Source organism: Mustelus asterias, chromosome 28, assembly GCF_964213995.1.
Source record: "Mustelus asterias chromosome 28, sMusAst1.hap1.1, whole genome shotgun sequence".
Classification (NCBI taxonomy): domain Eukaryota; kingdom Metazoa; phylum Chordata; class Chondrichthyes; order Carcharhiniformes; family Triakidae; genus Mustelus; species Mustelus asterias.
The window spans coordinates 20,930,929-21,062,490 of record NC_135828.1 but is presented as its reverse complement, the minus strand read 5'-3'; the positions used below and the strand labels follow the sequence as shown (position 1 = coordinate 21,062,490).

At 41.8% G+C, this 131,562-nt stretch overlaps 1 protein-coding gene across 3 annotated transcripts; it reads left to right on the top strand.

Annotated features, from left to right (window-relative positions):
• Positions 1 to 47,016: 47,016 nt before the first annotated feature.
• LOC144480300 (AP2-associated protein kinase 1-like) lies at positions 47,017 to 116,630 on the top strand. Of its 3 annotated transcripts, XM_078199647.1 has the most exons (17): positions 47,037 to 47,441; positions 74,761 to 74,879; positions 83,022 to 83,130; positions 86,637 to 86,779; positions 86,871 to 86,992; positions 87,771 to 87,852; positions 87,997 to 88,129; positions 88,221 to 88,324; positions 88,932 to 89,011; positions 89,215 to 89,504; positions 93,522 to 93,706; positions 103,164 to 103,325; positions 109,367 to 109,596; positions 110,578 to 110,735; positions 111,329 to 111,445; positions 111,841 to 111,936; positions 114,685 to 116,630. In XM_078199647.1, the coding sequence occupies exons 1-17, from the start codon at positions 47,291 to 47,293 to the stop codon at positions 114,777 to 114,779; spliced, it is 2,376 nt and encodes a 791-aa protein (XP_078055773.1). In that variant the 5' UTR covers positions 47,037 to 47,290; the 3' UTR covers positions 114,780 to 116,630. The 3 variants fall into 3 exon arrangements, with proteins under 3 accessions (XP_078055774.1, XP_078055773.1, XP_078055775.1); XM_078199648.1 differs by lacking the exon at positions 111,841 to 111,936 and having other exon boundaries at positions 47,017 to 47,441; XM_078199649.1 differs by lacking the exon at positions 103,164 to 103,325.
• Positions 116,631 to 131,562: the final 14,932 nt, after the last annotated feature.

The following is a 131,562-nucleotide window of genomic DNA, read 5'->3' as shown; positions in this document are numbered from 1 at the left end:
CATAATTTCACCAGTCTCGGTTCTCACATTTCTTCACTGCCTCCCCCAGCACCTTCATGAATTCCTCTAAGCATAGCAGTAGGTCAAATAAATCTATTGCTGATTCCACACACACAGGAACAAAAACAAGCTTCTACAGATACTGGAACTGAATGTAAAGAGAAAATGCTGACAGTATTTTCAGCATTGGGTGAAACTTAATGCCCTCCCTGAGGCACATTTGGTGGTTGAGTGTGTGTGTGTGTGTGTGGGGAGGGGGGTCATCATCATTTAACCAGCCAGGAGGGTGGGGTTCCTATAGCTGCCCCACTTCAACCACAATTAAATCAATGGATGGACTCCCCACCCTCTCACCAACTGAAACCCTTAAGTAGGCAATCCCTCCTCCCCAGCAGCTGCTGGGGGAGCCATGCGGGGAGCATGACAAGTAAACCCATGGAAGTAAACTTTCATGGGGTCCTTTGCTTAAAAACCATTCTGTGCCTGATTGAGGCGCCTGGCCCCAGGAAAGGGGGTGTGCCTGCTTAGAGCCCCTTGAAAACCCCCTGTCCTTGCTGCTGACTCTGCTCCCATGTAACCTCCAACCTGCAACCACCACCACAAACCTCCCCCCCCCGCCCCCCGCCCCATGCCGCCATCACTCAAACATGGCCTGGCTGGATGTTGTATCAGCAACAACGACAACCTCCCTGGTGATGCTGCCATTCAATAGAACCGATAGCCATGATGTGGAGATGCCGGCGTTGCCAGCCTCTGGTCAGCAGATCTCGGCAGGCAAGACCTTGGGTTCCTTGATCATGGAGAATGCGTGCAGGTATCCAGTTAAGTGTCTGAGTGGCACTGAATTCGGCGGGCTTTCCCAAAAAGAAGCAACACGGGCTGCTGGCAGCTCTTCAGCAGGCAAGTGAGATCACTGATGTCTCTATAAAACTCCGGCCATTAATTGTGTTTTTCTCTCCAATTAAAAAAAGCTGGCAACATGTTAGGGATTGTTCATTTTTTGTTGGATCTTGACTCTGAATGCTGGTGAAGAGGAAGCTGCAAACAACATCTTGGAATGTGAGCAAACAGCACCTTCTAGAGGCCATTTTAAAATCTTGGCTCAAAATCAATACATTCTGTAACAGCGAGTTAAAATCAATCAAGCCTAATTGTTATCCAATTATGCCAATTATCCTATATGTGCGCTTTTAAAGCTTTATTTATATCTTTTAAATTCACATTAACAATCCAATCGGGATATATTGCAGTAAATTCTTCCATGCAGAATTGTTTCGGCTTACAAAAAAGTCACTTTTAATTATTTTGAAAGGAAGGGCAAGTGTTTTATTGTTGTCGTGATAGGTTAAGGTTTGGAGAAATACTAAATAAATGTTATATGTTAAAAAGAATGAGTTTGTAGGCATCATTGGAAAGTGTACCACAGAATTGATAAGAGTCCCTCACATATTTTATTGTCTTTATCTAAGTGAGTAGAAACTCTAGAGGTGGCATGGTGGCTCGCACTGCTGCCTCACAGCACCAGAGACCTGGGTTCGTATTCCCGGCTTGGGAATTTGCATGTTCTCCCTGTGTCTGCGTGGGTTTCCTCCGGGTGCTCCGGTTTCCTCCCACAATCTGAAAGACGTGCTGGTTAGGGTGCAATGACCTGAACAGGCGCCGGAGTGTGGCGACCAGGGAAATTTCACAGTAACTTCATTGCAGTGTTAATGTAAGCCTTACTTGTGACTAATAAATATACTTTAACTTTACTTTTAAGTATTTTAATCTATTTGCTTTGCCAAACAGGACATCACAAAAGTGGAATATAAAAAGAAACTGCAAATGTTAAGGGAACTTGGTTGTAAATCAATAATTTATTAACCAAGGTTCAGTTAATGTGATAATGTAGTTTTCTTTTATATTTTGTTTAAGCAAATGCAAGATGAGGTTGTGTCAGCTTAATATGTGAGAACAGGTTGGTTGACCTTTCTTCTGGTGATATTTATAGGGTAAGAAGTTTAACAACACCAGGTTAAAGTCCAACAGGTTTATTTGGTAGCAAAAGCCATACAAGCTTTCGGAGCTCCAAGCCCCTTCTTCAGGTGAGGTGACCACTCACCTGAAGAAGGGGCTTGGAGCTCCGAAAGCTTGTGTGGCTTTTGCTACCAAATAAACCTGTTGGACTTTAACCTGGTGTTGTTAAACTTCTTATTGTGTTTACCCCAGTCCAACGCCGGCATCTCCACATCATGATATTTATACCAGCATTAAACCAGAAGGAAGGACAGAGAAAACTAAAATTGCTCTTCAGGGAGGCCAAACTTGACATTTCAGACAGAAACTTCATTAAAGAAAAAGAGACTATTACCGTCCTTTGAAAGTCAAATGTCTACAGTTATTGATATCTTGAGTAAACGCCTACTCCCACAGCACTGTGTTCATAACCAATGGGATGCTGAGGACTACAGGAAATAAATTGCAAGAGTTGGCAAGTGCTAAATTCATAACACAGGCCTGAAATTAAAAAGACCACAAACAATTGCTGAATAAGTGGACCCTAGCTTCCAGAGAATAAGAGGAGAGCAAGGCCAGTGAATGCTGAGAATCTGATGAAGACATTAAACGCGAGTTTTTAATTTCAGATCATTCAAGGGCAAATATATTCTACTGAGTTGATCTATAATCTCTAAATGTTGCAAGGAAAGATAGCCATACACATGCTCAGATGTGCATACAGCTGGTGAGACTTCTGTTCAGACATTTTATTTGATCTGAGTCCACTTTGAAACTCTTGTTTTCAGGGACCCAGGTTCAATTCCCCGCTTGAGTCACTGTCTGTGTGGAGGCTGCACGTTCTCCCCGTGTCTGTGTGGGTTTCCTCCGGGTGCACCGGTTTCCTCCCACAGCCCGAAAGACTTGCTGGTTAGGGTGCTTTGGCCGTGCTAAATTCTCCCTCAGTGTACCCGAAAAGGTGCCGGAGTGTGGCGACTAGGGGATTTTCACAGTAACTTCATTGCAGTATTAATGTAAACCTACTTGTGACACTAATAAACTTTTGAACTTTTAACCAAGGTTACATGCCATTGAAGGGATGATGTAGCTCCAGGTCTACTCACTGATGCAATGTGAAGATAAACTGTTGAATTTTGTGGACTACACCCTAAGTTGCTGCATGTGTTAGTTAAGAAGCCCCAAGCATAGAGCGACCAGAGCCAGCATTAAACGCATGCTGAAATGCCTCCTTTAGGTTTTGAAGACCAGATTAACGCTTTAGCAAAGCATAAGTGAATTATGTGGAGCTTGTTGACTGACATTGGAAATACTGTCTGAAGTATCAGTGGTTCTGCCATCATGTTTTAATGACTTTCGTCCGATATAGATGGCTGAAGATCGGCACATATTTCTTCAAATATGGTTAAAAGTAATCCGAAGAAGAAACACAGTCCTGTCAGTCGTGTAGGACTGTGCTTTGCAAAGATACATCATTAGCCGTAATTGAAAAGGCCACTGGAGCTTCAAGTCAGACAAACATTGGTTAAATTCCATTTTAAAATGCCAAAATCACTGGTTGATTTGATTTGTCACATGTATTAGCATATAGTAAAAGTATTGTTTCTTGCGCGCTATACAAAGCATACCACTCATAGAGAAGGAAACAGGAGAGTGCAGAATGTAGTGTTCCAGTCATAGCTGAGGTGTAGAGAAAGCTCAACTTAATGCAAGGTAGGTCCATTCAAAAGTCTGATGACAGCAGGGAAGAAGCTGTTCTTGAGTTGGTCGGTACGTGATCTCAGACTTTTTCATCTTTTTCCCAATGGAAGAAGGTGGAAGAGAGAATGTCCGGGGTGCAATGGGTCCTTAATTATGCTGGCTGCTTTACCGAGGCAGCAGGAAGTGTAGACAGAGTCAATGGATGGGAGGCTGGTTTGCATGATGGACTGGGCTACATTCACGACCTTTTGTAGTTTATTTCGGTCTTGTGCAGAGAAGGAGCCATACCAAGCTGTGATACAACCAGAAAGAATGCTTTCTATGGTGCATCTGTAAAAGTTGGAGAGAGTCGTAGATGACATGCCAAACTTCCTTAGTCTTCTGAGAAAGAGGCGTTGGTGGGGTTTCTTAACTAAAGTGTAGGCATGGAGGGACCAGTGATCTGGACACCTAAAAACTTGAAGCTCATGACCCTTTCTACTTCATCCCCATTGATGTAGACAGGGGCATGTTGTCCTCTACACTTCCTGAAGTTGATGACAATCTCCTTCATTTTGTTAACATTGAGGGAGAGATTATTGTTGCCACACCAGTTCACCAGATTCTCTATCTCATTCCTGTACTCCATCTCATCATTGTTGAGATCCGACCCACTATGGTGGTGTCATCAGCAAGCTTGAAAATCAAGTTGGAGGGGATTTTGGCCATTCATAGGTGTATAAGGAGTATAGTAGGGGGCTGAGAACACAGCCTTGTGGGGCACCGGTGTTGAGGATGATCCTGGAGGAGATGTTGTTGCGTATCCTTACTGATTGCGGTCTGTGGGTTAAGAAGTTCAGGATCCAGTCGCAGAGGAAGGAGCCGATGCCCAGGCCACGGAGTTTGGAGATGAGTTTTGTGGGAATAATAATGTTGAAGGCTGAGCTGTAGTCAATAAATAGGAGTCTGACATAGGTGTCCTTGTTATCGAGGTGTTCCAGGATTGAGTGCAGGGTCAGGGAAATGGCGTCTGCTGTGGACCTGATGCTACGGTAGGCGAACTGTAGTGGATCCAGGCAGTCCGGGAGGCTGGAATTGATTCGTGCCATCACTCGCCTTTTGAAGCACTTCATAATGATATATGTCAGAGCCACTGGACGACAGTCATTAAGGCACGCTGCTTGGCATTTCTTTGGTACTGGGATGATGGTCGTCTTCTTGAATCAGATAGGGATCTCAAAATGTTGTAGAAAAGGTTGAAGGTGTCTGCGGATACCCTCACCAGCTGATCCGCGCAGGATCTGAGTGCTCGTCCAGACACTCAATCCGGGCCAGTCGCTTTCCGTGGGTTGACCTTCGAGAAAGCTGCTCTGACATCTGCAATGGTGACCCCAGATACACGTTCATCCAAGGCTCCTGGTGTGGAGGGCGTGCTCTCACTGAACTCTTGCTTAAAACGAGCGTAGAATGCATTGAGCTCATCAAGGATGGATGCGTGGGAGTTGGCGATTTTACATGCCTTCATCTTGTAGCCTGTTATGTCTTGCCGTAATCAGCGGGTGTCTGTGTGGCTAGCCTGGGACTTTTGCTTGGTTCGGTACTGTCTTTTGGCATCTTTAATGGATCTCCTTAGATTGTATCTGGCTTTCTTGTATAGGTCAAGGTCGCCTGACTTGAATGCCTCAGACCTGGACTTCAGCAAGCAGTGGATATCCCTGTTCATCCATGTTTTCCGGTTGGGAAACACGTGGATTTGCTTCTTTGGCACACAGTCTTCTACACACTTACTAATGAAGTCAGTTACTGTAGAGGCGTACTCGTTCAGGCTGGTCGCAGAGTTTTTAAATACTGACCAGTCCACTGACTCCAAGCAGTCACGTAGATCATCTGATTCCTCAGACCAACATTGCACAACCTTCTTCGATGGATTCTCCGGCTTCAGTTTTTGCTTGTAAGTCGAAAGCAGGAGCACAGCCTTGTGGTCTGATTTGCCAACATATGGGCGAGCGATAGAGCGGTAGGCATGTTTGATATGGTTTGGGTATCATAGCATTAAATATATAAGTTTAATGAATTGAAAGCGGACAGATCTTGGATCCACTACTACCATCAATGATCCTATTATTGTTGGTGTAAAGGTGTGGTAAAGAGACAGGGTGAGCAACACTGGACAGTTCACTGGTTCAGTTTAGTAAGGGCAAAGGCTGGTGGATAAACTTCGCACTTCGATAAGGCTACCTTAAAAAGTGAAGTTATCCTGACCTTCAGCAAAAAATAGCACAAGCAACTAATCAGTTACACTGATCGAGTGCTTAAATTCTCTCAGCAACCTTGAGGGGGGAGAGTTACCAAGAATGAGGACTGGGACAGTAGCCCAGAGTTAAGAATGTTTACTGAAGCAAAGACGACATTTTAAGTATGCATCCATGATATGCACTATTAACGCACAAACATGCATTTGTTAATGATCAGTTTAGGGTGACACAGTGGTTAGTACTGCTGCCTCACAGTGCCAGAGACCCGGGGTTCGATTCCCAGCTTGGGGTTCAATTCCCAGCTTGGGACACTGTCTGTGTGGAGTTTGCACGTTCTCCCTGTGTCTGAGTGGGTTTCCTCCGGGTGCTCCAGTTTACTCCCACAGTCCAAAGATGTGTGCGTAATGTTGATTGGCTATGCTCAATTTCCCCGTACTGACAGGAGATTAGCAATGTAAATATGTGGGGTTAGGGCCTGGGTGGAATTGTCGGTGCAAACTCGATGGACCAAATGACCTCTTTCTGCACTGCAGGGATTCTATAAATTCTATGAAGTGCATAAATACATCAATGTTTACTGCACTGGAGGGATTCCACGAATATTATCTTGAGACAGGCAGATACAATGGGCTGAATGGCCTCCTTCTGTGCCGTAACAATTCTGTGATTCACCCACCTATCATGCTGTGTATGAAACATCACCAAAAAAAAAACCACAACGGTGGCACAGCGGTTAGCACTGCTGCCTCACAGCACAAGGGACCCGGGTTCGATTCCCAGCTTGGGTCACTGTCTGTGCGGAGTCTACACGTTCTTCCCGTGTCTGCATGTGTCACCTCCGGGTTCTCCAGTTTCCTCCCACAGTCGGAAAGATATGCTGGTTAGATGCATTGCTTATGCTAAATTCTCCCACAGTGTACCCGAACAGGCGCCGGAGTGTGGCGACTAGGGGGTTTTCACAGTAACTTCACTGCAGTGTTAATGTAAGCCTTACCTGTGACACTAATAAATAAACTTTAAACAATTGAACCTTCTTGGAAAGAAAGGAGGAAAACTCAGTAATTAGCCTCTAACTAACCTCAGAAAATATACATCTACAGGAATTAGCAAATTGAGCGCTTCTCTACTATAGCTACAAACCAGTTGTGTTGGATTGTAAAGTGATTCCGTTTTCCCTCAATGTAAGTAATAACACAGAGTGTGACTAGCTTCAGTTTCCCTGAACACATCCAAAATAAGTTGATGGGAGAAACTGCTGCACAACGATATAAATCTTCTTGGGTGACAGGAGCTATGTTGCCTATTGTCTTGCTATTCAATTTCAAGTGACTTCAAATTTTGGTCCATGGAGCCATTCAAATGTACTTTTTTTTTTGCAATACTTAATATAAGTATACCTGAAACAGCAACGTTTTTTCCACCTCATTGCATTGATTTACACATGGCTGATACACTCCCATTCAATTTTCGCCAGAATCTTTATTGCTTATTCACTTAGGTATTGAATCAGTTACTCGCTGATACTTTGCACTATGGCACGCATCTAAAATGAATAACTAGTACATTGGCACTTGTGCTAGGAGAGATGCAAACGTGAAAAGGAGGAGGGTGGGAGGGGGAAATCAGTTTCAGGTGGATTTGCTGGAAGTTGTATTCCAGCATTGACCATTGATCAGGGGCGGCACGGTAGCACAGTGGTTAGCACTGCTGCTTCACAGCTCCAGGGTTCGACTCCCGGCTCGGGTCACTGTGTCTGTGTGGAGTTTGCACATTCTCCTCGTGTCTGCGTGGGTTTCCTCCGGGTGCTCCGGTTTCCTCCCACAGTCCAAAGATGTGCGGGGTTAGGTTGATTGGCCATGCTAAAATTGCCCCTTAGTTTCCTGAGATGCGTAGGTTAGAGGGATTAGTGGATAAAATATGTAGGGATATGGGGGTAGGGCCTGGGTGGGATTGTGGTCGGTGCAGACTCGATGGGCCGAATGGCCTCTTTCTGCACTGTAGGATTTTATGAGGTTTGTATCATACATAAACACTTGCTCTGTAAAACAGTCTGAAGACATCACTAACACTTGGCCATTTTGCATTATTTAAATAATACTGTCCTTCAAAAAACTAACCCAATCTATTTATTACATTGTGGCCTTGCATTTCCACGTGGCTTTGCTTTTAAGTGTAGCTTCAGTATATTATTGGAGCAAATAGCTTGTTTTCACAGCAGAATGAGATGGAAGCTAATTACTGTGATTTTCCGTTACAAAATCAAATCCCCAAATTCCCCCATGCTTTTTGATCCTTCCTGCATTTTCTCTGATGAGTCCCAATTAATTAATTTAAATCTCTTATAATGAGGACCTATCTTATAATGAGGGCCTATGGCATTTCATCTCCAAGTTTCCTGGTGTTATACTCACATGATATGTAGCACATTAGATTGAGAATCCTAAAGTTCAGCTCGTGCCTGGATTAGCTAAGGCACAAAGAAGGGAGTAAATTTTGAATCTGAAGTATAGACAGAGTTTCTGTTGCAATTTCTGTCACTGGAATCAAGTTTTCACATCAATTTCTTTGTGACATTTCACCTGCGAAGATCTAACCTGCTTCTCACTACCTCTGACAGTCTGGGATCTCAGACTTCCCCTGTTTTTAGCCTCCCATCTCATTCTCAACCAATAGCGAGGCCTTCTCATGAGTCAGGGTGGGATGCAATATGAACATTCCCTTGTACGCCAATAGCATGGAGGTGGAATACAAGCACCATAGAATAGAGTGAAGAAGCGTCAGGCAAGATTTATCTACAAGTTAGCACCCTTCCCATAGAATATGCAGTTAGTATGGACCTAGTGAGGAGTTCATTGACGTCGTATAATGGAAGTGTTTCTGTGCCAAAACCCAGGGGCAGCACGATAGCACAGTGGTTAGCATCGCTGTCTCACAGCGCCAGGGACCTGGGTTCAACTCTGTCCCCGGGTAGCTGTCTGTGTGGAGTTTGCATGTTCTCCCTGTGTCTGTGTGGGTTTCCTCCAGGTGCTCCAGTTTCCTCCCACAGTCCAAAGATGTGCGGGTTAGGCGAATTGGCCATGCTAAATTACCCCTTAGTCCCATGGCAAATAGCAGGGTGAATACATGGGGTTATGGGGGTAGGGTTCAGGTGGGATTTTTGACAGGGTAAATACGTGGGGTTATCGGTGGGATTGTTGTTGGTGCAGGCTCGATGGGCCGAATGGTCTCTTTCTGTAGGAATTCTATGCAGATGATCAAAAGTCCTCCCCATATTCCTGTATCACACCAAGGCAGAAACGTTAATTTATGCTGCCGCCACGACTGAGAAATTATAAGAGTTGGTCAGTCAGTCTGTTTCAGAAATTTGTTCATCATTTGAAAGAATGCTGACAAGAACTGCAAAAGAATTTGTTTTATTTTTAGATGTATTCACACGGAGAAATGTGGCTGCATATATGGCACTGTATTTGCTACACAGTACTTAATGTAGCTACATCATAGGTTGCATGAAAAACAGTCAATGTCTTAGGCATTACCTTAGAGTCATTAAGATTGATTTTGAACTGGAAGTTAATACCCAGCTCCATTATGCTCACTACCAGTGGCTGGAGAAAAAAATGTGGTGGAAAGTGGAAACTGATCACCCCCTTAATTATTGATTGAATTGCTTCTAGGGAAATCTAGGCATTCGTTCAGATACCACCTTCTTGCTCCATTTAATATCAGCCTGAATGCTAAGTGCTGATAAAGGATTATCTGTCCTTGTAGCTAGTTAGTATTGTTACATCCCAACATTTAACATACAGTGCGAAATCTGAACTGGTATTAAATTAACTGAATAATAAATTTCTTCTGCATACTGCATCTTCTATCACGCTCAATATGCTGTAAAACGTTTTGCTTTAAATAAATTACTTTGTTAGTCAAAAGTAGGACTAAGAATGTGAATCTGAAAAAATATATTCACCTTGTTCCTGTGCTGTAATTTTCTTTGTTTTGTTCTTTTGAATAGGAGCGAACAAGAACTGGAAAGGGAAATTGTTTTTTTGGTTTTAATTTGTTTTGCTTTGGGGACCACAAAGCATTCACGTTAAGATCATAAATCATAACTAAATTTTGCAGTTAGTACCGGAATTGATTTTAGAGCAGGAGCCTTACTAATGCTCTGTGCTCTTCACTGAAATCAGATCAGGAAAATGATTTAATGGGATATATAAAATACGACTCTTTAAATCTCACAGGGGTTCTTCAGTTCTCAAGAGAGCTTTGAAAGCTTTTAGCCGAAGCTGGAGTGCAAGACGGGCAGTTCAGAATTGAGTTTTACCTTTTTCAATTGCATTGGCCTTTCTGCATTGTGTATTCTTCTGAAAGAGGGGTGGGGGGGGGGGGGGGGAAAAACAATTCAAACATGAGGTTTAGCTACAAGGACAGCACTTAGCATTCAGGCTGATATTAAATGGAGCAAGGTGGTGGTATCTGAACGGATGCCTGGATTTCCCTAGCTGAGAAGCAGCTTGTGAAGATCTGACAGGAGAACATTTTCAATTATTTTTTTAAGCTGTAAAAGTTGGAACATTGTTGAAATCTGACCTCTCTGAGTTTGAAATTTCTATTGTTAAAAGAATACCGCCACATTGGAATATCTCAAAGTGACATGGTGTTGTTGTGATTATCAGACCATAAGACATAGGAGCAGAATTAGGCCACTCGGCCCATCGAGTCTGCTCCGCCATTCAATCATGGCTGATATTTTTCTCATCCCCATCTCCTGCCTTTTCCCCATAGCCCCTTATTAACCAAGAACATATCTATCTCTGTCTTAAAGACACTCAGTGACCTGGCCTCCACAGCCTTCTGCGGCAAAGAGTTCCATAGATTCACCACTTTCTGGCTGAAGAAATTCCTCCTCATCTCTGTTTTAAAGGATCGTCCCTTTAGCCTGAGGTTGTGCCCTCTGGTTCTAGTTTTTCCTACTAGTGGAAACATCCTCTCCACGTCCACTCGATCCAGGCCTCGCAGTATCCTGTAAGTTTCAATAAGATTCCCCCCTCATCCTTCTAAACTCCTAAAGAGTACAAACTCAGAGTACTCAACCGTTCCTCATACGCCTAGCTCTTCATTCCAGGGATCATTCTTGTGAACCTCCTCTGGACCCTTTCCAAGGCCAGCACACCCTTCCTTATAGATGGGGCCCAAAAATACTCATAATTATAATCACGTAACTGGTCAAACAAGCTGAAAGAAAATACTTCCGGGGTGATGGGTAAAATCATTTTTCCTGTATATTGTATACACATGCCATCAAATTCTGCATGTTCTCCTGATCTTGCACTATAACGTCTGTAGAAGATCAGCTGAAATGACCATTTACAGCATTTCTATAGGTTACTATGGATCTTCTGCCGAAGTTATGGCAGACAATTGGAGGAACACCCACTGAAATTCAACCACACAAGTACTTCCTTCCAGCTTTTGATTGGAGTTGGATTATTGTCGCATGTATTAGCATACAGTGAAAAACATAGTTTCTTGCGCACTATACAGACAAAGCATATCATTTATAGAGGAGGAGAGAGTGCAGAAAGTAGTGTTGCAGTCATAGCTAGGATGCAGAGAAAGATCAACCTAATGCAAGGTAGGTCCGTTCAAAAGTCTGATGGCAGCAGGGAAGAAGCTGTCCTCGAGTCGGTTGGTACGTGACCTCCGACTTTGTATCTTTTTCCCGACGGAAGAAAGTAGAAGAGTGTATGTCCAGGGTGTGTGGGATCCTTAATTATGCTGGCTGCTTTTCCGAGGCAGCGGGATGTGTAAACAGTGTCAATGGGTGGGAGGCTGGTTTGAGTGATGGACTGGGCTTCGTTGACAACCCTTTGTAGTTTCTTGCAGTCTTGAACAGAGCAGGAGCCATACCAAGCTGTGATACAACCAGAAAGGATGCTTTCTATGGTGCATCTGTAAACGTTGGTGAGTCATAGGGGGACCAGGACAGGTTGTTGGTGATTTGGACATCTTAAAAACTTGAAGCTCTCGAGCCTTTCTATTTCATCCCCATTGATGTAGACAGGGGCATGTCCTCCACTACACTTTAAGTCGAGGACAATTTCCTTCATTTTGTTGACGTTGAGGGAGAGATTGTTGTCATTGCACCAGTTTACCAGATTCTCTAACTCTTTCCTGTACTCCGTCTCATCATTGTTTGATCCGACCTATGCTGCTGTCATCAGCAAACTTGAAAATTGAATTGGAGGGGAATTTGGCTACACAGTCATAGGTGTATAAGGAGTATAGTAAGGGGCTGAGAACACAGCCTTGTGGGGCACTGGTGTTGAGGATGATCGTGGAGGAGGTGTTGTTGCCTATCCTTACTGATTGTAGTCTGTGGGTTAGGAAGTTCAGGATCCAGTCGCAGAGGGAGGAGCCAAGCCCCAGAGTTTGGAGATGAGTTTGTAGGAATAATGGTTTTGAAGGATGAGCTGTAGTTGATACATAGGTGTCTTTGTTATCAAGGTGTTCCAGGGCCAGGGAGATGGCGTCTGCAGTGCTGTTGCGGCGGTAGGCAAACTGCAGTGGATCCAAGCAATCTGGGATCCGGAATTGATTAGTGCCATGACTAACCTTTCAAAGCTCTTCATAATGATGGATGTCATAATTACCGGACGATAGTCATTAAGGCACGCTGCCTGGCTTTTCTTTGGTACCGGGATGATGGTCATCTTCTTGAATCAGATAGGGACCTCAAATTGTTGTAGAGAGGTTGAAGGTGTCTGCGGATACCCTCACCAGCTGATCCGGGCAGGATCTGAGTGTTCGTCCAGGTACTCCATCCAGGCGAGTCGCTTTGCACAGATTGACCTTCGAGAAGACTGCTCTGACATCTGCAATGGTGACCTCGGATACACGTTCATCCGAGGCTTCCTGGGTGGAGGGCATGCTCTCGCTGACCGCTTGCTCAAACTGCATTGAACTCATTGGGGAGGGGTGCATTGGTGACGGTGATTTTATATGCCTTCACCTTGTAGCCTGTTCTTGCAGGCCTTTCCATAGTTGGCTGGGGTCCGTGTGACTAGCCTGGGTCACTACCTTGGTTTGGTACTGTTTTTTGGTATTTTTGATGGATCTCCTTACATCACATCTGACTTTCCTGTATAAGTCAGTGTCGCCTGACTTAAACACTTGACCTAGACTTCAGCAAGCAGTGGATTTCCCTGTTTATTCACGGTTTCCGGTTGGGAAACATGCGGATTTGCTTCTTTGGCACACAGTCTTCTACACACTTACTGAGGAAGTCAGTTACTGTAGTGGCGTACTCGTTCAGTGTTTAAAAACACTGCGACCAGCCTGATCAGTCTAAGCAGCCCTGTCGGAGATCATCCAATTCCTCAGACTAACATTGCACAACTTTCTTTGACGGATTCTCCCATTTCAGTTTTTGCTTGTGAGCCGGAAGCAGGTGCACAGTCTTGTGGTCTGATTTGCCAAAGTGTGGGTGGGCGATAGAGCGGTAGGCATGTTTGATATTTGTGTAGCAGTGGTCTAGGATGTTTGGGCCTCTGGTGGAACAGGAGACCTATTGGTGGGATTTTAGTAGGACACTCTTGAGCTTGGCCTGATTGAAGTCCCCGGCCACGATGAACAAGGCCTTGGGATGTTTCGTCTCAAGGCTATTTGCAGTGGTGTATATTCAGCTCAATTCTTTGGGATGTGCATCGAACAATGGAACATAAAAAATATGGTCATGCAATGCCAGTCCTGCTTAAATAGCCAACACTGCAATTCAATCATGTATCATCATTTTTAACAAGGAACTTCCAAGAGCTCTTGGTTGTAGCAGTTTAACTTAGGAAATAGGACATTGACTTCCAAGATAGCCTATTATCTGAATGATACGTGTTCACACTGTTTACAATAACTGAAAGTAAACTCAAGGTGACACAAATTTACTGTTTGTAGTTACAACATCCAAGTTACAAAAGATTCACAGCATGAAATCTTGAACATAAAGTGGCAAAATATTTATTTTTGTCCCTCAAGTTTTGAAAAATAAACCATATTACCTGGAATATTTTATACTTCTGGGGAAAAATATTTTGCATTGAAAAACATAATTGACAATAAATTGAAATAGCTGTACAGGCAGGCAGCGATGAGAAATGTTTGGCAGGAAACTTTTGCAGGATCTTTACTTTTAATAGTATATATAAATGACATGGAGGTGAGTTTCTAATAAAATAAGAACTGTTGATGCCTAGCTGTGCTGTGACGTAACAAGTATTAGGGGAGATTGACAACATTTAAGTGAACCTGGGCTAGTTAAGATAAATTTACAGCAGTGGATTTCATGCAGATAAATGCAAGATACTAAACAATGTAACAGCAAATTTGTACATTACGAGGGTGTCGATGAGCAAGGTTGGAAAGAAGAGAACTTAGTGTGACCTGACCAGTAAATTTGAAGCTGTTATCAGTAAAGTAAATTACGCACTGAGTTGTATTTCATAGTGATTGTACGTCAAAGTAAATGATCTGAACTTTGGGTCACATGCAAGGACATATTTGGAATACTGCATGCAATTTTAAACACTCTATTCTAAAGGTAATTCCTGCTATGGGAATAATGTCAAAGAAAATGGTACGGATACTTTTGGCTCAGCCACCAGGTAACGAAGACAGATTCAGTGAACTAAGTCTATTTTCACTAAAGCAAGGAAAATTGAAATGGGCAACAATTAGATTTTTAGGAGTACAGAGTGGTTTGGATCATGCAATTGTCAACAAACTATTTAACTTGGGACTGTAACCATGGGATGAGTACAAGATCAACAAACCTTGCATGATACCAGAGATTAGCAAAATATTTCTCTTATCTCCAGCGTATTGATCCAAGGACCCAAAAGAGAAAATGCTGGAAAATCTCAGCGGGTCTGGCAGCATCTGCAAAGGGTCATCTGGATTCAAAACGTCGGCTCTTTTCTCTCCTTGCACATGCTGCCAGAGCTGCTGAGATTTTCCAGCATTTTCTCTTTTGGTTTCAAATTTCAGCATCCGCAGTAATTTGCTTTTATATTTATTGATCTAAGGAACTGACTCACAGTAGTAGTGAAAGGGTCACATTTTCGTGAAAAAAACCCAATTTGGATCAATTTGTTTGCAAGCACGTTACCCAATAAGATAAGTTTCACCAAAGTACATCCTTCTGTCGTTTGTGCATGATGCCATTGTAACAAAATAACAGGCAGATGTTTCGTTCTCCTCCCTCCAAACCACACAAATCGCTGCTCACAATATTATGATGAAGTATTTTGAAAGGAACTGAATAAAAAGGTTAAACAGACAGGAGTTGGCAAAGAAAATAAAAATACTCGGCAGAACACACTGACTCATGGGGCTGCCACAGACAACTCGTGGAAAGCAACTGCCAATATTGATTAATGTATGTTGCAATCTTGAACTGATACTCAGACTTTCATGCACTTTCAAGCCAGTGCAAGCCGTTAGAGGTCTTCCACTCAGCACAGTAAACATATTGGGCGGAAGCCACAATTATAGATGGTCCATAAAGGGAATGAGCCAATTGCCTTTTCTTATGCTATGCTTTCATGTGTTATTTTTGTATCCATATATCCAATTGTATACATTTGTGCATTATCTAATGACAATCATTGACTATAAATAAGTATTTGGAAATAAGTAAAATGTTAAACTTACCACATCAATATCTTTTATAGTTTTATTTATGTTCACTTGGGTAAGATAAAATTCTATGTCCCCTATGCATCACTTTTTCATTTAAGGCTGTCCATTAGATTAGTGAATGGCATCATGATTGTTGACTGGGAAACTGAGTCAGGCTGCCGCCTCCATGCTAAAGACTGGTAAAATTAATGATTTGCAGGATCAACACAATGTAGGAGCAGCAGTAGGCCATTCGGCCCATCGAGTCTGCCCCGCCATCTAATGAGATCATGACTGATCTGACATAATAATCCTCAACTCCACTTTCCCGCCTTATCCCCATAACCCTTGATTCCCATACTAATTACAAACCTGTCTGATTGAAAAACATATATGTTTTTGCCCTGGAAGATCAGCAGCATACACTGGAATAATCATAGAAATCCGACAGTACAGAAAGAGGCCATTCAGCCCATCGAGTCTGCACCGACCACAATCACACCCAGACCCTACTCCCATATCCCTACATATTTTATCCACTAATCCCTCTAACCTACGCATCTCAAGACACTAAGGGGCAATTTTAACATGGCCAATCAACCTAACCCGCACATCTTTGGACTGTGGGAGGAAACCGGAGCACCCGGAGGAAACCCACGCAGACACGAGGAGAATGTGCAAACTCCACACAGACAGTGACCCAAGCCGGGAATCGAACCCAGGTCCCTGGAGCTGTGAAGCAGCAGTGCTAACCACTGTGCTACCGTGCCGGTAATGAAGTTGATAATGAAGTTGAAGAGCACCGAGTAGCAGTGAAAGTTGTCGAACATCTTTACAAACTTGTTCATACACATTATCCTCCGAAGTACATGCCTTTTTGTGAGCCTCGGCAGCAAGGTTGAACTGGACAGTCAAACTGCTTTGAAAAAAATGCTTTAACACCAGTGTTTTTCAAACTTTTTTTCCGGTGACCCTCTTACCAAATGGCCATCCTTCACAGCCCACGTTGCAAAATACGATCTTTCCATATTGTGCTAACGTTATACAGTATATTAGAAGTCAGGGGGTCGGACAGAGAGATGACATGTCCCCTTTTCTACTTTGCCACTTTTCGTTCGGCTCACGCCCAACCCTGTTGCCCCCTGTGATGCCTTGACCCTTTCTTGTGGCTTGTTATTAAACGTCAGGGGGTCCGTTTCAGATCCATTTTCCAATTTATTTGGGCCATATTCCAGCACAAAGGAAATTGGGGTCAGTGTTTTGCAAACCCCTCTCGTCAGCATATACGTTCAAAATAAATCAGACAATATACTCATTTACTGTGCGTTAGCCTGCCACAGGAAATTGACTGCCGTTTATGTGTGACAGATCCTCTGCTTAAGTTGCATCTTTGGAATGCAGAGCTGCATTTAGGTGGAAACTTAACAGGGCAATCACCAATTATCTCAATCTATTTCCATTCCCATCAATAAACCTCCCTGGTAGGTGGGATATGTCACATCAATAACTACATTTTGCTGCACCCATTGAAATCCGTGATTAATGTGTCGATTATCCTTGCTCACATACAGCTGTAATTTACAAAAATAAAACGTCTCAAAAAGGTTTTCCTGTTTTCAGAAATCATCTCAGTTTGAAATTAATTCAAGAGCAAAATATTTGCATGCACACAGGAAAAAATAGTGAGTTGGGTTGAGAGATAATGACAATACTTGTCAAGCGCTGAGGTTGTAACCTGCTTTCATAGCATGAATTCGAGACTCAGGCAGAGTCCACTGACAAGACAAGCTGCTTGCTACAGTCGCAATCTAAACAGGTTTATTGTAAATACATCTCCCTCCTTATTCTCACCTTTTTGGTTTTATGAAGTGAAAGTAGCTTGAATTGTATCAGGCAATACTAATTTTTTCCTCCACATCAAAAGTCCTCATGCTGACTGTGTAATCATCTGAGAGGTCCTCATTGTCACACTGCCTTCTACAAAATGTGCGCTATAAACATGACATCCTGTGTTTTTTTTAAAAACAGGATCACAGAAAATCCCACTTTTCTTTTAAACAGGATTACAGACCATCCTGTGGTTTTATTTTAAAACAGCACAGGATCAATTTATAGCGCAGTGAAAATTTACCCAGCGATCCATTTTCAACATCCCACGACCCACCTGTGGGTCACGACCCCCACTTTGAAAAAGCCTGCCTTACACCCATACCCAACTCTACTAACAAACCAACACTGATTTTCAAATTTCATAGAATCCCTACAGTGCAGGAGGCCATTTCGAGTCTACACAAACAACAATCCCACCCAGGCCCTATCCCCATAATCCAATGTATTCACCCTGCTAATCCCCCTGACAATAAGAGGCAATTTAGCATGGCCAATCCACCTAACCTGCACATCTTTGGACACCAAGGGACAATTTAGCATGGCCAATTCACCTAACCTACACATCTTTGGACACCAAGGGACAATTTAGCATGGCCAATCCACCTAACCTGCACACCTTTGGAGTGATCTAATGAAATGGTGGAGTGAATTTAATGAATCTAACCTGAATTGAATCCACAATTCTTTCACTTTAATTATGAAAGACTATTTTATACAGGATATTTATTCTGTCTTAAATGCAAAGTAATGTCACTTAAATCGATATTCTGGAACAGTGGTTCCCCAAAATGGGGTCTGCAGACCCCCAAGGGTCGGTGAAGGGTCTCCAAGGGGCCTGTGATGCTGGTGGCCACACGTGACTGGCAAACATTAAAAATAATTTGAGAAAACAATTAGGCCAATCAGAGCAAGGCCTCTTGGAGCACTGGATGCTGATTTGCTGACTTTGCTCTGAGAGGACTTGCTGTGAATGGCTGATTTGATTTGTTTGATCTCATTGGTGCTGGGCAGAAAAACCCACGGCCAACAGCAAAGATGTTTTTTAAAGTTTATTTATTAGTCACAAGTAAGGCTTACATTAACACTGCAATGAAGTTACTGTGAAATTCTCCTAGTCGCCACACTCCGCCGCCTGTTCGGGTCAATGCACCCTAACCAGCACGTCCTTCAGAATGTGGGAGGAAACCCACGCAGACACGGGGAGAACGTGCAGACTCCACACAGATAGTGACCCAAGCTGGGAATCGAACCCGGGTCCCTAGCGCTGTGAAACAGCAGTGCTAACCATCGTGCCGCCCCATCGATGGAGAGGTGGCAGGCAGCATGAAGCAGAAGAGAGTCGGAGTCTGAGGCGGCAGCAGCAGGAGAGGTGACAGCAGTGAAAAGAGACTGCAGTGAGCCGAGTGGTGACGGCGGGGCTTTGGGAAAGAAGCAAAACCTCCATATGGAGCTCAGCGAGTGTGTGAAAATGAGTGTGCGAGCACAACCTTATGAACAACATTCTAAGTGACTGAATGAGCGAGAAAATGGTAGAGAATTGCACCGTTTTTTTGGGCAAGCTGCAAGTCACAATCTTATGACACTTAGTGCAGAAAAAGAGCAAGATGCTATTCTCACCAGCGGGGGGGGAGGGGTGGGGGGGGGGGCAGGGACTTGGAGCCTGAGCCGGCTGCTTAGATCCACCCCCAATGGCTCTGTCTCCATTCAGGCCCCACCACCCTGGCACAATGGTGCCAAGTGGACAGTGCCAGTGTGCCCAGCGGGCATTGCCAGGGTGTCAGGCAGGCAGTGCAAGGTGGGCACTACCCATCTGGCACTGCCCCCTGGGCACTGCCTGACACTGCCCCCAACCGACCAGGGGGCTTCAATGGCCACTGATCCCCCACCCCAGCAAATCCATTATGTCTGGTCTCCCCTTGGTGGAGACCATTTGTGATTCTCGCTGGGGTGAAGCTCGACCAGCGAAGTGGTTAAGGTACGTGAGCCTGGACGATAGTGTCTGGGACTCGTTAATGACATTTAAATGACGTCATTAATGTTTAAACCATTTCTCAACACGAAGCTGCTTTTGCAGGCAAAACAGGGCTGGTTCGATCGGGGGTGGGGCTGGGGGGGGAGCAGTGGGTGGAGGCGAGAAACCAGGCATTTTCACGTTTTGCACCTATCCCCAATCTTACCACCTCATCTCACTGAAAGTCGGGAGGGACGAGGTCGTATGTGTGTGTGTGCCTGCGATGAAGTGTATATGAGAGAGGAGTGTGTGTGAGGGGGTGAGTGAGTGAGTGTGTGGTTGTATGCGTGAGGTGAGTGTGAGTGAAGATTGCCCTTTTCGACATGTAGTTCGACAAGTCTGCGGTTAAGTTGCACAGCTACTTCAGTGGAACCACACCACCTGTCTTCAACACTATTCTTAAAGCTTTAAAGGGAATATAATCTGCATTTTTCCTGATATTCTGGCAAACCAGAGATTACCACCAGAGCAAAGAAGGAGACGTCAGTGGTTTGCTGTCAACCATTCTGACAAGGACGACTTCCAGACCATCTAACATATTGATAATTTTTTAATTAATTATTATTCAAGTTGCACTTGTTTGAATTTGTTGGGGATGTTCCATTTAAAGGTGGAGGAAATGTTATGTATTAATATTGATTTTTGTTAGCTGCACTGAGCACTGTGTAATAATGTACTCATGTATTCACTGGAAGTTGCAGGTCACTACCATGGGAAACAGCCAAGAGTGAAGAGGCATGTAGTGAACACGACCTTGCAAATAAAGCTCTGTGGTTTTTAACCCTCTGTGCTTCCTAGCATCAAATCTCCAATGTACAACAATTCCTCCCATTAAAAATGACAAAGGCATTTTTCTAAGAAGCGGACTTTTGAATTATTACCGATTACCCACTTTTAAAGTGGGTACTACTTCCAGGGATTGATGTTAAGGAGGCAGGGAGAGTGGCTTGACCAAGCGTTAAGGTGAGGGGCCATAAAGGTGACAAATGTATTTGTCAGGGGCGGCACAGTGGTTAGCAGGGACCCGGGTTCAATTCCCGGCTTGGGTCACTGTCTGTGTGGAGTTTGCACCTTCTCCCCGTGTCTGCGTGGGAGTTTCCTCCAGGTGCTCCGGTTTCCTTCCACAGTCCGAAAGACGCGCTGGTTAGGTGGATTGGCCATGCTAAATTCCCACTCAGTGTACCCGAACAGGTGCCGGAGTGTGAAGGCCAGGGGATTTTCACAGTAACTTCACTGCAGTGTTAATGTAAGCCTACTTGCGACACTAATAACTTAACTTTAACTTTATTTGTGACTGTTTGCCTCTTCCTAATTTATAATATGACTTAGATATAGCTAGAAAAGACTTGTTTACCTTTGATTTCTGTGTCTGCACCTATTTTGTGGCAAAAGGGGTGTCGGCACAATGAGAATGCCTGGGGTTTCCCCACGCTTTTGGGAGGTAACTAGGGGTTCTCCTACTCAAAAAGTGTTGGAAACATTGTTCTAGAATAAAGCTTAACAGTTTACTCAAGCCAACAGCACAGGTTCAATTCCCATGCCGGCTGAGGTTATTTATAAAGGCCCCATCTTCTCAACCTTGCCCCTCACCTGAGGTGTGGTGATCCTCAGGTTAAATCACCATCAGTCAGCTCTCCCCACAAAGTGGGGAAGCAGCCTATGGTCACCTGGGACTATGGGGACTTTACCTTTTTACACTCAATATAAGATAGAAAAATCAATTATTTATAGAAAGCTTACTATGTCTGTGTGGACATCTTCACTTGAGTTTCTGAATAGCAGTATGTAATGATGTTTATTTGCTATTCGCTCTCTGTACCCTCCTTTTCCCATTTTATATTGTTATTACTTTTCTATTAAGTATATGGCATCAAATCACAAATATATCCTCGGCAGTAGTTAAACGGTATACTAAGATTTCATAAGTACCCCCGTACTTGCCAATATTCAAAGACTATTTTTCAGAAAATGTCAATGTATACATTGCGACGTATTTTTTCCAAAAAATCTTGTCCAATGTAATTCTCGGTAAACCTAAAAATACTTAATATTAATAATATAAACAGTTCTTTTACAAATTCGTGTTTTGTATCTGCAGCAGATTCTTGATGAAGGAAGGTGATGGCCTGGTGGTATTATCGTTAAACTATTAATCCAGAAACTCAGTTGATGTTCTGGGGACCCAGGTTTGAATCCCACCATGACAGATGGTGATATTCAAATTCAATTTTAAAAAATCTGGAATCGAGAATCTACTGCCATGAAATCATTGACAATTGTCAGAAAAATCCATCTGGTTCATTAATGTTCTTTAGGGGAGGAGATCTGCCTTCATAGAATCATAAAATCCCTACAATGCAGAAAGAGGCCTTTCAGATATTGAGTCTGCATCGACTCTCTGAAAGAGTATCCCACCCAGGCCTTCCCCTCCGCCCTAACCCCATACCCTGCACATTTACCATAGCTAACCCACCTAACTTGCACATCTTTGGACTGTGGGAGGAAACTGAGCACCCAAAGGGAATCCACACAGACACAGGGAGAACATGCAAGACAGTCACCCAAGGCCAGAATCCAACTTGCGTCCCTGGCACTGTCAGGCAGCAGTGCTAACCACTGTGTCACGATGCCGCGCAGAGAGGATCTAAACATTGCCCTGTGACATTCAATGGCATTACCATTATTTAATCCCTCACCATCAACATCCAGGGTTACCATTGACCAGAAACTTAACTGGACTAGCCATATAAATACTGTGGCAAGTAACTCACCTCTTGACTCCCCAAAGCCTGTCTGTAATCTATAAGGCATAAGTCAGGAGTGTAATGGAATATTCTCCCCTTGCTTGGATGAGTGCAGCTCACTTGAAGCTTGATACCACACAGGACAAAGCAACCCATTCAATCAGCATCCCTTCCCCAAACATTGATTGCCTCCACCACTGACACATAGTGGCAGCAGTGTGCATCACCTACAAGATCGCTGCAGAAACTCGCCTTTCAATCCCACGACCACTACTATCTAGAAGGGCAAGGGCAACAGATACATAGGAACATCACCATCTGGAAATTCCGCTCCTAGCCACTCACCATCCCAACTTGGAAATATGTTGCTGTTCCTTCACTGTCACTGGGTAAAGATTTTGGGACTCCTTCCCTAACAGTACTGCGGGTGTACTGACACCGAATGTAGCATTCAAGGAAGCAGCTCATCACCACCTACTCAAGGGCAATTAGGAATGGGAAATGAATGCTGGCCCAGCCGGCGAAGTCCACATCCCATTGTTGAATTAAAAATACTTTTACAGCAGAGAAACAGACCATTCAGTACATCAGCTTTGTATTGTGTCAGTGTTTTTCTCAAGATGTGTGCGATCCAGCGTCCTTACTCGGTCCGGCCTACATGTGACTCCAGAGCCACAACAATCGTGGTTGACCCTCAACTGTCCTCTGAAATGGCCTAGCAAGCCACTCAATCCAAGGGCGACTAGAGATGGGCAATAAATGATGCCCATGTCCCACAAAAAAGATTACTCTTATTTACATTTTCCTAAACCTTCCCAGTGATTGATGGTTTGTTTTAGGATTACAATGTGAGAGGAAAAAAAAAATTTTTTTAAAAACCAACACATTAAAGAAAACCATTTATTCTGAATATCCTAAACTCAGTCCGAAAATTGGAGGTTCAAGACAACAGGATTTCAGCGCATTTTCTGATATTTCCAGTGCAGAATTGAGGGAGGACTACATCGTCGCCGCTTTGGACAGGATGGCAAATCAGACATGATCTCCCCTTTCTGTGCTGGGGCAGGGAGGGATTATTTTGAAGGAGAGGATATTTTGTGGCAAAATGTGGTGAAAGAAAACAGTAACAGCCCCATGCAGGGAGGGATGAGAGTCAGCATGGAAGGAATAGCACAGTAGAATGGGTTGTTGAAATGGGAAACAAAGCATTAGGATGAATTATCTACAGGAGAAAGGAACGCACTGGTTTGAACAAATGCTGAAATTAGCTTAGAAGAAGCAGAATTGAAACAAGGGCTCAAAAGCTTTTGCTAAAGACTGTGGTCATAGTGAAAGTGATTTTCTTCAGGTGGTTCCAAATGCAAGGCGGTGTTCCTACCTCTTCCTTTCCAGAAAGGTGCTAACTTGCACGTTTTGTTCAAGGTGCATACCTCAAATGTTCCACTTTTGCGGAAACAAAACTGAACAAAGCCACTAATTTAACTACTCATTTGAATTATTTCCTGTCACCTGTTACCACAGCTTCTTAAAGAAAAGTTTCCCTCAGCTTCCTTGCCACTAGCTGCTGGGATTTTATGCTAATTCTTGCAACTATGTTTTCCCACAATTATAGAGAAAATGAATATAAACATCAAAAGGGCTGCTTTAAAACACCTAGGTGGACACTAATTAAATGTCGCATACGGTAGAATTTTACTGGTTCACCCTGCCCATCGATGGGAGGTTGGGGCCAAAGGGGGGGTTGGGGTCTGTGGGGGAGGGCCAATGGGGGGGGGGAGGGGTGGGCCAATGGGGGGAGGGGGGCCCGCTTTCACTCTGCCTGCGATCGGTGGGGGAAGGAACGGGGGCCGCGATTGGTCTGGGTGGCAGGGGCTGCATCTTGAGCCAGGCATCCACCGCGATTGTTGGGGGGGAGTAGCTAGTTGAGGCTGCCTGCAGTCGCAGGGGCCTGACAGCTCTCGCTCTCTGTCTGTCAGACTCCTGCCACTGATAATGCACATGTGCAGCATCAGAGGTCTGTCTGCACATGGGCAATACCTCCCTCGACAGGCTGCCTGGGCGAGTTAAGTCCCACCCACAGCCTCTCTGGCTAGAAACTGATGAGCCCAAAATTTCAGAGACAGAGTGCATAAGATTGGGCGTGAATACTCTCCCAAAAACCGGATCTGGAACTCTTCCATTTTCAGACTAGCTGGACAGTAGAAAAAAATCTTGTAAAGTTCCACCCATAGAGTTTTTCAGAGCACTTTAACTCCTCGTTCCAACAGACTAACCACGAAGGAAAATGAAGTCCAACTCTGTAGAATCTATCTTTTATCCTCTTGGTTTTTTAAAGAACATTTCGTGCCATGAAATTTGAATCCTCATTGCAAGCTAATTGATTTTTCATTTTCTTTTTATTACGAATTTAAACCCCCTGAATTCACTTCTCTCACTCCATGCCTGCATTTCAGATTATGAGCATATCACATCATGTTGCTGATCTGGCTGCTATTCTGGTTTCACTAGAACAATCTTTTAAATCAATAATAACAACAATAATTTAGCTGCTGTTTCTTCATTTCAAATACTTGAGAAGTGCACAGAGTGGGGGGGGCCTTTCAGCCCATGTTCATCGTCACAGAGAATGGCGTGACGGGCAGAAAATCCTGAGAGACTCAGGAAACATGACTTTCCCTACCCCTCGATGGCGATGTCACAAGGTTCACGTCCACAAAGGGCAGGAACCTAATTTATATAGTTTTCAATAAATTTAAATATTATTAAATGATCCTGTATTCCAGCTAGGACTACTTGTATCATGCACCCCGGTGACAGTGAAAGATAAAAGTCTTAAGGTAGTAAAATGCAAAGAGGGATCAGATTATCTCCATAGAATAGCTGCGCAGCTCAGAACATGTGACCTTGTGTAAGCTTAAATTCTCTCAAAACCTCAGCATCCAATATGGTCCATGCCACATGAACCTTCCTCACTAAATATTCATATCTCGCCAATGTTTACACCAAGTTTGATCAAACGAAGAACAGTCAAGGAGATCCTAAGTATAGACCCCAAGGTGAGAGGGTATCCCCGGCACTGCCCTGACAATGCCAACCTGTGCCAAGGGCAGGCCCTAGTGGGAGCTCCATGGGGTGGAGGGAGAGGATTCATTTATGTGTGGTGGTTGGGGGGGGGGGGGAGTGGGCAAGGGGGGAGCAATGACAGCAATGATTGTCAGGGAGAGAAGGAAATGTCAGGGATGATTGTCAGGCATGGGGTTTGGGGGAGGGGGTGGGGGGGTGCAGCCCTGATGATCGCCTGGAAGAGGTGAGGCAGAGCCCCCATACCTCCAAGGAGGCGGAGGAGGAAGTTTATTTTGTTTGTTCTGATTGGGGCACCCTTTAAAGATGGCACCCTGATCTCTGTGGAGTCGGTCTTGCTGGCTCCTTCAGGCTCCGCCCTGCCAGAGTGATGGCGAAAACACTGCCCACTCCTTTTTTATTCTAAGAAGCTCAAGATCATGAGAGAATATTGGTCTGTGTAGTTGGAGAGCCCCATGCCCATTTTCAGCATGAGCCTGACACTTTGAAAAAAATGGGTAAGATTCCGCCAACTGTTGTTACAAAGCCAATCTGCACCCAATCTACAACATTGTAAATAGTGACATATATAATCTTGCTACAGAAAAGCTTTATTTATTCTCCTCTAATAAACCACAAAGATTTCCAAAATTAGAAACAAATTAAACATCACACCAAAAAGAACAGAACTATAATGGCCCCATGATGATATTCATATATTTGCTCGTGTGATAATTGCCTCTACAGGTTGTAGTTACCTGATTAGTTATGTATTCCTTGTTTCTTTTCCCAGCCTCCTGCTCAGTTATGTTTTTGTGCTTCATCAGAATGAGGAATGCAAATATTTGAAAATGGGACGCTTTTCCAAATTTTTGTCCTGAGCATCACAATCGAGTTCTCCCAAGTAAAATTGTAAAAAACCAGACTTGCATTTATACAGCACTTTATATGACCACTGAACATCCCAAAGTGCTTCGCAGAAAATGAAGTATTTTTCAAGTGTAGCCACTGTTGTATTGTAGAAAATGCAACAGTCAATTTCTGCGTAGCAAGCTCCCATGAACAGCAATGTGATAATGGTCACATAATCTGTTTTTGTGATGTTGAAAGATAAATATTGGCAAGAACACCAGGGGTAATACTCGTGCTCTTCTCCAAAGATGCTGTGTTTTTCGCATCTACATGAGAAGCCAAACAGGGCCTTAGTTTGACATATCACCCAAACAGTGAGTTGCACCTCCAATAGTGCAACAATCCCTCAGTTCTGTACTGGAGCGATAGTCTTGATTTTTGTGATCCTTGTGATCAGAGAACTGATCAGAGCCTCAGAGAAAGCTAACATTTTAGCCCTGGTTGGAAGCAGAATATAATTTCTGCCTTGTCTCTAACTATGTCAGGAAACATAGTGGAGGACATCAGCAGGGATGAAGTAAAAATGGTCGAGGGCTTCAAGTTTTTAGGTGTCCTGATCCCTCCATTCTGACACTATAATTAAGAAAGCTCACCAACGTCTCTACTTTCTCAAGAGGCTAAGAAAATTCAGCATGTCCACTACGACTCTCACCACTTTTTACAGATGCACCATAGAAAGCATCCTTTCTGGATGTATCACAGCTTGGTATGGCTCCTGCTCTGACCAAGACCGCAATAAACTACAAAGGGTTGTGAACACAGCCCAGTTCATCACAGAAACCAGCCTCTCGTCCATTGCCTCTGTCTACACTTCCTGCTGCCTCAGGAAAGCAGCCAGCATAATCAAGGATCCCACACACCCCGGACATACTCTCTTCCACCTTCTTCAGTCGGGGAAAAAAGATACAACAGTCTGAGAACATGTGCCAACCGACTCAAGAACAGCTTCTTCCCTGCTGCCATCAGACTTTTGAATGGACCTATTATATATTAAGCTGAGCTTTCTCTTCACCCTATCTGTGACTGCAACATTATATTCTGCACCCTATCCTTTCCTTCTCCCCTGTGTACTCTATGAACAATATGCTTTGTCTGTATAGTGTGCAAGAAACAATACTTCTCACTGCATCCCGGTGTGACAATAATAAATCAAACGTGCCTTATATCCAATGTTTGAAATGCATTCCAGATTGTGGAAGTGTGACAGAGATATGAGCAATGTGGGTTAATAGCTTAACTCTTAATTTCCTACAGCATTTATTGCGTTTTAATTCTTTTCCAACACTAACTGTTAATTCCAACATTTAATGCCACTCCATATTGGAATCACCGCTAATTGTGTAATTTCCAGGGTCGTCGGGAAGATTACTGATCACTTTTCTGCTCAGTAGGAAGTATATGATTCTCAGAGTCCATGAGTGTTAAAACTAGATACCAGAAAGAACACCGCAATCTCACATCATTTTATTTTTTAATATCAGCTCAACAATGCTTTATGGGACGTGTTCCTTGCTCTGTGGTGAGAAATCTTCAGTTGCCGTGAGGATCAGTTTGTAATGTATTCACATTCTCTTTTGAATCTGCTGCATAAGATAGACAATTGTCACACCCATTTCTCCCTCAGGATGAAACTGATGGTAACAGCCGTCTGCTACTCATCCATTTGACCCAAATTATAATGCTGTCAAAATAAAATAAATGACCTCTTATTTCAACATTCCTTGCACAGTGAAAACCTCAAAATGACAAAGAAACAAAATTTACATTTGTATGACTCATTGTGATTGAAGACACCTCAATACATTTTACACATTACTTTGAAGAGCAGTCATTGTTGCTTTGAGTGCAAACAAGTCCAGTAATTCTGCATTAGTTCTGGTAGCTGTATGTGTTACAACTGGGTGAGGAGGAGTGAGCTGGCTCCCCTTTCATTCAACCTCAACAAAGTTTTTTTCAAATGTCTTTCCCCTGTAGATGGTTCGCTAATGTCCTTTAGGGAACGAAATCTGTTGTCCTTACCCTGGTCTGGCCTACATGTGACTCCAGACCCACAGCAATGTGGCTGACTCTCAACTGCCCATGAGCAACTAGGGATGGGCAATAAATGCTGGCCCAGCCAGCGACGCCCATGTCCAATGAATGAATAAAAAAAAGCTACCTTTTCTAATCCAAGTTTATTAACTCTGTAATGAACCAATCAAACCAGGTTTTCTTGAGTCAAAAAAATGAATAGGTTTATTCGTTAGTAAAACTTGAGAAAAATAATAAAAGATTGATAACACACACACATTAAAGGGGCTAAATTGCCTAATAGCATGGTCAATCCACCTAACTTGCACATCTTTGGATTGTGAGAGGAAACCGGAGTACCTAGAGGAAACCCATGCAGATACAGGGATAATATACAACCTCCACACGGACAGTCACCCAAGAATAGAATTGAACCTGAGTCCCTGGAGCTGTGAGGCTTTGGTGCCACTGTACCACCATCCACTGTCCCAAGCGGGCTGCTTTGTCCTGGATGGTGTCAAGCTTCCTGAGTGTTGTTGGAGCTTCACCCATCCAGGCAAGTAGGGAGTATTCCATTACACTCCTGACATGTACCTTGTAGATGGTGGACCGGCTTTGGGGAGTCAGGAGGTGAGTTAACTCACCTGCTCTTGTGGCTACTGTGTTTATGTGACAAATCTAGTTGAGTTTTTCGTCAATGGAAATCCCAAGAATGTTGACAGTGGGAGATTCAGTGATAGCAACACCATTGAATGTCAAGGGGTGGTGGTTAAATTGTCTCTTATTGGTGATGGTCATTGCCTGGTATTTGTGTGGTGTGAAATTTACCACTTGTCAGCCCAAGCCTCGATGTTGTCCAGATGATGCTGCATTTGAACATGGACAGCTTCAGTATCTGAGGAGTCGTGAACTGTGCTGAGCATTGTTCAATCATCGGCGAACATCCCCACTTCTGACCTTATGACGGCGGGAAGGTTATTGATGAAGCAGCTGAAGATGGTTGGGCCTAGAACACTACCCTGAGGGACTCCTGCAGATATGTCCTGGAGGTGAGATGCTGACCCCGCATGATCACAACCATCTTTCTATGTCAAAGTATCACTCCGATCAGCGGAGAGTTTGCCCCGATACTCATTGATTCCAGTTTTGCTAGGGCTCCTTGATGCCTCATTCAGTCGAATGCGGCCTTGATGTCAAGGGCAGTCACTCTCACCTCACCTCTGGAGTTCAGCTCTTTTGTCCATGTTTGAACCAAGGTTGTGATGATGGTTACCATGAAGCTACTGTGTTTATGTGACAAGTCTAATTGAGTTTTTAATCAATGGTAATCCCAAGAATATTGATAGTGAGGGATTCAGTGATGGCAACACCATTGAATGCCAAGGGCAGTGGTTAGATTGTCTCTTATTGGTGACGGTCATTACCTGGCATTTGTGTGGCGCGATGAGGTCAAAGCTGTGACCAAAGAGCAAGCAGTGCAACTTCCAGCCAGTATGGCAGTGCCACAGATGATGCAGGAACCAAGTAAGAACTATCCATTGCCGATTGCACACCCACACAGCCAAACACAAAGGTGAGCTTACAGAATATCACAGACTCATAACAGGAATGGCCATTCTCCATCACAGAGGACATCATGAGCACTCACACAATGAAAGAAGAGGAAAAACAACAACATTGTGATGTGCACCATGTTCGTCCACCTCGCAAGAAACAGGATGGAACAACCACCTATCACCACAACTGTCAAATCGACAAAGAGTGGTTGAATATCAAGGAATGGAAAAAGAGAGTAGAAAGAATAACCAGCTGCCAGAACAACCTCCAAATAAACAGAGTTTCCCGCAATGACAGTAGTGCCAAGGAGATATGAAAAGTTTATAAGGCCTCCAGGCCGCTTAAGTCTATGAACTCAGGGACTTGAAGGGGGAGACGGGGCAATAATAACAATGTAAGAAAAGGGGTGGGATCTTCTGGCCTCGACACTGCCAGGGTGGCAGCTCTCCTGTCCTGCCTGCAACAATACCCACCTGTGTCAGGGCTGGCAAATCCCACCCAAGGAGTAAACTAGAATAACTTGGATAAAGACTTGGAGGCGGGTGCAGTATAAAGGTTTTGCACACATCGGGTTAATGTGGAACTGAGTACAGTATCACCTACACAGTGACGTAAGAGAACACATGATCCACACCTAGGGGTCAGTTGAGTGTTGCACAGAGCTGTGTGCACAAGTGAGCATGGAGTCAGCATCTAGCTTGAACCCTTTACTGTATATATGTACATAGTACGATTAGTTAGTAAATACATACAGTTAACCAACTTGAGACTACAAAGACTTCATTATGACTGATAAGAATACTGGTTAGAGAATCCGTATTTGTGATGTTGATCGAGGATTAATAGTGGTTAGGGACACCGGGCATAACTCCTCCGCTCTTCCTTGAAACAGAACCTTGGGATCAATTGACTTTTGATCACGTTCCAAATGTTCCCATTCCGCCTGTGACAATGCCCGCTGCTGGAGGTAATGGGAATTCCCACACTTAGAGTGGGACTTGTACCCACAACTTTCTGACTCAATCTTTTTTGTTAAAGTTTATTTATTAGTCACAAGTAAGGCTTGCATTAACACTGCAATGAAGTTACTGTGAAATTCCCCTAGTCGCCACATTCAGGTGCCTGTTTGGGTCAATGCGCCTAACCAGCACGTCTTTCAGACTGTGGAGGAAACCAGAGCACCTGGAGGAAACCCACGCAGACACGGGGAGAACGTGCAAACTCCACACAGACAGTGGCCAAAGCTGGGAATCGAACCCGGGTCCCTTGCGCTGTGAGGCAGCAGTGCTAACCACCGTGCCGCCCTTTGAGCATGCTGCCAACTAATGGGATGTTTACCATTTAATCACACCTGCCTTCCACCCTATCGCTTTGGTCCCTTTGGTCTTTCCCCCATCCCATTTCTCAGGCTCTTTTCTTGCTTAATTTTGTCCAATTCTGAAGAAATTCCAGCTCTGTTCATTGGTCTTGCTTCACCTGCTGAGTGTTTCAGCACATCCTGTATTTTTTTTCAGATTTGCAATGTTTTGCTTTTGATAAAGGGGGGGCGGGGGGAAACACTAGAAGGAATGATTAGAGAATCTCAAACTTCTAAGTTTAGAGAGAGGTTCAAGGGTATTAAATGGCATAGATAGGATAAACTTGGAATATTACTTCAAGGTCAGTCAGGCCAATAGGAGCAGAGATTAATTGCTTGAAACATAGATTTAAAACAAAGTTTAAAAAAACATATTTATTCCAAAAGATGATAACATTTAAAAATAATCAGCAAAGCAAGGCCATTAAATCAAAGATATTAAAAGAATGCAAAACGTAGTTGGCTACCAGGCCTAGCAAGTTGGAATAATGAAGGGATGGACAACTGGTCTTTTCTTACCATTGTCCTAGTCTTTATTTTCCCAAGCTCTATCTTCATGAGGGTCTCAGAGAAATTACTTTTTAAACCTGTGATACAAAAACTGCTTTAAGGTGGGACTGGTTTCAATAGGAAATGTAGCCTCATTCAACCTTACAATCCCACAAGATCTCTGCATTCCTCCAATTTTGATGTATTTCTCATCCCCGATTTGCTTTTTCCAAGAACTGTACTCTCAGTTGTCTCTGGCCTACGGTCTGGAGATCCTTCCATACACCTGTCCATATCTCGACCTCTCTCTCCTCTTCAAAGGTGCTCCCTGAAACCTGCCGATCAGAACAAACCTTTGGTCACCTGTCCCAATATCACTTTGTACGTTCAGTGTAAAATTCTGTGTCTTGGAATGTTTTGCATGTTAAAAGTGCTATATAAATGCAAGCTGTTGCTGCTGTTATTCCACAAACAGCCTTTGAAAACCTTTTATAACGTCATCATTACAAATGTGTAGACCAGTCAGGCCTGACAAATTGATAAAAATCACATGTTTTGGTTTAAAATATAATCTATTTCTATTTTTTTTAATTCTTAGAATAAACATTGCTGATATGTTTAAATGGTGCTGCAAGTTATGTGCTGCCCCACAGTGCCAGTGATCCGGGTTCAATTCCGGCCTTGGGTGACTGTGTGGAGTTTGCACATTCTCCCCATGTCTGCGTGGGTTTCCTCTGGGTGCTGCGGTTTCCTCCCACAGTCCAAAGATGTGCAGGTTAGGTTAATTGGCCATGCTAAGTTGATCCTTGGTGTCAGAGAAATTAGCAGAGTAAATGCGTGGGGTTATGGGGTGGGGCCTGGGTGGGATTGTTGTCAGTGCAGACTTGATGGGCCGAATGGCCTCCTTCTGCACTGTAGGGTTTTCTATGTTCTAATTATTACATGGCTAAATATAAATCAAGACAATGTTGTTGTGCTGTGAAGCTTATGCCTTGTGAACATCATAGACATTGCATTACATCCAGTCCAAACAATCCATTTTTTCTCTTTAGGACTCTGTATCTGGTCCCATGCACCACTAAGGTAAATTAAGCAAAGTGCACAATATTTTTCTAATTTTCCATCCTACGTTATGTACCCAATACTATTTGGTTTTCTTGCCACATTGTGTACTGTGTTCATTATGTTGCTGCGATAGTACAAAGTCCACAATACTACTTTGTTTATATCCTTATAATATTTGCAGCTTTATCTTATCAAATATTCAACATGGCCAATTTTAGAGGCACTGATTAACAGACTAACTGCTTTATGGGAAGAGTCTATTTCAAATACCATCTGTCTGCAGGACATAAAAACCCTCTCATCTCAAATTCTGCAGAGGCTTGTTAATTTTGTACCTGTGCCCCCTAATTTCGTCTTCACAGTTCAAACATAAGAATTTTCTCCCATCTAATGTATTCATCTATTTAACATTTAAAATCTACAAAAAATGGAAGTCAGTGGAGAAAATTAGCTTTACCTTTCCACTTATTTCTGTCTTATGATGTAGGGACATGAGGTCATGAAGTATGCGATGAAATTTAATCAGGAACAAAGCAAATATCAGAATTTATTCCATGATTCCACCTTCTGCTCTCTGTCATATTTTCAGTGGAGTTATGGCCCAGGTTTCTTTTGGTTGTTTTGCAGCTGATAAAATGTTTTCGCAAATTGTATTTGGTCTTGTCAAAAAGGAAGAAGCTTAACATACAACATTGAAACAAATTGTGTGAGGGTAAAACAATGAAGTAATAATAGCATACATTTTAGTCAGGTAATTAGTCATAATCCACAGGGGACCATAGGTATCTCCCTCTGTTCGAGAAAGATAAGTGGTTATATAGCTTGAGGGGCATTGCTCCACATCAAGCATGGGACAAGTCAAGGAGGCAGCCCTCCTTGAAATACCAGCCAGTACAGGGATTAAACCCATGCCATTGGCATCATTCTGAACCAGACTCCAGCCATCTAGCCAACTGAGCTAAATGAACCCCACAATAAAGGAATGACAGGAGGAGAAATAGTCTAGGATATGGTATACAGAGCAACTGATAACTTTCAAACTGACATCATAATGAACCACGGCATTGACACTAACCCTGCACAACAGGCAGCAGAAGGGCAGTAGGCTAAAAATTAAATAGTGTAAAGTCTGACTCTGATCTTCCATGTATACACCCATTACATTTTTTTCCACAGTTGGTGGCTTTTGAATTTTGTATTTGTCCCATTTTACAGAGGCAGGGTACTTCAATATAATATTTAAATCATGATTCCACAGTGTAGTTGGGAGCCTTTGTCAAATTTTAATGGCTGCCAGGTGGGTTCCCAAGGCTCAGGAAACCTGGCAGCAGATATAAGGTGGGGAAGTGTGGACCGGGAGGAGCAGGAGTTTTCCACACAACTTCTGAAGCAAACTTTCTCCGAATCGAGCCCTCTCCTCACTGTCACTCACCGCTCTTCACCCCCTAATCTTTGGCTCTCAATTGCAATATATTGACTGTATCCCCTTGCAACCTCCCCACCCCTGCCACAGCAAAGACCCAATCTTTTCTGCTTGCAGGGCTCCTCCTCAATGATATCCAGCAGCGGCCTATGAACATTGACTTTCCCATGCAGCAGCTAGCCAAATTGATAGATGTGCAACATGCGTTCTTTGGGGTTATCATCTTTATTTTGGCACAAAAGATTTTGGCACCAGAATTATCATCCTAAGTAGTTGTTTGCTGATACAGAACTTGAATATTACTGAAAGAAAGAGACATGTCAAAGCTTTATGTCTTGCACTCATCAGAACACTTTGAAGAATAAAACAACAACTTACACTGTATGAGAAGAGAGTGCTGATGCAGGCATGTCCAATGTACGGCCCAAGGGCCAGATGCAGCCCTTAAAGTCCATCTATGTGGCCCCTGTAGCTAGTTTTCAAAATGGTAGTCAAACGGGTAAGTTTGAATGGAAGATTCAGCATGGAGCTGCTCTTCCGATCACAGATTTCTCCCTGTTGTTTTCTGCTGATAAGCTCACCAGTGAGCCTATCAGCAGGAAGTATGGGAGAGAAACAATCTGTGCTTGGAGGAGCAGCAAACACCAGTGGTGGTGGGTTTGGGGCCTGGGGGAGTGGAGGGCTGGGGGCCGAAGGCCGCAAAGCCCAGGAGTGGGGCTTGGTGTGCCAGGGCCAGCAAGCAAGGCCCAGGGAACAGATTTGCTGGAGAGCAGAGGTATCAAGGAGCAGTGGTGCCAGTGGCATAGATTCTGAAGACAGCAGATCTCAGCCACACTGCTAGCATCTCAGTGAGGAGTGACTGGATACTGTGTGAGACAGAGGTTGTGAGGGGGTAGGGAGAGAGTATGTGTGAGGAGGGGGAACTGAGTGTGAGGGAACAGTAGAGAATGTGAGGGGACAGGAGAGAGTGTGTGGGGTAGAAAATGTGTGAAGGATGTGAGAGTGTGTGGAGGGGCATAAGGAGTGTGGAGGGGCATAGGGATTGTGGAGGGGCATAGGGAGTGTGGAGGGGCATAGGGAGTGTGGAGGGGCAAAGGGAGTGTGGAGGGGCAAAGGGAGTGTGGAGGGGCATAGGAATTGTGGAGGGGCATAGAGAGTGTGGAGGGGCATAGGGAGTGTGGAGGGGCATAGGGAGTGTGGAGGGGCATAGGGAGTGTGGAGGGGAGGGGGAAAGTAGGGGAAAAGGTGTGTGTGCAAGGGGAGTGCTTGTGCAGGGTCAGAATGTGTCCATAGGTCTGGTTTACTCCCAGTATCAGGGTTTTCACACACACAAAGCACTCTCAGGCACTCTCAGAGTGGGTGCAGGTGAATGTGCATCCTGAGACTGGGAGTGAGCCACACCACACCGCACACTCTAATGCTCATCTTTATTTATCACTCATTTGATTTTTGCTCAACAAGTTTTTTCTTTCCATACCGTGGATTTTTGTTAATGAAATTCATGTTTAATATTGTGCCCAATTGTAACTTTCTGAAATTTGCTCATCAGCACTTGAGTGAAAAAAATTTTGAAATGTGGCTTCCCCCACGCGAGAAGGTTGGACAGGTCTGTGCTGATTGATTGACAAATGGACTCTGATTACTGGAGGTGTTGCCATGGGCAATGAATCACAGAATTGTTATGGCGCAAAAGGAGGGCATTTAGCCCATTGTGTCTGCTCTGGCTCTCCAAACGAGCATCATGACTTAGTGCCATTCCCCTGTCTCTTCCCTATACCCCTGCACATTACTTGAATACAAACAATCAGCTAATACCCTCTTGAGTACATCGATTGAACTTGACTCCACCACACTTCCAGGCAGTGCACTCCATACTCAAACCACTCGCTGTGTGAAAACGTTTTTTCTCACATCACATTTGCTTCTTTTGCAAATCACTTCAAATATGTGCCCTCTCGTTCTTGACCCTGTTAGCAGTGGGAACAATTTCTCCGTATATATCCTGTCAAGCCCCATCATGATTTTGAACTTTTCTATCAAATCTCCTCTTTGATTTCTTCTCTCCAAGAACAGTCCCAGCTTCTCCAATCTAACCTCATAACTGAAATTTCTTATCCCTGGAATCATTCTTGAAAACTTCTTCTGCACTCTCTCCAATGCACTCACATCCTTCCTATGGTGTGGCGCCCAGAACAGTACATAATATTCCAGCTGAGCTCTAACTAGTGCCTTCTTTAAGTTCAGCATAACCTCCTTGCTCCTGTACTCTATGCCCCTATTAATGAAACCCAGAATACTATAAGCTTTATTAACTGCTCTCTCCACCTATCCTGCCACCTTCAATGATCTATGCGCATATACACCCAGGCCCCCTCCTCCTGCAGCCACTTAAGAATTTCATCCTTTATTTTATATTGTCTCTCCATGTTCTTCCAACAAAAGTGCTTCACCTAACACTTCTCCACTTTGAACTTCATCTGCCCTCTATCTGCCCACTTCACCAACTTTGTACTAGTCTGATTGAAGGCAAAAACCAATATTCTTAGTGGGTGTCTATGTCAAATTAAAATCTGTGACCTGGTCTTGCAAAATAATTATAACTGTAAATAAACTTTTGCCTCCTAAGTTTTAATCATTGTTTTGAAGTCCTACATTGTCCTTCTCACAGTTTACTTCCAAGTTTTGCTTCATCCGCAAACTTTGAAATTGTCCCGTGTATACCAAGACCTGGATCATTTATGTCTGAAAAAACCAGAGTCCCAAAACCGACCCCTGGCGAACACCACTACAAACCTTCCTCCAGCCCAAAAAATATCCATTGACCATTACTCTCTGCATCCTATTATTCAGCCAATTTGTATCTTCATTGCTATTGTCCCTTTTATTCCATGGGTTAGAATTTTTCTCAGACGTCTGTTGTGTGGCACTGTACCGAATGCCTTCTGAAAGTCCATGTACACCACATCAACAGCATTACCCTCATCAACCCTTTGTGTTACTTCCTCAAAAACTCCAGCAAGTTAGTTAAACATGATTTCTCTTTAGAAATCCATGCTGGTTCTTTCTAATAAACCCACATTTTCCATGTGGCGACCAAATCTATTCCGAATAATTGTTTCCAGAAGCTTGCCCACTACTGAAATTAAACGGACTGGACTTTAATAGCTGGGGCTATCCTCACAGCCTTTTTTGAACAAGGGAGTAACATTTGCAATTCTCCAGTATTCTAGCATCTGAGTCTAGAGAAGACTGGAAGATTATGGCCAGTGCCTCTGCAACTTCCATTCTCACTTCCTTCAACATCCTTGGATGCGTCTCATCCGGGCCCGATGCCTTGTCAACTTTCAGTGCCAACAAACTATTCAACACTTCTTCCTCATCAATTTAGAACCCTTTTGGGGGCAGAATTTCCTCAGCTGTCACCATACCCTGGGTTGCATCTACCTCTTTAGTAAAGACAGATGCAAAGTATTCATTTAATATCTCAACCATGCCCCCAGCTTCCATGTGTAAATACTCTTTTAGGTTCCTGATTGATCTTACGTTTCCTTTTGCCAATCTTTTATATGTCTGTAGATGCCTTTGGGATTCCCCTGCCAGCATTTTCTCATAATCTCTCTTCGCTTCTCTAATGTGCTTTTTCACCTCCCATCAGAACCTTCAGTAATCCTCTTGTGTCTCAACTGCATTTTCTACCTAAAGTTAAAAGTTTATTTATTAGTCATAAGAAGGCTTACATTAACATTGCAATGAAGTTACTATGAAAATCCCCTAATCGTCACACTCTGGTGCCGGTTCGGGTACACTGAGGGAGAATTTAGCATGGCCAATTCACCTAGCCAGCACGTCTTTTGGACTGTGGGAGGAAACCAGAACACCCAGAGGAAACCCATGCAGACACAGGTAGAATATGTATCCAAAGATGTGCGGGTTAGGTTGATTGGCCATGGTAAAATTGCCCCTTAGTGTCCTGGGATGCGTAGATTAGAGGGATTAGCGGGTAAAATATGTAGGGATATGGGGGTAGGGCCTGGGTGGGATTGTGGTCGGTGCAGACTCGATGGGCTGAATGGCCTCTTTCTGTACTGTAGGGTTTCTATGATTCTATGATGTAGACTCCGCACAGACAGTGACCCAAGCTGGGAATTGAACTCGGTCCCTGGCGCTGTGAGGCAGCAGTGCTAACCACTGTGCCACCGTACCTGACACCTGTCATAAGCACACATTTTGTTCCTGATCATAATTTCTATCTCCTTCTTTATCCAGGGAGCTCTGGAGTTGTTGCCCTACATTTCCCTTGTAAGGGAATATACCTTCACTGTGTCCCAACCATTTCTGTTTTGAAGGTAGCCCATTGTTCAGCTACGGTTTTTCCCACCAACCTTTCATTCCAGTCTAACCAGCCCAGCTCTATTCTTGTCCCATTCAAGTTGGCTCTCCCCCAGTTAATTATTTTTACTCTGGATTGTCTATTTTCCTTTGCTATCATCATGCAACAGTTGATGGTGACTGACAGCTAACTGCCAAGCATTGTCTGAAATTTAAACCCGACGGCTTCACTCTGATTGGTCAAGACATTGTCCCGAGAAAAGTCAGTGAATGGTTGGCACTTATTTTGTTTAGCTGAAACAGGCACAATGTGTCTACATGTTCTTTCTGCCTGCAAAGAACAGGATCCTGTAGCGCTCTCTACCAATTAGGGCCCACTTGCCAACCAATCAGTATTCTATTCTCATGCAGTTTAAATTGTTATTTTCCCTGCATATTGGTACTCCAACAGTGTCCTGATGAGTGCCAGACAGAAAGCTTTGACATGTCTCTTTTTTGTCAGCAATATCATCCTAAAAATAATCCTGGAACTCCCTACCTAACAGCATTGTGCATACAGCTGTACCACATAGACACTGTTGGTTTATTAAGGCAGCTTACCACCACCTTCTCAAAGGCAAATAGGGATGGGCAATAAATGCTGGCCTTGCCAGTGATGCTCACATGCCATAAACTAACTAAAACAAAAAAGCTCCAAATTTGATTGAGTTTTTTGAAGGGGTAACCAAGAAGGTAGATGACGGCAGTGCAGTTCATGTTGTCTACATGGACTTTAGCAAGGCCTCTAACAAGGTACCACATGGTAGGTTGTTGCATAAGGTTAAATCTCACAGGATCCAGGGTGAGGTAGCCAAAAGGATATAAAATTGGCTTGATGCCAAAACAGTAAGAAGTCTCACAACACCAGGTTAAAGTCCAACAGGTTCATCTGGTATCACAAGTTTTCGGAGTGTCATTCCTTCTTCAGGTGAGTGATGACAGAAGCCAGAGGGTGGTTGTAGAGAGTTGTTTTTCAAACTGGAGGCCTGTGACCAGTGGTGTGCTTCAGGGATCGGTGCTGGGTCCACTGTTATTTGTCATTTATATCAATGATTTGGATGAGAATTTAGTAGGTATGGTTAGTAAATTTGCAGATGACACCAAGATTGATGGCATAGTGGACAGTGAAGAAGGTTATCTAGGATTGCAATGGGATCTTGATCAATTGGGGCCAGTGGGCTGACGAATGGCAGGTGGAGTTTAATTTAGATAAATGCGAGGTGATGCATTTTGGTAGATCAAACCAGGGCAGGACTTACTCAGTTAATGGTAGAGTGCTGGAGAGAGTTATAGAACATAGAGATCGAGGGGTACAGGTTCATAGCTCCTTGAAAGTGGAGTCACAGGTGGACAGGGTGGTGAAGAAGGCATTCGGCATGCTTTGTTTCATTGGTCAGAACATTGAATACAGGAGTTGGGACATCTTGTTGAAGTTGTACAAGACATTGGTAAGGCCACACTTGGAATACTGTGTACACTTCTGGTCACCATATTATAGAAAGGATATTATTAAACTAGAAAGAGTGCAGAAAAGATTTACTAGGATGCTACTGGGACTTGATGGTTTGAGTTATAAGGAGAGGCTGGATAGACTGGGACTTTTCTCTCTGGAGCGTAGGAGGCTGAGGGGTGATCTTATAGAGGTCTATAAAATAATGAGGGGCACAGATCAGCTAGATAGTCAATATCTTTTCCCAAAGGTAGGGGAGTCTAAAACTAGAGCGCATAGGTTTAAGGTGAGAGGGGAGAGATACAAAAGTGTCCAGAGGGGCAATTTTTTCACACAGAGGGTGGTCTGTGTCTGGAACAAGCTAGTTTAACAACACCAGGTTAAAGTCCAACAGGTATATTTGGTAGCAAAAGCCACACAAGCTTTCGGAGCTCCAAGCCCCTTCTTCAGGTGAGTGGAAGCTTGTGTGGCTTTTGCTACCAAATAAACCTGTTGGACTTTAACCTGGTGTTGTTAAACTTCTTACTGTGTTTACCCCAGTCCGACGCCGGCATCTCCACATCTGGAACAAGCTGTCAGAGGTAATAGTAGAGGCGGGTACAATTCTGTCTTTTAAAAAGCATTTAGACAGTTACATGGGTAAGATGGTTATAGAGTGATATGGGCCAAATGCAGGCAATTGGGACTAACTTGGATAAGTTTGGTCGAAGGGCCTGTTTCCATGCTGTATGACTCCAGTCCTCTTATGACCCATCACAGTGCCTCCCACCTCCATGGAAACACATACTGCAACACTGGAGGCAATAGGAGAGATGACAGCAAACTGAATACTCACCTCACGATCAGCGCACATTTCTATCTCTCAGGGCTTTCAGAAACTGACAGCTACTGACATTCCTCTGATCACTGAGGATGCAGATCCTGGGCAGGATGGAAATGTGATGAGTAGAGTTGACCTGCCTAATACTGCCAAATCTCAGGATAGCAGCATGTGTCTTCTGCCTCAAAGCAGAGCACCAGCACCAATAAAACATAAGAGGCAATATCAAGCTACAGCCTCCTCCAAAGTTTCAATCAGCAGTGAGGTGGGGTTGCCGGCGTTGGACTGGGGTGGGCACAGTAAGTAATCTCACAACTCCAAGTTAAAGTCCAACAGGTTTATTTGGTAGCACGAGCTTTTGGAGCATTGCCCCTCACTCACCTGATGAAGGAACTGTGCTCCAAAAGCTCGTGCTACTAAATAAACCTGTTGGACTTTAAACTGGTGTTGTGAGACTACTTATTGTGTCAACCAGCAGTGGCTCCTTATCAGAAGCTGGCTGCCATGATTGGAAAACATTCAGCCCTATTTTCTTGTTCACAAGCAGCCAATTGGTTCTTGTATTAGGTTGCACAATGAAGTTGTACCTTCAGAGCTCCGAGAACAAGTGAAATTGTTAGGAATGGGTTAACAGACCTTCCAATTAAGTCCTAATTTGATGTCAATTATTCAATAGAAATCACTGATATATAAAGAGACCACAGGTGACACTGGGTGTTGGTGGAGAATTGTGTGTGAAGTTGGATCAAAGAAATAAAGGTAGTTTATGAAGAAGCAGAACTCGTGTCTCCTTTACTCCACAGCAACCTAGAGGCTTAAACAGAAACAAAGACATTTTAAAAATGTTGTGGGATGTGAGCACCAGTCTCTCTCTTGCTTATCTTCACACCCATTCTGTTTTACCCTTTAGGGAATAGTGGTGGAAGGATTTTCGAGCTGACTATCAGCTCTTTGAACATTCCTTCTGTGGCCAACAAGTCCTGGCATTGGACTTGAACTTGGAGCTTCTTGTCCAGTGGTAGGGCACTACCACAAGGCCTCCTGAACAGCACTGGAAGGTCATCATTTGTTGCTGATGTGTGTGTGTATGTATGTGCAGTACCCAGGAGAAGTGCAGTATTAGGAAAGAGTAAATTAATTTGCTTTGACCTTGAACTTGATTGTAACAAAATAGAATATGCACTTATGTCATACTTAGTTATTCATGATGGTTAGAGTCATAAACAAAATGGTGTATTTATTTCATGCTGGCGCAATGGAGTAATTTTAATTCTGGGTGGAGTGTACCCATCAGGACTATGAGCCAAAGTCATTGAGAGAATAGGATTGCTGACTGGAATTAAATGCGTTCCTGGAGATTACCACATGACTTGCCCCCACACTGCAGCCATTAGTCGAGCATATGCCTTCCTACACTAATTGGACCCAGTGACAGTGAAGGAACCGCAATGTATTTCCAAGTTAGGATGGTTGAGTGACTTGGAGGGGGAACTTCCAGGTGGCCGTGCTCCTGTATGTCTGCTTTCTTGTCCTTCTAGTGGTTGTGGTTGTGGATTTGGAAGGAGTTGCCTAAGGAACCTTGCTGAGTTTCTGCAGTGCATCTTATAGATGGTATACACTCTGCTACTGTGCGCCAGTGGTGAAGGGAGTGAATGTGTATGAAAGGGGTAGCCATCAAGCAGGCTGCTTTGTCCTGGATGCTGTTGCACTTCTTGAGTGTTGCTGGAGCTGCACTCATCCATCCAAATGGACATATTCAGTCACACTCCTGACTTGTGGCTTGTAGACTCTGGGGAGTCAGGTGAGTTATTCTCTGCAGGACTCCTAGCCTCAGACCTGTTGTAGTAGCCACAGTATTTATGGGGGTGATTCTCCCATCCTGCTGTGCTAATAAACAGCTTCTTCCCTGCTGCCATCAGACTTTTGAATGGGCCTACCATATATTAAGTTGATCTTTCTCTACACCCTAGCTATGACCGTAATGCCACATTCTGCACTCTCTCCTTTCCTTCTCCCCTATGTACTCTATGCACAGCTTCGACTATACTCAAAGAAGCTTGATTATGGCTGAGCTGTAGATGCTTGTCTGTCTAGTGCACAAGAAACAGTACTTTTCACTGTATACTGGTACATGTGACAATCATACAATCCCTACAATGCAGAAGGAGGCCATTTGGAGTCTACAGCGACAACAATCCTGCCCTGTCCCCGAACCCAACGTATTTACCCTGCTAATCCTCCTGACACTAAAAGGCAATTTAGCATGGGGGAGAATTGATAATAATTAGCCAGTACGTTTTATTTATTAATCGCAAGTCGGCTTATGTTAAATCAGCAATGAAATTACTGTGAAAATCCCCTAGTTGCCACCTTCCGGTTCCTGTTCGGGTACACGGAGGGAGAATTTAGCATAGCCAATGCAGCTAAGTAGCCCACCTTTTGGACTGTGGGATGGAACCGGAGCACCCAGAGGAAACCCACACAAACGGGGAGAATGGGCAGAAGCTACACAGACAGTTACCCAAGCCGGGAATCAAACCCAGGTCCCTGGAGCTATGAAGCAGCAGTGCTACCCACTGTGCTGCCCATAATAATAAATTGAATCAAATCCTAAAAAAACAGAAAAGGAAATTTAAAACATTAAATCAAAATATGACTGAGGGGGTGGTGAAGAGAGAGAATCAGTAACACACCCCAGTCCCTGCGGTGCCCAACTGGCATGGTACAAAAGTCTGAGGTCACATACTAACTGACTCAAGAACAGCTTCTTTGCTGTCATCAGAACTTTGAACGGAACTGCCTTATATTAAGTTGATCTTTCTCTAGACCCTAGCTATGACTAACACTACATTCTGCACCCTCTCCTTTCCTTCTCTCCTACGTACTCTATGAATGGTAGGTTTTGTCTTGATTTGATTTGAATTATTGTCACATGTATTAACATGCAGTGAAAAGTATTGTTTCTTGCGCACGATACAGACAAAGCATACTGTTCATAGAGAAGGAAACGAGAGAGTGCAGAATGTAGTGTTACAGTCATAGCTAGGCTTGGAGGAGGGGGCTGAAGGGTGGGTCAGTAAATTTGCGGATGACACCAAGATTGGTGGAGTAGTGGATGAGGGTGGAGGGCTGTTGTAGGCTGCAAAGAGACATTGATAGGATGCAGAGCTGGGCTGAAAAATGGCAGATGGAGTTTAACCCTGATAAGTGCGAGGTGATTCATTTTGGTAGGACAAATTTGAATGCGGATTACAGGGTCAAATGTAGGGTTCTGAAGAATGTGGAGGAACAGAGATCTTGGGGTTCATATCCACAGATCTCTGAAGTTTGCCACTCAAGTGGATAGAGCCATGAAGAAGGCCTATAGTGTGTTAGCGTTCATTTAACAGGGGGTTTGAGTTTAAGAGCCGTGGGGTTATGCTGCAACTGTACAGGACCTTGGTGAGACCACATTTGGAATATTGTGTGCAGTTCTGGTCACCTCACAATAAGAAGGATGTGGAAGCACTGGAAAGAGTGCAAAGGAGATTTACCAGGATGCTGTCAGGTTTGGAGGGTAGGTCTTATGAGGAAAGGTTGAGGGAGCTAGGACTTTTCTCTTTAGAGTGGAGGAGGTTGAGAGGCGACTTAATAGAGGTTTATAAGATGATGACGGGGATAGATAGAGTGGACGTTCAGAGACTATTTCCTCGGGTGGATGTAGCTGTTACTGGGGGCATAACTATAAGGTTCGTGGTGGAAGATATAGGAGGGATGTACGAGGTAGGTTCTTTACTCAGAGAGTGGTTGGGGTGTCGAATGGACTGCCTGCTGTGATAGTGGAGTCGGACACTTTAGGAACTTTCAAGCGGTTATTGGATAGGCACATGGAGCACACTAGAATGATAGGGAATGGGATAGCTTGATCTTGATTTTGGAAAAGGTTCGGCACAACATCGTGGGCCTGTACTGTGCTGTATTGTTCTATGTTCTCAGTTCAATGTGACTGTAGCTATGCAAGGTAAAGTCTATTCAAAAGTCTGACAGCAGCAGGGAAGAAGCTGTTCTTGAGTCAGTTGGTACATGACCTCAGACTTTTGTATCTTTTTCCCGAAGGAAGAAGGTGGAAGAGAGAATGCCTGGGGTGTGCTGATTATGCTGGCTGCTTTGCCGATGTAGCGGAAAGTGTAAACAGAGTCAATGGATGGGAGGCTGGTTTGCATGATGGATTGGGCTGCATTCACGACCTTTTGTAGTTCCTTGCGGTCTTGGGCAGAGCAGGGGCCATATAGTGCGCAAGAAACAATACTTTTCACTGTATACCAATACATGTGACAATAATGAATCAAATATTAAGCTGATATTTCTCTACACCCTATGACTGTAACACTACATTCTGCACCCTCTCCTTTCCTTCTCCTCTATGTACTCTATGAATGGTATGTTTTGTCTGTATAGTGTGCAAAAAACAATACTTTTCACTGTATACCAATATATGTGACAAATCAAACATTAAGCTGATCTTTCTCTACACCTATGACTGCAATACTATATTCTGCACCCTTTCCTTTCCCTCACTACGAACGGTATGCTTTGTCTGTATAGTGCAGAAGAAACAATACTTTTCACTGTATATTAATACATATGACAATAATAAATCACATCAAATATTAAGCTGATCTTTCTCTACACTGTATGACTATAACCCTATATTCTGCACCCTCCTTTCTTTCTCCCCTATGTACTCTATGAATGGTATGCTTTGTATGGTGTGCAAGAAACAACACTTTTCACTGTATCCCCATAGATGTGACGATAATAAATCAAATCTACTTGTGCAGCATGGTGGCACAGTGGTTAACACTGCTACCTCAGCGCCAGGGACCCAGATTCAATTGTGGCCTTGGGTGTCTGTGCGGAGTCTGCGCATTCTCCCCGTATCTGCGTGGGTTTCCTCCAGGTGCTCTGGTTCCCTCCCACACTCCAAAGATGTGTAGGTTGGGTAGATTGGCTATGCTAAATTGCCCCTGGATGTCTAAATATGTGTAGGTTAGGGGACTGAGGTAAATACGTGGAGTTACAGGCATAGGGCCTGTGAGACTCACCTGATGAAGGAATAGGGGTCCAAAAGCTTGTGATTCCAAATAAGCCTGTTGGACTTTAACCTGGTGTTGTGAGACTTCTTACTGTGCCCACCCCAGTCCAACACCGGCATCTCCACATCAAAGATGTGTCCGTTGGGTGGATTGGACATGTTAAATTACTGCTTAGTGTCGAACGATGTGTAGGTTGGGTGGATTGGACCTGCTAAATTACCCCTTAATGTCCCGGGATGTGTAGGTTAGGGGAATTAACCATGGGAAACCCCACATGGGGATTGGGGTATAGGGCCTGGGTAAGGTACTTATGATGTGAAGATGCCGGCGTTGGACTGGGGTAAACACAGTAAGAAGTCTAACAACACCAGGTTAAAGTCCAACAGGTTTATTTAGTAGCAAACGCCACTAGCTTTCGGAGTGCGCTGCTCCTTCGTCAGGTGGAGTGGAAGGTCTGCTCACAAACAGGGCATACAGAGACACAAACTCAATTTACAGAATAATGATTGGAACGCACACATGAGGACGGCCTCAACCAGGATCTTGGGTTCATGTCACACTACCTGTAACCCCCACAACTTGCCTGGGCTTGCAAAATCTCACTAGCTGTCCTGTCTGGAGACAATACACATCTCTTTAACCTGTGCTTAATACTCTCTCCACTCACATTGTCTGTACCGTTAAGACTTGATTAGCTGTGGAGACTCGCATTCCAATCATTATTTCTGTAAATTGAGTTTGTGTCTCTGTATGCCGTGTTTGTGAGCAAATCTCCCACTCCACCTGATGAAGGAACAGCGAGCATTCCAAAAGCTAGTGGCATTTGCTACCAAATAAACCTGTTAGACTTTAACCTGGTGTTGTTAGACTTCTTACTAAGGTACTTAGTCAGAAAGTCGGTGCCGTGTTAATGGGCCAAATGGCCTCCTTCTGCACTGTAGGGATTCTATAATTTTTGACTCCACTGTTGCAACCTCAGTGTTATCCTGGAGGGAGATCGCCTATTTCCGGTTCCGGGAGGGGCGGGGCCAACTATTTCCGGGAGGGGCGGGTCCAACCATTTCCGCGAGGGGCGGGTCCATCCATTTCCGGGAGGGGCGTGGGGGTAATCAATTTCCGGTTCCTGGAAGGGGCGGAGCCTCCCTGCCGCAGGTCCTCTTTTGCCCTGACGCTGTCCCCGCTCGCTCAGTCCGCCAGGTAGCAGGCGGCGGCTGTGGGGAGGGGGATGTACCGCCTCTCACACACATACAAAGCACTGACAACACTGACCTGACCTCGGGGGGGAAGACACAAGAGGGGTGGAAATAGAAAACGCCGGGGCCCCTGGCTCCATGATGCTGCCGGCGAGGTGGCACTGAGAGAGGTTGGCGGGCGCAGGAGGAGGACAAGCCGCCGACATCTCGCGGCTCTCTTTTCTCCCCCCTCCACATCGAAGAGAGGGGGGCGGGGAGGTAGCAAGGATGAAGAAGTTTTTTGACGCCCGGAGGGAAGGTGCGGCAGCGGCGGGAGGGGCAGCCGGCGGACAGTCCGGCGGCAGCTGGTCCTCCTTCCAGGGCAAAGCGTACGCCGTGGGTCGCTACCAGGTGACGGTGGAGGAGCTGATAGCGGAAGGTGAGGCGGGTGGGCAGAGCGGCGGCTGCAGGGAGTGGGAGCTGTCCGGCGGCGCGAGGGGAAAAAGGGGAGGGGAGGACTTAAAACCGACCCCAACGTTCCAGACCTCCGCGTTGTCGAATACGGGGGGGTGGTTTAAAACCGACCCCAACGTTCCAAACCTGCACCTGGTAAAGCCCCGCGCGAGCAAAGGGGGTGGTTTAAAACCGACCCCCAACGTTCCGGACCTCCGCGTTGTCGAACACGGGGGGGGGGTGGTTTAAAACCGACCCCAACGTTCCAATCCCCCCTCCACCTCCCCCAGTGTCAACGCGGATCCGTTAAACTGTCACCCCCTCTCCCCAGTTTAAAGAGGGGAGCTGGACGAGCAGGGATGGAGATAGAGATCCCCCCCCCCTCCATCCATCCATCCATCCAGCAATAACATTCCACACCCTTGTTCACCCTCCATATAAACATTTTCATGAAATTTGATTTATTGTCACATTTCATTCAATTATTTCAGAATCCCAACAGTGCCATTCGGCCCATCAAGTCTGCACTGACTCTTCCCCCTCCCCCCCCCCCTCCCCACACAAACAGTGTGTCTTACCCAAGCCCTCACTCCTATCCCTCCAAATATCCCCATAGCCAATCAACCTGACCTGTACGTCTTTGGGCATTAAGGGGGCAATTTAACATGGCCGGTCCCCCTCACCCACACACCATTTGGAGTATGGGATGGTGGCGCAGTGCTTAGCACTGCTGCCTCACAGCGCCAGGGACCCCGGGTTCGATTCCCAGCTTGGGTCGCTGTCTGTGTGGAGTCTGCATGTTCTCTCCGTGTCTGCGTGGGTTTCCTCCGGGTGCTCCGGTTTCCTCCCACAGTCCGAAAGACGTGCTGGTTAGGGTGCATTGGCCATGCTAAATTCTCCGTGTACCTGAAAACGCACCGGAGTGTGGCGACTAGGGGAATTTCACAGTAACTTCATTGCAGTGTTAATGTAAGCCTACTTGTGACACTAATAAATAAGCTTAAACTTTAACCAGAGCACCCAAAGGAAACCCTCACAGACAATTACCCAAGGCGGCAATCGAATCCAGGTCCCTGGCGCTGTGAGGCAACATTGCTAACCACTGTGCCACTATGTTGCTTGTATTGGGATACAGTAAAAAGTATTGTTTTTGTGTGCTTTACAGACAAAACATACCGTCCATAGCATACATAAGGGCGAAGGAAAGGAGAGGACGCAGAATGTAGGGTTGCAGTTATAGATAGGTGAAGAGAGAGAAAGATGTTTTTCAGTTTGTGTTCAGGAATTTTTTTTGAATGCAAAGCACCTTTAGTAAAATCACCTTTTTAAAAAAAAAACGGCACCGTACAACTGGCGGAAGCTCCCTTCTTCCCTTCCCCAGAGTTTGAGGTGACCTGATCTGACGATGGAGGTCTTTTGAATTTGGAAAGGGCATTGGAGGTGTGAGGGGGGCGATGTTTCTTTCCACCTGTGGGGGTGGAGATTGTGGTGGTGAGTGGGTGGGGGGGATTTGTTCAAAACAAAGGAATTTAAATATCAAGTCGCAAAGCAGTAAATCCAATATTTCAGCAGAAACTTCCTTTTACCCAGTCTCAGTGTGAAACCTGCTGACCGCATGCCACAATTGAGGGGAGGTAGATAAATACGCGAGGGAGGAAAGAATAAAAGGACATGTTGACAAAGGCAAGATAAATATAGGGGAGGCTTTTGCTTCAAATTGCCTGTTTCTGTACTGAAAATGTGGTGGCTGTATTTTTTAAAGATTCCATTGCATTCAAAAATTTCATCCTTCCATTACTGAGATCTCACTTTGTGCATTTGACAGTATGTGAAGGAAATGGGCAACACCTCTTTGTTTTTCTTTTTAGAAAAAGGAGCAAATATTTGTGCTCTCTACCACCTACTTCACCATATTCAGGTTTGGTAACATTCAAACCAACTCTTAATTTGTAAGTTCAGTGAGAACAACTCCAACCCAAGTAGGAGTATTTAAAGCAGTGAGTGCGAGCAGGAAATACCCAGTTGCTCAATTGGTAGGTGGTCAAAGTTGGCTTTTCAACTTTAACCCTTCAGTACTATTGGTTTTCAAGTAGTTGAGTGTTATTTCTTTTTAAAGCAAATGATGCCAGCAAAGCATATGATTGCATCATTGAATGTGAACCAGAAGTTGAGCAAACTTTTATTTTGTTCAGCACCCATTTTGATTTCCTATTACCTGATTTTGTGTAGGTTGTTTGCTTAGATATTGTATTTTCCTTTTAATATAAATAGACTGTGTCAGAATGTGAAGTTTGTGAGCAGCCTTTTTGTTCCTGTAACAATGTGTGTCAGCGAATTTGTGAAATTGCATGTTTGTTTTTGTACTTCAGCTCTATTTTTACAAATTCCGGTGAACAAACTTTGAATCATAAATGAAATCAACCCATCTTTTCTCATCCATCCACTCCAAGGTTTTTGGCACGTTTGGTCATACTAATTTACTCACTACTTGTCTAGACAAATGTAATCCTAACCCTAACAACTTGGATCTTATTGTTATTGGGATATGATTGATAATTGCAATGCCCATAGATAAGAGGTATATATGTAGTTTCACAAGTTTGGAATAATGTGGATTTTTAAGTAAACCAAAAATGGCCATAACAAAGATTAATGGGTGGTATCTGTTATCTGCTGATAAATGTTCCAGGATATTTAATAAGCTTAGTCTCCTGTTCCAACATGAAACCTATTTAAAGTTACCGTACAATGAGATTTAAATGTTTGTTTGATTTTCAATTTACTTTCTGGTGCTGCATTCCTACCTTTGGAGCAACTTAGATCCACCTTGAGATGTGGTTCATTTGAGTTTTTTTAAGAACCACAATGTGAACAGTCATTATCTTTCTTGCCAATACGTGGGTTGAGTGTTCAGCTACCCCATACAGGTCAGCAATGATCCGTTTACATTTTTGGTGATATGCCAGCTAGGAATATAATGGTGGAAAATCTCAGCAGGTTTGACATCATCTGTCAGACCTGCAGCGATTTTCCAGCCTTTTTTGTTTTAGATTCCAGCATCCTTAGTATTTTACTTTTATTATGGGAATATAATGATAATTGTTTTGAATTCAGGCAATAGTTTGTTGCACCTGGAGCTTTAATATTTTGATTCAGCAGTTACTGTTAGGCAGAGGACTGGATCACAAAATTAGCACTAGACTACTGATGTCACAAAATCACTAAATAGTCAGAAGGTTACTTTTGGGAGAGGGCACCGAATTGCTGGAGCAGTAATGTGCTTTTGGTGTTGGATTGAGATAGCCTGTCATGTTCTCCTTGGGAATGCTTGATGGCAAAACTGTTTTATTTTACTCCTATACGGGTACTCTTGCACTAAATATGTGCAAAGGTGAATGACACAATACTATTGGTAATGATTTCAATATAGCAAAGTATTTTTACTCTGGCCTTCACTGCAAGAATATTTGAGTACAGAAGTAAGGATGTCTTCCTGCAATTGTATAGAGTCTTGTTGAGACCGCACCTGGAGTATTGTACACAGTTCTGGTCTGCTTATCTAAGGAAGGATATACTTGCCATAGCAGGGGTACAACAGAGGTTTACCAGACTGATCTCTAGGATGGTGGGATTGTTTTATAAGGAGAGATTAAGGAAACTCATTCTCCGTGTCTGCGTAAGTTTCCTCTGGGTGCTCTGGTTTCCTCCCACAGTCCAAAGGTGTGCAGGTTAGGTTGACTGGCTAAATTGCCCCATAGTGTCCCGGGATGTGTAGGTTAGAGGGATTAGCGAGGTAAATGTGTGGGGTTGTGGGGATAGAGCTGGGCTGGGATTGTTGGTGCAGACTCGATGGGCCGAATAGCAGCCTCCTGCACAGTAGGGTTTCAATGATTCTAGGAAACTGGGCCTTTATTCTTTTTCAAAGAATGAGAGGTGATCTCATTGAAACTTACATTTCTACAGAGCGTGACAGGGGATGTAGACAGGATGTTTCCCCCGACTGGTGAGTCTAGAACCAGGCGACATACCATGGAATTTTACCGCCCCACCCGGGAATCGGAGTGGGCGAGGGGTGGAACATGGAAAGGATTTTGTGGTTTTGGGATGAGCAAGGGTGGTGAACCTTTAGAATTCTCTCCCTGGGGCTGTGGAAGCTCAATCATTGAGCATTTCAAGATAGAAATAGTTAAATTTCTGCAGACTAATAACAAATGTGGCAATAATTTGGGAAAGTGGCATTAAGGTAGATGATCGTCCATGATCTAATTGAATGGTGGAGAAGGCTTGAAGAGCTGAATGGCATACCCATGTTCCAATAATGCTTTCAAATTGTCCAAATTAAATATTTTGCAAACTAATCACATAAAACTATATATAGACAATGATGCCATATGGTTTAGTTGATTTGTTGTCAGTGACACCTTTGTCGTCTTGTTCATTTAGTGCTGTACAAACATTATGGCATAACTTAGAGCTTTTTTTGTTCATTTTAAGAGATGTTTAAACTATTTTAGATTTTTTTTTCTCCTCTCTAAAACTGGAAATTATGTTGAACTTTGAGTGTGAGAATCTGGGGGCATTGTATCACATTATGCCACAAACTTGTTGGATTAGTGTTTCACTGTTCACAGAACCTTAAACTTCACCCTTGGTTAGTACAGTAATTCTTCAGATGAAAATGTGCTATTTATTATCTAGGAACCTAAATTTAAAATGTATAATATGATACAACTGGACTGATTTGGAAGTCATTTGAATATGTTCTTGAATTCAGCCCATTAAAGAATAAAACTTAAATATAGTGTCCATGAAGCAAATTCTGGAAATTCACAAGTCAGTCAGCATCAGTTGAAAGAAAAGACAAGTTGATGTTTCATTGTCTTTTAGATTTTTTGCATTTGCAGATTTGCTGCTTTATTTTGAATGTTTAGCATATTTAGTTTTCCAAAAGTATCAAGCACCTCGGATAGTGGAATACGTTGTGTGAATGTCATTTTGCTTGCACAAAGATGGCATGGACAGTCTTGAAATGAATAATGGCTTAAATCATATGAGTTGTGCTTGAGGGAGGAATATTAACCCGAGAAAACTGCTTTTGGACGAGTGCCACAGGAACCTCAGTGTCCAGTAGATCAGACAGATTTGGGGCCATAGTTTTATGTTTCCTCCAAAGGAAACCCCCTCAACACTGCAATCAAAATGTAGATGGTCAACACCAGGGTGTCCAAACAGTGGCTTGTTAGCCTGATATAGCCCCCAACATCTGGCAGCCTAACCATCAACCTCGACTAATAATCCTCATCTGTGGTTATATTTCTTATTTGTTGATTTTTCTCCCTCCTTGAATTTAGTGCATTTGGAGAATTGGAAATTATTGTTCTGAGTGCTTCTGTATCATAGTTTCCATTAAAGTGTGAAGAATAAAAATATATAATAGCATTGATAACTTTGTGGCCTCAAGCTCTCCATGCTATGCGGCAATGTGACCAATGAAGACAATAATTTGAATTTGCCTGGCCCAGATTGTGCTCAAAATCCTGGAATAGAACCAGGAGCCCTGAATGAACTCAGAAAAATCAACAACTTGTTGCAACACCCTTTTTAAATAACATTTCCCAAGATTAATTATATTTGAAGAACAAAAGGGCTATGCTTTTGTCATACAAAGTCCTAGTTGGACCACACCTGGTGCGTTGCTAGCAGTTCACATGTTGCAGTTTAAACTTTCATGACACCTGGACTCCTATGAGGAGAGACTTAAAGTTTGTCTTTCTTGGAGTTTAGAGGGTTGAGAGGTGATTTGAATGAAGTATTTAAGATATTAAAGGGAACACTTGTGGCTGGGCAAGGCATAGTCTAAAAATTAGAACCAGACCTTCCAGGAGAGAAATTAGGAAACACTAACAAATGCTCAGGGTAGTAGATGTTTTCTGCAAATGGCAACTAATGCTAGATCACCAATTTTAAAACTGAGATTGATAAATTTTTGTGAGGCAGAAGTATTAAGGGATATGGGGCAAAGGTGGGTATATGGAGATCTGCTATGATTTCATTAAGGGGCTAAATAACCTACTCCTGTACCTATTGCATAACTGGTACTGTGTGGGGGGGGCGGTGGTTGGAGGTGGGAATTAGGTTGCAAAGTTCTGGGCGAGTTGCTGTTTTGTAGGTTCGAGACAAGGACAGCATATTTTTTTTCGGGTGTTGAAAGACTTGAACTTTATACACTAAAAGATATTTAAGTACGCACTACATTTTCGGGAAAAATACTGCTACGAAACATTTGCAAGTTATTGCTGAAAGCAGGGAGAGATATCTTCTGTCAATTATTGTTTAAGAATTGTGGAGATGCGCTGAGTAGATTGTAAAGATTTAGATGGTTAAAAATCAGAAGCAATGTAGCTCAATCTTGTGTACGTTTTCAATTATGAAATGAATCAATTGAATTTTAAGCTTGGAGTTTAAAGGGAAAGTAAATTCGTATATTACGGTTTAAATACATCGTGAAAACTTTTGGAAGTTGCTTTATTACATAATGATTTGCCATCCACTGTATCCATGGCAACGGCATAATATTTTGTCTGAATAAAATTATTATTATTCAGTAGAAAATTGGTGTTTATTGAGTCAGAGTGCAGTGCCACATGTTTAAAGGTGACATCATTCTGTTTCAAGATTGGGCCCAAGAGCATTGTCATGATCCAGCGTGCAGCTTGGAAATTGCATACTTTTGACATGATACTATTTTTTTGCACAGAGGCACAAGTCAATTCAGCACATCCAGTTAAATTTGGAACACAGTTAATGTTGAATCCCCACGACTGTAATCAGTGGCATTCTATCAATGTAAACAGGTTTCCAGTTGTGGAAACCAAAAAAAACACTTGATTCACCAGCATCTGACCTATTGATGTTTTATTAGCTTCCCACCTCCCAGAAACTATATGTGTAGGTGGGGAACAGACCAGGTGTCAGGTCACAACTTCTGTGGTTTCAGGATGCCTCAAATAGTCAGCTGGTGGTGTCTGGCCCCTTCTCTCAAATTCATTGTGAAAGTGGAAATGCATCTTGTTGCTCTTGATCAGGGCATTAGAGCACTAAACAGTGCTGCATGTCAACAACACTGACACGCACTTGTATCAGTATGTTTTTCATTTACATAGTTTTTGTTTATATAGCTTCTACAGCATGCCTAATTAGTGGATTCTGTCAGTTTGTCTTTTAAATCATATTAACATTCAATAAAGTGCATTGGAGTTATTGGCAGGCTTTCTGAAATCCTCAAGTTGCAAAATTGAGTTTCTATTTTTGCTGGTCATGTTCATGCTTTGAGAAGCTGCAACAATATGTACTAAGGAAACACCTGTACTTTGAAAATATACCAGATTAACATGCAAATTAGTAATTGGTTTGAGTAGTTCTTTTCGTTTTGTATTTAAAAATGAGGGTTGAAACAGATTTTTATTTCAACTTCCAGTCGTTTACTGGACAGTTTTGAAAGGGCTGGACTAGCCTCCAGTACTATTGCCGGAATGTTATCAGGGGCCCATTAGTTAGATTGTGCAAACGAATTAAGTGATCTGCTTCCAAGCTTCTGGTGACTGGAGTGAATCCTGCATAAATTAACACAACAATATTTCTATGATATTTGTAAGGTGTTCAGTTATATTTACAGCTCCAGCTACTGAAGCAGACTGTCTGCATACAGCAAGACCTGGACATCATTCAGGCTTGAGCAGCTATTTGGCAAGTAGACACTAGGTACCACACCATTACCAAGCCATGACCAACTCCAATAAGAGAGAGTCTAACCATCTGTCCTTGAACTGCAATGGCATTCCCATTGAATTCTCAACTCAACATCCTGGGGTTGCCATTGGCCAGGAATGAACTGAACCAACCATACAAGAGCAGGTCAGACATTGGGAATTCTGATGTTCATAACCCACCATCTCTCTTCCCAAGCTATCTACAAGCCCAACTCAGGATGCAATACTTTTCGCTTGCCAGGATGAATGCAGCTTCAACAACAGCTGAAGCTTGAAACCAACCATGATCAGCGCCTTCTAAACCAGCAATCTCTACCACCTAGAAGAACAAGGGCAACATATGTAGTAGACATAACACCACCTTCATGTATGTTCTCCTCGTCATACATCATCCTGTCTTCACAAATTCACAGACTGGTTGCAAGACAAAAGGAGGCCATTCAGCCCATAGTGTCTCCAACAGCTCTCTGAATGAGCAATTCACTTGGTGTCATTCTCCTGCCTTCTCCCCATAATCCTGCATGTTCTTCCTTTTTAAAATGGCAATCTAATTCGATTTTCAATGTTTTGAACCTGTCTCCACCATGCATTCTGGCAGTGTATTCCAGATCTTGGCTCCAAGTGTATTCCATCAAGTTATGTTGCATTGTTGTGGGTTAAAATCCTGGAACTCCCTTCCCTACCTCACTGTAGGCATACTTGCACCAGACAGACTGCAGTGGTTCAAGAAGGCAACTTACCTTCAGGGCAATTGGAAATGGGCAATAAATGCTGGCCTTTCCAGTAATGCTTACATACCAAGAACAAAGTATCTTCCCTCTGGCCTAGTGGTATTGCACTTTTAAATGGCTGTAGAGATCTCAAGCAAATGACAATGTTTAGTGTCAGCTTGTTTATTCAATGTGAAAACTTAATGTTGATATAAAATATGCATCTTAACACTTCCTTGTTGCTCCTAACCTAATTAGTTCAAGTAAATTAGTGTTTCAGTGAAATAAACTAGGTTCCAGGTGTCTGTTTTGTGATGCCTAGTTTATGTTTGAACAAAGGAGCCTTCTGTTTATATAATGGGTTATCACATCCTTGAAATATCATAGAGCACTTTGCAGCCTTTCACTTACACAAGTAGGATGTTTCCATGCTATAAACCTCAATAACCTCTATGACTCGAAGATGGTATTGCATTCCAGCAAATAATCAGTACCACCTTTAAGGAGAGGAGAAATTTCATGGGGGAAGGGGAAGAATATGTACTATTTAAGGATCCAACAATTTGACCTCCTGAAGATCCACAAGTCCCTGTTTCAATCCCAGGTATCAGCACAAAAAAGGCTATTTCTTGGTGCCTTTTTGGTTTGATTTTGTAATTTAAACTGGCAATACTAAGGAAGTGCGATTTCTTTTGCAGAAGTCATTTCAAAAGAGACAAAACTAAAGACCCAATTGGTTAATGACCATCCTCTGACATTTCGGGGAAGTCATGATGTGGAGATGCCGGCGTTGGACTGGGGTAAGCACAGTAAGAAGTCTCACAACACCAGGTTAAAGTCCAACAGGTTTATTTGGTAGCAAATACCATAAGCTTTCGGAGCACAGCTCCTTCGTCAGATGGAGTGGATATCTGTCAGATATCTACTCCATCTGACGAAGGAGCTGTGCTCCGAAAGCTTATGGTATTTGCTACCAAATAAACCTGTTGGACTTTAACCTGGTGTTGTGAGACTTCTTACTGTGATTTCGGGGAAGAGCAGTGAAGTAACGCCAGCATTTCTCCCTGCAGTACCAGTGTAAAAAAAATAGGAAGTTTTATCCTTGGTTTCATGTATTTTGACAGCAATTGTAATGAAGGATTAAAAAGGAGGCTGCTTCTCCATTTAAACTTTAGATGGCAGAATGGCAGTACCCTGTGAAGTTATCTTTGGAATGGCACTGTGGTTAAAATATATATTCAACAACCTCTGTGTAATTTGATTGTCGTCATGATTATCTTCTGAATATGCAGAACATCTTTCAAACATAATTGCTAAGATTATTAATATTTTACTTTTAAAAAATATTTGAACCTCAAAGGCAAAGTAGTTCTTAAAGCTCAAACTTCACTGTCAAATTTATAGTTTATTAATATCACAAGTAGGCTTACATTAACACTGCAATGAAGTTACTGTGAAAATCCCCTAGTTGCCACACTCCGGCGCCTGTTCGGGTACACCTGAGGGAGAATTTAGCACGGCCAATGCACATAACCAGCACGTCGTTCGGATTGTGGGAGGAAACCGGAGCACCCTGGTGCTGTGAGGCAGCAGTGCTAACCACTGTTGCCGGACATATTTGTGAAGTTGTGCAACTAATATGTTTATCACTAGTTCCTATGCTGCAAAGGAACGCAAGAACATTCTTGCAAATGGCAGCTCAGTACCTGCATTACTTATTGGACTGTACAGCATTTTGTTTGTCTGCACCTATTAATCATTTATGCCTATATCTTGTAAGCCACTCAATCTCTCATCATTCTGTAAACTTGGCTCATCTTACATTGTCAGTTTTTGGATGAGATAAGATTTTTAATGTACAAAATAAAAATTAATATTAAACTTCTGTGTTAGAATTTGATTCTCAGGATATAAAATTTTGCGAGGGCATGATAGGGTAGTTTCTGAGAAGCTGTTTTTCCTGCCTGGAGTATCTTTGGTTAAGGAGGGTGGCCATTTTGAACTGAGGTGCGAGAACTTTGAAACTCGGGTGATTGTGTCGTGTTCCACCCCAGACAGCTGTGGATGCTCAGTTGTTGAGGATGTTAAAGGGTGAGATTGTTAGATTTTTGGATTAAGTGGATCTGGTCGGAAAGTTGAGTTTGGTCAGCGATAATCTTTTAAGTGGCGGAGCAGACTCCAGGGACAATATTGGCTGCTCTTGCTCCTGTATCATGCATTTTCTTTCCTGAATGTCTGGGTCCTTGGATAAATAGGATTAAGCCACGTTGTTTCTTGGAAAGTTCCATTATTATTCTCTGCGTATATCGTGGACTTGAGTTCCCAGAATGTCAGTGTGGTTCACTCTGATAAGACAATCTCCAGAATGAAACTTTCTTCACTCAGTACAATACTGGGCAGGGATTATAAACCTACAACAGCTTGCTTTGCAAATGGCCAGTTTTGGTGTCTTTTTTTTTAGAATTACATTTCTGACATGTTTAAAAATGTCCTGTTGCTTGGCTAAATATATGGATTTTCTTTGCTACCCTTTCTGATCTATAAATTAGATCCAGACCAGAGAAAATTCTCAATGCATGTCCCATGTCTAGTACTACTAAACAGGTAAATCTTTACTTCTCATTAGGTCTGGTGCTTTGGGTTTTGAAAATCTGTATTCCAGATTATGCATTTATGATGTATCGTTGTCCTGGGCTAAAATTGCACTAAACCTCTGAACAGTGTTGCAGATTTTGTATTACTGAGAGCATGGAGAAAGCTCTGTTGTACACGTATTGGGTCTCTGTCTTGTGTATGAGTGCTTAGCAGACAGAAATCTTGATTGACTAAAATAGCAACAAAAAAAAACTGTCTTGTACTTCACTTCAGTTATCATTTAAGTTGTATATTTTCAGTCTTGCAAATAGGCGCTCTTATAGTGGTTGATGCAAGATTTGAAAAGGTTGCTGACCCCCTGATCTGTCGTCATAACTGGCCATTCACCTCATTGGTTTTCCTGGAATACTGCTGGCATAGAATAGCTGTTGTTGTTTCCCAATGGCTTCAATTCAAGCACAACTGTATCAGGCATGTGCCACATTATGTCACAATGTCTCAATGTAATGTCAAATATTAGTCCAGTTCTACTACAAACTCATTGCAGAAGTCAGTGGTTCCCAAAGGGTGCGGCGCGCCACACTGCTGCGGCGTGAGAGGATGGCAAGTGTGGCGGGAAGATTCAAGGACAATCAAAGAAACATTTAAACATGGATAGATATTTTTCCAAAGTGAGAGCAAGAGCATCAAGTGATGCTGAGGACGATGTCCCATGATCATATTATAAAGTAGTTGTGTTTTGCTATGAATCAAGCACTGCTAGGAGTTTTTTTTTTTTGTTTTTGAATGTATTTCTTATCAATGAAAAATTCGATGTGGCGCGAGCAAATTTTTATTCCGAAAGTGCGGCCCAGTGGGAAAAATTTGGCATAAGTCATGCCTTAAGGCATATTTCTTCTTGCTTAATTTGTGTTGAGAGTAATTCTGGTTAAGCGCAGCATTGGATTTTCCAAAGGCATGCATTTCCTACCTAAACTTGACCTCCCTGGCTAAAACTGAAGAGCTAACTCTATGTAATGAAAGTTGCCATTTTAGGATCCTACAATTTCCAGGCAACGGAAAATTATGATAAGCATACTTACTATTGAATGTATTGTTTCAGCATTCCCTGCATCAGCCTCTTATTACTTAGTTCCTTGTTTACTCTTCGAGGTTATGTTGTTGCACTTCAGAATCATTTATTCCTGTCTGCACATAGATGTTTAGGCAGGATTGTGACTTAGAGGCATTCAGTCATAATAATCAATGTACTTTTGCTATATTATCAGATTACCTGTCCAGCATAAAGTTGTTGATAAATGGAGCTTTCTCTAATTCAACGTAACACTGGGATTTATTGATTCTTAAGGGAACGTGTTTAACTAAATTACCAGTTCCTTGCATGATTTTTGTTGTGGGGGATGGACAATTCCAGTTACAAGTTATCAATTGTATGGCTCAGAGTTAGTATGAAGGTTTTTTCCCATTTTTTTGGCTTCCTGGCGGTTCTCTCGCAACGAGCTTCTATTTCCCGAAACTCTTGCCAACCACATCTCTTCTGCACTAAGTCACGCCTGATCAACGTCACTGACCTGCTATTTGGCTTCCCATCTCATTATTGCATTCAAAATTCCACCTCTATTTACGAGCCTTTCTGTATTCTCTCACCATACCATATGATGAAATGAAAATTAGAGTATCAAGGCGTGTGCTATTTGAACGTTGGAAGGCATGCAGGCAGTTTAATAAATTAATTGTGACTTAAGTACATGTGAGGAAATGTTATACCCATGGGGCTTTTGATAACCTGTAATTTTAACTGTAGCAGTGCTCTTTGTGCAATATGTACTTTTCGAATGACGTAATTCTCTGCACTTGGTTCTCATTTTATATTCCCCCACTTTCAAACTGTGCGTGTTCTTTATAATGGGATGTAAATTGAAGATTTCTTCCATATCATTCTAAATTACAGTACTCTGAAGCAACCCATACTTAATCTGCTTCCAGTTCTCTTTAAATATGGATACGCTCATTTAAAATATTTTTGTTTGCCTGTGAATCATGACTAACACAGGCTCCAGTCTGACCTGTGGTTCTGACCATACCGTTGACAAGATTAAAATGAATAAGTAAAGATTGTATTTTTGAAAGGGTCAGTAAGTAAAGAAAATTTAGATGCATGTGAACGTCTCCTCCACTCCATAATATTTTCTTCGTCAATTCTATGCTGATTCTTCATTTAGTGTAATTACCGCATACTGACCTAAACCTTGCTCTGAATTCAAGCTGCGCACTCTATTCGCTGCAAAGAATTGTATAGAAAATCAATTCCTCATTTTAACTCTTAGAATAATTTTAAAGGAGAAGTTCATTTAAATGTTAACATTTTCCGGCCTCCTCCCACCTTAAGGTAGGCGTCAAATACATGATTTGTGCTGGTACACTTGATGGTTAATCACCTAATTCAGGATCTAAATAAATCTCTGGGAAATTATGAAGCTAATTATGTGCAAGTGTAAATGTGGCAAATAAAGGCAGTGACTTAAGTTTTTCAGAAGCAGCGATTCTTTATTTTGCACGGTGACACAGTGGTTCGCACTGCTGCCTCACAGCGCTAGGGACCCAGGTTCAGTTCCAGCCTTGGGTGACTGTGTGGAGTTTGCACATTCTGGGTTTCTTCCCGCAGTCCGAATATGTGCAGGTTAGGTGGATTAGCTGTGGTAAATTGACCCTTAGTGTCAGGGATTGGCAGGGTAAAAAGTGGAGTTACGGGGATAGAGTCTGGGTGGGAATATTGTTGGTGCAGACTCAATGGGCTTAATGGCCTCCTTCTGCACTGTAGGGATTCTCTGATTTTCTTTCTTGATGGTCCTTGAGTTGCAATATGCATGGTCTATCCCCCTCTGCTATGAGGTAATACGAGGGACCTGCACCTTTGATGTGGTGACTCTTTGCTTAGTCTGGTTCAAATCTGGTTAGTGCCTCTCTTCATGGCTTTCAAAAGCATTGCTTCCACCTTGAGTTTATTACTTTGTATCACAATCACAGGCATGCATGGGTAATATGGAATGAGAGATTTGAGTGCCTCAGTTTCCAGACCATTTGCTGTTTAAGCAGTTGATGTTTCTTATTTGAAAGCTACATTAATTAAACTGTATAGTCACCAAAAACATAACTTGTCTCTTTGAGTCCCAAAGTCTAATATTTTAAATGTGTTGCTGAAAGTACGATGCATGGGATGGCAGAATGGTTACAACACAAAATGAGGCTATTTGACCTCCAGAACCCTGCCAGCCCTCTGCTGGAGGAATTGAGCTAGTCCCATTCCTACATCTGTTCCTTGCAGCCCAGCAATTTTTTCTCTTCAGATACTTATCCAGTTCTCCTTTGAAAACCGTGATTGAATCTACCTCCACCCACTCGGGTGGTGCATTCCAGATCCTAACCACTCACTGGTTCCTGAAATTGCCTTTGACTGTTTTGCCAATCACATTAAAACTGAGTCATCTAATTCTCAACCCACCTGCTCATGGGAAGAGTTTCTCTCTATCTATATCTACACCAAAGTATTCGCTAAATGACCCACCGGCAGCTTACAACCTAAATTTGTCTTTCCTGCAGCCCAGTTGCTGCCTCCTGCTTGCCCACTGTCGTGAGAGAGGTGTTAGCAAGAGTCAGATAGTAAGATAGAATCATTAAATGATGTATTATTTACAGTTATTAATGTTTTTCTTTTCTGTTTTGGGTACCAAGATTTTTTTCTTGAAGTGGTAACTTGCAATTAATCGATGCAAATTCTGCTTGTAGCTGAATTAATATTTTCCAATATCCTAATTGGTCCTCACTTTGAGTGAGTACCACTAGTCTAGACCCTTCATGATTTTGAACATCTGCACCAAATCTCCTCATCCTTCTTTTCTCCAAGGGGAGCAGCCCCAGATTCTCCAAATTGCCCATGAAACTGAATCCCTACATCCCAGGAATCATTGGCCTAAATCTTTCCTGCACCCTCTGTTAAATCTTCTCCTGCCTAAAATGGAGCACCCAGAAGTGGGGAGATGGTAACGGACTATTAATCCAGAGGCCCAGGCTAATGTCCTAGGGACAAAAACAGAAAATGCTGAAGAAACTCAGCAGGCTTGACAGCATCTGTGGAGAGAGAAATCGAGCCAACGTTGAGTCTGAATGTCAACATTGGCTCTGTTCTCTCTCCACAGTTGCTGTCAGACTTGCTGAGATTTTCCAGCATTTTCTGTTTTTGTTTCTGATTCCAGCATCCGCAGTATTTTGCCGTATCTTAATGTCCTGGGGACATGGGTTCAAATCCCACCGGGGCAACGTGTGGAATTGAAATTAATTAGAATCTAGAATTGTTGGACTCAAACTATCTGTTCATTAATGCCCTTTAGAGAAGGGAACCTGCCATCCTTAGCTCATCTAGCTAACATGTGACTCCAGACCCACAGCAGTGTAGTTGACCCTGAATTGCCCTTTGGCAGTGGCTTAGTAAGCCACTCAGTTCTGCCAGATGGTGTTAGAAATGTCAAAAAGGAATAAAGGGGGGGCGGATCACCTGACATCAACCTCAGCACTGGAAATGAGAAGGAATTTCCATCGGTATTTCCCCCTCGGTAATGGGGGGAGCCCGGCCGATTTGTGCAAAAGATGAGTACATTTGCAACCATCTTCAGCCAGAAGTGCCTGTCCCTAGGGTCCCAACACCACAGATGTAAATCTTCAGCCAATTTGATTCACTCCGCGGAAGGGCTGAAGGCATTGGGTACAGTAAAGGCTATCGGCCCTGACAATATCTGACACCAGTAGCGAAGATTTGTGCACCAGAACCCACTGCTCCCCTAGCTAAACTGTTCCAGTACAGCTGCAACACTGGCATTTACCCTATAATGTGGAAAATTGTCCAGCTACATTCTGTGCACAGAAAAACAGGATAAGAAAAAAATCAGGATGGCATGGTGGCACAATGGTTAGCACTGCTGTTTTTCAGCGCCAGGGACCCAGGTTCAATTCCTGGCTTGGGTCACTGTCTATGTGGAATTTGCACTTTCTCCCTGTGTCTGTGTGGGTTTCCTCCGGGTGCTCTGGTTTCCTCCCACAGTCCAAAGATGTGTGAATTAGGTATGCTAAAAATTGCTCCTTAGTGTCACAGGGACTAGCTGGGGTAAATGCATGGGGTTACGGGGATCGGGCCTGGGTGAGATTTTGGTTGGTGCAGACTTGATGGGCCGAATGGCCTCCTGCACTGTAGGATCCTATGAATCCAATCCGGCCAATTATCACCCTATCGGCCTTCTCTTGATCATCAGTAAAATGATGGAAGGCGTCACAGCAGTGTTATCATGCAGGACTTAACACACCGTTTGGGTTCTGTCAGGGACCATTTGGCACCTAATCTCATTACAGTTTTGGTCGAAACAAAGGCGAAAGAGCTGAATTTTAGCTGAGATGTGTGACTGCCCTTGACATCAAGGCAGCATTTGACTGAATGTGGCGGCAAGGAGCCTGAGCAAAATTAAAGTCAAAGCGAATCTGGGAAAACTCCACTGGTTGGAGTCGTACGTAGCAGGCAATAAGATGGTTGTGAACTTCCCTTCATCATAAGGTCAGAACGAAGCATGTTTGCTAATGACCGTACTGTTTTCCACTACTCATGCTGGAGCATGAGGCAGTCAGTGTCCATGTGGGTTGCACGGTGGTTAAAACTGTTGCATCACAGTGCCTGGGTTCAATTCTGGGTGACTGTTGCGTTTGCGTGTCCTCTCCGTGTCTGCGTTGGTTTCCTCCAGGTGCTCCAGTTTCCTCCCACAGTCCAAAGATGAGCAGGTTAGGTGAATTGGCCATACTAAATTGTCCCTTAGCGTCCAAAGGTGTGTAGATTAGGGGGGTCAACAGGGTAAATATGTGGGTTACGGGGATGGGGCCTGGGTAAGATGCTCTGTCGGTGCAGAATTGATTGCTGAATGGCCGCCTCCTGCACTGTAGGGATTCTATGTTTCTATAAACCGGGCCTGGGCAACATTCAGGTTTGCACTGACAAATGGCAAGTAACGTTCACACAACGTAAATGGCAGGCAATGGCCATCTCCAACATGAGAGAATATAACAAACTCTTGACATTTATTGTATGTTTAAAGTAGTTGCATCTTTGGTAGAATGTCACATGACCTGTAGTAATGTAAGCAGAAGGGTTTGTGGGCTTTTGGGACATTTCCATCTCCTAAATAAGTCTGCATCATGTTTGACTTTAACCCATGGGTGTAACACCTTTTACTTTTCTTTCTGTTGAAATTCCCAGTCAATACTTAACGTCCAATAGCATCACCATTGCTGAACCCCCACCATCAACATCCCAAGGTTTGCTATCGACCAGAAACTGAACTGAGTCAGTCATTCAAATACTGACTCCACAAACCCTGTCCACCATCTGCAAGGCACAAGTCATACACTCACTCCACTTGCATTCATGAGTATGGCTACAAGCTTAGTCCCATCCAGGACAGAAGAGCTTGTTTGATTGGCACCCCTCCACCAAGTTGAAACATTCATCCCCTTCACAATCATGCAGTGGCAGCATTGTGTACAGCAATACCTGTTTGCACTACTTTTTGTGACGAGTTAGCCAATCTGTACTTGTGAAGTTGGAGAATTGAAAATTGAAGTCAGTGTTTGTAACAGATTGCAGGATGTATGTAAACAATAGATTGCAAAACTTTCCAAAATTCAAGAAGTTGGTTTAAAGAACTTGATTTATATTTAAATCAAGCTTTCATAACATTACCGCTTGTAGCTAATTTACAAGTTATGATGAGTAGCTTATAAACAAATTAAGTAAACATTGCCTTTATTTGCTGCCACAGTCGATAGATCGTCTATGAGCTTATATTGCCAATTTGGTGTTTGCTAAGTATTGTGTTAAGACTTGTGGCAGTAGGATACAATATTATGGTTTGTTTTCAAATCCCTCCATGCCCATGTCCCATGCTATCTCACCTCTTGAAACCCTATGACCCTCCAAGTTATCCCCGCTTTCCTCTTTTCTGCATTCCCAAACACAATTGCTCCTCCATTGATGGAAGTGCCTTGAATTTCCTCCTAACTCCTCTCTGCCTCTCCATCTTGCTTGCCTCCTTTTAAAATACTACTTAAAACCTGCCTCTTTGACCAAACCTTTGGTCATCTGCTCTGTTAGCTCAATCTGGCTTGTTGTCAGACTTCATTTTGTAATGCTCCTGTGAAATGTTTTGGAACAATAAAGCACTGTACAAATGTAAATTGATACTCGATCTTACTGAAATAATGGTTGTCTAAGAAGGATGTATCCTGAGTTATCAAAATGCTATCTTAAGTTTAATAGTACAGCATATATCTTTGATTTTGCTCCAGTGAGTCAACATTTGTGCTAATTAGTCTATTTTCATGTTGTTTTGTGTCTATTGTATCCTTTGGAGATTTCTCTTAGGAAAAATAATTCTAGTTGTATTTTTATGGGATGTTCAAGAATTGATCCTGCTTTGACAACTCTAGTGGAATATTGTTCAAGTGCTGCATTGTTAAAATGCTGCTTTTTGATGAGATTACTCCTGCCGTCATGTTTAGTGGCTCAGGTAAACATGAATGATTGCTTTATATTTGAGAGAGAGCAGAAATGTTGTCCCATGTCTGTCCAAAATCAACACCTCTCTTCCCCAAAAACGTTTAATTGATCATTTCATCTTGGAGTCTTGCACCTGTAGAGATAGTTGCACTTACTCAGCTAACAGTCATTTCAGCTCAAACATTAGGGAATGAAGCACTTGAACGTGATTGAGCAAATCAAGGTGTCCTAGTCGCCTCCCGCAAAGAAGCCATTGCATGTTAAATCAGGAGTTCTATCTTGCAAAGCCTGCAAGTGCACAGCAATCAAACATTGTTCTCAATTTATTTGATGTGCAAGTTGCAGTCAATAAGTGCTTCCTTTCAAAGTGACAAGTTGCAACTTTCACCTTGCCTGTCCAACTGAAATTTATTAAAAATAAGTTTGTTGTGTGAAAGAAATAATGTCGAAGAAGCTGGAGTATGTTTGGATAGCAAGCTTAAATTGGCCCCAAGGCAGAACTCCTTGGATGCAGGAGTTTAATAGATTAAAAACATGATGACATCAAGTTATTTTTTTAATTGTAACAAAGCTATTGTAAAGTAGCATTGACCTATCAGTGTTGCTTTAGTGCCAAGCCAGTGAAGGGAATTGGGTATTGATAATTAGGATCACCTAACCAAGCAAACAGTAATTAATCAAGAGGCAGGAAGTATAATTTTCTTGACCGTAGGTTTTTTTAAAAAAACTGCTTTGTCTTGGTTAGCTCTTCCTATCTATTTTCTTATGGACTGACCAATGCACATATATTTTGCAATAGTTCACCAAGCCTTGCATTAATATCACAACCTTCACAACCGTAGGACATTGCAAAGTGCTTCACAGCCAATGAATTACTTTTGAAATGTTGTGGTCACTGTTGTAATGTAAAAGATGCAGCCAATATGCACAGAGCAAACTCCTGGAACAATGTGATCGTGACCAGATAATTTTGATTTTGAGATGTTGATTGAGGGATAAGTATTAGCCAGGGCATCAGGGATAGCTCCTTAACTCTTCCCCCTCTACTCTTCAAAGTAATGCCATTGGGATCTCTTCCACCCGAGAGGGCAGATGGGACCATGGCTTAATACCTCATCTGAAAGATGGCACCTTCAACAGTGCAGCCCCTCGGTACTGCGTGAGATGTCGACATCAATTTCTGTACTTGAGCGATACTGGATGGGACTTGAACCCTCAATCTTTTGATTTAGAGGTGTGAGTGCTACCAGCTGAACCAAGTACTGTGGATTTTTTTTCATAATGGTATGGTGGATGTGCTAACAGTTTAAGCTTTTCTATGCTTTTTTGCTTATGTGGGGAAACAATGGTACCAATGTTAAATTTAACAGCTGTCATCAGTATGAGTGTGTCTGGCTAGTTGAGTAGGTTTCCTATAAAGAAGGAACCTTACTTTAACATGTAATCTTTGTCTTTAAAAAATCCTTCTACAGCCTGATGCTGTTACAGCAGTCCTTGGCACTGTTGGATTCAGCTTGGCAAAAGAGCATGCTCCAATAGTTACCATGCAGGATTTATCCTGGAAGTAGAGAAACAGGCTACACAAAGAACACTTAGCTGCTTGGAACTTGAACTTTGTAAGGCCTTATGCCTGTTCAGCATAAGAGTAGGCAGTGGTTATGTTTGTTCATATAGACTCTTAAATTCACATAAAGGAAGGTATCTTTAATAGTTAAATCCGGCACTTTGTCATAAAACATTGCAGCCCAGAAAACCGTCTTTTTGACCCATCAGATTTGTAGTGACATATTCCACCATATGAGCCATCTCGACTAGTCCCATCTGCTTGCTCCCCATAAACTCCTGTCTTTTAACTATCTAATTCTGATTTGAAAAAATTTATGGATGTGCCCGCCAACAACAGTTTGTAATAAGAGAATTGAACCACCCACTGAGCTTTATTTGCCAAACATGCGCTTTTGGATTTTTTTGACTGAAATGTGTATCTTGAGTATCATATCAACTAGTTGAAACAATCCATTATCATCTATATTAAGAACTCAATATTAAAGGCTCTAAAAGTAGACCCAAACCTTAAGTGGTAATCAAAAAACCCTGATTTTTTTTCAACTGTTGACAATTCCTTATTCTCAGCATCCTGGTGAGTCTGTCTGTGTGTCTGTTATCCATTTAAATTTTGGCTTTTTAATTTTCTTCCAGTAACTCAAGAAGGCTGAGTAAATGGCTCTTGGTCGTCTGTTGTAATAGCTGGGTCACAATCTATGCTCCTGTGAATTACCTGCAATGTTTTACTACATTAAAGATAATGCAAGTCATTGTTTTAGAAGACAATATCATGCACAAAAAGAATATATTTAATTAAAAAGATCCAGCTTTCCTCAGTAACCAAGGAAGTAAAAACCTTGCCACAATTATAAAAGCATTTTCTCACTTTGATATCCATCTTGCTAGTCTATCAACAAACAGCAAAAGGGCTAAAGCATGCATTTACGATGTGAGTTTTGGGATCAGATGTCCTATGGTGGTGTCTGCTACTCGGTTTTCATTTGTTAATCAGAAATGCAACTTGGCAACATCTGCATTTCTAATTATGTGGCTCATATCTGTCTTGTTTTTGTTTGTGTCCCATCTAAATCAGCAGTAAAGATAGATTATTAATCTGGAGGTATGCTGTATCATTAAATACACAAGGCTCATTTTTAATTTGTAAGAGTCTTCTAGAAATTCTTTTGCATTGAGTAAAATTGAATGTTGGAAATGGTTCAATTTGCACCATTTCCAAACTCTCGTCCAAAGCTGAAGCCCCGTTGCTTATCAGAGGAGAATTTATTTCAGCTTATGAAATCACAGTTAATTATCCTATCCATGTCACATGGTTGTCTCCCAATTTATGTCATCATTGTTGGGGTACCAGAGCAGAAACCCCAAAGTATGTTACGAAGCCCAACTAGACTCCAACAGTTTTTTGAATTTGGCATTAGTGTGAGGATAAGATATTTCACTTAGTGTGATTCTATAGACACACTAGGAAGCTTTTATCAAAACAAGCTTTATTTAACAATGCAGTTTAACCAGAATGAATGAATTAGCTTAACTTTACGAAATTGAACAATACCTAAAACATGACTAGATACAATTCATAACTGCTAACCTATCTCAGTTCCAATTTAAGCAATAGTCCCCTTATAGATTTAAACTCCTTTTCAAAATCAATTACCAACATGCAGGTTTGTGCTTGTACATGGGCTGCCACTTCTCAAGCCTTCAGAACATATCTAGAGATGGAGAGGGACCAACCTATTCCTCCTAGAATGTCCCAAAAAGCAGCCTCCAGAGTGAACGACACCCCTTGCTTATTTTAAAATCAGGCAGAAACTCTGTGGGGTTACAAGGATACGTTGGGGGAGAGAGGGCCTGGGTAAGATACTCTGCCAGAGCGATGGTGCAGAATCAGTGGGCTGAATGGCTTCTTCTGCACTGCTGGGATCCTATAAATTCTCAGCATGGAGCTGCCTGGTTTGCAGACAAATCGGCACTGTATAAACAGCTGACTTTTAAACATACCCCTTACAAGAAATATAATTTGCGTAGATTTCTTCAAGGCACAGTTATCACAAAATTCCTAGGTTAGTTAGATCTTTCTCAAACCATGCTGACTCCTTTAAGCTCCTCCTGCTTTTTCAGGTACTCAATGATTTTAGCAACATGAAGATATACAAGTGCGTCAATCGAATTACAAAGCAGAATTATGCTCTTTGCCAAAACTTTGGTTCTGTATGTGGGTGGATTGTGTAGCTTGCTATTGTATGTTGCTGCCCACCTGAAACCTGACCCAGTTTCTCTGACTGCATGTGGGACTTTGAGTTGCAAGGTTGACATTCACATCAATCACTGCTGAAACAGTGGAGGGAAATGAGACCAGATGACTTAAAGGATTGATTCTGACTAAAGTATTGAAAAATAAAAAATGCATATTCTGTAGAGAAATGGGACACCAGGCACTCTAGTACTAGGTAGTGTTCAGGCTGATGGAGCTTTCTCTGCAAAATTCATTTTGACTCAACCATGTTGGATGTACTTCTGCACTATGACACACAGGAATGTAACTTGAGTTGGTATGTATGTTTTTTTTTTCAAACAGTTGGTCAGTCAGTTTTTCAAACAGTTCCTTGGTCAAAGTCATTGGTACTTGTTTAACTAGCCTCCCCGTGATCCCTGTCCAGTTCAGCCGGTAACCTAATGGGTAAAATGCAGCTCTGATCATTGCACATCAAAGGATTCATGTTTTGATTCCTGACCTCTGTTGAATTAGATGATTTCAATTAGGGGTAACAGAAGAGGGGTTGGAATCCACTTATGCCAGAGTTTATATATAAGCAGCGATTTTTTTTTAAAATTTACAAAGCTCATTGGCTGCAGCATTGATGGAGAGGAATAATCAACCATCATTCTCATTCCTGATTTCCTTCAGGAAGTATGTGGCACAGTGGTTAGCACTGCTGCCTCACAGCGCCAGGGATCCGGGTTTGATTCCTGGCTTGGGTCACTGTTTGTGTGAAGTCTGCGCATTCTCCCTGTGTCTGCGTTAGCTTCCTCTGCATGCTCCGGTTTCCTCCCACGGTCCAAAGGATGTGCTGGTTAGGTGCATTGGCCATGCTAAATTCTCCCTTAGTGTACCCAAACAGGTGCCGGAGTGTGGCGACTAGGGGATTTTCACAACTTAATTGCAGCGATAATGTAAGCTTGCTTGTGACAAACTTTACTGTTTGTGGATGTCATTAAAGCAACATTGGTTCAGTGATAGAATTAACTTCTCAACAGTACACTATTCGGTCAGAGTTGGTGATTAGTCACCTGAACAGAATGCATTTGTGAAACCGTACCCGTCTTGGAAAGTAGGAGTCTGAAGAAACAAAACTTGAAGGGAAATGTTTTTAAAGCCAAGATCTACTTTGGCAGGTTATTGTTGAGTGCTAGAAAACACACTCTATTCTCATGTTTAACGTTTAAATCTAAATGTGTATTCTTCATTTAATAAGGGGTCTGAGGTGGGGGCAGTCAGGAAGCTGGTAGGATTTTAGGTTAGAATAGGTTAGGTTAGGTTTAGGATTTTAGGGCCAGAGGGGAGTACTCTTGTTCCTCCTGGCCTACAAGCAGTTCTGCAGAGATGCTTATCTTTTCTCTGAAGCTGTCCTGGTCATCCCAGGAAGGCATGATGTGGAGATGCTGGCGTTGGACTGGGGTAAACACAGTAAGAAGTTTAACAACACCAGGTTAAAGTCCAACAGGTTTATTTGGTAGCAAAAGCCACACCTTTCCAAGAAGGCAGCTCACCATCTTGAGGGCAACTAGGGATGGGGTCAGGAAGGGCCAGGTTTCCTGAGACCTGGGAAACTCAGCCAGCCAAGGTTAAACCTGTCCTCGTACCTTGCTGTATTTAAATGGACAAGCTGCCTCCTGGTTTGTTGTTAGGCATGAAATTTGAAAATGTGTACATTCAGAGTTCACCTGTATTTGTGGGTTAAAATTCACTATTTTGTAAAGGCAGAAATTGTTGTAGTTGGTCATGCCACAAGCTTTCTTATCTCTTGTACCAGTTCCAGAGTGGTTGTTAGAATCCTACTTGGCTTCCATTCCTGTGCCTGCAGTGTTGTCTTCCAAGGTATCAACAGCAGCATGTTATAGTAAAATATCCTGGGGCATTTCACAGCATTGTCAAACAAATGAGATATTGGAATAGATGACTTGAAGTTTGGTCAGAAGTAAGTTTTTTAAGGAATGTTTTAAAGGAGGAAGGAAATATGGGTTTAGGAAGGGAATTGTGGAACTTGGACTTGGAGAAGCTGTGCTTTCAGCTGTCTACTAGTGGAATGATTAAAATGGAGCATGAAGAGGCCAGGATGGAGGGATGCAGAGGGTTGTAGATAAAAGTATTTACCCTGCTCTCCCTGTTCCTCCTCATTTGCTTACTGCCCCACCATCATCTGTAAATATAGCATCCGATTCCCCACAAATGCTGTTCTATTCAGCTCTACACTACCTCTCTTGACCCCCCACTACTTCTGTTTTCAGACTTTGTCCAGATTTTAAATTGGTAGTTTTCCCTGTTTGAAAAGATCAAAGACATTGGCTTTGGCACTTGCCACAATTCCCATACCCTTTCCACTGATTACATCAACTTCCCTGGTTGCTATCTCTCAGGCTCAACCAGATTATTCCCTACCTCAGTATCCTGTTCAACCCAACCTGAGCTGCTTATCTGATTCAAGAAGGCAGCTCGCCATCTTGAGGGCAACTAGGGATGGGCAATAAACGCTGGCCTAGCTAGCAACTCCCACCTCCCATAAATGAATATTTTACATAAATTCTCAGCTTTGTATCTAAATCTCTCCTCCTCTTCAATCCTTTCTATCCTTGTTCCTTCGGCCCAATGAATTCAACACCTGTTCTATAAATACAAATTGTTGGTAGCATTTTGCTGTCACTGCAGCCTTGCATGGAAGAGGTGGGATTTTGTCACATTGCTGGGCTCTCCCTTGTATTTAAATTATTACTTCTGGTTGCTAGAACTTTTAAAAATTGCTAATGAGTTTATTTGGCAGTCCTCCACTGTCTGTTTTGTTGAAGCATTATGTTTCTGTAAATCAATTGTGCCTCTAAAGACTGCAGATGCAGAAACAAACCATCAATGGAGCCAGAAATGTCTGGAGTGGCAGTTTCCTGCCAAGGGTGGGTGGTGGGGTCAGGTGGTGTAAGGGAATCTGGTTTTTGCCACTGTTTCTATATTCGCGTTCATTATTTGTCTTTTGTTTTACAACGTGCAGACAAAAATTAAATTGTTGCTGGAAGAAATTATGCGTTACAAAACGCAGAGGATGACTGCACCCAAGGTCAGTCTGTTCGAAGATCCACCGGCAAATTACATCCTGATTAAAATACAATCCTTCAACCTTTTTTGAATAATGGAAAAGAAAGACTGAGGTGAAAGGCAGATATCTGGTTCGAAAAAATTTGGTCAAGTCTGGCATCTCTTGTGTTCTCCCTTAAATATGAAGGAGTGGTTTATGCTTTTTAATTTATTGTACACCTGCTGAAATATTTCTGTTTTGCATGGAGCAGGTACAAGCTAGTCAGCTTCTCAAGTGCGTCTATGATTAACTTAGATTATGGTTAACCTGTACTTTAGTTCCTCGTACCTATTATTGCACCATTTCCCCGGGTACACGCATCTTAAAAAAAAAATCTAGCAATTTCTGTTCTTAAAATTTTAATACATAATTTATCGGGGATTTCCACTACGTTCATCAGAGCCACATGAGGTACAGGTTCATGGGTAGTAACCACCTCTTTAAGGTGGAATGAAAAGAACTAATGTGAAACTTCTCCTATACAGTGCTTGAGAGAGAGAGAGAGTTGCATCTAACCAATAGGGTACCTTTGATTTATGATCCTTTCTCGTATGTTAAATTATCTGTTAGCTTTGTTGCCACAGTGTGTAGAAAATAAAATGAGGAATCAGTTGTGGACGTGTTGTTTATCAAAATGATCGTGATGAACATTTACTGCATTTGACTGTCTTAAATTACTAGTTCCGTACTCAAAATGACCTGTTTCTCTCTTTGGCACAAGGCTCCTCATTTGTTGTAAATGCATTCAAAGCATTACTTGTGCGAATTGACCATCTGTTCATGGGGTGAAGTACTATTTGTAGTAAATTTTAATTATAACCTTGTTTTTACAACACGCTGACTGACCCTTTGTCTTTTTGAAATTGTGTGCGGGGTTCCATTTGACTGGCAGCAACTCGAACAACAAAATGCGTGTTTTGGGAATAGTATTGGAAAGGTGAATTTAAAGTGTAAATGCACTCTAATAGCTCTTTGGGAGATGAATTAATTCATTTAAAGAATTACGAAGCTGTTGGCATCTGGAGGTATGTTTTATAAATTTGGAATTAAGCACGGAGAGGTAGTGTGAAATCTGGAGAGAGTCTCAAAGACTTCCATTTGAAGATTCAGCAGTTGAAAGGCACTATTTAAATACAAGTTGTTGTAAAGTTTTTTGGACCTTTGATTTAAATGAGCAGATTTAAATGGATGGACATGTAAACTTATGGCAAGTGAATTTTGCAACACTGGTTGTGTAATACAGTAATGAAGACTGAATACAGTGTAGACATGTTTATAAAGTGTCCAAATGAAATGGTGGGTGACTAACATATATTGAGAAATTGATAATTTTCTTCCAGAATAATTTCTGAATGAGCTGTCACCACTCGACACAAGCGGTCTATTTACATGTGCATTCAGTGAGGTGCGGCTTTCCTTTCAAGTTCCATGATCAATATTTGTGGGCGGTCCTTTCCAGAAATGTTCATGATGGAGCTCTGTGACATTTATGGTACCAGATCAATTAATTTTGTTGCCTAACCATGGTTAATATAAATCATTGATTTGGTGGATAGTTCAGATACCTAGTAAAAGATTCAATATGAATATTTAGAAAGGGTCTTTCATTTTTAATTACATGACAACTTAGTAAGAAAATAGTAACATTTAAACTACAATGCGTCTGCAAAATAAATACACAATTTAATTATCTGTAATAGGTTTCTAACCATGTTATTTTTCATTTGTTTAGGTGGGTTTGCAATAGTATTTTTAGTCAAGATTCTTGGTGGTGTAAGATGTGCTCTGAAACGAATGTGTGTAAACAGCGAACAAGACCTCCAAGTCTGTCAGCAGGAAATAGCCATTATGGTAAGAAAAGTTATGGTCACCATATAGCTAACTTCAGATTCAACCAACAACCAGCTTCTGTTTGTTTTCTATGCAATTTGTTGGAGGTTAGCACAAGTCGAAACATTGAACTTTTTTATTGGGAGTTGTCCTAATTTCGGCATTGAAACTGGATGCCTTTGGTAGCTGGGAAATTAATAGCAAGTGAATGGATTCTCATGACCTTGGTTTGCCTACTGTAAAGAAGATGAATTTTAAAAGCATGGCCTACACATGGTGTCCCTGCAGAAGAAGGGAACAGATGGGTAGGGAGAGAACTAAAGCAGAATGTGATTTACTAAAGAAAAAACCTTTCAATATCATTCACATGACAATAACACCGTCTCTTTCATTTGTGCAGTAAAATAAATATTTCCCAACCCACTATTCCCCCGTGAACTGTTCCTCTGCAGTTCTTGTTGACTGCCTGGAAAACGGAACAACGTTTACAGAACTCAGAAACTGAACTAAGAGGAACTGAAGCCAGAGACAGAAATAACAAATTAAGAAAATTAAAAAGATCAGGAGTTAGATGAGATTGCAGAAGGACAAATTTTCCTTCATGAAAATCACAATGTTAGTAAGCTTACTGGAGGCAGAATTGCTCCACAGAGCTTTGCAACTTTCAGCCTTACACCCGACTTGATCTTTGTCCTACTGCACATCTACTCCACTCTGCTGGTAATGGCAAAGCTTTCAAATATAACATGTGGCACTGTAAAATTCCTTTCTCTAACTCCCGTCTGCCTTAATACTTTGCTCTTCACCTTCGGATAACTCAAAACTTTTTATCTATAGTTCGCCCTCCTAATTTATTTAACTTCTACTTAGAATTCACTTTTCCTTCTCTTCCTATCTGACCCACTCCTTTGTGAAGCACTTTGGGATGCTTCTATATGTTAAAAGTGCTGTGGAAATGTTTTTCAGTACTTTGTGCAGGTCTACTTTTGTGCTGTAACCCTGCATGGTTACATTTCATTGTTTTATCAAGTAACATTTTTGACATACTGTGACAATATCAAAGCTTATGGTCACTTGCATTGAAGAATGCATTTGCGGATAAGCTAATAATGGGAAAATATAAAACTTGTAGCAATTTTTACTATGGTCATCAAATCTAACTGAAAATGGAAGTGAGTTGAAACTTTCACATCCTTACTCGGCACTACAGTATAATTCGGTCACTGTTTTTTGCAACCTTATTGAACACTGCCATTGTGATGACAGTTGCTGCCTTCTATATTCGTTCTTCACAGCTGTGATAAATATGACCTGAACTTGGCTTTTTTTTTTGATAAACCACAAACATTCTACTTTGCTCCAAACTGTCAAATTGGGCCAGATGTCTTGTGTCTGTGTTTAAGCTTTATGAGGCATGTTTGGAGAGATTAGGACACGTGTTGGAAGTTTTGTAGGAAATTGGCATGGGTGTATAGGTGATCTTGCTTGGAAGTGAGGATGTGGTTGTTTGAAGCAGTTTGCACTCTGTGCTTACAGTAGGGTGGTTGAGGAAAGCACCCGGCTGAAATTTGAAATCCTCATTTCTGTTTTAAATCTGCCACCCCTTGGCCCCTCATTCTAGAATGTCCAACAAGGGGAAACATCTGTTCCATGTCTACCTTGTCAATCCCCAATCTATCTTTCCTTTTTATGTACCTATTTGACTCCATGTCATCCTATGCCCATCTATGGTGTTCCTGTGTGACTTTTCTATCCGTAAGTGTAATTGTTTAAGGAGGTCCACCTATGGAGAAAATGTTTGGGAAGTCCCAGGTGACTTGTTGCTGCCAGTGCACCACAATTGCAATTTGCAACATAAAATATTGCAATTTGATGAGCCAATTCCTGTGACAAATTCTGGGTCACAAAATTCAGATGGCAATTGATAAACATTTGGCTTATTAAGTTTGTAAAATGCAGTCAGCAGTATTATGCAACGTATGTATGATATCTCATTGTGGGGCTGGAGGAGATTATTGAGATGGAGGGGGACAAGACCATAGAGGAATGTGAAAACAAGGATGAAATTGTAAAAGCAAAATTTTGTTTCACTGGGATGAGTCTCCTGAGGCGCTCTGCCAATTGTTGTTCAGGTCTTTCATAGAATCCTAGAATCTGTTTTGGGTAGGATGATGGAACTTTCCAATTGAACATGTAACTTTGAATTACATTGTGCTGCAATTGACAGCATTAATCAAATTTCCAAACTAAGCTTGCAGTAAATATGTATAAATAACTTTTTAAAAACTTGTGTCATCCTCTATAATTAATTGCTTTTACATCACATAAATAAAAGATATACAAAAAGTCTTATCATGTAATCAGTTACAAGAATATAGTTTATTTGTTGCACAGAAGACATTTTCCTGGATTAGATGTTAAAATTGTGCACTCTTATTGCTATCCAATCACTTGGTTCGTTATTGTAATATGTATGTATCATGAAAGCCTGATCATTAACAGCACCCATTAGCAAAAGAAAAGAAGGGATTCACTGGGATGAGTCTCAGATAAATAAACAAGGTTTATTGATCTGGTACAAAATACTGAGTCATATATTACAAGACAGCAATGCTTCATTTGATTTACATGCTAATAACTCAACAGCGCAGCTCAGGCTATTTCTACTATTATGTCTGTTGTGTCACTTGGGTTATAATTTCAGTTAAATTGTTTTACTTTGAATGTAATTTTTTTATTTACACTTTGCTACATCAAGAATGTACCAAATTGCTTTTTCAGTCATGATTAATGAAGCTTTATTCACACATTCGTTAAGATTAGACTTCAAAGTTTAGGATGTTTGAATCAACTGATCAGTGTACGTGCTTTTTGACATTTATGTTATTGATTTTTGATATATAGTTAAAATCGTAGTAGATGGGCTGGCACATTCCTTTTAAATGTAATCTACCTTCTGCATTTTGAGAAATTGACTGTATTGGAAGGAGTGACCACCACGCAGTCTTTGTGGCGATGCCTTGACCTTGTGTGGCAATGCTACTGTGCTAAATGGAAGAGATTTTGAACCGTTCTAGCATCTCAAAACTGGGCATTCATGAATTGCTGTGGGCCATCAGCAGCAGGATTGTATACAAACCACAATCTGTAACCTAAGAGCCCGGCATATCCTCATCTAGTATTACCATCACACTGGAGGGTCAACCTTAGTTCAATGCAAAATACAGGAGGACACGCCTGGAGCAGCGCCAGGCATATGTAAAAATGAGGTGTCAACCTGGCAAAGCTCCAATGCAGGACGACTTGTACGCCAAACAGTAGAAGCAGCATGCGATAGACTGAGTGAAGTGATTGCATAAACAAGTCAGAGTTATGCTTTGCAGTCCTGCCACACCCAGTTGTGAATGGTGGTGGATAATTCAACATCTTTCTGGAGGAGGTGACTCAACAAGTATTCCCATCTTCAATGATGGGGAGTCCAGCATATCAGTGCAAAAGATTTGCAACAATCTTCAAGCATAAGTACGGTGGGTGATCCATCTCGGTCTCCTCCTAAGATCACCAGCATCACTGATAGTAGTCTTGAGCCAATTCAGTTTGCTGCACATAATATCAAGAAACAGCTGAAAGCCCTGGATGCTGCGTAGGCTTTGAGGCATGACAACATTCTGGCCATAGTGTTGTAGACTTGTGTTTCAGAACTAGCTGCACCCTTAGCCAAGTTGTTCCAGTTCAGCAAGAGCATTGGCACCTAGCAGGAAATTTGGAAATCTGTTCAGGTATGTCCTGTTCACAAAAGGCAGGACAAATTCAACCTGGTCAATTACCTGCCCCCATCAGTCTACCCTCCCATCATTAGTGAAGTGATGGAATGTGTCATCGACAGTGCAATCAAGCAGCACTTCCTTGGCAATAACGCGCTCACCATTAGTTGGAGTCATACCTAGCACAAAGGAAGATGGTTGCAGTTATTAGAAGTCAGTCATCTTAGTCCCAGAATGTCACTGCACAAGTTCCTCAAGATCGTGTTCAAGGCCCAAACATCTTTAGTTGTTTCATCCGGGACTTTCCCTCCATGAAGTCAGAATTGGGCATATTCACTGATTGCAAAATATTCAGCATCACACCCAATTCCTCAAGTGAAGAAGCCTATGACCATATCCAGCAAGATTCAGGCTTGGGCTGATGCGTGGTCCGAATTTTACATGCCACTTAAGTGTTGGGCAACGTACATCTCCTGTAAGAGAGAATTCAAGCATTTCCCTTTGACATTAAATGGCATAATCCCACTGAATCCCCTCACTGAATTCCCTATCAACATCCTGGGGTTGCCATTGACAAACTGAACTGGACCAGCCATATAAAAACTGTGGGCAAAAGACCAGGTTAGAAGCTTTGAATTCTGTAGCGAACTTGCCTCCTGACTCCCCAGAGCATGTCCACCATCTACGAGGCATAAGTCGGTGTGATGGAATATGCTCCATTTGCCTGAGTTCAGCTCCAACAACACTTTGATTCAACACCATCCACAACAAAACAACCTGCTTAATTTGCAGCCCCCTGCTTCCCCCACACCACCAGCCGTGTGTATCATCTACAAGATGCAATGCAAGAGCTCACCAAGGCTCCTTTCAAACCAATGACCTCTGCCACCTAGAAGGACAAGTGCACCAGAGGCATGCGAACACCACCAACTAGAAGTTCCCCTCCCAATTTGCTCACCATCCTGATTTGGAGCTACATGGCCATTCCTTCACTGTAGCTGGGTCAAAATGTGGGAATGCCCTAACAGCACTGGAGGTGAAACTATGTCACATGGACTTAAGTGATTCAAGAAGGCAGCCCCCCACACCTTTGCAAGGGCAATTGGGGATGGGCAATAAAATGCTGGCCTAGCCAACCATGCCCACGTCCTGTGAAATATTTTTTAAAGCATAAAAAATGTGTTGTAATATTCAAACATTACTGTCATGAATGAGACAATTCCATCTCATAATTCTTTAATTTAGCTAGTGCCATCCCATCTTCAATTTATTCAGAGAAGAATTTCCACATTCCCCATATGAACTTGTGCACTCACTGTCAACATCCAAATTAAAAGTTGCCTCAGTATTTTTGAGGCAAATAGTGTCAATAATTATGACAAACTAGAAACAGACTTTTGACCCAACCTGTCTCCGATTCTCCTCTTGTCCATGATACAACACGATCCAGTTTTATGATTCAGACTTGTTCAGTGTTGAAATTATTTTGATTATTCACAACCATATGATGGGAAGTTCTTGGCAATGCAAGTGTGGCTATGAGTAAATTATTGGGCAATTTCTAAGCCTTCAACATTTTAATATTTGAAAGGACTACACGCAAGAGCACTGTAACATGAAGATATTGTGTAAAATATGTTTGGCAATGACTATTGAATTGCATCTATCGTTAAGTTTTTCCATCACCATCACAAAGATGATATCTTGTGCATCAAATTGGCACTTTTTTATATGAATTGAGATATGTCTGTCATTTTTTCTGATCATGGAAATGTGTGCCTCATGCTGTCATCTTTCCTGATCACACTTCGCAACAGCCCCGGGTTGGCCATTCCCATAGAAACTTTGGGAGTGTCTTCTCAGTGCTTGAAGTGTATCTGGGGGTACCACAAATATGTGCTGGAATTGGGTAATGGCCCTCCATTGTGAAACGTAACAAACTTTGGTTCTGATTGTTGCAGCAGCAGTTACCCAGGAACAGTTAGAATTGAAACCACTTCTGGGTGCATTATTTTTAGACTCCCAGCATCCAGAATTTGAATCAACTTGTTGTATTTGAAAATTCATAAGCAGAGAACATGGAATGGTTGAATTAGGTGAAGAACTTGAATTGAATGCAAGCAAATTATTGTGGATGCTGGAATCTGAAACCAAAAGAGAAAATGCTGGAAAATCTCAGCAGGTCTGGCGGCATCTGTAAAGAGAAAAGAGCTGGCGTTTCAAGTCCAGGTGACTCCTTGTCAAAGCTAAAAGGCACAGAAAGTGGGAGATATTTATACTGCAGGGGGAGGGAATGAAAGGTGAGGAAAGAAAAACTTGAATTGTTTCTGGATAAATGCGAAAGATAGTAATGGAAGATTACTATGATGTTTTTGCATTTGTTATTTTAAGTTATTTTGGGGAACTATATGGGAAGGTACAAATGTATTCATAAGGTCAGAAGTGGGGATTTTTGCTGATTGTTGCAGTGTTCAACATCATTCATGACTCTTCGGATATTGAAGCAGCCCATGTCAAATGCAGCAACACCTGGGCAATATCCAAGTTTGAACTGCCAAGTGGCAAGTAACTTTCGTGCTGCGCAAGTGTCAGGCAATGACCATCTCCAACATGCAAATGTAACCATTGCCCCATGAAATTCAATGGCATAACCATTGCTAAATCTCCACCATCAACATTCTGAACCAGACTAGCCATATATACACCATGGCTATATATATCATGGCTACAAGAGCTGGTGAGAAGCTAGGGATTCTGTGGTAGTAACTCCGTTCCTGACTTTCTAAAGCCTGTCCACCAAGGCACAAGTCAGAAGTGTAATGGAATGCTCTCCACTTGCCTGGATGAGTGCAGCTCCAACAATATCAATAAGCTGGACACCACCAAGGACAAAAGTGGCTCACTTGATTGGCACCCCATCCATAAACTTTCACTCCCTCCACCACCGCTACCATGTCAGCAGTGTCTACCATCTACAAGATGCACTTCAGCAACTCACCAAGCCTCCTTAAACCACACCTTCCAAACCCAGGACCATTGCCAAGGACAGCAGACACATGGGTACTCCACCAGCTGAGAGTTCCCCTCCAAACCATTCAATACACTCGCTTAGAAATATATCACTGTTCCTTCACTGTCGCTGGGTCAAATTCCTGGAGCTACCTTCCCAACAGTCTGAGTGTACCCATACCCCATGGGCTGCAGCAATTTCAGAAGGCAGCTCACCACTATCTTTTCGAGCAATATGGGATAAGTAATAAATGCTGACCTAGCCAATGACATCCCAAGAATGAATTAAACTAAAATGATCTGGATTTTATTTTGTTGTAAGACGATGAGCTGAGTTTTTTGTGCTGTGAATTTTAGTTTAATGTGTTTGTGAGAAATTTGTTTTGTACAAATGATTGCAAACAAAAAAGCCAATAGGATTGGAAACAAATTACTATCGACCAATTATTTAAGAAGGAGAAAACTGGCACGTTGAGTACCCTTGTGCTGCGGGTGAAGTGCTGGTAAAACATGTTTTATGTTCCAGTTGTATTAGCCTTGTTTTGCAGACTGGAAATATACATGCACTTTACCATCTGCAAACATCCCTCATCAAACAGCAAGTCAATTCTGTAACCAGAGGGCATGTATGCTTACATATGTTAGACTTTTTGAACCAGCAAAGATGGTTGCACCTTCGCAGCAGGATATGTTTGTAACGCATGGCATGCCACCCTATGTCCGTCTAATATAGAGTGGGACTGTTCAAGGTGTATTGATAAAGGGCTGTACAGTTGGATGTCTCAAAATGCTAACAGCAACAATAATTAAAGCTTTGGTGGTAAAGGGTGCAAACTGCTAAAACACACAAGTTTAGATGAGTTCTACGCATTAGATGGCTGGGTGCTTTATACTGATTCAGATCTCAATTTATTGTTCGTTGAAACTTCACTTTACTCGATTTATATAAATTTTTATTTAACTTGCAGCATAGTATCATCACTTGGTTGCACAATTGTTTGCTATTTTAAAAAGCGGGGGAAACCTGGGTATCAGTCCCTGGGTTTTCATGTAAATTTTCATGTAAATTTTTGATATTGAATTTATGTTGCAGAAGGATTTTAAACTGTAGGAGCTGAAATGAAAATGTTACAAACTAAAATAAACCACCAAAATATGGAATAATCTTTCAGGAGTGGAGATCCTCCTTTTTTCCTACATGTTACTGAACCCATATTAAAAATTAAGGGTTACTTGACCATATAATTACTTTGCAATGCTAACAGAATCTATGTTGTTGAACTTTCTTTTATTTCATGTTTTGAGTTAAATGAGCAAAGTTTTTGATGTGTGAAATGTTTACTTTCACAGAAATTGCTAAAGTATTTTGCTTTCCTTTCTTTGTAAACAGAAAAATCTGTCTGGGCATAAAAATATTGTTAACTACCTGGACTCCAGTGTTACCTCGATAAATGCCAGTGATGTATGGGAAGTCCTTATTCTAATGGAATACTGCAGAGGTTTGTTGATATTTATCTACATAATTTCTCATTTTAAAAAAAAATATATTTTATAGGATGTGGCTGCTGGCTAGGCCAGCATTAATTGCTTATCCTAATTGCCCTCAAGAAGGTGAGCTGTTGCCTTGAATCGCTGCTGTCAATGTATACGCATGTGTGCATCTCTCCACCAGATATACAAACAGTACAATAGTGGCACTTCCAGTCAATCATGTTATGTTTTGTATAACCTTGATCAAGTTGAAATTTCATGTTCACAAATTTAAGTCTAATGAACAAAATTTACCAATATGAACTCGCTATTCAATTGTCATTTTTATCAATTTTTTATTTCAGCTGCCATTTTTTCCATAGTTGAGATTATTAATGTGGAAACTGAATGCTTATAGCATAAATATATAAAAATTACATTTCACAGTACCTTGAATAATTTGCCTGAATTTTGTCCATTTTGTATCTTTTATGTAATGTTACTTGGAGGCTCCACCCTACCAAAAAGCTTGGTGTTGATTTTTATTCTGAACTATGGCAGAAGATGAGACCAGCTGTACATTGAGCATGTTTAAGGCTGAGATAAGCAATTTTTTGATCTCTCAGGACTGGGTCACAGAGTTAAGGCAAAAAATCAATCGTGATCATATTGAATGATGGAGCAGACTTGAGAGATCCAATGGTCTGCTCTTGCTATACCACGTACTTGCAGTTCCATAGATGCTGCAGTCTGGGTGTATGCAGAATCTCCCAGTGTGTCAGTGTATGATTCTGCATTAACTAGAATCTCCCTCAGCCTACTTCAAAATATTTGTATTTCTAATTCTTTCCCACTATTTAGTTTAGTTTCATAAAAGGACATTAGTTTCCTTAACTTCGGGGAAAGCAGAAAACACAATATTTATAATTAAACCTCTGAAGATTGCACAACAGTGGAATCTACCATTAAATCGGGAAGTTTGTTATGACTGCATAATTTAAAAAATGGAACAGAAAACTAAGTAAGGTGACTGTTCCTGCTCTTTCCAGTTGTATGCAACATATCACGCAGTAAAATGCATGACCAACCATACCTAGTTCAAATCCCTCGGTTCAACCTAAATAGTGCCTTGGTTCTAGGTAAATAGTGTTTCAGTTCCACCTAAACTGAATAACAAATGTTATGGTAATTCTAAAACATCCAGTTAAATTTTTCAAAGGGATTTGTAGGTTAAATTGGTAGTTACCTGGAAGATAGAAAATTGCCTTGAATGATTATGCAAATATCACAAAAAAGTGTTCATTCTGAATCTACAGCACTTGCCTTGGGCATTTAATCAAATACATCATCTTGTTCATTATATGAAAAGCCATCTTTCGCTCTGGCTATAATGTCTTTTCAATGAATGAAGTTTGTCCAAGCCTTTTTTTAATGATCTGATTTGTTTTGTGGAAGATGTCAGACTGCTTAGCCTCCATTCATTGGCCAGCGGTCATTGTTAAAACTATCCATCACCCAGTGATCCCACATTTGCAGCCTGCCCTGCACTCTTTCTGTCCTCTGGCCTTGCTCGACATTAAATCACTTGTGCTACTTTGTAAGGAATGGAGTATTAAGTACTTGCATGTGTATGCCGTTTAACATTTGTTTTGTTTGATATAGTGTCAGCTATACTACTCCCTTGGGCAGCTGCGATTGCTGTACCAGAAGGGAGCAGTGTTGTGGCTCTGCCTGTCTCATATGCCTCTTATTTGTCTGTGACTAAAACTGAAGGCTGTGCAGTTTTATAGTGACCTTAGCCATTTTATATCAACTGATCTCGTGGTGATTTGCTGCTGTTCCACTAATTTAGCATCAAATGGCCCTAGATCACATGTCGCTGCACCTTTTTGAGCTATTCCTTAACCGTTCATGTTTAATTCCAATATGTAGCATCTTGCTGTTGTCTGCATTAAATTTAATCTGCTACTCGTGCCTGTTAACAGATTTCACCTAACATTTTTTTACATAGGTCTTCGGCAGCTTTGTGAAACTATACTGTCTCTCGGGTTCACCTGCAAATTTGGCTTTGCTTCAGGTTTTTGAATCTAAGTTGTTGCAATAAATTGGAAACTATCAATTCCCCAGCCCTGATTTGTTGAGTATTCTGAGCAGCTCATTTTTCAACCTGTTAACGACGTATCACGTTTTTTACAGCCAATTCTGAATCCACATCCTTTTTGGAGCATGAATTTTAGCCACTTTCAGCTTTGGTAGCAGCCTTTTGATAAGTACATTTATTGAGGGGTTTTGAGAAACTTCAGCACAGCACGGGATTTTCCACCATTGGGATGTTATCGTCCCAGAACAAGTAGTTAAACCTGACCTTTTGGCTAAGATCAAAGGTCAGATTGAGCCCAAGATGGAATGCAATGTCTTATCTTGTCAGCTTGGATCTTGTTTCCCCTCTCTTAAAGGGACCATGAATTGGATTCAATTAGATTTTGAATTTGGTTTTTGGAGCAAGCTACGGATCGATTAGAGTTTGCCCAGTCCATTCTGAGCATTGGCTTTATAACTTTAAGGATGGCGTAGAAAGAATTTTTTAAAAAGCAGTTTAAAAGTGGTTTATCATGCAAGATGTTCATTTTCCCTGACTGTTGGCTGCATTTTACAGCCTTGATAGACTTGAGCGTATTTCTTCCTGGTAATCAATTCCATTAGTAGTCTAATAGATACTGATAAAAGACCAAAGGGCCATTTACTTGCTTAAATTTATCCCTTTCTATGAATCATTATTTGCTTTTACTTGAGCAATATCTCTCAAACTGCCTCCTTCGTGACTATTGTCAGCTCTTCACAAATGTCATCCCTAGCTTGCCTTATGCTCTGGGATAGAAAACATTAGTTCCCAGGATTTTGTTTGTGTAAACTGATTGTTGTCTACATTGGTTGTTGAAACTGGCAAATCTCAGTGCAAGCTAATAATCACCTCTAATGAATACTTAATGCTCATTCTCCTTTTCATCCCCATTGATATAGTACCTTTCAAATTTTCACCACCTCCCTGACTACTTGCTGTTATGGTGCTGGAATAACTTCTTGCTATTCTATTTAGCATTACCTGTTGTTTAGTTTACTTGATGTGGAGATGTAGGCGTTGGACTGAGGTAAACACAGTAAGGAGTCTAACAACACCAGGTTAAAGTCCAACAGGTTTATTTGTTAGCAACGCCACTAGCTTTTGGAGCGCTGCTCCTCGGAGCGCTGCTTCTTCGTCAGGTGACGAAGGAGCAGCGCTCTGAAAGCTAGTGGCGTTTGCTACCAAATAAACCTGTTGGACTTTAACTTGGTGTTGTTGGACTCCTTACTGTGTTTAGTTTACTTGTCATCCTACTGCTTACCCTTAAGTTTGAATAAAACCAAATTGAAAAATTAAGACTTTGCACTATAGTGAGCAATATTTTTGGTGGCCCTTGCGTAAACTAGTAGGGTTGAGTTTCAGTTGATAATTCAATAGTGCACTTTAATGCATGAGATTTTTCTGTTCTCTCAGGTGGACAGGTGGTTAACTTGATGAACCAGCGATTGCACTCTGGGTTTAATGAAACTGAGGTGCTGCAAATATTCTGTGATACTTGTGAAGCAGTGGCTAGGCTACATCAGTGCAAACCTCCAATTATTCACAGAGATCTTAAGGTGAGAATTATTTGAGAAATATCAAACTAAGATTTCCTGCAAGCAAGTGCAGCATTTTTAAAAATTCATTGCTGTTTCTGTCCTGAACTAGGTGGAAAATCTTCTTCTTCATGACAGTGGTAGCTATGTCCTGTGTGATTTTGGAAGTGCGACAAACAGATTTATACATCCTCAGACTGAAGGTGTTGGTGCAATTGAGGAAGAAATAAAAAAGTATGTCTTATTTAAAATCCTGTATCTGTTGAATTGAATTGGCTTTAGACTCGAAGGCGTTCAAATTAACAAACAAACCTCTTTACAGCACCCTGTGCAGAACTAATTATGATGGTTGACTGCTGCTTAGCGTCTAACTACTTTAATGCAAGTTAGCTTTGCCATTTTTAAAATGTTACTGCAGTCTACTGAAATATTTGTTGCAGTTGTTTTGCAGCGCATCTCCAATAGCTTCTAGCATGATGGCACAGCTATATTGCTAGATGTTTTCAAAAGAAATCCGGTGTGAATTTTATACTTCTGAAAAATATTTTATACTGACTTGCATTAGCTTCTTGTATGGCAATGACTCAATTTTAAAACACTTGATCCCTGTTGCCAAATCCCCCCCATGGCTTTGGTACTTCCTACCTCATTCAGCGCTTCATCCCTCAGTGATCTTGGTTCTCCTAAAATTCTGGCATCTTAACTAATCTGTTTTCATCACTCCACTATTGGTGGCCCGCCAAAACCCTTCTATCTCAACCTCTTTCCTCCTCCAAGATGGTCCTTATACTTTTAATTACCTATCCTAATGTGGTTTAGTTTCATATTTTGCTGAATAACATGCCTAAGGGAGCTGAAGTTGTTAAATTCAAATTGTTGTAATTAAACTTCAAGTAAAAACCAACATACCGTGAAGGTGTGCAAAATGCAAACAAGCAGTATGGAAAAGCAGTGCTCCTTGAAATGCAGTGCTAGTTTTGCATGAATGATATAATCTTGCTCTGATTTTCAGGTATACAACGCTATCATACAGAGCACCAGAAATGGTTAACCTTTACAGTGGAAAGTCTATTACTACTAAAGCTGACATATGGGTATGTAAGGATTTATCTCTTTCTAGCAATGCTAGTAGAAGGACTATATGCTCTTTGTACCTCACTTGATTTCGCAATTAATTTGATCTGTGTGTACTACAGTTGCGGAACAATTTTCCTCTAAGCTCTCTTTTTATCTCTTAGGCCCTTGGCTGTTTACTTTACAAATTATGCTTCTTTACCTTACCATTTGGAGAAAGCCAAGTAGCCATCTGTGATGGGAGTTTTACAATTCCGGATAATTCTAGGTATTCCAATGAAATGCATTGCTTAATACGTAAGTTTTCAGATCTTCTGATTCATTTCAAAAAGTTTTTTTTTGCTACTTTGCCTAAATGTGCATAAACTGACAGTGTTCCTTTTTGCAGGGTATATGCTGGAGGCAGACCCAGACAAGAGACCTGAAATTTATCAGGTTTCATTCTTTACATTTAAGCTGTCAAAGAAGGTGTGCCCAGTTACGAATATCAATGTAAGTATATTTCTTGGTTTCATTAATAACCACACAGAAATGATTCTTTGATAGGAATAATCTTTTATAGAGCCCTCTTGACAGTTCACTGCAGATGGTGTCAGATTATCCAGATTGAGTCATGCCTGCTAGTGAGTGTGGATGGTGTAAAAGTTGCAAGTAAGCTATCTAGGTCATGAACAAAGCGAGTAGCTCGTAATCTGATTCCTGTTCTATTTATACTGTACTTAGTAATTTTAGTAAATATGTGTTCTCTTGTTTTGCTGTACACATGCTTGACCGTAATGTTTAGAGGGTTTTTTTTGTAGCTCAGTCAGTAAGGCCAAAGATGGCTAGTGAAGCATGTTCACTGGGTATTCTTTATGTTGGATTTTTATCAAAGTAAAAGCAACTTAGACTTTGAAAGTGAAGTGTTTCAAACGCATGAATCTTTACAGCTGGCTTTTGAGAAGGGGCAAAACCTGAAATTTCCTTTAGCTCCACATTTCACCAAACCAGATTACTTTGATTAGTTCCCTGTTGAGACCGTTTAATTTTTAGCCAGACCTTCTATATCGTTGTTTGTTTTTTTTTCCTGAAGGATGATAATTGTATTCTTGTTTTCCAGAATGTGCCAATTCCAGCGAAAATGCCAGTACCAGTAAAAGCTAGTGAAGTTGCTGCTAAAAAGTCTCAACTAAGAGCAAGGTACACTGGTCACTTCATCGTATAGTTATACTTGTGTTTTGTTCCTTTCAAACCAATAAAAGAAGCATTCAAAGTAAATCTCCTGATGCCTTTCAAACTATAGTCCAAATTTGGATGTTCTACTTTATGGGGGGGGAAAAATGGAAGACGTTTTAAGCTGGATGTGTATTTATAAATTTACTGTTCATATGAACCCCTCATAGGCTTACAGACCCAGTACCTGCTACAGAGACCTCAATAGCACCTCGCCAAAGGCCAAAAGCTGGCCAGCAAACTCCATCTTCAAACATTCTGACGATTCAGCCTGTTATGACGCCAAGGAAGAGATCAGCTGCACAGTTGGCTCCTCAATCCTCAGCTGCACAGTTGGCTCCTCAATCCTCAGCTGCACAGTTGGCTCCTCAATCCTCAGCTGCGCAGTTGGCATCTCAACCCTCAGCTGCACAGTTGGCATCTCAACCCTCAGCTGCACAGTTGGCGCCTCAACCATCAGGTGTGTACTTATGCACATATGTATATATTCACTGAAAATATTCAGAGGATTTAAGTGACTTGTTTGCATCCAATGTCTTCCTTATCCCCTCGCCACAAAATAGCACTTGTCATTGGCAATCTGTTTAAAGAAAAGTTATAATTTCACAATTTTGAGTGGCAGTGAACCAATAAGTTTAAACAAAAAGGCACTTCACTGAGTAACACTTGCAGATGTAACTTCAAATCATAGGTGATGTTCTGGGATGTTGGTTTCCTCCAGAAGATTAGTACAAATCAGTCTACCTGTTTTTTTTTTAATGGAGAGAGCGGAATAAAAACATGAAATATAACTTGTTTGCAAAGCAATAGTGAAGAAGTGCCTGGCTTTATTTTTTTAACAATGCTTCCCCTTAAATTATCCTGCTAGATGGTGTCTTTTAACAGCATTGAGTGAAAATTTCTAAAATGATTTTAAAAAGACCAACTAATGGACAGTTAATGGGAACGATATAGGAAAGCAAATTTGTAGGAAATTAGAGAGGTTATAACGAGGGACTTTAATTATTCTAATATAGACTGAGACAATAATTTAAAGGACAAAAGTTTCTAGAGTGTTTTCAGGAGAATTTTCTGTCAGTATGTTTACAGTCCAACAATGAATGAGGCGTTGTTGGATCTGATTCAGGGGTACAATGTGGATAAAGTATCAGTTCGGGAGCAGTCATAACATTGTTAGGTTCTAGTTGACAACGGAAAAGGACAACAATCCAGAGCAAAAATAATTAATTGGGAAAGGGCCAACTTCAATAGGGTGAAATAGATTGGGCTCAGTTACATTAGAATCGGATGTAAGTGTTGTGAACTGTGAGGAGGATAGTGATAACTTCAAAAGGATGTAGACAGGCAGGCTGGTGGGTTGGTAGCAAAATGGCTGATGGAGTTTAATGCAGGAGTTTGAAGTGATTCATTTTGGTAGGAAGATTGTGGAGAGGCCGTATAAGGTGACAGTGCAATTCTAAAGTGGGAAGAGGCAGGAACATAGGGACCCAGCTTTCTATGTGCACAAATTACTGAAAGTGGCGGGACAGATTGAGAAAACTGTAAAGCCTATGGATTCCTGGGCTTTATAGAAAGGGGCATAGAGTACAAAATGGATAAGTTATGATAAAATTGTATAAAACACTGGTTCAGCTTCAACTGGAGTAGTCATCCAATCCTGGGCACCATGCTTTAGGAAAGATTTAAAGACATTAGAGCAGATGCATAAAAGATTAATGAGAATATTTTGAGGGATGCGGGACTTCAGTTACATCCATGGAATTGGGAGTGGCTGGAGTTGTTATCCTTGGAGAAGAAGGGAGATATGATAGGTATGCTCTAAACAATGAGGGGTCCGGGCCAGGGAGATGGAGAGAAATGGTTCCTTTGGCAGGAGGAACAAGAACCAGAGCACACTGATACATGGAGGTTAAAGGCAAAAGAAGTTCCAGTAACAAAAGGCAAAACTTTATGCATTGAGTAGTTAGGATCTGGAGTGCACTGCCTAAGAGTGTGGTAGAGGCAGATGGAATCATTGTTTTCAAAAGACAATTGGATAATTATCTGAAGAGAAGGAAATTGCAGGGCTACGGGGATAAGGTGGGGGAGTGAGTTTAGGTGAATTGCACTTCAGAGAGGTGGCGTGGACATGGCAGGCCAAATGATGAACTCTCTAACAATTCTGAGATAAGACCAACTCTAAGAAATGGTGCCTGATTCAAGCATGTTATAAACCAAGGATACAGCAATTTGCTGTACACAAGCTCAAAACATTTAAGTATATACATCATGGCCAAAACTAATTGAACTTTATCTTTTGGATGACCCTTGATAGTCAATTGCCTCTATTGTGCTGGATACACAAGTCATGATAATTGCAGGTTATTTAAAGCTAGGATGAAGGTTTATTAATTTAACGTTAAGTGCAAATAGAAATTTAATGATGTAATTTCTCCCTCCCAATAGTTGGCAAAATTATCTTGAAAACATTGTTTGAATTCTCAGTTGCAGAAGAAACTAGATGTACAATATGATTCATAGCCTGTCTGAGACGAGCCACTCAGCTGACACTCAACAAGCAATTCCATAGTCCTTGGAATCCAGGACCAAAAATAATGCCTATTGTATGGACCTAGACTGGAAAGCTCAGTACCAACTGGATACTGTTATCTGTTCAGCTGGTACTGAATTTGCCAGTCTCTGACTCACAGCAATAGTAACCCTTTTCAATCCGGGACACTAGCCACCGCATTCACAAACTCATGTCAACTGAGCAGCCTTCATGTGTTTGAGACCTGAATTCTTATCTCTAAAAGACATGGAACTTCTCGAGGAAGCTTTTGTTTTGAAGAAAGGAGTGCTCTTATATCTTCTATTCATGGCAGTTATTTATACTGCAGGAATTGTAATGCATGCAAGAGAACGTTGGCAACAGAAGAATAGAATAGAATGTAACAGAGCTTCACATGGACTTCAACACTTTCTTTATTCAACTCTGTTCAGCAGCTTGTGTCCTGTATGTTCATTAAGTACCTAAGACTTGTTTGTTGAATGAATCAGTTGCTAAAGTAATTAATCCCACTTTCCCAGAGGGAGCCAAACCAGAAAGAAATGTGGACACGACACTGCAATGCCAACTCTCGAATCTGCACTCCCTTCCAATGTGGTTTTCCAGTGGCATGTTGGGTCGGTGAATATGAAATACAAGGTTATTCACTGATCTGATTTTTAAAGTATTGCGAGAGCTCAAATTGCCAGGCTTTTGGATAATCATTCCATTGGACCTTGAACAGTTGAGTACAGGAAGATCTGAAACTACAGGGAACAGTATATTTGTGAAATCCATGTGGCCTCAAACTAAGATATTGTAAGGAACTTAAACTGGATCACTGAGGTTACCACAGTAAACCTTCAGGGTCAGAACTTTCAGCACTGTAAATAATAATATTGGCCTCTACTACGTCTTAATATTTTAGGAGCTCTGAAAGCAGAAGCACAATGTAGTGACATCCTACAGGACAGGAAAAAAGCTTTAATGTGTTGAGACTTTGCATCGACATTTCTGCCTGTAGTTGGGTTCCATCTCCATGCTCCATCTTATCCCTTGCCTTGTGTGTAATCCATTCAGCTGCATTGTGTTAAAACTGGCCCTACTCTTTCTGTGGAAACTATGTATAACGCACCAATGACCAAGCTGTACTGCTACCTGATATCTCTGCTGCAGTGTTGTCAGTGTCAAATTCAAATATACAAACTCAGTGGCACATAAGCAAATCCACCTTGCACTGGTTTAGTGCCCTTTGGAAGTTGGGTTGAGCAGAGTGTGACAGCGGAGTACTGGAGAGTATTGTCAGAGATTCTCACTTTCTAGTATGAGCTGGATCAGTAGGAGTGGAGACACACATTTGTTTTGTTCTATTGATTTTCTTTGCTACATCAAAGAGAGCTAAAATTTAATATATCAATGTTCTATGTATACAGAACATCCAACTGAATTGGAAGGCCATCTTTCTCTGCCCTGGGGAGTGATTTAAAGAATTTGAGAGAATTGAAACCCGTAAACTTAGCCCAGCGGCAATGTATTATCTTTAACTTCGTTAGGTTACTATTCAAGTTCCCAAGATGCTCGTGCATTTTCATATTGAAACTTGGATCTTGGAAAACGTAATTTTGCCAGTTTGATTCTTGTTCGTCTTTTGGAGCCGAATCTCTTAAAAGGCGTCTTAATTTATCAGTTTCCAGGACAATGAAATCCCTAGCGCCAGGATAATAGCCATTGAATCAAGGAACCAGTATCAGAGAAAAATCAAGTGGAAAAAAAGCTGTATTTCAACCATCAATGTGTGCAAAACAAAATCCTGAAATTCTTGCATGTGACCAAGGAATCTGCTTTATCGAAGTTTAACAAATCCAGACAGCTGAACAGGAAAAGATTCTTTTTGCAGTTCCGATCTGTGAGCAAACGTGTTAAACATTGTGAAATTTTTGGTTTGCACAGGAGTTGCAGCTGCAAGTAGTGGCCATATTGCTCAGTTACTTGGTCAACAAGCACCAATTCAGCCAGCACAGCCTCAGCAACATCTGCAACTGAAACCACAGGCACCTCTGTTCCTCCAACAGCAGTATTTGCTGCATCAGCAACAAGCCTATTTCCAGCAACAGCAAATACTTCAGGCAGCACAGGTAATACTCCATTTCATTTAAAACTGTGCTTCATTTTTCTCCCTATGCCATCACCAAAAGCAGATGGGTGCGAATAAATATTCACTATTAGGTACTCGGGTCTTCACTGATGCTTTGAGTATGAGGAGCTCATGTACCTTTGACCTTAAGATTGAGACCATCCTATCAGCTGCCTTTTGCCACTTCCCTCACCCAGCAATTGGACCGTACTTGCTGTAAAATTCACCCCTGCCCTATTCCTGAACTTGCATCAATCTCTTGTTTTTCTCCTATCTCCCCTTCTGCCCTCTCTGAAGTCACCTTGCCCATGAAACCCACCTCTGCTCCTTCATCCAGCATCCCTGTCCTTGCTGCGGCCTCACCCCTCCTTATCTCTGAAATCTCTTCCAGTGCCGCTACCCTTGAGGTAGCTATGCACAGCTAATTCTAGCCTCCTGAGCATTCTCCATTTTAACTGCTGCAATATTGGTGGCTACGTCTCCAGCTATCAAGGTGAAACCTCTTCCCTAAATTTCTCTTTCCCCACTTTCCTCCTTTAGCACACTCCTTAAAATGTGCCAGACTTTTCATCATCTACCCTAATATCTTCCTCTGCAGCTTGCTGTCAAATTTTACTTTATACTTTTATAGAATGTATTGGTGGGCCACCTTGGGCCCTTTCACTATGTTAAAGGCACTAAACAACTACAAGTTGCTGTTGATAGTCAACTCATTTGCTATAACTTCAATAAAATGTGGCTCTAATGGCGGCACGGTAGCACAGTGGTTAGCACTGCTGCTTCACAGCTCCAGGGTCCCGGGTTCGATTCCCGGCTCGGGTCACTGTCTGTGTGGAGTTTGCACATTCTCCTCGTGTTTGCGTGGGTTTCCTCCGGGTGCTCCGGTTTCCTCCCACAGTCCAAAGATGTGCGGGTTAGGTTGATTGGCCAGGTTAAAAAAAATTGCCCCTTAGAGTCCTGAGATGTGTAGGTTAGAGGGATTAGCGGGTAAATATGTGGGGGTAGGGCCTGGGTGGGATTGTGGTCGGTCCAGACTCGATGGGCCGAATGGCCTCCTTCTGCACTGTAGGGTTTCTATGATTTCTATGATAATTTACTTATTTCCTGTTACTTTATCCTGTGTCATGCACATCAGCCTCTAAATTCTTCACCCAGAGAGTGGTGAATGTGTGGCATTCACTACCACAGAACGTAGTTGAGGCCAACATGTCTGATTTCAAGAAGAAATTAGATATAGCTCTTGGGGCTAAAGAGATCAAGGTATAATGATCAGCCATGATCAAAATGAATAGTTTTCGAGCAGGCTTGAAGTTTCAAATGGCCTACTACTGCTTCCAGTTTCCATGTTTCTATGTTCTTTGCCCTGAGATGTATAAATCCATGTCTACCCAACATAAAATACTTTGATTTGCTTGAACTTGAAGAGGCCATTAAGCCCTTTGAATCCATGCCACTGTCAAGCAGTCCAGTTCCCCACTGTCTCTATAGCCTTGCAAGTTTACTTCCTTCCAGTCCCTGTTCAATTTCCTCTTGCAATCATTGATCGTCTGTGCTTGCACCACTTTCATCTGCAGAGTGTTCCAGATCACTATCACCATCACTTTCTGCATTAAACCTGCACCCTGTCTTTTGCCAAAATCTTGAATCCACGTGTCCTAGTCCCTGCACCCTTGACCAATGATTTTTCTTTGTCCACCTTATCTAAACCTGCCATAATCTTGTACACCTGTCAGATTGCCCTTCGGCCTCCTTTGCTCTAAGAACAATCTCAGCTTCTCCAAGCTAACCTTGCACCTAAATCCCCTCATCCCTGGAACTATTCGGGTAAATCTTCTCTTGTGCCTTCAAGGGTCGTCATATCCTGTCAAAAATATGATGAGCAAAGCTTAAGATGCAATACCCTTTGTAGCCTAACCCAAACCTTTCCGAAGGTTCAACATAGCTTGTCTGCTCTTGTACTTTTTTTATGTTCATCCACCAAGTACCAACAAGCTAGTCCATCTCTTGTCATCCTCTTTTAAGATTTAAAATCCTGAAACATTTACTTGCATGATTTCACTTGCTATTATTGTCTGACTTTGAATTAATCTTGCTTTGTGTTTTTGCCCCGTTGACAGCTGCGCTGGTCTTGTGATCTGCCCATTGGAGTTTTGTGATCACTTTGTATCTGTTTGGTTCAGCACATGTTTTTTTTGGGAAACACGTTTTTAATTTTAAGCTTTCTCCAAATCCCAGCATTCTGTCTCATGGTGTCATCTTTGCTGCATTGGATCTTTTAGTCAGACTCTCTCTTGGTTAAAGCCAGCTTTGATCAATGCTAGTCTAAGGAACTAACTGCATATAATTTGAAGTATTTTGCATTTATCCTACAAGTCCTAGGAGCTGAGCCTATGTTTATGTCTCTCAAAAGAGCTAGTAGTGACGAGCAGAAACGTTCAATGCCATTATCAACAGCAATACCACTTGTCACTAATTTATTAAGTACAAAGTTAGTCCCTTTGACTAAGGGCCAAGAGTGAGAGAGACCTGAAGGCCAGCAAAGGACTTTGGTGTTGGGGACGTAACCAGTTGCCTGATTGGGCAGGTTGTGTCCCACCTCTGGTATATTTAAATATGACCCAAGTGCCATAGCTGGCGACACTATCCAGTATCCTCAGTTATGATGGAGGCTGCTATATCTTAAAAGAAATAAGGTGGTGTTTTGACTTGGGGATAACAATGACTGATGTGCATTTCACTGGGGTTAATGCTCTTTTTTTTTTGGTACCACTCCAAGTGCTGGCTGACACCTTATGTCTGTGTTTTGCTTTTGTCTGAAGATCTAGCAAACAAGTAGGCAGCAGCGTTATGGAGATCTTCAAATGAGCTTGCTGAGCACATGTTAGCTGTTGGTTTAGATCTCATGACTGAACTGGTAACAGTTTGACACTTGGCCAGATGAAGTCCTCATCAGTGAAGAGATTTGGACCTAGGTGGGTGGAGTCAGCCACAAATCACCTTCCAAGTATATTGCATTGTCGAAGAATCATTCAGAGGCATGCAGGAAGACCCTGACAGAATTTCAATTGTGCCAAGCTATTAAAGAGCACCAGACATCCTGGTTATTTAATAGATTCCAAAAATCTCTGCCCAAAATAGATTGGGAATACTAAATATGACAGTGGAACCAAAACTCTCTTGAATTGAGTTAGCATATATGTCAATGACCGAACTGGATTGGACTTCACTTCTTGACATTGTTAACTGTCTCTGCTGATTAGGCCAGTCAGAATGTAGATGTTGTAATTGTTTGTCCAAAACGTGTTTTTTTTAAAAATCAAGTTCTTCAGGATTTAAGGTACCTGCCTGTTTACTTTGAATGCCTTGATTGGAATAATTCCTTAAACACTTGTTTTGTTTTATGGGATAATTCAGAACCTCAATTTAGCTGATGACCACATTGTTCTCTGCCTTTCTGGTAGCTTCTGCTCATCAGATAATTCTGGCTCTATAGTTAGATTCACTTTCCCAGGTGTGCTGACAACACGTTGAATGTATGTGTGCCAGCTCTGAGGTATTACCACTTTGAGGTGATTTTGTTTTGTTATGGGTACTCTTATACCAAAGAATTTCTCCATGCCCCAAGGCACATACGATGAAATAGAAGAGAGCTTTTTTTATTTGAGGGCAGGAAATTCTTTTCTTCCTTTTGCAAAGTGTGAAATTTTAAAAGATCATATTTCTGCACCTGTCCTTTGTTCGAGAAGGTCTTGGTTTGCTTAAAATACATCTGGTGGCCACCCATTACTCAGGAGATTATATGACATTTTAATTGTATAACTATCTACCATATGTTCAAACTTGTATTTCTGTATACTTTCTAAGACAGCGTTTTTTAAATCCAGATTCATAAGTACACCTTTCTAACTGTTAATGCAAGCATTCCATTTGATGTCAGTGTTGGCATTGTATAGCCTGAACTTTACATCTTCCAGCATTTTAGCCCATTGATGCAGAAAAATTTCTATGTTCCATCCCACTTTGCTGTCAGTTTTTCTATTGCTAACCGTAAACATTAAATCCAAGTGTTATATTAAATAAGATGAAGTGGGAACTGAATTAAATTGGTGTGCCAGTTAAGCTGTGCTCATTGATTTGAAGATTATGGTTGATTTTCCTGTGTGCAACTGCGTAGGTAATTAACTAAGCATGTTACATATGACTGTTGCCTGTGTAACCCCTCAATTCAAGCAAGTTGAAATTTTCTGCAGTGAAAACAGTAACTTCTGTGTCACTGTTATCTGCACACTTAAGTTAATGAGCATCAGCTTCTAGTGCTTGATTCCACATTGCTTAGTATTGTCAGAATATAATTTCATTTTTCATAAATTCTCATTCATGAGGTTTTTAACCTACTGGTGCATTCTCTCCAGTGGGTGCAGCTATTGTGGCTGTCAGATCTTGTATTTAGATTTGCCTGTGTTCTTGGTGGTTTTGTTTGGAAATACAAATCTGCATAATTCATTAAATATCATATTGCTACAATATTTTTTTTTCTTTGGAACTGAATGGAAACTCATACCTTGCCAGGGGAAAGAGAAGAAAGGATTGAGTTGTACATTTGAGCTTGGGCTGATAAGTGACAAGTAACATTCACACCAAGTGCCAATGGAGGATGATTCCCAACAAGAGAAAATCTAAGCATCTGTGCCTTTAGCACTCAATGGCAGTACCATCACTCAATTCCACTTCATCTGGGGTTTAGAATTGACCAGAAACTTAACTGGACCAACAATCTAAATAATGTGTCTGCAAGAACAGGTCAGAGGCTGGGAATACTCATCTCCTAACTCCGTGAAATCAGGAGTGTGGTAGAATAATTTTTTACTTGCATGGGCTTGTGCAGTTCCACCAGAAATTTGACAGTGTCCAGGACAAAGCAGTCTATTTGACTGGCACCTCATCCTCCACCACAGTCATACAATGCCACCTCTACACAGCAACTCGCCAAAACAGCAGCTTTCCATCCCATGGCCCCTACCACCTTGAAGAACAAAAGGAGCAAATGCAGGGAAACACCATCACCTGCAAGTTCCCCCTCCAAGCCACATACCACCCTGGCTTGGAACTAAATTGCTGTTCCTTAACTTGCTGGATCAAAATCATGCAACTCTCAACACCACTGTGGATGTACTTACTTCACATGGACTGCAGAGGACTCAACACTTCCTTCTCCAAGACAATTAAGAATGGGCAATAAATACTGGCTTGACAGCAATGCTGAATTCCAAGATTGAATACAAAAGAGTAGACGAGCATATGGCCTTTTCAACTCTGCGTAGCCTGATGAAATTTAATCCCGCTGTCGGCATGACTTCTAAATTAAATGATGGTTATGGATCAAGCTAAACTGTTAATTATGAATCTAAAGCACAGATCTATCTGCCTGTTAAGTTGGCATCCTGCCCAAAGAAGCAAAATCATTGCTGCACATACAGATTCTGCCTCTTAAGCCAATTTAAGATGAAGCAGATAAAAGGGGGCTGATGACAGATGGCAGGTTGGTAATGAAAGTAGGAACGAGGCTGAATATAGAAAGTTCAGAGGGGTAATGAAATCAGAGGTAAAGAGAAAACATGATGAAACTGGCGGTTAAAAGAAAAGGGAATCCAAAAGATTTAAGAGGTGGGGGTAGGGCCAATTAGCAACTGAAAGGAAACCTACACCTGGAGGCAGAGGGCATGGTTAAGTGAGTGAGTACTTTGCATCTGTCTTTATCAAGTAAAAAGATGCTGCCAAAATCATAGTGAAAGAGAAAGGAGTTGCAATCTTGGAAGGGCTGAAAGTTGATCATGGGGGTATGGACAAGGTTAGTTTAAAATTGATGCATTCCATCCAGTCCTGGTCATGTATCTGAGGATGCTAAGGGGAAGTAAAGGTGATTGCAGAAGTATTGGCTGTAGTCTTAAAATCCTCATTTATAGGCGTGGTGCCAGAGGACTGTACAATTACAAATATTTTGCCCTTCAGAAAAAACCGTGCAAGGATAAACCGAGCAACTTAACAGCAAGTCCGTTCAACTTCTGTGCTTGGAAAGCTTCGAGAACTGATACTCGAGGGCAAAATTGTGGATTAATGAATGAAAGCCAGCATGGATTTGTTTAAAGGCACATTTGTTTCACTGAAGGAAAATGCAGCAAATGCTGAAAATCAAACTACAGAAAAAGTTGGAAATAATCCGGTCAGGTGGCAACTGTGGAGAGAGTGTGTTAACATCTCGGACTGCTGATGACCTTTCATCAGGAATGTAATTTCAGCGCACAGTTACATTACACACCAGTGCGAATTTGAGTCGCATGCAGGCCAGACCAGATAAGGATGGTGTTGGTGAATCAGATGGGTTTTTACAGCAATCTAGTACTTTCATGATATTTTATTCCAGATTTATTATCTGGTTGAATTTAAATTCCTCCACCTGCCCTGGTGGGATTTGAACTTCTCTCTCCAAAGAATTAGTCTGGCCTCCAGGTTACTCGTTCAATAACGTTACCAGTATGCTCCTTTATCCCTAAAATGAAGCTGAGGTGGTTCTCTTTAGAGCAGAGAAGATTGGGAAGACTTTTGATAATGTTTAAAATCATGAGAGGTCTGGGTAACGGAGAAACTGTTCCTATTAGTGCAAGGTTCAAAGATCAGATGTCACTGATTTGCAAAACTACTAAAGTGAGAAGAACCTTTTAAGGGGATAGGATAAATGTAGGGTGTAGGGTGAAAACTTGCATGACCTTGGAAAGTGTGGGGGTTGGGACTAGCTGAGTTTCTCTTGCAGTGTGTGGCATGGGTACACAAGACAAATGGTGGCCTCCTGTGCTGTAACCATTCTATGTTCTATTTAAATTTAGTTTCTCTTCATTAGATATTTATTGCAACTGTTTAGATTACTGTGAAGAGATGGAGAAAATGGCGTAAAGAATCCCAAGAGGAACTCTCACATTGAAGATGAACCTCAGATTGCATAAGACCAACAATTGGTAATTTGCTGCTGCTTTTTATAAAGGGCAGTCAAGTAAATCTGCAACCACAAGTGTGCTGCACTTCAACACTAATGCACTAAACTTCAAAAGTGACCATTCGGTATTGTTAGTTTGAAACCAGGCCTGATTTGTAGCATGAGCTTGTGGCCTTGGTTATTGACTTCATTGCAGTAGGTTAAACTCAAACCCATAGGAGACTTGCTGCCTTGGATACAGCTTTTACATATAATGTTTAATGGCAATTATTCGCTGCACTGAACTTGAAATCTCTGCATGGAAATGACAAGTCTAAAGCGCTTCATCCTTTGAAAGACTTAAAAAAAATAATGGTTTGCTTGAGAGATCATTCTATGAAGGTTAATTGGGCAGCTCTTTGATAATCCACTAATTAGAACAGTGAGGACACAAGATAGGAGCAGGTCTGCACCATATGGCCCATTAAGCCTGCTCTGCCACTGAATATGATCAATCTCTGATGTTGGACTTCAATTCCATTCACCACAGCTCCCACTCCCCATATCCCTTGATTCCTCGAGAGACCAAAAACCTGTCTACCCTGGCCTTAAAGTCAGTCAATGACGGAACATCCACAATACTCTGGGGTAGAGAAATGCAACATTTTGAATAAATTTCTCATCATCTGAGTCCTAAATATTTGATCCCCTATCCTGAAACTGTGTCCATGTTCTAGATTCCCTCAGATTTTATTCACTGAATGTAATATTTCAAGACAATCTTTATTGTAACTTTTAAATTGTTTATTGCAAACTTCTGACAAAAATTATAGAAGCGATTGTAACCCTGCTTACTAATGAAAACCAGCAGGTAGTTAAAATTGACCAGGTGACTGACTTGCAAACGCTCTTTCTGATACCTGCCTATTCAATTTTAACTTTCAGGTGGATACCTTTGCTGCCTGCCTAATAAAGTGCATGATCCTCCTTTAAATATGCATATTATGACACAATTTTCTTGAGCCCTGTATCAACTTTAATTGTGGCCCAAGGATCAATCGCTATAGGTTATCTGCCAGGTGAAGCGACCAGAAGTGCATTTGATGTGACCAGAAGAGGCCATTTAAAGACTGTGTGACCCTGAGTTAGCAGACTTTAGTTCAATCATTAGGAAAATGGTGGGAATTGGAAAAGTTTGTTTTCTCGCCCCCTCACCTGACAACCCCCCCCACCCCCAAAGGCGCACATGCTGGCCAAGGAAGAGCTGCACATGCGCAGGTTTTTTTTTCATTGGTCAGGCCCCTCCCTGCACATGACCAATGGGACTTGCAGCTGAAGACAAAGACCCCATCAACCCGCACAAAAAGTGGAAAGTCAAAAAGGGCACAAAGTCCCTGGGAGAAGTGACAGGTGAAAAAAAACGGCACATGCTGTTCTGAAAATTATATTATTGAAACCATGCCAATAACTTGTATCCATAATTATATTTAGCTAATGCCTAGATTGAGATTAGCATTATGCTGCAACTTCTGTCCTGCATTTCAGCTTTCTCTCTCATTAATTATGTTTCTCTCGTACTTCATTTTTCCACCTGAGTTAATAGTGCTCAGACTATTAATATAAAAACAAAATACTGCAGATGCTCAATCTGTATTTTAAAAACAAAATGCTGGAAAAACTCAGATAATCAGGCAGCATCTGTGGGGAGAGAGCGCCAACATTCATGTTGATGACCATTGCAAAATATTAAGTCTTGTATGAACTGGATAAATTTGTGAACTGATTTTCAGGATATCAATGTTCCTTTATAGAGTTGACATTTGTATTGTCTTGTTTGCATTTTTCCAAGTCAATAGTTCAGGCTTTGCGGTAGCTCGAACTGAAGCTACCAGCGCTCAGCATTATGGTGGCAGTCAGATTTTTGGCATCCACACACGCACAGTAAACATGGAAACCCATGTTTCCCGATTTCCCCCTGGATTTACTGCCTGCATCACTCTGCTCTCTGACAGCGAACGAGGGATAAAAGTCACTCCAGAAAAAGTATTTTGCTAGAAGGCAGTTCAGAGAAAATGGTTATGCTTCAATTTTTTATAGCATAGAGGCATGCTGTGACCACTGAGCTAGTCCATGAATGATGAATGAAAAGTTGAATTCAGTTGTAAGCATGTGTATTTTTTCACGGGTTGTGGGTGTCACTGGCTAGGCCAGATTTAATTGCCCTCAAAGGTGGTGCAGAGCCACTACACCCACAGTGCTGTCAGTGACAGTGAAGGAACGACAATATATTTCCAGATCAGGATGGTGTGTAGTTTGGGGGTAACTTGCAGGTGATGGTGGTCGCCAGCACCTTGTCCTCCTAGATGGTAGAGGCTGTGGATTTGGAAGGTGTTGTCAAAGGGCATGGTAAAGAGGAAATAGTAATGGCTGAAGCTCTCTTTTAAATCTAGACCAAAAGAACTTACCCCAATGCTGTACTCTATTAATATAGCGTTACCAGGTGATGCAGCAGGCCCAGCAGCAGATGATGCAAAACTACTACATTCAGCAACAGTATGCCACAGCTATGCAGCAACAAGCAGCTTTGCGGCAGATGATGACACAAGCGTCCGTTCAACAGAAGATGGCTCTACAACAACAGCAACAAGCTCTTGTAAGAACTTTAATATATAGTTAGTTTATTAATGCTTCATGTACATTGGTGAACCTGGTGGTATTGAATTCTTTAAAAAAACATGTTTCAACAAGAAGGATATCAGATCAGTTAATCCCATTATTAAATGTGTTCAATGAAATACTTTATGCTGCATCTTTAACATAAACTCTTCGGTACTCCTGAGAGTTGTGAACAAAAATAATTGGAGTCAAACAGAGGAGTATTGGGAAGGATGAGCAAAATCTTATCAAAGAGGTGGGTTTTTCTGACGAGTCTTGCAGGAGTGAGAAGTGGTGAGGCGAAGACGAAAAAATCTACAAGGCTACCAATTCTGGAGGAAAGGGAATAGTCAGGAGAATTAGAGCTTGGGATGGTTGATTTAAAATGAAAGCCAATGTAGATTGAGCAGGGCTGGTGGGTGTGTGTAATTTTGTTGCAGCTAGGCCAATGAAAAATATGTTAAGAGCCAACCACATTGACATGGGACTGGAGTAATGTGTAGGCCAAACTGAATTAGGTCAACTGGTTCCCTTCCTAAAAGGACCATAATGAAGTTTTTAGGGTATTCACACAGCTTCATATTGGCTTCATGTTTTTGCTTCCAATAATTTAAAAGCTGAATTCAAATTCTCAAGCTGCCGCAATATTCAAGTCCTCTGGGCTATTAGCCTAGATCTCTAATACTAGACAAGTAACGTGACCACCCTATATCCATTGATCGAGGAGAATGTTGGCTCAAGAATTAACTTCCCCTGAACAATTACGCTGCATTGGGAACTATCCAGCAAAGCCTTTAACTTGCTAACTTCAAATGGTGCTGCCATCTTACACTGAGTTGGTCTGAAAGAGTTGAAAGGAGTAAAAGAATAAAAACCCTTCTAACTTCAGTGTAACTACTTAAAAGACTAAGCCTTGCACGGGGCACACACCTCCCCTACTGCCCTGACCTGCACACCCATTCCAAACATCTCCCTTTCAATGGGACAATCTTGCCTGCTTTAAGGCAGTTAGTGCCATAAAAATGGGACATGCCATCCTTCACTCTGCTGCATTTACACTTCGCTGCTAGAGCCGTAGACCTGCTGCGCTGCCTGAGCCTCACGTGGCCTGACTCTGGAAGGTCGGGCGAGACAGACACTTTAGAATTAAGCATAGGTAAGTCAGTACAGAGTGGCAGTCTGCTGTTGATTGCCATTCCTAGGAAGTTGTGGCCTGTAGTTACTGATTGTTACCCTGAAACTGACTCACCAGTGGGCAAGCGCACATGATCTAAGCTCCTTGACTTTTGGAAAGTTTTAATATTATATTCCTGGACTCCCACGATAATCTGTTGTCATAGACAAAGCAATGTGAACTACTCGAAAAAGGCCCAAGGCTTGAACTTTGTTCCTTTTGCAGAAAATGGGTCCCTGCATGTGAGTGTACGCCGCTTCTGGCAAGTGTAAATGAGCCCTGTGATGAGCTCGACTAATTGTCTTATTGGTTGTTAGTGTACCTATTGACACAATCTGGATTGTCCAGCAAGTGCTGACAAACATGGAATCGCATCTAGCAGTACATGTTTTGTTTTGGGTTCTGCAAGCACTGGCTGGTCAAATATGTTTATACTCTGCCTATTACGAGCAGCTGGAGGAACATGTTGTTTGATTCCATCAACCAATCTCTGGGGTGTATGGCCTATGTATCTTGCATCACACTGGCACTGAGATTCATGCACACCATGCTCAGTTGTGTGGTGGGCCGGACCTGACCAGCCCGCTTGCAAGACCTGAATAAAATGCCTGCTGCCAGATGTGATTCAGTGATTGGACAGGAGGAAATTGCAGTGATTGTTTGAAATGTGATATTCTTGTGTTTGTCCTGATGAGTGCAAGATAGAAAGTTTTGGCAATGTGTCTCTTTTCAGCAGCATGTCTCCAGTATTTAATTGTATGTAATAGTTCCCTCTAGTGGTAAAGCAATGGAATATACTTTATAACAAGAAAGTAGCTGGTGATCTGAGAAATAGGACCTGCCACTTAGAAAGTTATTGCCTCCTCTGATCTTCAGTCTTTATTATTTTCTCCACTCTAGATCTTTTAGCTTCAGTGTTTCTTCAAAATTAGTGTACTGATCATGTTCTTTAGCATCTGATGGATGCTTAACTCTTGAAGCAACAATTACCGTACACTGCTGTTCTCTTTGCAAAGTTCACCTTCTGTCCCCGCTGTCCTATTTTTAAAAATATAAACATGCTGCTTCCAGTAGAACTATAGAATTATTCATTCTCCACTTGAAGCACACGACTAATACAAATTAACAAAACCTACTGTCATCCTTCAATTAGGTTGATTGGCCATGCTAAAATTGCCCTTCGTGTCTTGGGATGCGTAGGTTAGAGGGATTTGTGGGTAAAATATGTAGGGATATGGGGGTAGGGTCTGGGTGGGATTGTGGTCGGTGCAGACTCGATGGGCCGAATGGCCTCTTTCTGTGCTGTAGGGTTTCTAAGATTTCTTCTAATTTTTTTATCCTTCTCGTGATGAAATGTTGAAAACCAATTGCCTGGAGATTTGCAACAACTGCCTGGGGATTGTTTTTACAATTTGCATTCTAAACTAAACACGTTGAGTAGTTTTATTCCCATTGTCACGTGTTCCAACATGCTATCCCTTTGTTTAATTTCAAGCCATGCAGTGCACCCGCGAGCAGTTTTCATTAACAACTGTTTATTGTATAACTATTTCTGTACTTAATTAAAAAGCATTCATATCTGGTCAGTGCCTTTAATCATTTCACTACTCTTAGAACGTAACAGCACAATATAAGGCATGGCATTCAGTAGAATTTAATGAGATTCAGAAGTACCCTTTGTACTTTGGTCCATGTATTTCTGCAGTGCTTGATGGATTTTTTTTTTGCTGCTGTGAATCTTGATTCCCAAACAGACTTTTTCCTTTTTTTCCCCCCACTCCCTATGTTAAAATTCTTCAGTTATAGGTTTCTAGTTTTTGATTTGATTTATTGCCACATGTACTAGTATACAGCGAAAAGTATTGTTTCTTGTGCACTATACAGACAAAGCATACCGTACATAGGGAAGGAAAGGGTGCAGAATGTAGTGTTACAGTCATAGCTAGGGTGTAGAGAAAGACCAACTTAATGCGAGGTAGGTCCATAAGAAGCTGTTCTTGAGTCGGTTGGTACGTGACCTCAGATTTTTGTATCTTTTTCCTGACGGAAGAAGATGGAAGAGAGAATGCCCAGAGCGCATGAGGCTCTTATTTATGCTGGCTGCTTTTCCAAGGCAGCGGGAAGTGTAGACAGTCAATGGATGGGAGACTGGTTTGCGTGATGGACTGGGCTACATTCATGACCTTTTGTACTTTCTTGCGGTCTTGGGCAGAGCGAAATTTGATCATGTACTGAATTGCAAACTCTGGGTATGATCGAATGTTAGAATTGTATGAAGAAAGAAATGAAATGTTAGAATGTCCTGTTAAAATTGACTGCAGTGCAGCAAAATTTGTAACTCCATCCTCTCAACATGCTCCAGTCTTTAGTAATGATGCACAGCCTTAACATCTAAATTCTAACAACCTGGCAGCTGCACAGGGTAATAGACCCAAGGGCCATCTCTGTGCTATAGGACTCTGGCTATTGTCTTCATTTAATGACTCAATACATAAAATGCTTGCATATTATCTGTAGCTTCAAAGCTAGGCTATACTTCTAAGGATTTGAATGGTCTTGAGCATTAATGTAAGGTTATTAAATGTCCAAGTAATACAAAAAAAGTTATAAACAACTTAAAACCAATTGTGATGAGATTAAATGCTATTCGCGTGATTAGAGCTTTATCCATTGCTTTAGAAATTAAATCCTTAAGTTATTGTCAAGGTAATTTTAGAGTAACATTAAATCTGATGTGTTGCTCTCCAAGAGTAACATGATATATCTGCAAATTGAAATTTTATCACAGAAACTTCTCTGATGAAGTTGTAAAGATCTAATCCCTGGCACCGTAACCTGCAGCCTTTTTGCTCCAGAGTCTCATTTGCAATTCCCAACCTTTTCCAGTCGCTGACATGAAGAAACCCCAAAACGATCAACAGAGAGGGGGGAAGTAAGAGCAGAGTTTCAATTGTGAGGAATAACGGGCTAATCAATATGCTACATTTCAAATGATTATCTTGGAAAAAAAATCATGCTGTAAATAAACCTGTTAAATTGGTGTATAGCTGTGAAATGATTATAGAGGATGTCTTTGGTTTGAGGCACAGGTTTTATGGTTGTAACCACTGCTGTTCATAATGTTGCCGATTGAAGTATTTTTTTAATCCTGGGAATCAATAGCCCAGAAAAATCATAATTTTACACAGCTTAAATTGAAGGTTGCTTAAAAGATGACTTTATTGACAAAATTGTAGCCAAAAACATCCAGAATTCAGGTCTATTTGACTTTAGTTTTCTATTAATAATACAGATTTGATTGATGTATTTTTATGTATGTAAATTACAGTCTACCAGGGACACGTAGCAATTTGTCATGTATCGGTTTAGAAATGCCACTTGTTCTTTTTTTTTCTTGTTTTGTGACTCCCAATAGGTTTTATTTTGGGTAAATTATTTTAAAAAGGCTCTTCAGGTTTAAAAAAGGTTGCCTGGCCTAAACATTGGTGCCTTGGCTACACATCTCTGACATTCGAGAGCAACTTTGCCTGCAGGTAATCATTTTCAAATACCTTTGAACCTGCCACACGTTTTGTAATTTACTGGATAGGATGCAGCATTGGACAAATTCTTGTAGTTTTCCACTTTTCCGCTGAAGTAATTAGACATGTGTATCCCTCAAGGAAGAACTTTAAGATGCTTCTATCTTTGAGCTATCTCGTATTATGAAATTCTATTTCTTTTGCCGTGTGTAGCTTTTGTCCCAATGTCATCTCTCTGCCATCCTTTTCTCTGGTTTATTAATCTGTATATGTAATAATGAATGTGTAAAGCCTTTTGTATCAATGGCTGAAAATGTAGCGTGGTTCTAGTTTCTAATAATACTAAAACATTTACAAACTTCCAAGCAATTTCCAAGTCTTTATTTGCTGAAAGATGTCTTTAGACAGTTGACGCAGACACCACATGTATGAACCGTACCAAAATTTCTGTGAAATCCTCAATGTCAGGAATGAGACAATTCATCAGAGCAGATAGCTGTCCCGAGTTAAATCTACAGAAGCAAAAATCTCTGCCTTGTAAGAAAAATCCTATTATGGATCAAAAGTTGCTACAGCAGTGCTGTAACTGTAATCAATGTTGTGCAGTGGATATAGCTATCATCAAGTAACATTTTCTTGGTACTTTAAATGTGTTTCTCAGTGCTACTTGTACTAAAAGTGTAGATTATTATTTGCAACATACTTCGGTTGTGTTTGCCGTGTCATTTCTCAGGATTTTGGCATTGATTGCATGGTCATGATGCCCAAGTGCAGTTTTTATTCATTTATGGGATGTGGGTGTCACTGACTAGGCCAGCATTTATTGCGCATCCCCAACTGCCCTCCATTTGAGAGTCGACCACATTGCTGTGGATCTGGAGTCACACGTAGACCAGTTCAGAAAAGGATGGCAGATTTCCTTCTCTAAAGAACATTGGTGAACCAGATGGGTTTTTATGACACTTGACAATGGTTTCATGGTCATCATGAGACTTAAAATTCAATAAAAACTTGGAATGAAATTTTCACTACCTGTCATGGTGGGATTTGAATCTGAGTCCCCGGGTCCTGCCCTGGGTCTCGGGATTGCTAGTCCACTGACATACCACTATGCTATTGCCTCCTCTTGGTTTTTAAATAACATTGGTTTAGAGCAGTTTTCTATTTGGTTTGGAGTTGGAGGGATGGTGTGTATGGTCCCCTCAAACAGGATATAAGATTCCGATAGTTGCATAACCCAAACATAACTAACCATCAATTAGACTTCCTTCAATTCATTTTACCCTGTACACAAATTGAGCCAGTGAAAACGAATGCACATAAAATATGATGATTTCTGTACAGTTACAGGCACATATGCAGCAAAAGCTTCAAGCTCAACAGGTTCAGCCCAGATCCCAGCAGACAGCCAAGCTGCTGTCGCTGACGCCGCCAGCTTCACCAAAGGTACAGCGAGCGGGCCACAGGAGAATCGTCAGTGACGTTCCATTCAGCAGTGTGTTTGGAGTCCCTGCCAGTCGTTCCTCTCAACAGCTGGCAGCAGCGGCTGCAGAGGCCAACCTTTATAAATCAAAGTGAGTTCACCACAACAGCTGTGCTGACTTCAATTGCACCTTGACTTGGGAAAGCTTATGGAAATCTTTGATTTCTGTTCAAAATCACCCACCTCATCACCACCATGTTGTAGAGCTAAATAGTAGCTTCAACCATCACCATTGCTGATAAAGTTGACACATTCCAAAATGTCATCACTTTCCAAAATCTGTTGTTTTACTTTTTGGCATAGTAGTATTTAGAATATTTTAAAAAATTAAACCAGACTTTCCTCAAGTTGAAGTTAAGTTTATTTATTAGTCACAAGTAGGCTCACATTAACACTGCAATGAAGTTACTGTGAAAATCCCAGCTCTTGTGTTTCAAAAACCTAGGGTGGCACAGTGGTTAGCACTGCTGCCTCACAGCGCCAGGGACCCGGGTTCGATTCCCAGCTTGGGTCACTGTCTGTGTGGTGTTTGCACGTTCTCCCTGTGTCTTTGTGAGTTTCCTCCGGGTGCTCCGGTTTCCTCCCACGGTCCAAAGATGTGCGGGTTAGGTGGATTGGCCATGCTAAATTGCCCCTTAGTCCCCCTGACACTAGCTAGGGTAAATACATAGGTTATGGGGATAGGGACTGGTGGGATTGTGGTCGGTGCAGACTCGATGGGCCGAATGGCCGCCTCCTGCACTGCAGGATTCTATGACTCTATCTGGAATTTTGTCTCTCAAATATTAAGTATTGACTATTAATGAAGTGAGATATTGTTTCCTGTAGAATCGGATCTGTTTAAATCTATTGACAGTGAACTGTATTACGTAAATAGAAGATACTTTCAGTAATAAGAGGTTGATGGGTGACAACTATGCTTTTGTTAACTTTCTGGGACTTGGCGTCGTCTGATAGATTTCCACCCTGGGATTTATCTCTGTCTATGGGATGCACGCTATAGATAAATCGGTTACAAAACTGTAAATTTCTGCATTTTCAAATGTTTTATTTCTGGCCAATTCTAATTTAGGTCAGCCTCTACAAGTCCTGCAGGATCACCAAAAACTTCAGAGCAAAACATTTACAATCCGCCGGATCTCTCTGTATGGAATCCTTTTGGAGATGACAATTTTTCCAAGCTAACAGTGGAAGAACTTCTAGATAAAGAGTTTGCTGAGCTTCGAAATGGTGGGTGTTTTGTGCATTTGGGAGGTGTGTTCTGCTTGATTTTCTTGAATTGTTCCATGTGACACTTCCTTGTCCTCTGTATAACCAGTGCAGCTAATCATGCAGCATTAATGGGACAAATCACAAGGATACATTTATATATGTAACCACTACCCGTGAGGTTGCATGTTGCATGCTTCATCTGTTAAGTTTTCTTGCCTTTGGAGATTTTAAAATGTTTGAGAAAACCTTGGAATGCTGTTACACCACAGTATGATGAGATTTTCTTGATGCTAAAACTGGAATGGTTTCCTGATTCTTGGTTTGCCTGTGGGGCCTGCCTGCACTGGGAAGTGTCCCTAAAGGTGCATTGTCGCATCTGACTTGGAGAAGCTGTCAGTAACTTGGGTGTTGATCCAGAAAACCTCAAACTGATGAAATAGCCCTCTATGTGCCCCACTAAGGTGAAGCTCAATCAAGTCAGCAGTGTGGCCAGAACGGATCAATTAAAGACCATTGTTTAAACTCATTGAAATACCTCATCACCACCAGAAAAAATGAAGTGAAGATGATCTACACAAATTAATGCTTTTTCTTCCAAACTATTCCAACAGATAAAACTGCAGAATTGAAGAACTTGCCGACTGACAGTTTAGCTCCCGCATTTCATCCCAGCATGACTCCACCCCAGACAGATGTATTTGGGGCGTCGCCCTTTGCATCTGGAGCAGGTTTGTATTAGGATTTGTGTAATCTACCAGCAGCTGTAGGCTCCTTGTAATTTTGCTATCAATACCGATCACCAGGCTTTTCACAGTAACCTCATTGCTGTGTTAATGTAAGCCCACTTGTGACTAATAAATAAACTTTTAACTTTAAATTGGTATTTATGACGCACTTTGTACCGAATGATGGTTTAATAGAAGTAAACCAATTTGGTAGAAAAAAATTTAAGGGAGTCCACAGTGAGAGTTTTTAAATTGCAAACAGTCTTTGTAGCTCAGTTTGTATTTTTAATTTAGTCACTAATACTCAACTTGCCTGTTGTTAGAATGCATGAAATTCTGTCTCCCCTTTTCTCATACTGTTTTCTTTCTCCCTCCTGTTCTTCTTTACACTTCGTAAGAAGCTAAAATATCTCTGCAAGCTTCAGTTCTAGACTCTAGCTCTTCAGCTGCTATTTCTGATCCTTTTATACATGTACCGCTATCTGACTTCCCAGGTAAGGATGAATAAATGATGAGGCTCTGTGTGTTTTGGTCTCTTGAAGATTATTCTAATGAGCAAGGGAGGCATGGGGGGCAGTTCTTCCGCAATTAGCCCAAATTCAATTTTGAACTATGCTTCAGTAATTACTTAATGGAAGGATACACTTAACAGCATCTCTTCCCATGTGAGACGAGTGTGGTTATTGAGTTAGTAAGATTTGTTTTGCATATTACAATACACGAAAAGGAACTGGTTGTAGTTTATTTCATAATTACAAATTTGAACTATTATTTAAAACCACCATAACCTTCTCCTGATCCTGCCTAGATAGATTTAAATTATACTTTGAATACTTGTGCAGATACGATCAGTCTCTAGTAGCGTGAGCACTTCATTTTGGAAACTGGTCTCCAAACGCCATAGTATCTCCAGATCTATGTGTAACACTTCAGTAACCAGAGTGTATATAAATCACATTTTTCCTCACCAATCATGTTATTGGTAAGATGTAATGTCAATGTAAAGAACTTCCAAGGAAAAAAAAACCTCTTGAGGCTTGGGCCAAAATTGAGTTTTTTATGCAACACTTAAGTGGGAGAGGTAGTTGGCACATTGGGTCTCTGTGATAATAGGTAAACCCAGCCACAATGTAGGGTGACTTTGTCTATTATTCTGAAGGTGAAATAAGTTTTTGTTTAATTTCCTTTATGCTGTCAAACAGTTGACCTGTTGATTTGTTTTGGAAACGGTAAGGAGAACTTTTTTCTTCTAACTTGAGATCTAGTTAGAAAAATGGGCAGTCAGGCAAAGTTATTTAAAAGCTTATACCAATTGGTGCCCCATAGGATGCACCAAATATGTGCAGCACATATTGTTTTTGGTAAATTGCATGCAAAGTAATTTGGTTGCTTGTGGGTTGTAGTTAAAATTGCAAATTACTGGGAAAGCTTTGACATTGGGATACCCAAAATATACTTTATTTTCAAAGTTCTTTCTAAATTATTGTTTTTTTCCCCCCTCTTTCCCTTGTGTAAAGACCTTGCTGGAGTAGAATTTTTTATGTGCCCTTCATCCAAATAACCATTTTCCACACACCAATCTTGATGGTCCATGTTGGCAGACTGGCTCTCACTTCTGAGCCCAATCCTGTTGCAGAGATGTATGTTTTCAGTAGAAAAATTTTTCTGATCAAGAACAGGAACCCTGACCAATTTCTCTCCCCCCCCCCCCCCCCAGTTTCCTCCCTACTCAGCCCAGAGCATCAAGATCAATTAGAGCAGCCTTACCATTAATAGATCACAATAAGAAGTCTCTCAACACCAGGTTAAAGTCCAACAGGTTTATTTGGTATCACGAGCTTTCGGAACGCTTCTCCTCCTTCAGGTGCGTTCACCTGTTGAGACCACCTGTTGGACTTTAACCTGGTGTTGAGACTTCTTACTGTGCCCACCCCAGTCCAACACTGGCATCTCCACATCATTAATAGATCAGCCAATGCCAGCACTGATCTTCTGTCTGTATGGGCCAACTGATCACCAAATAAACCCCAAGCCATCAGGGCAGTTGTGGTTATTTTTCCACAGATGTGGGGCCTGTATGAAATGCCTTAAAACTAGAATCCCATTTTCTATGACAGGATATTAAAGATTCAATAATTTCTTCCATCATAAATAGATTGGTGTTCCCATTATTGTTTGCATCCTTGAAATTGTATCTGAAAATAAATTAACTTGATAGTTCTCGATGGCGAATACTTATGGATTTTTGTTCTAGTGCTAAATTTCACATGTGCTTTGTTTCCACAAACGTGCAAGAGATTTCACAACCAAAATATAAATTTTGATGTACACATTTTGGGCTACCTGCCCTAGGACGAAGGTTCAGATAGCCAGATATGATTCTGATTCTTTAAAAGCTGACTTTATAACTTGTCAATTTATATAAAATGTGCTTTTTTAAAAAAGAGGGAACTCTTGTGCTGCATGTTCTACAGAGTGGGTTTGCTGTATTTTTGCTCACTTTTCTGTCTTGCAACCTCTTTGAGTCATTGTGTTCCTTCCTCTGCTATTCCTGTTGCACCTTCTCAGGTAACTGTACTGGAGGTGACTCTGTTTCAAATCCCAGAATCCTTCCTGCTGCTTCAGCTGACAGCGCTGACTCTTTTACCCCTGCTGTATCTTCTAATCAGACTGGTAAGAGGAGATGGCAGATGATCTGATTGTATAACTGGTGCTTATGATTAATCCGGGACACAAATCCATTCCCAGGTAATATGGAAAAAATGTACACGCAAAGAAATCCAAACAAACAATTGGCTGTAATTGCTAAATAGCCGAGAAAATGATTGACTTATTGTGATGATTCTGCACTGGTGTGAGGTACAACCACCACAGATAATGATTTTCCATATTATTTATAGGATGTCTGGGATTGACTGGCAGCACCGCGTCTTGTTTCAGCCTGTGGTATTATGAATCATTTTACCAAGACAATGGTGTAAACTCATTGTAGCTGTGGCATTCGCTCCTGTTCTTTCCACTTTTAGCCCAGTCTGTGCCATTCTTTCCTCCTCTCTCATTCCATCTCGATATCACTTACCTTTTTACCTTTCTCATCGCTTCTTTTTTAAAATCTGTCAATAACTAATGATTCCAACTCCAGTGGTGTGAGTGCAATTAGGAATAATATGAAGTAGTTCACAAAATCCAGCTGTGTGATGCATAAAAATAACCTGGTAAAGTGATATTTTTTACTTTTCTAGGTGCTCATTCAAAGAACCGCAGTGGGAGTTCAGAGAACAGTCTTCCTGGTCTAGCTAGGTCTTTTCTGCTTGTGGATCAGCTTATAGACCTTTAGTGACTCTCCCATTAACCTACCTGCATATTAATTACCTGCACCTTCCAGTAGAAATCCCTTTCCAAAGAAAGCATGGTAAAATGAGTAGTATACCTCAGTTGAATGCCACGCCTACCAAGACACGATTGTAACAAGATGCAAAATGGAGATGCTACTAAAAAAAATAAATAAATGACTATTCATCAAGGCCTTCCTTCACCTTGTTCCTGCCCGTGTGCCGTTAATATGCATATACAAGAAAAACTGCTTGGACATCCCTCCACTCTAAAACCTGCTGAAATCCTCTTCCTACCTTCCTGTCTTGTGTTGAAATGTTTCCCTGCGGGACCTTGGCTCGATATACCTCAGCATTTTTGTGCGTTGTATGGTAAAACTGTGTGCCTAGCTACAATATTCTTTAGTTGCGCAAAGTGATTAGTTAAATTGAAAATGCAGTAATCTATACCCTGTTTGCCTTTTTTTGTTTGGTTTAATTTTGTACTTTGGGATCAATTTAAGCTAACACTGCCTGGGTTCTACTACTTGAAGTTGTAGTGGCATTGAGGTCTGATTGATGTGTTAACTCGCATGACAATTGGTTATACGCTGATGTGAAAACATGCAGCTCATTTTGCACTGCTTAATTGCTTTGCCTTTATTTGCAATGTGTGAGGCATGCCCCTCAGTTATTTGAGCATTTTTGCCCAAGCCTTTTTGTAAAGATAATTTCATTTTTCTTCTGCTAACATTGTTTAGCCTCATAATATGCGCCAGAGCATCAGCTATTTAATTTGAGTTTGTCCCTCCACTATTATTTTTGAAATTTAATTTGACTAGCTAGTTTTTTAACTTGATGTACAGCCATACAAATGAAGGGTCATCCAGTCATACAGGGCTAAGCAACAATGAGTGCAATACCTCCCAGTGCACAAGTAATCTTCCATAAGATTTTAAAAGTGCTTTTTATTTGCAGTAAGTCATTTATTTTCTACTAAAGACATTAAAGCAACTTTGCAGGTTGGTTGAAGTTCATAAATGTGTTTAAATACGCACGGTTCTGTCTTTCCTGCATTTTGTTCATCACATGAATGAGGATTTTAAGGTTTTAATACAGGCTTAACTTGTCCCCAAAACCTATTGCACAAATCTTTGGAGTAAAAGGAAAAGAAATCCTTGTCTTTTAGATTCAATACAGAATTTGGTTCTTTATTTAGTCTTCGATTTTGAAGTGGTCACATTTTTTTCACTTTTTTAATTTAAATAAGATTTAGCTTTTTGTAGGACTATTAGTCGAAATAGTTACAATGAGTACCAAAATAGAAGCTTGGTTAGTTATATGAATGATGGCTGTTGTGTATCTTGGGGTGATGAGCTTTTACAAAAAGTGTCTCAGGTAACTTTGCTAGATATATATATATACACATATTATACACATATATAAATATAAATGAAACAACAGTAAAGTTACTAACTCTCAGTTAGCTGTAAATATTTCAAATAGGATGAAGATAATGATGGAACAGTCACCTTCCTGATGTCTTTTAATGTGTAATGTGAGCACTGTTACTAGGTGTCACAATGTGCAATGTTGACTATATAATAAATTGCTTAGTTTTGACAGGGTTTTTAGAATATAAAGCTTTGCACTATATTTTTCATTGTGTTTAAATCTCAGGATATATCCTGTTTCCCTGTTTATCACTGGCGGGTGTGAGCCTAAGATATGTCGCATTGTTTCTGCACTAGTTATTTTGAATGTCCTACCACTAGGCTAGTGTTGAATGACTGCAACAAATGGATGACTAAAAATGTGATTATTTAAAACATATATGCTGTAAATAAATTTGAAAACATTTTCACATTTACATTAAATGCTGCTTTTCTGGTTTATTAATGTTGTATATCTGCACCATGCTATTAGTGCATTGTCCGAATAGCTTTGTTAATGAATTCTAGCTTTGCAAATTCAAATATGACTCTTTCTGTTGGGAGTATATAATCATGATATTACAAATAAAAATGTCTTGTAGGGAGAATATGCTTAGCTTTGTTAAAAAGAAATTCTCTGGATTTGGATATCAGCAGTGTTGCTGGCATTCATTGTCAGCCACTTGTTCAACTTCAGAGGGGGCGCTGAGCTGCCACCTTGAACCACTTGTGATGAAGGTACTCTCTCACTCCTGTTAGGGAGGGAATTCCAGAATTTTAACCCAATGACACTGAAGGAATGACTATTATATTTCCAAGTCAAGATATTATGTGACTTGGGGAAAGATACATCTGCTGCCCTTCACCATGTAGACAGAGGTCATGGGTTTGAAAAGTCCTACTGAAGAATTTTGTGGTAATAACTCAACATTAGACTCTCAACATATTTATTGCCTTTCCAGAGCAGTTGTAATTGTGACAAATTATACTGTATGAATTGTGAATGCAATATTGCCATTTTAAAAACATGATGTTTAGTGTTGATTTAAACAATGGATATATTGCATACTGCATGGTCAGTGAAATCCTTGTCTCAGCAGTGGTAAGTTTAGATGACTACATAAAATGCCAGTGTGTCCTGCTAATAACCATTCCACCAAAAATCACCATTACAGAGTAGCAGTGGAAAGAACATCTTAACATCAGATGACAGTAGATCTGAAGCATGGCTATCTTTTCAATTAATTCCCTTCAGATAGGCATCGTGAGACATTCCTGTGTTACAATCATTTGTTTTATTTGTGATATTGATATTCATCTGATGTGATTTCAAACACACAAGATGGGACTCTCTGGCCGCGCTCGCCCCAAAACCGGAGAATCCCCTGGTGCTCTTTAATGGTGTAATTGTGATTGACTCGTACAAAGTTCTGGAGTTTGTCAGGACTGGCAGCATCTTGGAGAGAGAACTGAATTAAAATTTTGGGTCCGTATGACTTCTACAGAGCTCATGCAACCAGGCCTGTGTGTTTTCCAGCATCTTCTGTTTTTTCAGATTTCCAGCATCGGCAGTATTTTATTCTGGAGTTTGTGCCAGTCTTTCCAAGGCAGATCTAATAAATAAATAAAAGTGCGGTTAGTGGGTGAGGCCGATGTTGCCCATTGCATATTCCCTCCTTGGCTAAGTACATGAGCAATGCCAAGTTGTTCCACCACAGGCATTTCACTAACACAAGGGGAGGAAAAAAAACTAGGCAAGAAACTGTAGAGATACATAAAAGCTGGAATGTTACAAATGAGAACACTTTGGTTTAACACAGTGCCATTGATGTAAACACTACATTCACTGCAGACAAATGAGGGGGGAATCTGATAGAGACTTATAAAATTCTAACAGGATTAGACCCTGTGTCAGCTTGTCTGAGTTGATAGGCTTTGCATCTGAAAGTTGTAGGTTTAGACCATGCTCTGGGACATGAGCATAGTATTTGGAGTTGCACTGTTTTGTCAGAGATGCCATCCTTCAGATCATAGAATCCCTACAGTGCAGAAGGAGGCCTTTCGGCCCATCAATTCTGCACCAACCACAATTCCACCCAGGCCCTATCTCCATAATCCCATGCATTTACTGTAGCCAGTCTTCCTGACACTAAGAGGCAATTTAGCATAGCCAATCCACCTAACCTGCACATCTTTGGAGATGCAATGTTAAAACCAAGACTTGGTCCCCCTGCACCCTGGGATGATTGCCCTATGATGGGAGGCTGAGTAAGTTGGGCCTTTACTCTGGAATGCAAGAAAATAAGAGGTGATCACAAACCATACAAGATTCTGAAGGAGCTTGACAGGTAGACATTGAGAGGTTGTTCCCCCTGGCTGAAGAATCTAGAACACCGGCACAGTTTGAGAAAAAGGGGCTGATCATGAAGAACTGAGATTAGGAGAAGTTTATTGTTTTTATTATTCATTCAAGGGGTGTGGGCTTCACTGGCTAGCCCAGCATTTATTGCTCATCCTTACTTGCTCTCGAAGATGATGGGGAGCTCCTGCCTTCAGTAACTGCATTCACTTAAAGGGTTTCAATACTCTACCCCAGAAGTAGGAGCTGAGGTAGGCCATTCAGCTCTTCGAGCCTGCTCTGCTATTCATTAAGATCGTGGCTGTTTGTGTTTCTGATTACACATTTCCACTATAGATGCTCCATTGTTGAATATATAAGACTGAGTGTTATTGGTACCTCCAGATAATCCAGGGATATGGGGAGTGGGCAGGGAAGTGGATTTGTGGCCAATGATCAGCCATGATATTTTAAGGCAGAGCAGACTCAGAGCTGTATGGTCTACTGCTATTTCTTATTTTTCTTGGCTTTAACATCTTCCAATTAACAACTGAGTCCCAGTTTGGAGAACAGGGAGTTCTGGAGGCCTACCCAACATTCTCCTTCGACCAGTGCCTGAGTCGATAGGCTTTGTATCTGAAAATTGTAGGTTTCGACCATGAGACCTTTGACCAGTGCCACTAAAAACAGATTGATCATTCACCTCTGCTGTTTGAGGGAATCTTCCCATATGCAAAATTGCTGCTGTATTTTTTTGCTTGCAGCTGCTACACTTTCAGTCTAATAAATTGCCTTTTAAAGGTTTGGCAATTGTCAATTCACTCATGTATTTTTCTGTTCGGTTGCTGTCAATCTGAATCTAGAGGCTACCATTTTATTTCTGTAGAATTGTACTGCCCCAGTATTTGGATTTAATAACTTCCCCAAAATCAGGGAGGTCCAGGAAACTAAATGCAATGGCATAGAGTATGCTTGGCGAATATGTTTCAGCTCTTAACCTGTACTATTCAACGGTTAGTTAAGCAACTTATTGAAGATCCCGCAGCCATCATCTAAATATTCTAACTTGATCCTGTGTTGCAACAATTGCAAGATACTCTGTCATGTGAAGTGTAGGCATGAGGTTGGTTAAGAAGATTGTGGGTGGCCAACTGGGCATTAAGCCTCAGGTTAGAGAGAGGTGTCCCTGATTAATGCACTTTTTATTAAGTTCATTACTCGCCTCCACAGAAAAACTTAAAATATCCATTATGCAGTTTTGAGCTCTGAATCATCCCAGGGGGGACACTCTTTTTCTTTTACTCCCCGTCACTGTTTCTCTTCCCCCCCCCCCCCAATAAATATTATGTGGGGGTTGGACTGGGGTCCATGCAAAGAACATTGATTCACCTGAGGAAGGATCAATGCTCCAAAAGCTTGTGATTTCAAATAAACCTGTCAGACTTTAACCTGGTGTTGAGACATCTTACCGCCTCCCCCATAAATAATTTTGCTCAAATTGGTATGCTGGCATGAAACATTTGACTCCATTATGTTTATTCCTTTTAGAGGCAACCTAGACAACAATCGTGGGACACTAATCCACAACACCTTTCACCTCGATATTTTTCTTCATCTTCTAGCGGTTTACATTAAATGAAAGTCTCTTGACTTTTAATCAAATCCTGAGTTGTAATCATTGCAGCTTTGCTTAGTGTGAAGCTATCATTGCTCAGAAATAATTACTATACCAGTTATGTAAGAATTTGCATAGATGGAATACAATGCAGCACCTAAAGTCATCTCTCAAGTTTATACTGTGGTGAGGAAGTGATTAGAATTCTGGGTGGCTTGTACATTTGTACACTGACTAGCAAATCTAGACAGCACAACCTCACACTCTTAAATGTAAAAGGGGACACAATGAAGAGAAAGGGGAGTTGATCTTGAGTCAGATTCATGAGCCCTGGATTTGAGAGAGAATGTTTCGCTCCTTCCTGCAGGACTTTGGACTGGTGGCTCGCACTTGTTCAATAGGTTGCCGTCCTGGGCATAGCTCGATCTGTATTACATAACAATTATAGTCTCAAATTGCCCCTACTAAATAAAATCCCCAGCAATTATACTCATTATTCCATGGGGTGGTGTTTGCAATTGTCTATGCTCCATAAATTATTAAATATTACACACCCAAGATCATTGAAGTATGATTTATCAACTGTAGCAGTCCATCTTCCTAAATTTTACTCTAATTGGGTTCTTTTCATACAACCACTGAACAGTCACTCTACTGGAGCTGCAGTCATCAGAGTCTTTTGCCTTTTCAATGATTTTGTCAGAGGAACTACATTTCACGCATGTCTGGCCTATGGCCTGAGTTGCTGGATATGAGACAGTAAAAGCTGTGGGTTTCAAAGGTGATCGTGATGCTGTTTTCTAAACTACAAGTAGATCTCTTTCCTACAGAACCTCGAGCCCCCCTGTGATTTGTGGTAGACTCAATTAATGCTTACAAAAGCTCATTGTGATATTGTTCACTTTTTACCAGGGATCCGAAATGGCGTTCTGGCTGAGTCCATGAATGAGTCTGGTTAGAGGAAGAAATCTAACCAGTTATATTTGGAATAACCCCTCAATGGAGTTTCAGTTTTCATTTCTGGGATCATTCAGCCAAACTGTTTCTTGGTAAACTTGTAGGGGAGGCGATGGCCTAGTGGTATTATCGCTCGACTATTAATCCAGGAACTCGGCTGATGTCCTGGGGACCTGGGTTCGAATCCTGTCATGGCAGGTGGTGGAATTTGAATTCAATTTTAAAAATCTGGACTCAAGAATCTACTGATGACCGTGAAACCATTGCCGATTGTCGGAAAAACCCATCTGGGTCACTAATGTCCTTTGGGGAAGGAAACCTGTCATCCTTACCTGGTCTGGCATACATGTGACTCCAGAGCCACGGCAACGGTTGCCTCAGGCAACTAGGGATGGGCAATAAATGCGGGATGGGCAATAAAGACTATTTCCTCGGGTGGATGGAGCTATTACAAGGGGGCATAACTATAGGGTTCATGGTGGGAGATATAGGAAGGATATCAGAGGTAGGTTCTTTACGCAGAGAGTGGTTGGGGTGTGGAATGGACTGCCTGCAGTGATAGTGGAGTCAGACACTTTAGGAACATTTAAACGGTTATTGGATAGGCACATGGAGCACACCAGGATGATAGGGAGTGGGATAGCTTGATCTTGGTTTCAGATAAAGCTCGGCACAACATCGTGGGCTGTACTGTTCTATGTTCTAAATGCTGCCTAGCCAGCAACATCCTTGTCCCACGAATGAATTTAAAAAACCCTCACATGGGAGGTTCTGAAACTTGATTTAAAATCACTGAACCCCTTTGTCAACCTTGAAGTTTAGAGCTAGCCCTCTAGATGTTCATTACTTGCAGTTTACTGAATGGATAGTTTGATATCAACTGTGCTTCATTCCTACTTCAATACACGTAGTTTCATATGACTGGAATGAAATCTTTGCATGTAGATGTTTTAAAATATGTATTTTCATATAGCTTCTGCCATGCTGGATTTCCCTTTATTGATGTGAGCACATTTTAAGAGTTTTTTGTGACGTGTTTGGGTTTTATTCAGTAGTTTAAGAAAAATAAACTGCGATTAACATGAAATATTCAGTCCTCAAGTTCCATAATGACGCTACAGCTCTGATTTTATTAGTGAGTAGAAAAGCAGGTATCCTCGCTTGTGCTCAGTGAGTTTAGCTTGATTGTGACTGAATTCAGTATGTTGAGCACCTAACCCAAAAAAAACACATTCAGCAAAAGAAATTAAATGCCCATCTCCCAATTTTCGATTGTATGGTTATATTTCAGGCTGTGGAAATGTGATGTCTATGGAGCTTATAAAACCAAGCGCGCTGCCTGCTGCTGGGGGATGCACACCAGAGGATGGAGTGGAGCTGAGTTGTGGAGACATGGTGCACTTTATAGGACGTTGTTTATCAGCGCCAGTAACTGAGGAACATTCAAGTGACCTCACCCCATCTACAGAAACGTTGCACAGCAGCGATGAAGAGGACGGTAAAGGTGATCAGGAGACAATCACACTGGAAGACAACGAAAGCACCACGCCTGTACTTGCGGATTTAAAACTGGATTCCGATCTGGAACTGAGGAATGGTTACCTGTGCCTACATGACCGATCCGAGGAGCATCCAGTCCACCCTATTTCTACAGCAGGTGACCCTGAGCGATGTGAAGAGGGGTTTCTGGATTCTACTTTCAGCATCCAAGGTGCAGAAGTCTTGCAAGATTCCCCAGTTGGTTATTTGGAAGCTCCTCTACCTTTTTCATCTGATTTATGTACAGATATTCATAATGAGACTGATGTTGAGGGTGCAGATATATTTAAAAAGGTGCCATTTACACCCAAGAGTGATTGCGAAATTAGTGAAGATGAATCTCAGATTTTTACAAGTGTGCCATTTGGAAGCAAAGCAGTGTCGGTCATCCCTGGCGTAAACTTGCAATCTGTCACTTCAAAGCAAACAAATGTATTGGGTCATCCACCTTTTGAAGAAGTTCCTGTTAAAAGTGCGAGGTCCTCTGTAGGAGCAGCTCACTTCACGTTGAGTGAAAATTCAAATGACGCTGAGGAACCTGTGCATTCACCTGGGAAAGGAATAATGGAGGAAATCAGCAATGTGGGACAAAAGGGTGAACTAGACAGGGAATGCCAAGAGCCACTGCTAGGTAAACACTCAGAAGCCAGTAATCATCGAACGTATTCCAGACCCGAATTGTTTTCAAAAGTCTACTCCGTATCAAATCCTTTTAGTCAAAATTGCTCTCTTGAATGTTTGAACTGTGATGATAAAGCGTGTAAAAGCTGCCAGAAGCTGGCCTTGAAAAATGTGGGACAGTTACACGCCAAGGGAATGGTTGTGGAGCAACCTTCACGCCCCAATTCACTCCAGCATCTGGACAATGATGACCCATTTTCTGCTGCACCATTCCCAGGGAAGGGACATGGAAATACACAAACAAGTGGCTCAAAATAGACTGTATAATGTGGTGCCCAGCACTGTGTGACGTATTTTGTCACCTTTTGAATGTGGTTTAAAAATGAGAAACCTGTGCCTATAAATAATTCAATAGACTTTGCAAAGAGCATGAATTAAAACTTATCACTGCAGGCAGGTTCACTGATGTAGTTCTACTATTCAATTACGATAAATCTTTATAATAGAGAAGGAGAAATGCCAGTACAGTATACATTGCTGGTTTAAGGGCAAGTAGGACCATACCCTCGCCTGATTTGGTAACTCTCACCATCACAAAGATCACCTACTTCCACCTCTAACGCTGGCTGCCTTTTGCACCATCTTAACCATTGGCTAAAACCTCATCCGTGCCCCTTGCAGTGCAATGAGGGTGGCACAGTGGTTAGCACTGCTGCCTCACAGGGCCAGGGACCTGAGTTCGATTCCCAGCTTGGGTCACTGTCTGCGCCGAGTCTGTATGTTCTCCCTGTGTCGGCGTGGGTTTCCTCCCACAGTCCGTAAGATGCAATGGCCATCTAAATTCTCCCTCAGTGTGCCCAAACAGGTGCCGGAGTGTGGGGACTCGGGGATTTTCGCAGTAACTTCATTGCAGTGTTAATGTAAGTCTACTCGTGACACTAATAAATAAACTTTTTAAACTGTTGGCAGGACCTGTCACCTTACATAAACTCCAGCATAGTCTGTAACTCTGCCACTTGTACCCATCCCTGCTGACCTACATGCATTAAAATTTAGAATTCTCATCCTCCTGCTTAAATCTGTTCCATCACATTAGCTCTATCTCTATAACCTGCTTCTCTGCTAAATGCCCATCAAACTTCCCATTCCTCTTGAGTTTGTTTCTTTGAGACCACTCAATTATTCTCTCATTAAAGCTTACCACTTGCCCCAGCTTCTCATTACCAACCTACTCATGTTAATTACATTTGCATCTTGGAACCCTTTTTCTATGTTGAAAGTGCAGTGTGTGTGTGATCTATAGATCCTATTCTCTACGGCAATACCATTCCTGCAACACAACTTCTGAAGGGACCCCATACCAGTTTCTCTGATTTGCCTCAGCCTTTCAGCAGACGTACAGCAGGGACCAATGCTCTCTTCTACTGAACTTTGGTATTAATTTTTAAAGCATTTTATCCCATCTAACTCCTCCACTGCTCGTTAATAAAGCCATTCTATAAGCTCAAGTTTTAACAAAGTAAAACATCCCAAAGGCCTTCACAGGGATGTTATAAAATGATATTTGACACTGGGCCACACAGGATGATTTTGGTGCAGATACCCAAAGGTGCGGTCAAAGTAGGTTTCAAGGAGTGAAGATTGATGGCAAGATTTAGAGTAAATTCCAGATTTTAGGGTAGTCACCAATGGTGGAGTGAGTAAAATGGGGATGCTCAAGAGGCCAGAATTACAGAACCATGGATCTCATGAAGGCTGGAGAGATGAGGGACAGGGGAGGAGCGAGGCAATGGGAGGGATTTGGAAACAGGGATGAGAGTTTCAAAATTGAGGCGTTGCTTAACTGAGAGTGAATGGAGGTCAACAGACGTGGGGATGACGGGCGAACGGGATTTGGTGAGAGTTAAGGTAAAAGCAGCAGATGATCAAGTTTCGCGCAGAGTGTGGGAATCAAGTCTGGTTCTGAGCTAAATTGAACAATGCTAGTACCATGGAATAAGGTAGTCTTAGTGATCATTCAGATATGTGGGCTAGAGTTTATCTTGGGATCAAAGATGACATCAAAGTTCTAAACAGTCTGGTTCTGCCTCAGAGTTCCCAGGGAGAGGAATGAAATCAGTGGCTAAGAAGTGGGGTTTGTAATAGCGATTAAAGACTTTAGTCTCACTAGTATTTAGTTGGGGGAATATTTCTGCTCATCCAGACAATTCAGAGACAGGGGAAAGATCAAGAACAATGCTGTTGAGGGTGGCATTAATGTACATGGGGCAACTGATGCCTTACTTTTAGATGATTATGCCAGAACTATATAAAACATTGGTTTGGCCAGAGCTAGAGTGCTGTGTGCAGTTCTGGAATCTGCATTAATAGGAGGGAATGTGATGGCACTGGAAAGACTGCAGAGGAGATTCACCAGGATGTTGCCTTAGCTGGAGAGTTTTGGTTATGAAGAGATTGGTTAGACTGGGGTTGTATTCCTTGGAGCAGAGGAGACTGAGGAAGGACATGATTGAGATGTATAAAATTAGGTAGATAGGAAGAAACCTTTCCTCTTGGAGGAGCGATCAATAACCAGGGGGTATAGATTTAAAGTAAGGGGCAGGAGGTTTAGAGGGGATGTGAGGAAAAACTTTTTCATCTAATGGGAAATTGGGAGGCTGCAACTCACTGCCTGAGTTGGGGTTGCACAGTGGTTAGCACTGCTGCCTCACAGCAAGAAGTTTAACAACACCAGGTTAAAGTCCAACAGGTTTATTTGGTAGCAAAAGCCACACAAGCTTCGAAAGCTTGTGTGGCTTTTGCTACCAAATAAACCTGTTGGACTTTAACCTGGGGTTGTTAAACTTCTTACTGTGTTTACCCCAGTCCAACGCCGGCATCTCCACATCATGACTACCATCGGCCTCACAGCGCCAGGGACCCAGGTTTGATTCCCGTCTTTGTGTGGAGTTTGCACGTTCTCCCCGTGTCTGGGTGGGTTTCCTCCAGGTGCTCCGGTTTCCTCCCACATTGTGAAAGATGTGCTGCTTAGGTGCATTGGGCATGCTAAGTTCTCCCTCAGTGTACCCGAACAGGTGGGGACTGTGGCGATGAGGGGATTTTCACAGTAAGCTTGTTGCAGTGTTAATGTAAGCCTTACTTGAGACTGATAAATAAACTTTACGAACAAGTGGTGGAGGCAAAGACGCTCATAACATTTAAGTATTTAGATATACACTTGTGATGCCAAGGGTGGTACAGTGGCACTGCTGCCTCACAGCGCCAGGGTCCTGGGTTCCATTCTGGCCTCGGGTCACTGCTTGTGTGGAGTTTGCACGTTCTCCCCGTGTCTGCGTGGGTTTCCTCCAGGTGCTCTAGTTTCCTCCCACAGTCCAAAGATGTGCGTGTTAGGTTGATTGGCTATGCTAAGTTGACCATTAGTGTCAGGGGGATTTGCAGGGTAAATACATGGGGTTATGGGGATAGGGTCTGGGTGGGATTGTTGTTGGTGCAGACTTGATAGGCCAAATGGCCTCCTCCTGCACTGTAGGGATTCTATGACGGCATACAAGGCTGTGGACCAAGTGCTGGAAAATGTGATTAGAATAGTTAGGTGGATTGTCTTTGGTGCGGACACGATGAGCCAAAAGGGCCTTTTTCTGTGCTGTCTTCCAGTGTGACATCACCAAAAGACAGCATTTAGATGAGAAATAGACAGGACCAAAGGTCAATCCTCAGGGTACAGCAGAGGTAAGAGTGTGGGAGTAGAAAGGGATGTATCGCTGCAAGGTTTGCTCTTCCTGATGACACTGGCCAACTTGCAAACTTCTCATTGCATTTTGGATTTGGATTAATAGCCATTTGTCAGGCCAGTTAATAAAGGAAATGGGGCAAGAGCAGTCCCACTGGCTGACAATGGAGAGCTATTGAGGGAGGATGGTGCAGTTAAAGAGAGAGAGGTTACCTTTGTCATGGTCACATAGGATGCCTTTGATAAGAACAGTGGGTGGCACAGTGGTTAGCACTGCTGCCTCGCAGTGCCAGGGACCTGGGTTCAATTCCTGGCTTGGGTCACTGCCTGTGTGGAGTTTGCATGTTCTCCCCGTGTCAGCATGGGTTTCCATTGGGTGCTCTGGTTCCTCCCACGGACCAAAGATGTGCAGGTTAGGTGCATTGTCTACGTTAAATTGCCCCTTAGTGTCCTGGGACGCGCAGGTTAGAGGTAATTGGCGGGGTAAATATGTGGGGTGACAGGGATAGGGCTTAGGTGGGATTGTTGTCGGTGCAGACTCGATGGGCCGATTGGCCTCCTTCTGCACTGCAGGGATTCAATGAACAATTTTGGTATCAAAATGAGGTAGATACCTAATTGGAGGGCTTCAAACATGAGAATTGGAGGAGAGATGCATTGTGTAGTGACGACGTTTTCAAGGCCTTTAATAAGAGATGGGACAGCAATTTGCAATGGTTTGTTCTTTATTCCCACCAAAACTCTCTTGGGTATCTACATTTCTTCACCTCTCATTGACATTCTCTTTTTCAAACTTGGGTGTTTAAAAATATTGTATTTTCCTTTCCGTTCCGTTCCTGGCAGCCTGTCTTCATTTCCCCTTTCAGCCTATTTTTTAAAAATTGTTTTCCTTCTGTATTTTGGCCCCTGCTTGATATGCTTCTAATAAAGGGGGCGGCACGGTAGCACAGTGGTTAGCACTGCTGCTTCACAGCTCCAGGGTCCTGGGTTCGATTCCCGGCTCGGGTGACCGTCTTTGTGGAGTTTGCACATTCTCCTCGTGTCTGTGTGGGTTTCCTCCGGGTGCTCCGGTTTCCTCCCACAGTCCAAAGATGTGTGGGTTAGGTTGATTGGCCAGGTTAAAAATTGCCCCTTAAGAGTCCTGAGATGCGTAGGTTAGTGGGATTAGCGGGTAAATATGTGGGGGTAGGGCCTGGGTGGAATTGTGGTCGGTGCAGACTCGATGGGCCGAATGGCCTCCTTCTGCACTGTAGGGTTTCTATGATTTCTATGATTCTAAAACAGAAGAAAATGAGAAATCAAAGGCCTGCTCAAAATATCAAATCTTTTGGACATGTTCCTTTTTCTCTCTCTCTTCCCCTCCCTCCGGCCCACTGTAGTTGAATTTACTGCCTCTAAAAGTTGATGTGCTGGAGTAATGTTAGTTACAGTAAGGAACAACTATTGAGATTCTAGCTTCATAACACACGACAATTTAGTAATTACCCGTGTGGCCATCAGACAGATATGTTAATGTTACAAAAGCAGAAAGCACTGAAAAATCTCAGCAGGTCTGACAGATCTGTGGAGAAAGAGTTTCGAGTCAGGATAACCCTTCAAATACTGTCAAACCTGCTGAGATTTTCCAGCATTTTCTGTTTTGGTTTCGGATTCCAGCATCTGTAGTATTTGTGACTTTGTTACCCTGCTTCTTATAATTTATTTGAAACAATATCTTGCATTTGTAATTTGACAATGTAATTTATTCAATGTATGTATTGTAACAAAGTGGCTTGCCCTAGCCTCACTTCCATTGTACAGAATTAAAGATCTTCACTTGTGCTGATCAATAATGAAATGCTAATCTATCTATGACCACTGCCTTCAACAATGCAGTATTTTGGAGTTTTGAATTCCGTTAATGAGACGGCTAACATTTTTGGTGTACGTAGCAAAAAGATCTCAAACTTCACTTCCTCAATTAGCACAAACAAAACTGGTAGCTTGCAGATATTGTTGTTTTAGTCGTCCACAGTTGCAGATATTGTTGTTTTAGTCATCTATAGTAAAGTCTGCAGCAATGAAGACTATTGCACATCCTGCACTGTAGCCCACTGCACTAACTTTGTACCTTTGACTACATTCAGCAGAGACACACCAATGCAATACTGAGTCATCAATACAAACTTCTGAAGTCACAACTTTACCTGTTATCATTGATGTAGCCATGTCAATTTTGCAACTAAAGTTGCCCATACTGAATTAGTCGTTCCACTGGGGTGGAATTATTATTGAAAATGTAACCATTGGTTTAGTACGTTTTTAGATTTACATGGAAAGTTGGTAGAAGACACAATGAAACAAATCACATCAAAAGTTTTTATTGAAGATGCAACATTCAGGTTTATAAACATTTCAAAAACAATCTTCAAGTAATATCAAAAGACAAAAATGGTTTAAATAGCAAAACAATCAAGAAAAAGACAATGTTGCCTTATAAGCAAATACTGATTGGACCAGCTCCTCCTCCAACTCAACATGATCAGAGGGAATGAGCAGAATACTTCACTAATTCGAAGTATTGCAACTTGCAATAGGTGGACATATTTGGCACTAGGAGCATTGTTGCACCCCACAGCCAGGTGAAAAATTAAGGAGCTATGTGCTGTCATCACTCACCGCACCAAGAAAAAGAAACACGTTTCGCACGTGGAAAGGATATTTTGTGAAGGAACTGCAAGAGCTATTGGAGAAGGTGGGAACCAAGTGCCATTCAATGGAGATAGAATTAAGCTGAGGTGACATGCCATTTTTAAGCACTTTCCACCTCCCACGCCCAGCTGATAATCAGTCCAGAGGGAAGACTAATGGCAAACTTTTATCATTCAGCCACTCTGTACCATTCACAACAAAATGTTCACAGCTTCTTGACTGCAGTGACAAAACGGACTTGCTGAACTCGAGTTTTGTGACCAGTATAATAAATTATCTAACCCCCACCCATTTTACTGCAGGAATCCTCAAGCCTCTGCATACCCGTAACTTCCTGGTATTATTTGCAAATTAATTGATTCCCCTTGCCCCGAGTATTTCAGTCAATGCAGCTTTATCATCATTAAATCCTTTTTTAATAAAAATCCAGTCGGCCCTAGACATTTCTTTGCACTTCAGACCGTGCCCACTCAATAGATCGCAACATCTTCCGATTAAGAGATATCTGAATGTATCTTTATGCATTACTAAAATATGGCTATATCAGATCCAAGACTAATTTATTGCGAGGTTTTTCTTCAAGGATAGGTTAATTTTTGCCTGGTGTAATACTAGATTTAAGCTACACTTTTACACTTGTGTAGTAATTATTCACAGATCCCTGAAGGCAGATGAGCATGTGAATAGGATAGATAAGAAAGCAAATGGGCCACTTGCTCTCAACAGTCATGGCATAGAATATAACAGCAAGTAGGTAACGTTGGAGTTGGTTAGGCCACAGCTGGAGTACTGTGCTCAGTCCTGGTCACCTCACTACAGGAAGAATGTGATTGCACTGGAGAGGGTGCAGAGGAAATTCACCAGGATGTTGCCTGGGACGGAGCATTTGAGCTACAAGAAGAGACTGGATAGGCTTGGATTGTTTTCTTCAGAGCAGAGAAGGTGAGGGGGGGGGGGGGACATGATTAAGGTGTATAAGATCGAAGGGTATGACAGGGTGAGTAGGGAGCAGCTGTTCCCCTTGGGTTGAGGGGTCAATCACGAGGGCAGCATAGGTTTAGGGTAAGGGGCAGGAGATTCAGAGGGGATTTGAGAAAACACATGTTCACTCAGTGGGTGATGGGAATCCGGAATGCACTGCCTGGGAAAGTAGCGGAGGCTGGAAACCTTACAACCTTTAAAAAAAATTTGTATGAGCACTTGAAATTTCATAACATTCAAGGATATGGGACAAATGCAGAAAAATGGGATTAGTGCACCCTTAGTGGTAGTTATTGTTGGTGCAGACTCGATGGGCTGAAGGGCCTTTTACGCACTCTGACTCTATAAGTTTGCAATCATGACAATGTCAGTAAATCAAACCGTATAAAGTTTGGAGAGAGAAATAATCACACTTCCACTTACAGTGCAGAAAGAAGCTGACCAACGCAGCCTATTAAATGAGACATTCTTTTGGAATCTCAGCCGACTGTTGAGCTGGATCGTAAAGAGAATTCAGGCTTAGCACAAGACCAATGCGGTATTTCAGTTATCAAAATGTGCAAGTTACATTCCTATTTAACATCAGCCTCTCCAACACAAGCCATACAACTTGTACCGCTACATTCCAAGAGATTAAAGCATGCACCCAATAGCTACTTATGCCCCAAGGATCCGTGTCGCATTGTTGGAGTTCCTTGTTCATTTGCTCTTCACATGAATGGGAACATTTTGCATATTCAACATTTCCCCTGAAAGTAGTTTCCAATACTTAACCACACACACACACACACACACACACACACACACACACACACACACACGGAGCCAGGACCGATACACGCACACACAAGGGACTAGGACCAACACACGCACGGGGCCAAGAGCGACACACGCACACACACGG

What these genes read in the sequence shown, in the direction of transcription:
- LOC144480300 (XM_078199647.1), top strand. Translation starts at nt 47,291, where the DNA reads ATGAAGAAGTTTTTTGACGCCCGGAGGGAAGGTGCGGCAGCGGCGGGA. An exon ending in GTTGGCGCCTCAACCATCAG is followed by an intron (nt 89,505 to 93,521) that starts GTGTGTACTTAT and finishes TGGTTTGCACAG; the next exon opens with GAGTTGCAGCTGCAAGTAGT. An exon ending in GTTTGCTGAGCTTCGAAATG is followed by an intron (nt 110,736 to 111,328) that starts GTGGGTGTTTTG and finishes CTATTCCAACAG; the next exon opens with ATAAAACTGCAGAATTGAAG.